The 144,179-nt window shown below is 40.4% G+C and overlaps 5 protein-coding genes, 1 long non-coding RNA gene and 1 other non-coding gene across 17 annotated transcripts; 3 read left to right on the top strand and 4 right to left on the bottom strand.

Annotated features, from left to right (window-relative positions):
- Positions 1–32,117: 32,117 nt before the first annotated feature.
- On the bottom strand, positions 32,118–75,063 carry ncf4 (neutrophil cytosolic factor 4). 3 transcript variants are annotated; one of them, XM_036000888.1, is made up of 11 exons: positions 75,046–75,063; positions 64,783–64,912; positions 63,963–64,047; positions 63,704–63,863; positions 54,729–54,799; positions 53,833–53,960; positions 50,011–50,059; positions 40,696–40,794; positions 37,550–37,701; positions 35,459–35,524; positions 32,118–32,509 (listed from the first exon to the last, which is right to left on the bottom strand). In XM_036000888.1, the coding sequence occupies exons 2-11, from the start codon at positions 64,812–64,814 to the stop codon at positions 32,302–32,304; spliced, it is 1,050 nt and encodes a 349-aa protein (XP_035856781.1). In that variant the 5' UTR covers positions 64,815–64,912; positions 75,046–75,063; the 3' UTR covers positions 32,118–32,301. The 3 variants fall into 3 exon arrangements, with proteins under 3 accessions (XP_035856781.1, XP_031144948.1, XP_031144947.1); XM_031289088.2 differs by lacking the exon at positions 75,046–75,063 and having other exon boundaries at positions 32,118–32,222; positions 32,264–32,509; positions 64,783–65,053; XM_031289087.2 differs by lacking the exon at positions 75,046–75,063 and having other exon boundaries at positions 64,783–65,053.
- On the top strand, positions 40,716–79,371 carry pvalb7 (parvalbumin 7). 4 transcript variants are annotated; one of them, XM_031289090.2, is made up of 5 exons: positions 40,716–40,971; positions 76,068–76,136; positions 76,395–76,524; positions 76,637–76,746; positions 78,715–78,867. In XM_031289090.2, the coding sequence occupies exons 2-5, from the start codon at positions 76,076–76,078 to the stop codon at positions 78,738–78,740; spliced, it is 327 nt and encodes a 108-aa protein (XP_031144950.1). In that variant the 5' UTR covers positions 40,716–40,971; positions 76,068–76,075; the 3' UTR covers positions 78,741–78,867. The 4 variants fall into 4 exon arrangements, with proteins under 4 accessions (XP_031144950.1, XP_035856783.1, XP_031144949.1 ...); XM_036000890.1 differs by lacking the exon at positions 40,716–40,971 and adding an exon at positions 42,507–42,552 and having other exon boundaries at positions 78,715–79,371; XM_031289089.2 differs by lacking the exon at positions 40,716–40,971 and adding an exon at positions 65,166–65,189.
- A 546-nt stretch (positions 79,372–79,917) lies between these two features.
- On the bottom strand, positions 79,918–92,587 carry baiap2l2b (BAR/IMD domain containing adaptor protein 2 like 2b). 2 transcript variants are annotated; one of them, XM_031289587.2, is made up of 14 exons: positions 91,174–92,587; positions 90,880–90,955; positions 90,261–90,347; positions 89,372–89,433; positions 87,936–88,007; positions 86,994–87,083; positions 86,659–86,790; positions 86,373–86,477; positions 85,344–85,446; positions 84,813–85,020; positions 82,870–82,935; positions 81,490–81,817; positions 81,298–81,341; positions 79,918–80,841 (listed from the first exon to the last, which is right to left on the bottom strand). In XM_031289587.2, exons 1-14 carry the CDS (start codon positions 91,225–91,227, stop codon positions 80,766–80,768), a joined length of 1,503 nt encoding a protein of 500 aa, XP_031145447.1. In that variant the 5' UTR covers positions 91,228–92,587; the 3' UTR covers positions 79,918–80,765. The 2 variants fall into 2 exon arrangements, with proteins under 2 accessions (XP_031145447.1, XP_031145446.1); XM_031289586.2 differs by lacking the exons at positions 89,372–89,433; positions 90,261–90,347; positions 90,880–90,955; positions 91,174–92,587 and adding an exon at positions 88,561–88,879 and having other exon boundaries at positions 87,936–88,231.
- trnai-uau lies at positions 82,265–82,358 on the top strand. Its single transcript has 2 exons — positions 82,265–82,302; positions 82,323–82,358. It is a non-coding gene; the product is annotated as a tRNA-Ile (tRNA).
- A 571-nt stretch (positions 92,588–93,158) lies between the features above and the next one.
- LOC116042696 (extracellular serine/threonine protein kinase FAM20C-like) lies at positions 93,159–129,838 on the bottom strand. 5 transcript variants are annotated; one of them, XM_031289002.2, is made up of 11 exons: positions 129,605–129,838; positions 128,601–129,137; positions 126,985–127,160; positions 123,544–123,622; positions 123,095–123,187; positions 122,773–122,888; positions 122,400–122,580; positions 121,639–121,748; positions 94,422–94,503; positions 94,246–94,305; positions 93,159–94,031 (listed from the first exon to the last, which is right to left on the bottom strand). In XM_031289002.2, exons 2-11 carry the CDS (start codon positions 129,113–129,115, stop codon positions 93,788–93,790), a joined length of 1,656 nt encoding a protein of 551 aa, XP_031144862.1. In that variant the 5' UTR covers positions 129,116–129,137; positions 129,605–129,838; the 3' UTR covers positions 93,159–93,787. The 5 variants fall into 5 exon arrangements, 4 of the variants coding, with proteins under 4 accessions (XP_031144862.1, XP_031144860.1, XP_031144861.1 ...); XM_031289000.2 differs by having other exon boundaries at positions 128,601–129,154; positions 129,609–129,809; XM_031289001.2 differs by having other exon boundaries at positions 129,609–129,809.
- Positions 95,011–119,895, bottom strand: LOC116042695 (dynein heavy chain domain-containing protein 1). The gene is made up of 43 exons (XM_031288999.2): positions 119,549–119,895; positions 118,870–119,058; positions 118,524–118,727; positions 118,334–118,444; positions 117,262–117,418; positions 116,295–116,549; positions 115,853–115,996; positions 114,685–114,796; positions 114,234–114,466; positions 113,888–114,131; positions 113,503–113,660; positions 112,956–113,081; positions 112,508–112,784; positions 112,169–112,296; positions 111,624–111,822; positions 111,450–111,541; positions 111,076–111,298; positions 110,841–110,966; positions 110,626–110,723; positions 107,379–110,535; positions 107,165–107,285; positions 106,842–107,001; positions 106,449–106,740; positions 104,805–106,356; positions 104,371–104,476; positions 103,844–103,958; positions 103,542–103,728; positions 103,079–103,181; positions 102,538–102,666; positions 102,115–102,306; positions 101,538–101,957; positions 101,018–101,429; positions 100,621–100,719; positions 100,324–100,500; positions 99,755–99,933; positions 98,324–99,358; positions 98,053–98,221; positions 97,835–97,909; positions 97,266–97,491; positions 96,960–97,051; positions 96,731–96,880; positions 95,809–96,437; positions 95,011–95,671 (listed from the first exon to the last, which is right to left on the bottom strand). The coding sequence occupies exons 1-43, from the start codon at positions 119,893–119,895 to the stop codon at positions 95,243–95,245; spliced, it is 13,629 nt and encodes a 4,542-aa protein (XP_031144859.1). The 3' UTR covers positions 95,011–95,242.
- On the top strand, positions 95,926–118,089 carry LOC118494971. Its single transcript, XR_004897193.1, has 3 exons — positions 95,926–95,937; positions 105,637–105,640; positions 117,994–118,089. It is a non-coding gene; the product is annotated as an uncharacterized LOC118494971 (long non-coding RNA).
- Positions 129,839–144,179: the final 14,341 nt, after the last annotated feature.

The raw sequence follows: 144,179 nt of genomic DNA, 5'->3' as shown, positions 1-144,179 counted from the left end.
ACTCTATCTTATCCCTGCACCACGCACTTTAAAAACTCTTTGAAAAAAGTTTTGCTACTTGGCCTGCTCTTTGTACCTGCATCCCTCTCCCCCCCTCCCCCATTCCCCCCCTCCCCCTCTCTCTGTCTCTCCCTGTTCTGACAGTGTGATCCATGGGGGCATTATCTTTCCATTATCTGTCCATCCCATAATCGTTTCCCTCACCTCACCCAGCGTCTCTGGAGAATATTAATCAGCTCACAGACATGTCTAATCACTGCTCTGGGGCTATAACGGGAGCTGCAGTCCATCAGCCTCTAACCACACATGCAAGGACCATTTCCAATTAGTCTGTTACTTTCTCTTGCTTTCTCTCCCTCTGTGTTCACCTAAATCATAAAATAAAATTTTTAGCACATACGAATAAGGCTCTTATCAAAACTGATACTCAAGCACATGCAATTTGTCAGGTTAACCCCCTACCTTCACACAATATGTACATTCCAACCAAGTTATATATTACATTGCCGTGGTGTGTGGTATAAGTAAGGCAGACAGGCGGTCAGTAGCATCAGTTAGTGTTCAGTTTAAAGTTAAAACGGGCAAAACATGAGATCTTTGAAAAATTGAAGATGAGATAATGGTTAGCCATGGGGCTATTATCTCCCACAGAGCTGTCATCTTGGGCTTCTGAGTATGTTTGTGGAAACAGTTATGCATGGAATGATTCGTCTAGTGTCTAGGTAAGTAGGTTTACATGCCCATAATAATCAGTTTTTTGCCCTTATTCCGAAAAAGAGGATATTCCGACTAAGCTGTTTATATGGCTAATGAAAGTGAGTATTCCACTAATATTCCTATTTAGATGTTACTATACAAAACAGGATTTTTCAAAGTTTACCACCAGCGGCGGACTTGTTGGACTGTGCGGACACAGCATCCCTCTTTCAGTCCTTCAACAAGCTTCTTGAAAAGGTCGGCGTATTGATGTTTGCGCATATCCAAAAAACATCTTTGATAATGTTTAAAAGTGCTCGATGGTGTTTTTTGCCCCCAACGGCTCCTTCCAGGCAGCGCTGCGACCGCTGCCTCTAAGGCACTTAACCCTAACCTTAACCCTAACCCTAACCATAACCATAACCATAACCATAACCATTGCCTAATTGACTTCAAGGCAGCACTGCGACCGTTGACTTCAAGGCACCTAACCCTAACCCTAATCCTAACCCTGATCCTAACCATAACCAGTGCCTAATCCTAGTGCATGTAAACATACTCTTGATCAGTTCCCAGCTTTAACAGGCTTTGCTCAAACCACAAACATTGTTTTGGAACAAAGAAATAATGTCTTGTTGGACTTCCTTATCTTTTTGCATTATGCAGATGGAAGGATCAGAATTTGACACAAGCAACATGAGTCTATGGAGAGGTCGTGTTTGGTTTCAGCAGTACAGGCAGTCTGATGGTTTGGGGAAGGTTTTCCTGGCACACATTATGGCCCATATGAACATCTTTATGGTCATCCATTCATGGCAACAGTTTGTCCACACTAAGATGGACACATCCAACATTTAAAGTGTTCTTCTTTTTCTAAAGTGTTTCTGTATCTGAATCAAGGACGTGTCACACGTACAGATTGTAAAGCTCTCTGAGACAGATGGGGGATTTTAGGTCATATAAATAAAATATAAACGTGACTTGACTTGACAACACAGCAAGTCAAGGGATGTTTAGTCTCTAAATGGTTCTAAGAACATAACAGCATTTTTTTACTGGCATTTTATTGCTTTTATTTCAGTGAGTTTTACCGAGCCAGGATCCCAACCCCATTGAGCATCGATGGGATAATGTGGACAGGGTGTAAAGCAAGATTGTGCAGTCATTATACTGAATTACAGTAAATGTGCATAATGTTGGTAACGTTAAATTTACAGATTGACGGTAATTTTCATAATGAAAGTTTTCCCTAATACACCTTACCATTTACAAAACAGTGGCAGCAGCGGCCAGAGTAAAATCAGTTTTAGATTCTTAACTTACCAATGATAATTGCATTACTTGAAAACGAAGTGTGTAACGTTAATTGCTGAAGTCGAAATGCCTCTTAAAAACTTAAGACTTTCAAATGAAGCTCAGATGTAGGTCTTTCTTTGCCAACTTCACCTTTTCATGAATAATTAACGTTAATCTTAAAAACGGCGTGGATCATGAATTCGCAACGATGTCCTCCTCATAGCTTTGGTCTTACTCAGCAGTGATAACGTTACTCCCGGCTTCCATCATGAACCAGCAGGCTGGCTAACATTAGTTAGCCTAGTTTATCGGCTGTGCTAGCTTGTGTACATAAGTCTGGCTTGTGCCCACAGGGGGCGGAACTAGTCATAAAGTTAGCGATAAGAAAGCCCGCCCATTGAAAACTATTGCTTGGCCCTACATTTATAGCAGGACCACCAATCACAGAGCTGAAAGGAACAGCAGAGGCAGCAAAATTCTGATAGGTCTGATAAGTGCATCATGATCTGCACTGTTTTTGTAATGCATCCTTCCTCAAATGTACTGTCTTTGACTTTTATCAAAAGGCAAATAGCATTGTAAATGATCAGGGGCACCCCCTTGCCTCTTCCTTTGAACTGTTGCCTTCTGGATGATGATACCGTGCTCCTCTGTTTGCAAAAAACAGATCCAAGTTCTCTTTTGTTCCACAGGCCATCACATTTCCTAATGACATTCCTTGATAAATGATGGTCCTCCAAGGATTTCTTAATTTGTTTCTGTTCCTTTCCCAGCCATTCTGGAACCCCCCCCCCCTTCCTCTACCCATGTATGAGTGCCCTGGTCTAAGCTATATGTAATGATGTCTATATGTCAAAAATTGTGTTCATTGTTGTGCTGTTTTCTTGTCTTTTGTTGTCAAAAATGCCTAATCCCCACTGCGACAATAAACAAACTAACTTACTAATTCAAATCATTTTTTTTATTTTCAATTAAAAAATGTTGTTATTGGCATCTCGCTGTACAAACACTGTCAGTATCACACTGAATCCATGTAGACATTAAGCGGTTTCATACCATAAATCTAACTGGAGCACATTCTAATCCAAATGGCAGAAGGAGAAAAGGGCAAAAGATGAAAGAATATATTTTTTTTTTCCCCAACAGACCCCTTTTCTTCCAGAATGATCTTGATTATGAATGGCTGCCCTGAGGACAATACGAGGAGGAGGAGAAGCGCAAAGAAGAGGAGGAAAGAAAGGGAGGGATGAAAGGAGGAAAAGAGTGGAAGATCAGAGGCTGAGGAATGTTTGCCATGGGAGTGCATGAGCACCAAACACACATGAAACTATGAATGTCCACATGCATGTGCTTGCACACGTGCCCGTAAACAGGCAGGAAGGGAGTGATGCAGTTACATACCTGACACACAGATACATAACTTGGACGTGCTCACACACACTTTCCACATCACTACACACACACCATGTTAAGATTTGGTGTGCAGAGGCAAGTTTAAGTCTCCAAATTCTCTCTTTTATACAGGGAGGGGTGTATGGTGAGAGATGAAAGATGAGGGGTTATGTGAGGAAGTATTGAATGTGTGTGTGTGTGTGTGTGTGTGTGTGTGTGTGTGTGTGTGTGTGTGTGTGTGTGTGTGTGTGTGTGCGTGTGTGTGTGTGCGTGTGTGTGTGTGTGTGTGTGTGTGTGTGTGTGTGTGTGTGCGAATAAAGGCTATAAATCCCAAGGGGGACTGCAGCAGACACAGCTGTTTCACACTTGTCCAGATGTCAGTGGCGAAAGAGAGATGGAGGAACATAGAGCGGGAGATAGACATGCACAGACCTATACTGTACACATCAAAGACAGTAGAGTAAAACACATGCATACACAAACACACGCAAGGACACACTACAGATGGTGTTAGGACTCATTGAGAGCATCAGAAAAAGCTTTGAACTCAGTGAACAAGCTCTTCTCCCTCACTGCAGTAATAGGTGTGGGATACACAAACATCTGCTATAACATTGTATGTCAGGGTGATGTAGGTCTGAATGGTCGGCCATGTTACAGTAGAAGCTGGTAACGTTTAAGCTTTAGTGCATAACTTTTTGATATTAATGAACGTCCATTTCATTCAAGCCGTTGCCAAATGAGTTGCTACAAAGCTAATTAAGACTATCAGCTCCACACAACTCTCTCTGTATTTCTCAGAATGGCTAGAAGATTATGGCGTTCGGTGACTTTCCAACTGCATGGAGGAGGGGGGTGCGCGGTCACGGAAGGTTTGTATCATATGGACACACCAACAGTTTTGTTGTCATTACTTAGAATTCCTCATGGGGGCGACAGAAACTACGCACTATAAGCTTTAAGTGTCATAACACAAAACCCCAAACTTTCATTCAGTTCCACATGTTAACTTGCTAACAATCAAAATTGGTGCATTAAAGGTAGCTGGTGGAGTGATCATGTTTTGATTAACAGGGTCGTGTTTAATTTGTATCCCGTGCTCTATTAGCCTGAGGAATCACATGTAAGGACATGAGCATGTGGCTGTGAGATACATATTGTTTTATTTGAATGCTTTTTCATGTTATGCCTTTATTAGATAACTGACAGTACAGAAATCACAGGAAGTGAGGGGAGAGAAAAATTGAAAATGTTCCGGCTGGACGCAAACACATTGCTTTTCGCAACAATGCACCAGCAAAATGTTGGAAGAAGACCACTAGAAAGAAAACATGGATGTTTGCAAATATTTCATGGGGAAGGAAATGTACTCAACATATTTGTCAGGCCTCAAGGATACACACAAAGCATTTTCAGGGAGGGAATTTTTCATAGTGACGATATAACTTTTAAAAACTAGGACTATCAAGCTGGCAGCCAGCGAAATAAATACACAATAGTAATCATTAAGATTCAAAACCACGAGGCTTTCTTTTGTAAATTATAATTTCTTGGGAAAGTATTTTAAGTCATTCAATTGCCTCACTTTGTTACCCTAAAAAGTGCCTTAGGGTTTGAATCTATGCAAATATTAGACAGCATATCATGGATAAGAATATGGAAAAAAAAGGAGGTGCACATTTTAAGAGAAATACAGGGAAAACTTTTTGCAACAATGGCCTGTTTTTAGAATTCAGTTTCTTACTTATCCATGAATAAGCTGGTACTGTGTAAACCTCTTTGTGCTTTCTTTTGAAGTTGTTATGATGAGGTTCACAATATAAAATAAAGATTATACAATCACTATCAATCCATTTCTGAAGACCCTGTTCTGGTGAAAGATAAAACCAGTTTTGTCAGCTCTGTTTATGCAGGGCCTACGTGTCAGTGTGTCCTATTTAAAGTGTTAAAAGCTGTGGTGGTGGTAGTGGAAGTGGTTTGTGAGCGAAAGAGGATCCTTCTCCCCTCAAGTCAAGTTGATGATAGGGGATGAATGCACTTTGGCGAACTTCTATCCTCTCCACACACTGAGGGTATCACTAAAGTGTGTATCTATTTCCCTCTTCAGGATGTTTTGAAAGTGAAAGTGGAGCCATTTCTGTCTTTGTTCTTGTGTGTATAAGGGTGCACATACACTCAAACACAGACAAACACACCAGCATCTTAACCTGCATCTGTCGCCTCTTTAAGAGGAAATGTTAATACGGTGCAAGCACAAGCACAGCTGCATGTTGAGAGTTGTGAGAGAAGACACAACACAAAACACGCATAAAGGTGACAGCGGAGAGTCTCCTTCTCGAGCCATGACTGACTTTTTTTAAAGAGCTTCTAATACTTTTTATATTTTAGATAAAAGACAGAAGTAGTCATTTTTGTATTGCCTTGTTCTGCCAGCCACTGGGCAACAGCAGCAGGGGAATAGGACGCTATACGTCAGACATTTCTCATCGGCTCACTAAGACTAAATTAACATGTATTAATGTTGACGAAAAAAGACGAGACTAAAATGTTTGGCATAAAATAAAAACTAAGATAAATCTCTCTTCATTTTCGTCTACAATCGTCTCTACTTTTCCATCATGAGATAGAAAATTCAGATGTTATTAGGGTTGGGTACCAAGACCCGGTGGTAATACGGCACCGACCGGTGCCTTAACGACCGTTATCTACCGGACCGAATAGCAACGCGGATTTCGGTGCCACTTAAATGCCTGCGCTTCTCTCTGATGCTCCTAAACGGACGTTAGAGGCAACCGAAACATCGCTGCACGGGACGCTAGTTAACACTATACTTGGCAGCAGGTAACGTTAGCCTACTGTTAGCTAGTTAACACTATACTAGACAGCAGGTAACGTTAGCCTACCGTTAGCTCGTTAACACTACACCTGACTGCAGCTAACGTTAGCCTACCGTTAGCTAGTTAACACTACACCTGACAGCAGGTAACGTTAGCCTACCGTTAGCTAGCAGCTGGATTAAACACGGTTAAAATGCTGACAGCTAAACAGTGTAAAGTTTGTCTGTATTTCACTGGAGAGGATTCCAACAGGGGGACGTCTGCAGCTGCCGTCGTCTTAAGGCCCTGACACACCAACCAGACAGGCCGACCGTTGGCAGAAAAGGCAGTCGGACTGATCAGTCGGGTCCCGAGGTCCAAAAAAATGCCTCAGAACACACTGAGGCAACGCCGACTTGAGCGTACGCTCTGCGCGTGCGCGAAACGTAATACATCTCCATAGCAGCAGGCGGCGCTGCTCTGTATTGTTTCCATTAACAGTCTGATTATTTCCCAGAAAATGAAAACCGGCAGCTGATTGGACGAACGCGTCACGTGGTTCTTTTTTCTCCGGAAATTCACAGCCAGACTGTCATGGCGACTTGTTCAGAATACGATCTCATATTGTACTAAAATAGTTCACCGAAACGTGTTTCTGAAAACATTTTAAGCAAGAAATAGGCCATGCAGTTTCTGAATCTGTCTTCATTTCAGATTGACAAAGGTCCGTTTAAAAGATTTTCGTCAGATTTTGAGCGCTCCCCATTTCCGGGCGAGTCCCGACTGCCCTGTCTCCAGACTGAACATGTCGGGTCGGCCGAAATGAAGGCCGACAGCTCCTCGGACGGCCGACGGCATGGGACACACCGAAGAGACTCGAGTCACCGACCTTGCCAGACGGTCTGACGGCCGATTATCGGGCTGGTGTGTCTCCTCTATTAAAAACAACACATATGTTGCATTCACTTCAAACTCGCCTCGCCAGCCTCGTGCTGCGTTCAATGTTATTGTAAAATACCATTTTCCTATTCAGTGGTTGTTTTTGTCGTTTAACAGGAATTTACTGGTGAAATAAGGAAGAGGTTCGATATTTATACAACTTTATATAATTTATTTTTATATAACTATTTGACTGAAATGGTTATCAGAAATAATCTCAGAAATAATTTGTTATTTAAGAAAAGACTAAAATGTTTTGACTAAAACTTGACTAAGATATATTGAGTTCTCTTTTGACTAAAACTAGACTAAAATGACGAGACTTTAAAAAAACTTAAAAAAACTAATAAGGACATTTGGCACAAGACTAAGACTAAATTAAAAATAGGTGACAAAATTAACACTACGGCATTACATCACTCCTATCCTAGCTTCACTTCACTGGCTTCACTAGAATTGATTTTAAGATTTTACAGATTACTTTTAAAGCTTGTTAGGGTCTAGGCCCCGATTATATCACAGAAATGACCCCATACGAGCCTGTTGGCAGCCTTAGATCCTCGGGCGGGGCCCTGCTAACCGTTTCAAGGTCGAGGTGAAAAAGAGGTGATTGTGCCTTTTGGACCAGAGCACATTGGCTTTGGAACGACCTACCCGAGGAGATAAGGCTTGCTGAATCAGTGACTTCTTTTAAATCACTTCTTAAAACACACTTTTATAGATTTGCTTTTATGTGATGCCGACTTTTTATCACTTTATCGTCTTTCTCATTGTGATTCTGTCCTTTAGAGCTGCCCGATATTTCCTTTTTCACTATTACAATGTTGTTGTAATGTGTTGATTTGTTGTATATATATATATATATATATATGTGTATTAATTTGTATGTCCTTTATTTCCACTGTCAAAGCACTTTTGTTTTTAAAGGTGCTATACAAATACAGTTATTATTATAAGTTTCTAAAGTAAAACTTTTCAAAGCATGCTGCTGCAGTATTTTTAACTTTTGATTGTGTTTTACTATCTTCCAGACGGCCATTAGTTTATGTTCACCTTTTATACAACATTTAAAAAAAAAAAGCTTGTTACTTTGCAAAGAAAAACTATTTCCCCACTTTCCTAGTGGTATGTAGTCATGCCTATTTATTTGCACTTCTCTGAGACTTCTGCTGCCACTCATTAATGTATCTTGTGTCGGAATCCAACTAACAGCTTGTTGCTTGCTACATTGTATTTGTGCTGGCAGAGTTTGCACTGCAAGTGCTGCCTCACTGCCTCCTAACTGCAAAACCAGAAGACTGCAAAAAATCTTCACATCTGCTGTAAGATTCAGCCTCTGGACCATAATACAGTAATAAAGGACTGAATCTAAACAGCCAGAAACATACAGTTGCACCATACAGCTCAAGTCAATGTCACTGGCCAGGGAGCCAAGTTTAAAGCAGCCATATTATGCTCATTTTCAGGTTCATAATTGTATTTTAAGGTTGTACCAGAATAGGTTTACATGGTTTAATTTTCAAAAAACACCATATTTGTGTTGTACTGCAGTGCTCTCTCTCACTGCTGCAGCTCCTCTTTTCAGCTGGTCTCTGTTTTAGCTACAGAGTGAGACCTCTTTTCTTCTTCTTCTTCTGTACTATCTTTGATTGCACTGCACATGCCCAGTAGCTCAGATGTAGATCATGTCAGCTAGCTAGCTCCATAGACAGTAAAAGAAAGGCTGTTTCTACAACTTCGGTCAGTTACAAGGCAGGATTAGCTGGGAGACTTCTAAATGAGGGCGCACATGTAAGTAGTTCTTTTGTAGATTATGGTGAACTTGTGTGTGTTGTAGCAGTGCTTTGCTATTGAGAACGAGGTAGCATGCTAGCGTTAGCATGCTAGCGTTAGCATGCTAGCATTAGCCATAGCGTTAGCATGCTAACGCTACGAGCTAATGGTTGCGGTTAGCCTGCTCGTTTCGGCTTGTGACGTCACAAGCCGTGCCGATTTTGAACAGCTCACCCAGAGACTGAAGGCAGGACACATTCAGAAACTGTATCTCACTCTAAACAGCATGGATGGATTTTTTTCAAAGTTTGTATGTGTGTGGAAGCACCAGAGACACAAAATAACACCCCAAATCCCAGAAAAAGTGTTTTTTTCATAATATGGGCACTTTGAATGTCATAAAACATAACATGAGCTGGTTCATACAAAATGAGTGAGAGAGAGCATTAGTCTGGGTGATCCTGTTGTAAAGTGAACCTCTGGCCCTGCCCCCTGAGCTGAAAGGACGATGTGATTTAAATTCAATTCAATTCAATTCAATTCAATTCAATTCAATTCAATTTTATTTATAGTATCAAATCATAACAAGAGTTATCTCGAGACACTTTACAGATAGAGTAGGTCTAGACCAAACTCTGTACTTTACGAAGCCCCAACTATTACAGTGGTTGCCTCAAGAGCAAGCATTAGCAGTAGCTATTGCGACAGTGGCAAGGAAAAACTCCCTTTTTTGTTAGGAAGAAACCTCGGACAGACCCAGACTCTTGGTAGGCGGTGTCTGACGGCACCAGTTGGGGGAGTGGTGAATGGTGGCAATAATAGTCATAATAAAGATAGTGAAACAGTGATCACAATGGTAGTCATAGTAGTTCATGTCATAGTAGGGCACAGCAGGGCGTTACGGGGTGTAGTGTGGCACAGCAGCCTGGGAGGACGCGGTTGGACGCGGCAGGACGCAGTCGGACACTGCGGGGAAACGCAGAGCGTAGCAGGGTGTAGTAAGTCCATAGCGTCAGCTGCACCCAGGACCCCGGTGTAGGTGCCACCCAATTCCAAGGCGATGTTCTGGGTGAAGAAGAAGCAAAGGGACTCCGGGGAGAAAACTCCCCAGAGCTAGGTTAGTAACAGGCATTTCTGGGACTAAGATGCACACAAAAGGAGACAAGTGAAAAGAGAGAAGAGGGAGCGGCTCATTGTGTCCTTGGAAGGAGCTTCCCACAGCAGTCTAGAGTTATAATAGCATAACTAAGAGAGGCAGGCTAAAGAGAGGGGCCCTGGACCGGGCTCGTACTCTCCCCTGCCGGAACGGGCTTGTACTTCCTGCCTCCCTCTACTCTACTCTACTATGCTGCAACTCCTCACTCCCTAACTATAAGCTTTATCAAAGATGATGGTTTTCAGTTTATTCTTAAATGTGGCGACGGTGTCAGCCCCCCGAACCCAAGTTGGGAGCTGGTTCCACAGGAGAGGAGCCTGGTAGCTGAAGGCTCTGGCTCCGATTCTACTTTTAGAGACTCTAGGAACCACAAGTAGCTCTGAGTTCTGGGAGCGCAGTGCTCTAGTGGGACAATAAGGTACTAAAAGCTCTTCTATGTATGATGGTGCTTGACCATTTAGTGCTTTGTAGGTCAGGAGAAGGATTTTAAATTCAATCCTGGATTTTACAGGAAGCCAATGCAGAGAAGCTAATACAGGAGAAATGTGATCTCTTTTGTTAGTTCTTGTCAGAACACGTGCTGCAGCATTCTGGATCAGCTGGAGGGTCTTGAGGGACTTATTTGAGCAGCCTGATAGTAAAGAATTACAGTAGTCCAGCTGGGAAGTTACGAATGCATGGACTAGTTTTTCAGCATCGTTTTGAGACAGGATGTTCCTGATTTTGGCAATGTTACGAAGATGGAAAAAGGCTGTTCTTGAGGTTTGTTTTAAGTGGGCGTTAAAGGATAGATCCTGGTCAAAAATGATTCCTAGATTTCTGACAGTAGTGCTGGAGGCCAGGGCAATACCATCTAGGGTAGCTATATCTTTAGATAATGAAGTTCGGTGGTGCTTGGGTCCCAGCACAATAACTTCCGTTTTGTTTGAGTTTAACATCAGAAAATTGTGGGTCATCCAGGATTTTATATCTTTAATGCACGCTTGAAGTTTAGCTAACTGACCGCTTTCGTCGGGCTTAATTGACAGATATAATTGGGTGTCGTCTGCGTAACAGTGAAAGTTAATTGAGTGTTTCCTAATAATATTGCCTAGAGGAAGCATATATAAAGAGAATAGAATTGGTCCAAGCACTGAGCCTTGAGGAACGCCATGGCTAACTTTAGCGTATTTGGATGGTTTATCGTTAATATTAACAAATTGGGATCGCTCAGAAAAATAGGACTTAAACCAGCTTAGTGCGATTCCTTTAATGCCAACTAAATCTTCCAGTCTCTGTAAGAGGATGGTATGGTCAATAGTGTCGAATGCAGCACTAAGATCTAATAAGACAAGTACGGAGACAAGTCCTTTGTCAGCAGCAGTTAGAAGGTCGTTAGTGATTTTCACCAGTGCCGTCTCTGTGCTATGATGCATTCTAAATCCTGACTGAAAGTCTTCAAATAGACTATTTCTATGCAGAAAGTCACACAATTGATTAGCGACTACCTTCTCAAGGATTTTGGAGAGAAACGGGAGGTTAGATATAGGTCTATAGTTGGCTAAGACCTCAGGGTCGAGGGTGGGTTTTTTCAGAATAGGTTTTATCACAGCTACTTTAAAAGACTGCGGTACGTGACCCGTTAATAAGGACATATTGATCGTATCTAGTAATGTGGTGTTGACCACGGGTAGTGCTTCTTTAAGTAGCTTCGTCGGAATGGGGTCTAAGAGACAGGTAGTTGGCTTAGCTGAAGAGACCCTTAACATTAATTGTTGGAGGTCTAAAGGATAAAAGCCGTCTAAATAAGTATCAGGTCTTATCGTTCTCTCTAGCCCTCCTGCGCCCAATGGTGAGTCGTTGGAAGCTGTGGGCAGAAGGTGATGAATTTTTTCTCTAATTGTTATAATTTTATCATTAAAAAAGGTCATGAAGTCATCACTGCTCAGAGCTATAGGAATAGATGGCTCAACAGAGCTATGACTCTCTGTCAGCCTGGCTACAGTGCTGAAAAGAAACCTTGGGTTGTTCTTATTTTCTTCTATTAGTAATAGTCTGATCTGGCATTTCTGAGGGCCCTCCTATAATTTTTTAGACTATCTTGCCAATCCACACGAGATTCTTCCAGTTTGGTGGAACGCCATTTACTTTCAAGTTTTCGTGAGATTTGTTTTAATTTACGAGTTTGGGAGTTATACCAAGGTGCTAGTTTCCTTTCCTTCATCATCTTCTTTTTGATAGGAGCAACCGAGTCTAAAGTAGTCCTTAGGCAGGCCGTAGCATCGTCTACAAAGTTATCAAGTTGGGAGGGACTAAAGTTAACATAACAGTCCTCTGTTATATTAAGGCATGACATTGAGTTAAGTGCTGTTGGAATATCTTCCTTAAATTTAGCTATAGCACTGTCAGATAAGCATCTAGTGTAGAAACTTTTATTTAATTTCGTATAGTCTGGTAGTAGGAATTCGAAAGTTATTAAAAAATGGTCTGATAATAAAGGATTCTGCGGAAATACTATTAAATCGTCAATTTTGATGCCATATTCTAGCACAAGGTCGAGGGTGTGGTTAAAACAGTGCGTGGCCTTATGCACCCTCTGACTGAAACCAATAGAATCTAGCAGTGAATTGAAAGCAGTACTAAGGCTATTGCTGTCAATGTCCACATGGATATTAAAATCACCTACAATAAGTACTTTGTCTGATTGAAGGACTACGCATGATAAAAACTCTGAGAATTCAGATAAAAACTCAGAATATGGACCTGGTGCTCGGTAAACAACAACAAATATAATTGGCTGTACTGTTTTCCATGTTGGGTGTTGAAGATTAAGAACAAGGCTTTCAAACGAGTTATAATTTAGTTTAGGTTTAGGATTAATTAACAGGCTCGAGTTAAATATGGCTGCAACTCCCCCTCCTCGGCCTGAGCCTCGTGGAATTTGGGTATTATTATGACTGGGAGGAGTGGCTTCATTTAAACTAACATATTCGTCATGGCCCAGCCAGGTTTCGGTGAGGCAGAATAAATCAATGTGGTTATCTGATATCAATTCGTTTACCAATAATGCTTTCGATGACAGAGATCTAATATTTAATAGTCCACATTTGATTTTCCTATTCTGTTCTATCGTTGCAGTGGTTGTTTTAATTCCAATTAGGTTGTTTAGTATAGCACCTCTTTTGTTAGTGTTATGTTTAAACGGTCTCAGTCGGGGGACAGACACGGTGGTTATGGGATTATGAATGGGTGATTGCTCTGAAGGGAGCACAGAGGGGCGTGTAGCGCTGTATCTCTGATTATTGACTTTGGGAGAGTGTGTCTGGTCAGTGTGCTTGTGGGAATGTTTACGGGATGTAAACAGTTAATCAGAGGTCTGGGTATGCAGGGCGTGGTGCAAATTTCCACGTAGCATCTGGCTTCCGCGTGTATTGGGATGAATCCCATCCCTGCTGAACAGGGAGCCACGTTCCCAAAACAGATTGAAGTTGTCAATAAAACCCAGTGGTGTAGTCCAGGGTATACGCTGGTATACGGCGTATACCTACTTATTTTTCAGTCAGCATTGCGTATACCCACTTCTAAATCCCCCCTGATGCGCACCATTCAGTAATATCTGTGAGCCAGATTGCCCATTTTTTCCTCAAGGATAGTGAAGCCATGACCCACCCTCCTCTGCCTCTAATTGGCTGGTACTCGCTGCTTTCACTGATTAGATTGGTTAACTTTAGGCATGAGGACTGATGAGCCAATCAGAGGCAGAGAAGGGCGGGTCATGCCGAGGAAAATATCGCTAATACCTCAGGTGCCAGTGAAAAAAAACCTCAGGTGCCGGTGCCACTTGACTACGATAACGGCAGCAGACCAAACAACAGCTGAAGAAATAACACAAGCGGCGGTGTGCCACCCCAGTTGATGGAAGACATAATTCTGAGGTAAGTTTTAAGGTGGTTTCCAAATGAATAATTATTTTAAACTACTGGCAAATTGCCAGTGGCAATATGACTGCACATTTAGAGGAGAAGAGATAACACCATGTTTGCCTCATGATAAATACATTTTACATTCATCCAGGCTGCTTGTGTGACCAGTAGTAACTACAAACTGCTCCTAATCAAGTCATGATCATTTTATAATAGTGAGCAAGTAGAAATGACAGATTTTTGGGTAAACTAAATCATAGTCTTACATGTCACTGTTTCTAAAACAGGGCTTTTTTCTGGACTACTTTAAAAAAAAAAAAAAAAAAAGGTGAAAACTGAGAGTATACCCACTTCTCCAGGGACCACTACACCACTGATAAAACCTATCCTGTGAATGCTGCATGTGAGCTGGAGCCAGGTGTTAAGGGAGAGTAGTCTACTAAAGAGGCCTGATCCGCGACCTAGAGATGGAAGTGGGCCCGAAATAAAAACCGACTTCCCAGTGCTTTTTAAAGCCTCAATGAGAGTGGTAAAGTCTCGCCTTGTGCGCTCACACTCCTGAATCCGAGTGGACATGTCGTTATGTCCACAATGGACCACGATGCGTTTGATAGAGGTCGGAAATGAGGGTATCAGGTCCATAACTTTAGCCAGGATGTCTGCAACTTTGGCTCCGGGAAAACAGTGTGTGACAGCATTATGAAACCGTAGGTCTCTAGTGATGGAGTCCCCAATAATTACTGTGGTTAGGGGGAAGAGCGGACGAGGAGTGGGGGGGTGTGGGTAGCCGGTGACGGGAGCAAAACAGTCAGTGTCGGTTTCAGATGGGCAGGGAAAAGAAGAGGAAGAATGCTTACCGTTCGGTTGTGGAGATTGTTTTTGAGGAACGTTGTCATTTGGCTGATCCAGGCAGTGTAGGCCACCGGACCGTCTGACTACCGCATCCCTCAGAAGCTTTCGCCGCGCGGTAGCAATCGTCTTCCGTGACGACGGCTGGTCAGTCTGCTTTGAAGCGGGCGAGCCCGGTGAGCCGCACTGGCCACCACCGGCTCCGACTCCGACAAGGCATTGAAATGGTTGGAGAGGCTGAGGGCAGGAGGCGATGGAGCCCTACCCGAGGATCTCTTTCGGCCGCAAACCACCTCAGTCCAGGGTGGCTTGATAACCGGTGTCGAGCAGGACGATGGGCGTGGGCAGGCAGCTGGGTCCCATGGCGCGGTATCCTGGAAGGCCGCCGAGAGAGATGAGATCCGGAGCGACTGATTATGAGCCACGTCCAAGCAGGCGGTTAACAAAGCATCTTTGGTTTTTAAGTCCTCGGAAAGCCGACGAACATCTTCCCTGAGGTCTGCAATTTCTTTGTTTGTATTATTGAACAACGAGGAAATCCTGAGGGGGAGTGGGGACTCGCCAGGTGTAGAGGTTGCCATGAAGCTAGCGTTAGTTTAGCCGGTAGGCCTAGTCTTGATAAATTAGCGTGAGGCTAATACTTACTTCACGTAAAAATGTATCTTTGGTTTTAAAAACACTTTATTAGTATAATAAAAACTAGGCGATAGAGCCGACTGTTAGGTAGGAGGTTGAAGGCAGCTGCCGGCTGCCTCGTCCCCGCCGACTGCTGTCGCTTGTGGATAAATTAAAGGTAAATGTGCAGTTTATTCCTCCCTAAAGATCTGATTGTTTGCTTACGATAAAATTATTTTTATGAACAAAGCGCACCTCAGTCTGGCTAAGGGGAAACATGGTCAAATGCATCAATAAATGTTATCAAATGGCAATACAAGGATTATAGAAATCATTGTTGAGTGCAACACAGTGTGTAGACGCTTTCTTGGCATTTACTACAAGTGTTTTTTTTCTGTCTAAAATGTGCAGACATGTATAAAGTACTAGGGACCAATACTTGAGTAAAGGTACAAGTGCTCTATCAAAAAAAGTGACTTGAGTAGAAGTTGAAGTGCTCTTTAAGCACCACACTTGTACTACAAGTACTAAAGTATTAAAAAAATGTTGTACTTAAGTATTGCAAGTAGTTTATTTTAAAATGTACTACTCAAGTACTGAAAGTAAAAGTACAAGTATTGTGTTATGTAGTTATTAAAGAAAGCAGTCAAAAGTTTGAATATCAAATTGTTTATATTATTTCAAATGTTTAGCCTAAAGGACACTCACAATTCCTTTGGCTGTTGCCAAAGGAATTAAAAAATATTAAATATATTATGGACATCCTTTTCAGCACAGTAACGATTAAAGCCCCAAAAAACGTATCACACCTACTACCTAATAACATGTGTGAAGAACAGTGGAACGTTAGCAAGCTGGCAAAATACAGATAAACTAGCAGCTTCACATCACAGGGTAAAACGGTTAACATTCAGTACTCATTGCAGACTAACTCAGGAATAGCTTAACAATAGCTAAATAGAAAGAGTACAAACTTACATCGTCTCTGACTTCTGAATAGGCGACCGTAATGAAAAGAAACACGAAGCGATCTTGGGGGATTTCTTACGTTATTAAGTAACTACACACACTGTAACCTACACAGTCTCTGTAGCGTGAAAAATTCACAACAGTAACGAGTAACGATGCAGCACATAAAAGAATGTATCGGAGTAAAAGTATTAAACTCATCAAAAATATGTACTCAAGTAAAAGTTGAAGTAGGAGAAAAAAAATAATACTCCAGTAGAGTACAGATATAGCCTTTTAGTACTTAAGTACAGTAGTGAAGTAGTTCTACTTCTTTACTATACATCTCTGAAAATGTGAGATTGTAGTTGTTGCAAATTTATTTCTTCTATTTTTCTCTTCTCATTTTGTCATTTTGTTTTATTATCTGAAAATCATGTTGTAGAAAGTAGCTGGATCAGTCAAGTTTACCATATTACATGACTAGTATGATAGTGGCAGTTACATGGCAGTTTACACAACAAAGACCTCCATCATTGCCTGATATAAGAAGTTGTGGATTCAGCTGTGTCACTGTGAGGTAAACCACAGAAACCAACTCAAACACATCTTGGTCAGGGGGGTGCAGATACTCAACCGCCCCCAAACAACACTGGAGGTGTGAGTCTCTCAGTAGTTTATCCACACAAGGCCCATCAAGGGCAGCAGCTCTTTGTATGGGCAAACCCTAATTACCGTTTGGACCGTCGTGAAAAAGCTTCCGCTCTGACATCAAATACAAAGTCATTGAAGTACAAAGGCTTCAATTTTTCCCTTTGTTTCAGATGCCAGCACAGCAGAAGGAGCGGAGGACCGAAGGGGAAGCGGCGGAAAGATAACGGGATTTAGAAAGAGCCGGCAGAGAAAGAGAATTGGACGGAGACAATAGTGGAGTCGAAAATGGCAGAGTGAGACAAGGAGACAGACAAGAATGAACAAAAAATGGAAACATGATAAGAATGATGGAAGTAGAATGAAAGAACTTCACACACACACACACACACACACCAGGAAATGCCATTAAGTTTGGATGTGGACAAAGTGCAAGGGGTTGAAGCAGATCAGAACAATGAAAAACACATAGATAATTCCCAAACTTCATGAGCAAATTCTCCCACTTTCCACTTAAGACTACATGTCATACAGTGTGTGTGTGTGTGTGTGTGTGTGTGTGTGTGTGTGTGTGTGTGTGTGTGTGTGTGTGTGTGTGTGTGTGTGTGTGTGTGAGGGACTTTTCCTAATTGTTTTTCTTTCTTTGTCAGTTACTGTAAGATGATAACAATGGTCTATTCTTTTTTACAGTGGACAGGAGACTGACACACCCACACCCATGTCTGAGCACTATCGTGTGTGTGTGTGTGTGTGTGTGTGTGTGTGTGTGTGTGTGCGTGTGTGTGTTTGATGGATATTTTTGGGCAGGTTATTCTGATGACAGTGATGGTATGTGATGATGATAACAGTTCATTTCCATGCATGTGTGTGACAAAGACATTTGGCAATGTGTGTGTTCCTGTTTGTCAGTAGATTGGACAGACAGTTTACACTGTAGATCTTGTGGAGGTGAAGGTGTGTGTGTGTGTGTGTGTGTGTGTGTGTGTGTGTGTGTGTTTGTGTTTGAGTTTGTATGTGTGATTGTGTTTAGAGAAAAGGCTGTGTGTTTATGGGTGTTTCTGTACATGTGCTTTTCCTCTACATAATATCTGCCTCTACACTTGTGATTTGCCTCCAAAATTGTTTCTTTTTCGTATCCAAAAATGTACATTTAATGGTTGAGAGAAGGATGACGAATGTCTGTCTCATTGTTGTGCTTTGACTGACATTGTCCTTCTTATCTTGTCCATTTACCTAAAGCAAATGTAAAGGCAAAATGAGCTCATGAATACATTTTAACATGAATAAATGAATTACAAAATAAGACAATGTCAAGATTGGTACTCTCTTCCTAAGTTCTCATTTAATATACTAGGTATTAACAATATATCTAAACATATAGAAGGAGTCCACATATATATTTTGTAATGCAAGCCAATATATCTTAATTAGGGCTGTCAAAATAACGCGTTAATTTTGATTAATTAATCTGAGAAAAAATAACGCGTTAAAAAAAATAACGCAGATTAATCCATTCCATATTGACGTTTGACCTGGAGCCGTTCTAGCCACCATTTGACTGTAAAATGAAGGAGGGAGACGAGAATGTGCTGCCTGGATCATTAATTGGAACACGTAAAAATCTTCTTCCTGCCAACCCTGGCTACCGAAATCTGGTGCCACTGATATGTCTACACTTCTCTCTGGTGCTCTGAAGACGATACAGGCAACACAAACACCGCTGCACGTGACGTTAGTTAACACTACACTCGACAGCAGCTAACGTTAGCCTACCGCTAGCTAGTAGCTGGATTAAACACGGTTAAAATGCTGACAGCTAACGCTAAGCGGTGTAAAGTTTGACTGTGTTTTACTGTAGAGGATTCCAACACATGTAACAATCATAGACAGTATATAAGAGTGGACCAACAGATCCCGTTGCTCTGGACGGAGACCAGTGAAGGCCGTTAGAAGCACTTTTCCGGTGAGCGCTGAGCATTACTGCGCAGCCTCCAACTGAGAGAGACGACGTAAATGTGACGTGAGCAACGTGTCTGAAAGTTGTAAGTCTTCTGGTAGCTGTGACAAGAGAAATCTCAATCATTCCCAATCTTGCAGAGACGGAGAGCGTAGGTATATGTAAGGAGATAACATAGACACAGGCTAATTATTGCTAACTAAAATGCTAGTTAACATTAGTAATTGCACTTAAACATCTTATGTGAGACGAAACTGCCTGCGCGCTTCTCCTGTACTATACGGTAATTCCTCTACTATGCGACAGTAAGTCGCGTGGTTATGACACAATCGTTAGCCTATTTTTATAAAAACGTCTGCTACGGAGCCATAACGTGAAGTACAAGGTAATGGAGCCTTTTATACATTGTCGTGTTTCTTTAGAAATAAACAACGGACAAATAGAGTCTTTAAACGCTTCAGACGTAAAGTTATTCGCTGTCAAAGTGGCGCCAAAATGAATGGCAGTCAACGGAATGCTAACGGGGGCTGATCGCTTTGTAGCATTAAAATGGCGCCATAGCCGGTTCGCTAATTCGTTAATTTTGACCATATGGCCTTAGCAATAAACAAGCCGTTCTTTAATGTCACCAACTGTTGTTTAGTACCCTTTTTTTTTCTTTTCTTTTTTTACTTTCTTAAAAAGTATCGGTTCAGGCACCGTTAATTATGTATGCGATTAATTTCGATTAATTAATCACAGAGTATATAATTAATTAGATTAATTGTTTTTAATCGATTGACAGCCCTAATCTTAATTTAGTTTTCAATAATGTCTTCATAGTATCATCATTTACAATGAATAAAACATATATCAAAGGTGTCAATAGTTGAGTTTCATCCAGCACAGATTTTACACTAACTATTTGCAAAAGAAAATGCAAAGTGATAAATGTTTAGAGGAGTGAAAATAGAGAAAAATTACTTTCACTAAGTCTAAGATGTGGAAATAAAGCTATCAACTATACTTTTAATGAGAGGAACACATTTTCTTTTATAATTAATCCAAATCAAAACATCTTAAACAATCAGAACAACATTCTAGTGATTAGATTATGATATTAGGTTGATACTTCTGGTATGTTTATCTTCTCCAGAAAGGCAAATAGTTAAGAGGCCAGCCGGAGTGCCTCTACAGGAAGTACCTGTGATCCTCATGGATTTTTCATACAAAGTATTTTTTCTGGATTTTACACTTAAATTATTTTGCCACTTTTTGTTTTATTTCTCGTCAGAGGTTTTTTTATGAACATCCCCAGCAACTCTATCTTGCACTCATGCACAGCCCAGTTTACTGTAATCCAGGAAAACAGATCCGTTACTGTAAATCTCCGGGTGTAGCCTTCTTTTTATGGTTGTCTTGTACATTAAAAGTCCTTCTGTTGCTTTTTTAACGCTCCCTCCTGTCTCCAACCTCTCACTCTAATTTCTCTGTCTTTCTATTTCTTTTCATTTCTGTCCCTCCACCCACTTGTCTCAATCCCTTACCAACTTGTCTTTCCCCCTTTCATAACTAAGAGAGATTTCATGCAGAGACAAAAAAAACCCTGGCACTGACACACACACACACACACACACACACACACACACACACACACACACACACACACAGTATCCTCACAGCAGCATCTCAGGCCAAGTTCTTGACAACAGACTCCCAGCAGTCTCTGCCTCCTCCACAGCTTCATAATTGACCTTCTGTGTGTGTCTGGCCATCTGTGTGACTCCAGTCGGCCCTGTTTGAACATTTTCACTGTGAGTGCTGCTCACCGATCCATCTCCATTTCTTTTCTTTGCCCTCTCTTTCTCCTCTCCTGTCTGCCTATCACTTTAAAACCTTCAGGCCTAAATGGAGATGACAGTATCGACCGATTTCTCCTCTCTCTTGTGATGGAAAATTCACAGCAGTATTATGCAGTGTTTTATCCAGTCATGCTTCTGTTTTGACTGCAATACATCTTGAGTTGGTCATCCATATATATGTTTCATTTTGGCATACAAAAAGGGCTTGTATCCGAACATTGAAAGAAGATAAAGAGTATAAAAAGAAGTAGCTTTGGTTACTTTATTACCAGCAGTCTTGAAGCATGCAGGAGTCAGTGCTGTTTGCTGTAATGTCCTGACTGTATTTCTGTTAGCTAACTACCGGAAACACAAATAAACCATTATGCAGAGCGCTAAAGGGTAATTTTGTTTTCTTTCCTTAGAATCTCATCTGGAGGAAGCTGGTCATGTTGATGATGATAATGGTCCTGATGCTGACGACCTTGAGGATGATGATTATGTTGATGAAGATGTTCTGTGCCTCTGCAGCACACAGTCATCTGACAGCTGCAGAGAGTAGATCAACAGTGCCCCTCTGTGGCGAGGATTGGAAAAAAATGCTGCAAAGAGTCTTCTCTGCAGGATCCACATATAGAGTCACACATTTTCTTCCTACATTTGTCTGTTCATTCAATTATTAGCAACTGTCTACTACACTAAATGTGTTTTGGGATGTATTGAACATTGTATTAGAACATTGGAACGTATTGAACATTGGAAAGTTTAATTTTTATTTTCCTATTTAGAGGGAGTTTCAAAGCTGCGACTGGTTTAGCTCCAATAACTTCCTCCCACTAAAGTTTCAATTAATCTATCCAATCAGGTCCCTTTTAATTAACTCTGGGTTACTTTTTTTTATTAACTGGTGTTGCTGGAAAAATACAGTCTAGTGGTATGCATGCATTTTTCAAATGCCTGCCTTTAAAGACATTCATCGTAGGGTTGCTTTTGATAGAAAAATTACTTGGGATATCTCAATATATTTAATGATATATGCATCAAATATGATGTTGGTGATAGTGATGATAATCCCTGATAACCCCTACATCACATATTTGTCACACACTGCCCAAAGCAGTGTAATAATGCTCCCCTGGGTCATGAAAAGAAAACAAGCCAAGCTCACAGAACCAAGTCGTGTTCATGAAAAATTAAATTAATTATAAAAATAGAATAAATAGATTAAAAATAAAGTGTCAATACGCTTTTTTATATGACAGGATTGTTATGCTGTATGTATTATCATGATTTCTTATTACTGCATGTTCCTGATTCCCCTCTCTGCACACCAAATTTAAAATGCACTCGTTTGTCTGTCTGAAGTATGTGGTTGTGTGTGTGTGTGTGTGTGTGTGTGTGTGTGTGTGTGTGTGTGTGTGTGTGTGTGTGTGTGTGTGTGTGTGTGTGTGTGTGTGTGTGTGTGTGTGTGCTCTCTCAGTATGACAGATCTCTACATGATCATAAATGTGGATGAGGAGGGTGAATGTCTGTTGGCTGGAATAGAAAGAAATAAAGATGAATTGAACTCATTGCCGAAAACCAGGAGCAGACGGACAGATCCATCTCTCACCAGTCTGTGTGTGTGTGTGTGTGTGTGTGTGTGTGTGTGTGTGTGTGTGTGTGTGTGTGTGGGGTCACACGTTCCCAAATTTAGAGACCAAAAGAAAACATATATTACCAAAAGCTACTTATTTATCTTTGTTTGGCTCTGTGTCACCTTTGACAATCATTCTGTCTTCTATCAGCAGAAATACAGCACAGCATTGTGCTGTAACCTGTAACCTGTGGAAACTCACTAACATGAATTCCTGTAAACTATGAATCAGAAAAGGTTACAGCAGCAATTAACAGCAACAATTACACTCTGCGCTGTGAGCTGACTCTGCACTACCTTATAAAGTCCAATGAGTGGCAGCACTTCACAGCACTACAGCTGATCTTTGCGACGATCAATGCAGAGGAGAGAGGGTTTATTTTTTACTGAGACTCCTACTATCAGATAAAAGTTAAAGTTCGAAATTCAACACAGGCAGTTGTGCTCTCAGTGGTCTTTGATATAATTCCAACATGAACAATACACATCTGTAACACAAATCAGTAATTCAGGGAGTTAATAGAAATTCATTTTAAGACTGGAATGAGGCTGCAAAGAAAAGAATCCGTTTGGCACAGGTTTAAACACTTTAGATGTGTTTGGACAAAATATTGTACGACCCAGTTCTCTTGCAGCGTACTCAGACTTTAAAGGGGAACTAGAACAAGTTAGTATTGCACTTTAATAAAGTTGAAAGGTCTATGAGAGGCAGATTGACATAAGAATGGTCAAAAGTCAGTGTGGCAGAGGCTGAGATGTGCTAACCTTTAGTCTTTAGTCTTTGTTAGACCCTCACTGACTGGTAAATGCCAACATCTTTCAAACTCCACATTATCAGTTTGTAATGCAGGCTTACTGTTGAAATTCTGAAGTCTCCAACCCCAAGGTAAGATAACAATAATTATTTTCTCAGTCTTTAAAAAGCTCCTCTCCACAGATCCACAGAATACGTTATACACCCATATATTTACAGATTCAGCTGCACTCCTCATGACGAGTAAAGTGGACACAATGTGTAAAATTGGTGTAGTGCCCCTTTAAGTGTTATAATGTGTTATAATGTTTGCAGGCTGTAAGCATATTGGCAAATAAAGTGTGCTAACAGGAAATGATGCGTAACCCTGCAGAGATCTGAGGAGCAGAATCAGAATCAGAAAGGGCTTTATTGCCAAGTACGTTGCACATACGAGGAATTTGTCATGGTGTTGTTGGAGCATGTCACACATACAAATATAAGAAGGATAAGAAGAATATAAACAATATAAGTATAAACATATACACACAGTATGTATTAATAACGATAAAATAAAATTAAATAAATAGTAAAATAAGTTAAACAGTAGTAAAAAGGAACGCTACAGCAGAGTAGGTACAGTGTAGGTACAGAGTAGGTACAGTAGGTACAGAGTATTTACAGTGGGGTGTGGAGAGAGTCAGGGTGGTTTCCGGGCCTTGTTAATAAGGCTAGTGGCGGAGGGGAAAAAACTGTTTATGTGGCGTGAGGTTTTGGTCCTGATGGACCTCAGCCTCCTGCCAGAGGGGAGTGGCTCAAAGAGCTTGTGTCCGGGGTGGGAGGGGTCAGCCACAATCTTTCCAGCACGCTTCAGAGTCCTGGTGGCGTATAGGTCCTGGAGCGGCGGCAGATTGCAGCCAATCACCTTCTCAGCTGACCGAATGACATGCTGCAGTTAACCATAGTCCTCATAAATCAACCAGAGTTTAAAATTACAACACAAAGAAAGCGGAGGAAGGTAACAGGGCATTCGAAAACGGATATCCGAAAAGAGTGACATCCGGCGGCATTTCAGGCAGAACAAGAGCAATCCCAGAGGTGGAACGTCGTGGATGTAGACTAATCGAACTGTGACTGTCTCCGAAATCACTCCCTTTATAGGGAGATATGTAAGTGCCCTCAAAGGTGTCCCACAATGGCACAAAAAGAAGTGATTCTTTCTGCTACAATCCCACAGTGCAATGATCCAGATATTATAGTTATGTAATTACCATTGTGCAACTCAACAGCTGTCAGTGATTACATAAAATGAAGATGATTCATTAGTGTCTGAAATCTCATGCTTAGTATAGAATAAAGCATTGAGTTTATATTAGTAGTCAATGTGTAAATGAGGGAGTGATTTTGGACACAGCTTGAGATTGTAGTGCCAACTGCCAATTTAAAACTTTTCAAATAGAAGACAAAAATAAACCCTCTGGATTCATTACCTTTTGTAATTCATTTTCAGAGCTGTTGCTTGAGCCATCTTTCCGCCATCCTAGATGAGGCATTCAAATGAAAATGATTCTCCAAGCATCTTGGCATTTACATTTTGCGCTTCAATACTTGAAAAATGCTCAATGGCACAAAGCTAGCTTATCAACGCATGCTATTGTAAAGGTACATGTTCAACAAATCTTTAGCCAACCTTCTACGAAAGGGTCCAAAAGATCTCAAAAAGATACATAACTCAAACTAATGGCAGGGTTTACATTATCAGGGAACTTTAAATGGATATCCTCCCCACTGCAAAGCTCTTCCAAAAGCAATTTGGATCACAGAATAATGTGATTTTGAAAGAAAGCAATCTCCCAAAACAATTGCAGTAAAAAACGTTAGAGCAGGAGCAGTAGCTTATCAGGATGGGATTTAACTACCCCTTGTGCTATACTGAGTGGCTAAGTGGAAAACTGTTATTCAACTAGAGAAGATTTATTTCTGGAGTTGCCAAATGTGAGAAATAAGTGAGAGAGAAGAAGAGTAGGTGAAGGGAAGGTCAGGGAGGTAAAGGAGACAGAAACAAAACGGAGAAAGCCAGAAGGCAAACAGGAACCGGTGTGGGGAAATTAAAACCATCCACCAACCACATGTTGGTAAATTTAGGCCTAGTCTGTTACATTTGTCTACTTCATCAGTCACTCAGGAAGGTGAACAACCACCACAAAGGTCAATAAGATGAATTCTCCCCTTCAGGCTCATTGGGTTTTATGCAAAATAGTGCCAATTACTATCACCAAGGGGAAGCATACAGTAGACCTAAATTCGCTAACTTCTTTACTAGACTAATCTATATTGGCTTTATCCCTAAATAGTGAAGCATATTCTTAATTTCTGTTGTCTGGCTGAAACATGCATTCATTTGGACGATCCTTTTGTTCAAAGCGACATACAAATGAGTTACAATTCAAGCCACTAGATCAAGGAGAAGCTATCGAGGGTTAGGGTTAGGGTTAGGGTTAGGCGTTGCTCCAGTGTCGCCGGATATTCCGCCAGACGTCACTCTTTTCGGCCTGATATCCATTACCTTCCACTGTCTTTGTGTTGTAATTTTAAACTTTAGTTGATTTATGAGGACTATGGTTAACTGCTCCTCAGAACTTTGCAGGGTACATCCAGACCCAGAATGCTGTATTAAAAATTGTGATTTCCAGTTGATCAGTGGTCGTCATATGACCAATTAATGTTTCATTGATGATTATCCAAAATTGTTATACCATGGAACCAGCACTGGAATAGTTTCTTAAAGGGGTGATTGAATGCAAAACCGATTTTACCTTGTCATAATTGAATAATGACAGTTTAGTGGGTAACTAGGACATACATAGAACCTCAAAATCCCATTGACACCTCTTTCCTCTGCAAATCTCACAATTTGAAACTGCCTCTGAAAATGTGCAAATCTCAACGAGCCGCCTAGTTGACGTCAACTCGGCGGCTCCTCCTCATTTGGCTCTAGTCTCTATCTTTGTCACGCCCAAACATTTACATAAGCTACACCACTGACCTGAGATCAGGTAGTCTTCTGAATAGGTCGCGCAGATCTCAGAAATTGTATACATTGTTCATCTGCTATTTTACCACTAAATTCACTTCTGATACTTTTTTATGCGAGAAATCAACTATGTAGAGGTCAAATATGGGCCGTTTTACGAAAATTGATGGCTAATTGTAAATTTTGTCCGACTGTGTGTCGGAGTTCAGCGGCCGGTGCTGCCTGTGTTGCTGCCTCGCCGCCCAGCCTGCCTTCCTTCACAGACCCCGGCCTTCTGTGAGGTAGATGGAGCTCCGTCACGGCTGGCAGCCCACGGCACTCCACACCGCAAAGTCACCGTTTTTTAGGTTAATGGACTACCAAACGCCGCTGCCCTGACAGAGCTCCAGGGCCTGCAGCTCCCCTCTTCCTGCTAAATGGCCGGTATGTGCGAGTGAGAGCGTGGTCAGCGAGCTTGTTACGCCAGCAATCTCTTACCACAGGTTCCAGTTAATCTAATAATGTGTGTAATTATAATGTGTTGAGTTATTTAAACAAACGATCGGGGAAATAAATGCCTCTTGTCCGCGAGTCTCATTGATAGAGCCTGCGGCTGGATGGAGCTCTATCAATGAGAGCTAGCTAGCCTCCTCTTAGAATTCCTCTGTAATTCACAAAAATGCATTAAATTGAAATCGGACACCATTGTTAACTTTATAAGACCTTGGGGTAGATGTTATATAAGTGGCGTGACGAAATTCAAACTGTAAATATACTCTAATTACGCCGAAAATGAAGCTAACTAGCCGCGATCTGTACACATAGGATTGAAGGGACAGTCGCAGCTAACGAAATCCCTAATGTTCACAAAAATGCATTAAATTGAAATCGGACACCATTGTTAGCTTTATAAGACCTTGGGGTAGATGTTATATAAGTGGCATGACGAAATTCAAACTGTAAATATAGCTACTCTAGTTATGCCGGCAGCTGACAGCCAGCCAGCTCCGCGGAGCTCTGCGGAGCTCCACGGAGCTCCGAGTATTCCAGTAGTCCAGTACCCAGGGAAACGGTGACTTTCACTGGGTATGGAGGTTGCCGCTTTCTCGTCAGACTGTGTGGAGCTCCTAACTAAAGTCCGAAACGTCTTACCAAATTTGCAATTAGCCATACATTTTCGTAAAACGGCCCATATTTGAGCTTTATATAGTTGATTTCTCGCTTAAAAAAGTCTCAGAAGTGAATTTAATAACGAAATAGCCCGACAAACAATGTATAACTTTGCAGTGTCTGAAATATGAGACCTGCTGTCTCGTCCCCAATGTGTTTCTATGTGGTTCGCTCAAACCAATCAGCGCGCAGCTCATCTAAATATTCATGAGCATACCATATTTGGAAGAAAGGCTCTTGTTCCAAATACAGCCATATTCACAGGGTAGTTAAGGGCCTAATAAAATAGCATTCGGGCAATTTTCAGCCCAACCAATTGTACATAACCTATTAGGAGACCTTAAGGAACAGTGTAAAATACCCTATAATCATTCAATCACCCCTTTAAAAAAGTGGCAGACTGAGCCTATTGAAAATGTGTATTGTATTCAGATATACAATTTGTTTAAAATGAAAACAAGTGAAATTAATAATGAATGTGATGTTTTATTTTGCAGAATTACATTGTGGTGTTCTATCCTATCCAACATTTCCTATATTTCTAAGCAAATTTTCTATGCTGTATTCAGATAAAATGTCCCTTTTGAACCATTCCAGGTTTAAAGTATATTAGCTTACAGCTGGCTAGGTTCCAAACCTGATGAATGAATTTATTTATTTTTAAAAGTACTGATATAGTATAATATGATAGCTAAATCACAGTTCTTCTTTTTACTTTACCTCTGTAACTGTAACTTTTCAAGAAATAGTTTTGGAATACACTTATTTGCTTTCCTGCCAAGATGATTGAGAGTATTCTTGTTTCTGTACGGTAAATAGATAGATAGATAGATAGATAGATAGATAATGTTTCATGTATGTTTTTTGGTGCTATTCATCTTGTATGTATGTCAGTATGTATGTCTATGTCCACTTTTTTATATGAACTACCCAGGGATGCAAAAGAATTTCAGCCCTGGCTGACAATAAAGTAGTATCGTATCGTAGATAGATAGATAGATACTTTATTGATCCCTAAGGGGAAATTCAAGATGAAGCTACCACCAGCAGCTTAGCTTACCTTAGCATGAAGACTATAAGCACGGGGATACAGCTAGCCTGGCTTTGTCCAAAGGTAAAATCCACGCAATATCTCAATAATCAACAGGTTTTGTGTAAAATGTGCTAAAACAGATGAATAACAATGATAAATTGTTGTTTTACAGGGGGTATTATGTGCTGGACTACTTATTGGTAGGGCACAGTGACCTCCTGGAGTCTCCGACAGTGTTTGGAAAGAGCCAGGGTACCTGTTTCCAGTCTTTATGCTAAGCTAAGCTAAGCTAACTGGCTGTTGGCAGTAGCGTCGGATTAACCGAACGACATTGGAGTGGTAACTTTTGGCAAGAAGGTAAATAGGTATATTTCCGAAATTGTTGAACTATTCTTGTACCAGGAAGTTACACCAACAAGATATCAAAATTGTGAGGTTTGACCTTTTCTTTATGTTCTGAAAGTGCCATCAACTGACAGGTAACACAACAACTTTGAAAATGTTGTCTGTTATGATGTGACAGTATTAGCATTGCCAAACTCAACAAACATTTCTCAGCATTTCCAATCACTGCTGCATAATAATAATGGTTTTAATCATGTTTTGATAAAAGCATTAGGAAATTCAGTCTTAAAAGCTTAACCTAAACAAGGAGATTATTTCTGACCCCAGAGAAACCCCATAACAGGACTCAAATCTGCCACATTGTCTATCGGTAAGCAGTGTCCTTGAACAGGACTTGAAGCCTTGCATGTTCACTCAGTTTAAGGGTTGCTCTGGATGAAAGCATCAGCTAAATGTAAGTGGAAAATACAACAGCACGTTACCTCCATGGTGGCAGCGATGGGCTCTTCCTTTTATCACCACAAAAACAAAGTGATCACAAAGCGTCAAGCAGCAAAATAAGTGATTGTGGGCCAGAGGTAAGGATGCCTTATGAGTGGCATCACACATGACCACAGTTTTGATTTTACTCCAGCTCTGCCAAGGTCACTGTGCTTGTCGGTCACTAAAATAGTTTGAATATCTTGCTCTTTAGAAATGAAAAAGGCAATAGATGTAATGGGAAACATAAAGTTATCACATATAGACAAACTGGTTTATCAAGGACATGTCCACTATATCCATTTAATTCCCCCTGTACTTTAATTTACACTAAATCAAAGTGTGTGTGTGTGTGTGTGTGTGTGTGTGTTCACTTGTGTCTTTACATGAGTGTTTTTAAGTGTTCAGTGTATGTTGCTTACCTCACGGTTTTGCTTCTCCTGTTTCTAATGCTTTCAGCCCACAAACATCAATACAATCTTACACTTTTTGCATAAAACATACCAACACAACAGCCTGAGAGGTAATTATAGTAATGTGCATCCATGTCAGCACGCAATCAACAAAACCCATTAACACCTGAAAAGAAAACATTTACACCAACATGTTTCGAGGGATCCCAGCTGTATTTTATGATAGATAATTCACTGTTTTCAGCTTCTCCTGTTTCTGACACTAAAATAAGTTGGATTTCAACCAAAACCGACAGTGAAATGTCTCAACCAAAAACGTATAAAAATATGTAAATTAGCTATCAACTCCAATCCATCACAGTATCAACATGCATATTTACCTTCTGGATTTGTCAATTTTTCAATAATGCTAACTCCTAGAAGAAAAATACACACCTGAATACTCAATACAATAACGGTGTTTACACATAGTATCAGTTGCCTCTGGTGCGATAAGCAACTTTTAAAGATGCATAATTTCCACAGTGCCTGGGAGAGGTTAAAAAGAATATGAGGGGAATAACTTTGCGTTAAAGATGAGGAAAAACTGTCCTGACAGCAAAGGGAATATTATATCTGAATTTCCTAAGGCAAGTATGAATGAAATGCAGACATATGGATAAAATATGAATGCAGGTTGTGCTTTTTGATACATTCAAGTTTATTCACGTTAGGTTTAGTAATGTTTATTCATGTTATTCTAATAAAATAGCTGCATTTTCCCCAACATAATTACGTTTTTCTTGATTCGATCTGTATTGGTAGCTGACCAGTTAGCTAGTGAGCCAGCAAGCTAACATTAGCCAGCAACTTACCAGGAAAGGAGCCAATTTTAAGTTAAGACTTTCCCCTGCAGCACCAAATTAACAGTAATAAATAAATGTAGCAGGGGCGATTCTAGGATCAGACTGGACAACAATGAATATATGTATTTATTATTATATCAGAGGATAAATGTGAAATATTAAACATGAAAAAAGTCCCTCTATGGACTACCAGAATCAAATGAAATGATGAAGTGTAAACAAATAAATAAAAAATAAAACTTTTATTGACTGGGTTACAGGTGCGTAGCATTGGCGACAGCGACACAGGATATTAAACATTGTGTGCCTTCTGTCACTAACAGACAAGTTTGCAAACTAACTTGAAGCACTAAAATTGATTAAAAAAAAAAAAAATTATTTGTTTTTATTATTATAATTTTTAGGGGGGCTGAGATGAAATTTAGAGGGGCTTGAGTTTCCATTGAGAAAGAAGTGTAAAGGTATTTAAAGGACAATTCCGGCACAAAACGAACCTAGGGGTTAATAACAGATGTGTACCCACTCTGTCGTTCTCTGGGACATGTTTTCATGCTAATTGAATGTGTTTGTAGCTTGAAAGAAGCTAGCGCGGACCGCTGATTAGCTTACAACGCTAGTATTCGGGGCACAGGGAAAGTAAAAACCGCTACTACCACTAAAAAGGCTCAAAATATCACCAAACTTCAACAGTAGCATAATGAGGGTCCCTACATGTTAACCGAAGCATTGAGAACTTTGTGTTCAGACAGTTTATTGAACGAAGAGCTGCAGGAGCTCCGTGAAAGGGCTACGAGAGAGAGAGAGAGAGAGCTACCGGTAGTCAATGCCGCAACATAGCCTCGTACTTCGGGAAACTGTGGTGTACCTGCGGACATTGTGAAGCTATGGCCACCGAACAGGAGTGTCTGTGTTGCACGGAGTGGGACCTGTTGCGTCGCAACACCCAAGAGACGCAGTGTTTTGTACAGTCTGAAGATTTAGCTCCCGCAGCGCTTCGTTCAATAAACTGCCTGTACACTTACAAAGTTCTCAGTGCTTCGGTTAACATGTAGGGACCCTCATTATGCTACCATTGAAGTTTGGTGATATTTTGAGCCTTTTTAGTGGTACAAAATAGCGATTTATTTTTACTTTCCCTGTGCCCCAAATACTTGCGTTGTAAGCTAATCTGCGGTCCGTGCTAGCTTCTTTCAAGCTACAAACACATTCGATTAGCATGAAAACATGTCCCAGAGAGCGACTGAGTGGGTACACATCTGTTATTAACCCCTAGGTTTGTTTTGTGCCGGAATTGAAACGGAACGAAAGAGTGAGGTGATGTGTAGCTTAAAGGCATACTATATAACTTTTCCTTCTTCGGTCCCTCTACAGGTTGTCTCATTGGAACTACAGCTTGCGCGGCTGTAGTTCCAATGAAACAACCTGTAGGGGGACCGAAGCAGCGGGACGCGCGAGCTGTAGTTCCAATGAGACAACCTGTAAGGGGACCGAAGAGGGAAAAGTTACATATAGTATGCCTTTAAGGTTTTATTTGCTCTGAGCTGCGGCTTCCAGGCTTAGACTGTGCATACTCATCTGTGTACTGTTCTCCCTATCCAGTGTACAGCAACAACACAACAAGAACAAAACTAAAGTATTAAACATGTTATTAAATTAGTTTATTCCTAAGTAAAATGTACCAAACTGAAACAGCTGTGACATTTGTAACATGTGTATCTGTGAATGAATAGAAAAGAAAACACTATCAGCAACTAACATGGTCAAGTTCATTGATCTGATATAAGAATGCTAAAAGACTTCTCTACGTCCCTTTGTTTCGACTCTCAGGCCTCAACATTGTAAACAGAAAGGTCAGAGGCCAATGTCACATGCAGTTCCCACTGAAACTGATTGACCGGTCTCTTGACTTTTCCCTGCTGATCTCGGCTCTGCCTGATCATCAGCTGGACGTCGTCGTCGTCGAGGATACGGATGAGGTCGCCCTCGTGGTCGCGGTAGTTGATGGCGATGTTGTCCATCTGGAAGACGTTCCTGAAAAGAGAGACAGGGACAGGGAGATAATGACTTCAGATGTACATCAGTTTGAACCAAAACAACACCAAAACTGAAGAATTCCCATAATATCTCCAAAAAGGAAATAAAAGGAGGTCAAAGTTGTTTTGTGTGATGTTCATGTAACTTCAATAAACAACAATGACATTTTGTAATCAACAATCATTATGTGGTGTAAATATATTATAACTAATTTTACTTTAGCTTTTTGTTGTGCAAGATAAAGCACGAGAGAGCAATTGAAATCTAGCTTTCAACATGTAAAAAAAAAATGTAAAGAAATAAAGATGGAAAGACAAGCAGCAACAACCTCACTGTATTTTTTTTAAATGCACATTTGCAACATTTTTTTTATATTCTTATTTTGTCTTACTTTTATTTATTTTATTAGGATTTTATTATTAAAAGCAATAAAGATATTTAATGAAGACATAACAAGAAAACCCTGCACAATTCTTTCAGTGAAGGAAATGACTGCCCCCACATGGCTTTTGTTGATATATTACAGTTTAATTAAAATTTTGCTGTAGGAATTATCATTAAGAAAACATGTGCTGGACCAAAGGAATTGGGTAATAAGTGCAGATATGAAGTTACCACCTTCTCTATATTCACTTTTCTTTGCATGGGCAGAGAGTAATGTTTGTGTCCAGGAATGAATAAGAGAGAGAGAGAGAGAGAGAGAGAGAGAGAGAGAGAGAGAGAGAGAGAGAAAAGACAGAAATAGAGAGACACAATCACAGTTTTTGAGGTTTTGAGTTAATGAAATTCCTAGAGGCACAACATGATGGAGTGTTACATCTGATGAAGGACATGCAAAGACATATTCAAAGTCGCTTCCTGCCAACAGCGCTGAAAGGAAAAGTGTTTTTTTCCTCATTAGAGGACATTACATTTCCAATCTAAATCTTGTAGAGATATGCAACATATAAAGATATCTTACTTTAGCGGTAGTATGGTCACAGTGTATACGATTACACCATATACACACTCAAATACTAGTTTAGTGTCGGTGGTGAGGGCAGTATAGTAGCAGCATTGCTGAAGTCTCTCTCTGCTTGTATCAGCTGATACAACACTGATAGTGTGAGTGTAATTAAATGTGTTAAAAGTGTGGATGATAACCTTGCACACTTTAAATCACACAAGAAACAAATGTATCTTTTTACCGTCTTTTCTCATTGTCTGCCTGTTAACTCCATTTTGTTTATTGAATCGTGATTTGTTTTTCTGTCCTAGTGCTGCCCCATCTCTCTTTTTTTACTATCACCATGTTGTGCATTTATGGGTATGTCTATTGAATTGATGTGTATATTTATGTATTGATTTGTATGTGCTTTTGTTTCCACTGTCAAAGCACTTTGTAATCCGTTTGTTGATTGTTTTTAAAAAGGCGCTATACAAATAAAGTTATTATTATTATTAGTAATGTGATGTGACATCTTATTTAATTCACTGGTTTGATTCCACTTTAGACTCATTTATACTTGAGGCAAGGCATTATAGTTCAAGTTATTTCATTATCCAATAGTTAAGCAACATTTCAGTTGCTACACTCTTTCACTGTTTCTTTGGTTCTTCCTCTTTGTTGTTTAACAAAATCCTCCCTCTTCTCTTTTCCTACTCACTATCTCCTCATACCTCCACCACCAACAACCTCTCCTCCCCCACTCTCTTCACTCCCCCCCCCCCTCCCTTTATCAGTGCTAAGGCATATTAAAACTCAAGACCAGGGTCTCATCCATCCTTCTCCAGGGCACAATAGGCCTGAACACAGAAAAACATTAATGAGCAGATAAGCGGAAGAAATGAACTGATTATGAATGGGGAGGGCTAATAATTGTAGCGCTCACCTTTCCAAATTACTAGATAATGAGAGATAGAGGGAGAGGGAGAATGAAAGAGAACAAGACAGAGAAGAACAGATATGATCGTGTAATAAGCATATGCATCCTGTGATGGAAGTGCTGTGGAAGGGAAGGGGCGGGGGGGTGGGGGGGTGGTGCAGGAACTAATTTGACGAGTGGTGCTGATGGGCAACTGGCAATTTGCAGGTTTGCATTGCAGAACAGTTAAATATGCTGCCCCTCAGGACAGGCCGGGGAATTAATGGACTTTTACTCATCCTTGTTTGTTCTGGGATTAACAGACAGAAAATACTGAGGAAGTTAAAATGCCGAAAGTGTGGTCACACATGTCAGCAATCTCGTTGGTTTATCTATCTTTATATGGAAATCTGCTCTGCAGTGCAAAGATGAAAGAACAAAACAGGATAATTTGGGATTTAAATCACCATCATGTCAAGTCTAATTTATTAAAATGGCCTCAATAAAACATGTTGAGCACTTCACACATGCACAAATTACAAGTCAACAACAAGTACTTTTTCATTGATGTAATGCTAGTAGGAAAGTAGTGGCAGAACTGGGAAAAGGCTTGCATAATGTGATTATGATGTGAAATCTTTTAGAGCTTTCATGCAAAAAATAGCATAATTGTCACATGCTTCACTGCCCTTTACTTTAAGCTTCCATCAAATAGTTTTATGTTCCATTATCACATTGAAGGTGCTGTAATTCACTCACAGGTGCGAGGTTGCATACAATCATTTACCCCGCCACAGCTAAACAGTTGGATCTTAACACCCACAAAATTGATCCTCCTATTTCTCTCAAAACCACACAGGTGTAAATGAAATTAAAAACATGACATAAAACACAGACTTCACACAAATCTTTTGTTTCTCTCTATGAAAAATGATAGATAGATAGATAGATAGATAGATAGATTTTTTATTGATCCCAAAAAATGGGAAATAACGTTGTTGCAGCAGCAAAATTTCAGACACAAAGCACACATACAGAGTAAAAGTAAAAATGGCCCCAGTGATAGCGAGTTACAGAAATCTAGAATGTGGTATTCACCCACCTCATACGAGACAGTAGGTCCTTGTACGTCGGCTGGATAGTGAGGTCCTCCTGTACACACACATCTCTGTAAGAAGGAATACAACATTTAGAGATTATTTTTTGGGCTTTTCCGCCTTTAATCGATATGACAGCTAGGTGAGAAAGGGGAGAGAGAGAGGGGGAAGACATGCAGGAAATCGTCACAGGTCAGACTCGAACCCTGAACCTCTGCGTCAAGGCATAAGCCTCAAAGTATATGTGCGCCTGCTCTACCCACTGAGCCAACCCGGCCACAGGAATACAACATTTAGACCGGCCTGAAACATTCACTCCTAAAGGTGGAACCAGGAATCGTAGCCGATCCCTCTCACCCCAGACACAAACTGAACGCCTTACGCCACAAAACAGTTTTTTCCCGTCAGCAGTAAGCCTCACCAACAAGGCCCCGGACCCCCACTGACACTTCACCCCCCCATCCATAGTCTCTACACTTTCACTTTACTTGCACTAACTTCCATCCTGGACTTTACATCTGCCAACTGCATATACTATATATTCTTTGCAAATTTTGCATTCAACCGATCCAGCCTTTTTTCTTATGCAACAGTTACTTTGTGTGTGTGTGTGTGTGTGTGTGTGTGTGTGTGTGTGTATATATATATATATATATATATATATATATATATAATTTTTTTCTTCTTCTGTATTTCTTGTTTATTTCGTATTAATGTATGTTTGTTTATGTATACACCTTTCACCAAGGCAAATTCCACATAAGTGTACTTATTGTGGCAATAAAACCTTTCCTGATTCTGAAATGTAACAATAAATGCAACTAGCTCACTCAATGAATGGTTTACAGTTTAATTTCATCACTTTAAAAATTATCTGAATGAAGGCAATTAAGATTTAGAGTAAAAGTCCCTCCACAAAGTAGAATTGCTTTGTGCACAGCACAAAATGCCTCTCGGCGCAACCAATCAGACCAATCAGAGCGACAAAAACGTGATGCTGCGCTGAGCAACGGACAACAAATGTAAACAGACTAGAGATGGCCCGATACCATTTTTTGCTTCCCGATACCAATTCTGATACCTGAACTTGCGTATCGGCCAATACCAAGTACCGATCCGATACCAGTGTGTCCTATATTTGATTATGTTTTAACAACTGTATACTGCTATCCCTGTATGGATGTGATATGATTTCTATCTTTGTTGTCGGTCTGGCTCAGGTTAAACTCTTTGTGAAACATGAAGAAACACAAACAATGAATGCCACAGAACTTTCTTTTATTATGAACTTTCTTTGTTTATGCACGGAAAAAGAACATAAACAAACTACTTTGACGTAGATTTTCTTTAGGGCTGTATTACATGGTATCGGATCGGTGCATAAACTCCAGTACTTCGCGATACTGATACCAGCGTTTTAGGCAGTATCGGAACATCTCTAAAACAGACTACAGCAGATGGAGATGAGCTATAATGGTGTGGCATCAATGTGTCTGGGAATGAGTGTTGCTGAACGTTTCTGTCGCCTTTTTCTGTCCTTTTTTTTTTTTTTTTTGGCATTTTCTGAAGATTTTTTTCCGAAATTTCTTGTCACTTTTTTAACGTTTTTATCTTTTTCTTCAAATGTTATAAAATTGAATAAAACACCCAAATTCAATGAGAGTAGTGAACTGATCATTTATTTTACTTATGCATGGTTGTCAGAAACCATCCACATTATTATTCTTTGGCAATTTGGTTGGAAGAAAACCCAAATGTTCTGATATAGAAACTTTTTGAAAATGGGTCAAATTTGACCCGAAGACAACAGGAGGGTGAAACATGAGCTTTCAGCTCTGTCTGGTTCCCAGGCTAAAAAAAACCCACTCCGTTAAAAAAACTGTTACAGATTTCTGCGAGCTACAATCTCAACTTTTAGAGGGCTTTTAGTGCACAGTAGATTACATCCAACCTGAAGTCTGGGGTGCTGCGTGTGCTCTAGCTACCCTTCACTTCCCCAACAATCTGTGCTGTTAGTACTTGTGACATCCACACAGTGGAAAGTTTTGACGACTTTGAAAGTCGTGAAGTTTGAACTACAGTAGGCATAAACAAACCTGGTGTTGACTCCAGAGGGGGTGAGCAGGAAGCAGCGCAGACAGCTGTAGGTGGGGCCTCCACCCTCACCTTCGGAGTCACTCTCTGGGAGGGGCTTAATGATCTTCACAAAGGATAGTGGGAAAATACCTGTTTGATTGTTCACTGTGCCCTGAGTAGAAGACAGAAGGACAGAAGACAGCAGGGAAAGGATGAGAAGAGAAGGATAAAGAGGTGATGAGAAATGCAAATGAGTAGAGACCCACAGGATGGAGTGATAAGGGACCGATGGTGAGATGGGTTGAAGATTTAAAAGGAGAGAAACACAATAAAGCAGCAGGGACATGCATCTAGAGAGAAGTTTCCCAGAATAATTAGCTTGTTCATAATATGCTGCTGATGTTCGAACACTCACAACCATGCAGCCTTTTTACAACACCCCTGGCGTCTGAGTGTGTCTGAATAAAAACACACACACACACACACACACACACACAGCAGCATTAGGCAACATTTTCATGTAAAAAAAAACAAAAAAAAAACGATATTAAATAAGAAGTATTAAGAATCTTTACTGAAATGTAGATAGATGTAGACATGGCATAGTTTCTCATTTTTACAGTTATCAGTTAGGTTGTAGGTTGGTTCATCTTTTTAATAAGGTCTTAGTTTAAAATGATACCGTCATGTCTTGGTTTTTTTGCCCCCTCTTGCCCTGCCCCTGAGCTTCACAGAAGCTGCTCATGAATTAGAAAGTATTTTTTTTATTTCCTATGGGAACCCTGAAAAGGTTGAGGTTTCTCTCCACTGGTGTGTTTGAAACATTCACCTCGATGCACCAGTTGGATTCTTCACTTACTACTAGCAGCATGGATGCCAAGTTGCCAACAAAAGAAGAACATGATAGTGTTTTCGCAGTGTTATATAAGGATTAATACATTATCAGTGTTTTCAGTTAAAATTTTTGGATCTCTTTAGAAAACCAGAGGCAAGATAAGTGCATCGTCGTCCTCCTTCCATGTTGATTTTGTCTCTATATATATATATATATATATATATATATATATATATATATCAGCTTCCACCTCCTCCATCTCTCTCCCTCTCCCACTCACCCACTCCCTGGCTTCTCTCTCACACTCTATCTCAACAGCTTACACATCTCTACCAAACACGTTTCCTGACCTTTCTTTAACTATTTGCCGGCACCACTGTTCCAGTGTTGCATTTTCATGTTGAGCAGCTAATTAAAATGCCCCACATCCCATTTTTGGATGGCAATGGCTTACATGTGACACTTGCAGTGTGTAATCAGGACATTTTGTTCACTGAGTAATTGTTCCTCTGAAGGAAACTAGAGCATGGCGCCTCCAGTCACATCTGTGGAGATACTTTGTGGTCACTGTATTCAGCTGCTGCTGCCATGTGGGGATGACATGAGTTCTAATGTTTCTTTTTTTTAAGTTACATTATATTCTGTAATTAACTTGTTCACTGCAACTCTTTTGTTTAATTCCTTCCAACATTTTCCAAGGTGTCACAGTTGTGATCATAAAATAAAGCAAAATGGAAATATACACTCCATGGCCAAAACGTTATGGACACCCAAACAAATTATGTGGATACATCACTGCCAGAGCCATATGAGATTTTTTTTTAAATATGTCATTTCAAAACCACTGGCATTCATCTGCTGCTCAGCCTCCACTATTCTGGAAAGGCTTTTTATAAGAATTGGGAACCTGGCTGCAGGGATTTGCTCACATTTAAGCCTGATTTATGGTTCTGTGGAGGCTCCACGCTTTTACCATAGCCTACGTGAGTGGCCTGAAGTTTATACATGTGCGTTGGTGTGTGCGTCGATCTCTTTAAGAGAATAGCAGGGCCGGTGTGTGTGTGTGTGTGCGTGCGTGGGGAGTGTGTGGTAGAGCGAGTGAGACAGTGACGGGGATCAGCTTCGGAGAGAGTACCGACTCTAGAGGCATAGTGGGAGAAACAAAGTGTCTCCCCTGTGCTTTCTGTCCACAGTGGGAAATATGTAACAGGAAAAGTTAACCCTCTCCTTGATTCCATGTTGTTTATGGAGAAGGAGAACCAGGAAATGAGTCCGGGAAAATGCAACGAGAGCACTAGTGAGGTCGGGCACTGATGTTGAATGATCAGGACTGGCTCAAAAGTGATGTTCCAGTTTTTCCCATAGGAGTTGGATTGGGGCTACATTTACAGTGCTACGTTTAGTTTTTTTTAAACAGGGTTTTGAGCCAAAAGCGATCTCCATGCACACAAGTGTTTTTAGCTCCAGTAGAAGAACTAATCTCTGTTTAAACTAACGCGCCCAAACGGCATATCTCATCAGCATTCTCTTATACTGGGCATGCGCGTGCCGAGGTAAACAGGAGGCAGGTCTCTGCGTAGACTAGTCACCTTCTTCCACGCCACACTGGGACGATCATTCCTTTATAATCCCATAATCTTTCTATTTGTACTACAGTGGGTGTTGGATGTGCTCACACATATGGCCACGTGTACACAAAAACTGTAAATTGGACTTTTGGCCATTTTCTTGAAAAGCTGGAGAGGAGGTGGTAGTGCATCCACTTATTCAGGTAGCAACATCTTCCACTATTCTCTTTTCATTTGACTTTTCATTTAGCCTCCGTTCATTTATCCCCTCACTTTTCATCTTTCTGTTTAGCTCCAGCTCTGTCTCTCTCATTTCATTCTGCATCTTTCCTGTTTATCTTTCCTGCTCTTTCCCATTATCTCCATCTCTCTGTTGTAGAATCTTTACCTCTCTCCCCCTTTATTTTTCTCGCTCTTTCCTTCCCCCCCTCTTTCCTTTCCTATCATTTCTTCATCTCTTGCCCTTGCCTGGTCTCTTCTTCCATCACTCTTCTCTTTCCTCTACTTCCCCATCACTATTAAGATGCTTCCTCTTCTCCTCCTCTTTTCATTTGTTCTCTCTTCTTGGCTTATGTCTCCCTCCCCCATCCACGTCTTCTATATCTTTCCCATCCCTCTCACCTGTCTTTTAATGCCTTCCATTCTCCCACTCTTTCCCTCTCTCTCTCCTTCTCTACTTTTCTCTCTCTGTCCTTCACTCTCTCCCTCTCTTTCTCTCCCCCTCCCTCTCCAACGCTCTCTCTCTTACTCTCTCTGTTCTTACCTCCAGCCAGTCTGCGTTGACTCGTTGCAGCAGGAAGATCACCTCTCCCTTCTTCAGCTTCAACTCCGCCTTGCCGTTGCCGCGAAAGTCAAATATCGCCTGGGACACACGTAGCAGATACACACACACACACCACACACACACACACACACACACACAAACACACATACAAAGAAGAAACCACACACACACACGTCAGTGAGAGGCGAGAGGAACAAGAAAGGAGAGAGACGGACACATTCAACACAAAGAGAGAAGAGACGTGAGAGCAGACAGGTAAAACACACTTTTTGCTGATGGATAATATTGTGTAAGTATTTGTGTATAAGTGAGAGAAAGAGAGAGAAGCAGACAGACAAGAGGGATAAGAGATGCATCTTTTTTTAGCTTTTCAGTTTGAAAAAGTTAAGATTTTTTTGATGAGAGAGAATTGATGCACAAAAGGAGTGAAGTTTGGAGTGAGTGTTCGCGTGTGTGTGTGTGTGTTATTGAGAGAGAAAGTGAAGGGATGCAAGAGAAAACACGGATGAATTTATCCTTTCGAAGAAGTAAACGTTTGTGAGGAAGAGATAATTGATAAGAAAAAGAAGCAAACCTGTGAGATGTGTATGTGTGTGAGTGAGAGAGTTAAAGAAAGGACGAAAATGAGAACGAAGGAATGCTACAGAATGATTCAGTGTGTTCAGTTATGCAGCTGTTCTGTGTGTTTGTGTGGAGCAGATTTGCATGTATTATATTTAATGGTATTGGTGAATCTATTTTAAGTGTTTGAAACCGTGTGTTAATGCTGCAACTAATGATTATTTCCATTATCAATAAATATGTATATTATTTTACGAAAGTTTGAAAAATAGTGAAAAATGCCGATCCCTGTTGCCCAGGGAGATGTCTTCAAGTGTCTTGTTTTGCTCTATCAACAGTCTAAAACCCAAATATGTCTAATTACAATGATATAAAACAGAGAGATGCAGCAAATCCTCACATGTGAGAAGCTGTAACTGGTTAGTATGTTTGATTGATTAATGACTTAAGTGATTAACCAATGACTAATCAATTAAGTGACTAACAATTTCAGCACCACATTCATGTATGCAGCTCTTTTGTGAGTATATACAGAATATACTGGACGTGCTAGTAATAACTAGTGTTTAGGGTGCCCCTGTTTAAGTGTGTGTGCGTGCGTGCGTGCGTGTGTGCGTGTGTGTGAGAGTGTATGTCTGTGGGAGGTGAAGTAAAAAGCATGTTTGCAAAGTGGTAGCCGAGGAGATGCCACGCTACAATGCAAGGGTTTTTGTGTGTGTGTGTGTGTGTGTGTGTGTGTGTGTGTGTGTGTGTGTGTGATGTCGACCGTGCTGGTTAGCATCAGTGGATCTGGAATAAAAGCCTGCCAGAGTTGAATTTGCATTTAAAGTAGAGCTCAGTAGAGTCATTACCGATGCTTTAAACCAGTTCCTGTCCTTTTGTAAAGAGACTCCTCGAACAGACAGATGATAAAGTACGACTATTACACACACACACACACACACACACACACACACACACACACGTGTTTGCAAACGCACCATACACACAAAAGCAACAACAATCTCTTCACTCTAATAGCACTTGTACTGTGCACACTTTTGCCGACACACACACACACACACACACACACACACACACACACACACACACACACACACACACACACACCGCAGTTACAACCACAGTAGGAGAGGGATCACTAGAGACAGTCAAACTAAAAAAAGAGAGTTGAAGAATCAGGAGAGGTACAGCGAGACCAAAAAAGAACAAGGAGCGGTTAAAGCAGTGGGAGGGAGGTGAAGATGAGGAGGAGGAAGAGGAGGATAAGAAAAGTTAAAGTTAAAGAGAGGTGCAGGGCTGCAGAGGACTGATAGATCACTGCAGTTTTCATGTGGTTGTTTCATAGCGAGTGACTGTGTGATAATCCTCACAGCAGCCTGGGTGAGTGGGTGAGTGAGGCAGTGTAATGTTAGTAGTGTTTTTCATTTAGCTCATTACATGCTTTTGAAGTTCATGTTCAACTCTTTGTATGTGTCTGTGTGAGAATGAATGACTGCACGTGCAAGTGTGTGTGTGAGTGTACCTGTATGTGTGTGTCCACAGAAAATGAGACGGGGGCTGGTGGTAGATTATAATGAAGCTGGGGAGTGAGGGAGCTGGCTGGATTAACAATCCATTGAGATTATCCTGACTCCGAGGAGACACACACACACACCAGCAAACACACACACTCTTGAATTTGGGGCTGCTATTTTTAATGCATTATTCCAGACGCTGTTTTATTATAGCGTTGACCTGCCGCTGGCAGTAATTTATAGATGATGTGAAAATGTGTTGGAGGCGATAAGCTACTATCTCCAACACAAACACCAAATATGATGTGACAAAGCAATTCCCCCTCTCGCTCTATGCCGCCTTTCATCCCTCGCTATCATTGTTCCACCTCTTCATCCTTTTACTTTGACCTGTTGTTTTCACTTTGTCTCTATTTCAGTCTGTTTCTTTGATATAATTTGTTTTTTCCCCCATCTCTGTCTTCCTCTGTGTCTCTACCAACAATTTAGCCAACTAATCCAAGTGGTCAACTTGATGAGTGAAGCATAACAACTCGGTGCTGAGCACCATACAGTAGTTGACTACAGTAGTTAAGGTGTACGCCATTTAAACAGATGCATAAAATGTGGCAATTGTGCCTCCATTTTTTTTAAATCAAATACTACTTTTTGGCATTTGGCTAGCAAAAAAAAATTTGAAATACATAAAATGTTAAAAAGGGTGTAAAGGAGGAACAAATCAAAACCAGGAATTTTGTAACTGTGACACAATTAACAATTATTCACACTGCAAAACAACTTACAATTTTCTTAGTGTTTAAACTTGTTAATGTTTTTCATGCCAGTCAAAGAAACATGCAGATTTAAGAGTTGTTATGTAAGTCGACTAACAACTATTTGTACAGCTGCATCGTATTGCTTCAACTAATAGATATCAAAGGTGTAGTTAGCCCCATTCTAACAGGTGCAACAAGGCTAACAGTAGAGTCAGGGAAATGTTGGTTTTGCATTGCCAGACCTATCTCCACAGCAGTTGTCAACGCTATATGGTCTCGCTCATTTATTCTGGGGGAACAAAAAAACGCTCTGGCTTGTTTGTATTTCTTTAAACCAATCACAACCATGCTGGGCAGCGCTAAGCCCTGGATGCAGTGACTGTGCCCTTGCAAAATAGATAGCAGAAAGGGAGGCTGTCAGGCATTATCCCAGCAATATACATCCGTTGACTCAGGTTGATCAAACAGTTAATCAGTAAAAATAGTGGGGGTCCCATAGGAGCCTTTAAAACATAAAGATGTGGGCACCAGATAGAGATATGGTATTAGGCTATTACAATCTGGCCAGATGTTGAGATCTGTTGCTCCAACCAAAGTGTTTGACAGACAAACAAGCAATGCATTTCTCAGGCAAAGGCACTACCTTCTGAATCAAAGAGGAAGAACTTGATTCTATGATTCACCATTTTACAAGGTTACTCAACAATCATGTAGGATGAAATATAGCATAGTAGAAGCAAAGACACTAGTTTTTCTACACACAGCAGTATAAATAGACCAGAAGGCAATGCAGCCACAGATTGTGTCCTTACAAATCTGTTTTCTGGTAATGTGTGAAATACAACGGCCTCCTCAATGACATTTTTGTAATTTGACCAGCAATGCAAAGTGCATATACATATGCATATATTATATATACACATATGCGCATATATACACTCACCTTGAAGATTATTAGGAACACCCTACTAATAGCGTGTTTGACCCCCTTTCGCCTTAATTCTTCGTGGCATTGATTCAACAAGGTGCTGGAAGCATTCTCTAGAAATGTTGGCCCATATTGATAGGATAGCATCTTGCAGTTGATGGAGACTTGTGGGATGCACATCCAGGGCACGAAGCTCCCGTTCCACCACATCCCAAAGATGTTCTATTGGGTTGAGATCTGGTGCCTGTGGGGGCCATTTTAGTACGGTGAACTCATTGTCATGTTCAAGAAACCAATTTGAAATGATTTGAGCTTTGTGACATGGTGCATTATCCTGCTGGAAGTAGCCATCAGAGGATGGGTACATGGTGGTCATAAAGGGATGGACATGGTCAGAAACAATGCTCAGGTAGGCCGTGGCATTTAAACGATGCCCAGTTGGTAGTAAGGGGCCTAAAGTGTGCCAAGAAAACATCCCCCACACCATTACACCACCACCACCAGCCTGCCCAGTGGTAACAAGGCATGACGGATCCATGTTCTCATTCTGTTTACACCAAATTCTGACTCTACCATCTGAATGTCTCAACAGAAATCGAGACTCATCAGACCAGGCAACATTCTTGAAAGGTCCAATTTTGGTGAGCTCGTGCAAATTGTAGCCTCATTTTCCTATTTTTAGTGGAGATGAGTGGTACCCGGTGGGGTCTTCTGCTGGTGTAGCCCATCCGCCTCAAGGTTGTGTGTGTTGTGGCTTCACAAATGCTTGGCTGCATACCTTGGTTGTAACAAGTGGTTATTTGAGTCAAAGTTGATCTTCTATCAGCTGGAATTAGTCGGCCCATTCTCCTCTGACCTCTAGCATCAACAAGGAGTTTTCGCCCACAGGACTGCTGCATACTGGATGTTTTTCCTTTTTCAGACCATTCTTTGTAAACCCTAGAAATGGTTGTGCATGAAAATCCCAGTAACTGAGCAGATTGGAAAATACTCAAACCAGTCCGTCTGGCACCAACAACCATGGCACGCTCAAAGTTTCTTAGATCACCTTTCTTTCCCATTCTGACATTCAGTTTGGAGTTCAGGAGATTGTCTAGACCTGGACAACACCCATAAATGCATTGAAGCAGCTTCCAAGTGATTGGTTGATTAGATAATTGCATTAACGGAAAATTTAACAGGTGTTCCTAATAATCTTCAAGGTGAGTGTATGTATGTATGTATGTATATATATATATATATATATATATATATATATATATATATATATATATTATACTCGACAACGTCCCTGTTGGCAACACTCGTGTTTAGCACACATATATACCAGGTACTTTGTGTTGGTATACCTCATGTACGTAGTAAAGGACTGGCCTCTAAATGTAGCTACACAACCCTTGGGTTCAGCCAGCCCCAGGAGCAATCATTCAGTTCAATTAGACTCGCACCGACCCCGACTTAATGAGCTTGTTAAACCCTCAGCTCGTTAGTCTGGCAATAGGGAGGCGAAGATGAGAATTGAGTTTTTTTTTCTCTCCCTGACATAATGAAAGTGTATTTTTTTAAGTAGATGGCCCACTTCCTATAAGGCCTGGGGTAAAAGATCATAGGAAGGAGGATATGCATGTATGCAGATAAGAATGAGCACAGGTTGTAGAGGTTGTGTGTGTGTGTGTGTGTGTGTGTGTGTGTGTGTGTGTGTGTGTGTGTGTGTGTGTGTGTGTGTGTGTGTGTGCGTGCGTGCGTGTGTGTGTGTGTGTAGATATGTGCAGGTAACTTCTGCTCAACTTTCACAGAGAAACTACAGTATGCATTTCGGCATTAGCAAATTCCATGTTCTCCCAAATATTGACTCAAAACCTAGAAGTAGAAGAAAGAAGCTGACGGACACAAAGCCCTAAAACGTTATCGGACACGGTATGAATTCTTAAGGTTGTCATGGCCAATGTGTTTGCAAGCAATTGCCGTTTTTAGACATTCAGCAAACATTGAGCAAGGTAAGCATTTATTTGAAATCATATTTCTGGCGGCCTGATGACTATAAGTCCAACATTTACTCTCCTTTTGGCTCTGAAAAAAATGTCTAAGTCCATAGCTGCTAAATGGTCCACCTTGTTCCCCAGCTAGTCGCTATCTTTGTCTGTCTGCTGTGTGGTGCCCAGCAGGCACGGTGCAGTGGGTTTATCAGAGCTATTCTGAAGACAGCTTCCTGCTGCTGCTTGATACAAGGATAATAGGAGAGGTGAGAGTGCACCAAACAGATAATGCGATGTGAGACTAAAACAGTGACCTACAACAAGCTAAAAAGCTCAGTTGAGCTGCAAAATATAGGTGTAATTCTCTGAGGTATCATCCCTGTGACTCACCAGAAGCCCACACACAAAGACCCAATTAACCTGCAGACATATTATCCATGTCTCATCTTAACCTATATATTCACTGTTATACCATATGCGGTTTAAACCATATTATAAAGGAAAACAGTAAATGCTATGACATTGCTGGTCTTGAATCTTTGTCTAAACCCATCCATGTGCACTACTGAACCTTCTACTGCACAATTTCAGTTCATAATACAGGTAAAAGTGAACATCTGACTTTTATGGTCAAATTTCTTCCTGGTGAGTACCAAGGGTACCTGCATATCAGCATTTTTTGTTCGGGTAGGTCTTTATCTAAACTAGGATCTAGTTTCTACTCTTATGGCAAAAGAACAAAGGCTCAGAGTCTCTGTCTATTAGGACCTGCTTGATTTTCAATTATCTACTTTTATGGGATTTGTCTTTCATTTTTGCACCCAATCTTTGCCACTCTAGCATAATCTCTGCCTCTTTTCTCTCCTTTATCTATCCCTGCTTCTTTGCCCGTCTCTCCCCAATTTTGTCACATTAGATAGACTAACCCTCCAGCTTATGCATCGTCAAAATCACGCTAACCGAAAGCAGCCTGTCTCATTGACCTTGTTTGAAGCTCATAGTGCCACAGCCAACAACAATTACTCATCACGCTGTTTGGGGCTAAGCCTGAGCTAATACTAAGTGGAGTGGAATGAAGTTTTGTAGCGCTTGCACCAGCTCTACTGTGACAAATGCCTGCGCTCTCCTCTTATCCATCAGACTCAGACCAGCCATTGATCATTGTTTGGACGGAGTTTAACAGCCACTTCCCTGCGCTGACAAAAAACAAACAGACGGCCGGACACACAAACACAGAGGAGCACTCATTTTGCTCAGAGAGAAAGGGTGAGAGCTAAAATAAATGTTGAGTAGGCTGGCTGCTTCGTGAGTAGAGTACACCAATTTTTTACTTCTGTGTGGGAGAGAGAAAGAGGGGAGGCAGAGGCAGAGAGAGAGAGAGAGAGAGAGAGAGAAAAATTGAGTTTTTGCTCTTAGTTTGGCAATAAAACACCCTGGCTGGAATGTGCAGCGAGTCACAGTGTGTGTGTGTGTGTGTGTGTGTGTGTGTGTGTGTGTGTGTGTGTGTGTGTGTGTGTGTGTGTGTGTGTGAAAGACCTGCACCTTTTTCTGTGTGGTGCAAGGTTAGGAAAAGTTAAAACGCTTTTGCAAGGGGATAAAGCTCATGTTGTTCAAGAGCTACAGAAACACACACACACTTCACCTGCAGACATGCACTTACATTGTAGGCTGTATACAGTGTAGACACAGCCACTTACACAGCTGAGCAAAGGTGCATCAAGCGCACAAACCCTCACACTGCAAGAAAATCTCCAGCTTATCAAGGCACTTCTGTGCATAGCTGATTCTTAAAAAAACTTATTTTCCTTAAACAAGTAAAAAAAATCTGCCACTACAGAATAAATTTGGGCTGCAACTATTGATTGTTTTCATTATAGATTTATCTGCTGATTATTTTCTCGATTAATCGTTTGGTTTACAAAACATCAGACAGCAGTGAAAAATGTCCATCTCAGTTTCCAAGGTCCAAAGTAATGGCTGCCATCCATCAGTCTGACTGTACTATTACTCCTACACAAACAGCATCACACACAGTTACTGTAGGGCTCTATTGGTTCATTTTAAAAATAGTCCGTGATGGTTTTAATTGAGCGTGTGCATATGTGTGCTCTTGTACTTCTATCTTTGTAAGAACTCATTTAAATTTTAGACCTCGAGTGTGAGGACATTTTGTGCCGCTGCTCCTCATTTCTTCAAAGGGCTGTTTGAAGGTTTAGACTTTGTTTGGGGTTTAAGTTGGGGTCACAGTCATGCTAAGGTCAGGATAAAGGTCCTTGTACACTAAGTCCACATTTTTGGACGTTAAAAAATAAAAACCTCACGTTGTGTCAATCGTGTTTATACACTGCCTCATACCATCATAAAAAAAGAATTCGGAACGGGTTGGATTTTCTGTGTTTTTTCAGCTCTGTAGCAAACATTTTTGATGTGTTTTGACAAAGAGAAAGTATGAGCCCATCCAGAAATGCAGCACAGAAAGACGCTTGCCGAGTGCAACGTATCATTTCATAACTCAGATAGTATGCTGTCAAGATGGTAGGCTAATAATGAGGAGTATGGAAGAGGGGAATATGAGAACGCAGACAGAAAAAGAAGAGCAACAGTGCAGGGATGGAGACAGAGAGCGAGGGCAGCGCAAGGTTTCTGCGTGTGACAAATTTTTAGGAAGACCGATACGAAAAAAACACATACGAAAATTTCGGACTCAAGTGTGCAAGGACCTTTAGGGTTGGGGTTAGGCATTTAGTTGTGATGAGTAAAGTTGGGGTTAGTGGTTGGGGAATGCATTGTGTCTGCCCTCAGTAAGGGTCCTCACAAGTATAGTAGTACAAACGTGTGTGTATAGGTGTTCAAAGGTCAGTCTGGGATCGTGCTGATCGTACAAAATAAATTGGAGGATTTAATTGGCAGGTCATTAATACCTTAACCTGCATTCACCCGAACCACATCAACTACACAACCTCACAAACACACACCTTCTAGATAAAACAGCTACGGAATATAAACACTGTTTCTATTTCCTCTTTAACGGCGTTGCAGTAGAGGGCGTGAACAGAATAAAAATGAGAGGATGAGAGCGAGAGACGGTTGAGAGACGGTCACAACCTTGGAAAGAGACAGAGGAAAAGGAAACAAGGACCAACATGAGGGTTGTTTGGGGGAAGAGGTCGGGAAGTGAGGGAATAGGGAGGAGGAGATAAAGTGAGGAGGGAGAGGAAGGCTAATAAGAAATGATAGATGGATACAGAAATTAAAAAAGGAAGTGAAGCGAGGCGGGAACTATCAATGAGGTCAACGGAGTCACAGGCAAGAGGGAAGAGAAAAAATTAAGTCATCCTTTTTGATGTGTGTGTGTGTGTGTGTGTGTGTGTGTGTGTGTGTGTGTGTGTGTGTGTGTGTCCGTTATGAGATGCAGTCACGCCCAGGATCACATGTTATTTCTCTGGGTGAAGCAGTGCATTCTGCGTGGTTGTTTGACTAAAAAGTTGTTACTCTGTGGGTGGCCATGGAGATTGTAACCACAGCAACAACAGCTACAAAAGTGTTACTACACATACCTCGGCCCTGGGGGCGGAGAAGAGTTCCATCTTTGGTTTGACTGTCTTCCTAAAAAGGCAAAGAGGGACAGAGATGAGACGACAGATAGAAGTGAACATGTCACCCAGAAATGCTGCAGGTGTGTGATCAATAACAGGATGCATTACCTCTTGATGGGAGATCAAAATCTGACCGTTCAAAGCCTTTTACCTCTAATTATAGTTCTTGTCAAACCTAATCCGTGTATTCTTAGCCACACTAGCTGCGAGGCTGTAGAGATAGTTAGAAATAGAGATAGAGACATTTCGTACAGAAATTCATGGTCCGCAGAGGATGACTCCTACCGACATTGATGATCCCCTGACTTTTCCTCTGGCACCACCATGTTGTTACCATTTTTGCTTCAGAGTGAACTAAAATGTCTCAACAACTGTTGGATGGACAAGCATGTAGTTTGGTGCAGACATTCATGTTCCCCCGCTGAATACATTTAAATCATTTTTGCTGATCCTCTGACTTTTCATCTAGGGCCATCATCACTTTAAAATTTCAATAGTTTGGTTTATGCGTTTAGTGCTAATTAGCAAATGCAAGCATGCAAAACTAAGATGGTGAACATGGTTAAGATTTAAACTGCTAAACATCAGCACGTTAGCACCGTGATTGTGAGCATGTTAGCATGCTGATGTTAACATTTAGCTCAAAGCACAACTGTTCCTAGGTCCAGCCTTACAGAGCTGCTAGCCTGGCTGTAGAGTGTCTTCTATAAATACCCAAGAAGCAAAAACACAATTCTCAAATATTTCATAAAAAGTGCGGTAGTGTCTGAGATACTACATTTAAGTGTAAGAATACTGATTTCTAATCAATGTTATTTTTCTTATGCAAGAACACAAAATATAAGAAGTTGGACCAATTTCATGTCAAATTTTAAAATCATTTTTTACAGCATATCGAAAATGAAAATGAACCTAAATATACTGTAGCCAGAAAATACACCCAGTAGTTGAACGGTGCATGGGAACTCTTGCCAAGGTTGTAAAGGTAAGTATAGAGTTCACTGTAAAGTTCTGGAGCTATGCAACAAAATGAATCTGGTTTCTCAAGACAAATAAATATGTGGCAACATTTGGAAGAGTTGTTCTAACACACATACATGTCCATATAGATAAAAGGCAGGTCAGATGCAAGAGCAGAGGAAGTTATGAGAGTTTATATTTGCATCATTTCCTGTTGAGATATTCCCCCTTTACCACATCACCTGCTGGTGTAATCTAACCAGGGATATGTGCCAATCAGAAGCCTGAATAGCCGTTATGAATGAGGAAGTACACCATAAAAAGGGTAATATGTCTCTGTGGCGTTTTCCCAAATTTATGCATTCTTTCTCTCTCGCTTTCTCAACACTTAACTGTATCCGTTTATGATGTGAGGGAGAGATGCAGGGATACGATGGGAGGAATTAAGGCTGCACTCATTTGCTAAATGGGACATCATAACTGAGAACAACTTTGTTTTTAATTTGACATAAAAAATTCATGACATGTTGCACAGACGTATCACCAGTTACTGGGCTAGAAGTTTAATGTTCTGTACTTTGATCCTGGTTTTACCATGACAATGGAACATACTGTGGTACTAGATGCTGTGTCACATAGATCCACTTATACACGACAAACTGCTACTTATTAAAATGTGCTATATTCAGAATAGCTAATAATATAGCAGCAAACAACTATTTGCTACATAAAGATATAGTGGAGTAATGGCATCCTGAGGATAGAATGAAGTCACCCTCCATATGTGTTGTAATCTGAGCTTTCCTGTCCTTTGCTTTGGTATCCAGGCCAGCAGCACATTCATTTTAGTGTATTTGAGTCCATGCCTTGCCCCCCCCTCTCTATGTGTTCATGGCTCACTGGCTAGCTAATCGCCACCACTCCACAGTGCGCATTACCTGGGCTGTGCATGCACAGGGACACGGTGCTGCTCATACGTCGGTCACCGCTGATAATGTGTTCAGGACAAAGTAAATGCTTTTGTAAGCACTAAGCGCACACGTAACCTTGTCTTCTTGCCGTAAATTCTAAACAATTAGTGGGTCCGAGCAAAGTTTTAAAGACACTTATGTCTTTTTTACAATACTTGGTCAATCCTGACACTAACATCAATCCCTGTTTATTTTAAACTGGGTTATTTTAATACTTCAGTTTCTTCTGTGTAACTGAATTTTCAGACTAAATGACCTCTGTTAATCTGTATACAGAACTAATGGCACTCATCTAGATGGAAAGCTATGTACTGAAAATGGCACGTTTTCTCTTTTGTCTCTTAGCGTTCATTAAAAAAAAAATATATCACAGAAGTCGAGTTCTAGAAGAGGAGGCCGACGTTGAATCCAATTATGTTAACAGATGGTTTATGTATTTGGTTATGTGGTGTTTTATTGGTTTACTTGTTGAGTTGAATACATTTGGCTGTGTTTCTGTCATTTTTGTGTGTTTGTGTCATTTTTGTTTTTCCTGTTTCTACACATCTTACCTGGGGGAAAAAGAACACTAAAATGTTAACACGCTCAAATTATCAGTTTAATTATTAATATCCAACAGTTTAAGCATTTCAAGGTTTATGCTTTTGGAGAAAAGTCTCCCATCCTTTTTGTAAGTTGTTGATCTCACTTATGCGCCACATTAAAATGAGACCTGAACCTGCTCCAACTACTTTCATTTTAAACGTCATTTACTTCATTCGTTTGGATTCATTATTTCAAGGGTGAAAAACAGCTCTTAAAAAGCCAAATGGTACTGGATTGATACTAATTATGGTAACTTTAACTTTAAGAAAAAGATAAAAGATAAAAGGAAACAATTTTCCATCTTGGTGATCAAAATGCCTCTGACATTTCAGAGACGGTCCCATTTTACGGGGCTTCAGTTGCTTTTACTGGGAGCCTACAGGATTTCTTATTCACAGAAAAAAATTATGCAAATCAATTTAGCACAAACCAGCACCTTAAGTACAAACAAATAACCCCCTTCATCATGAATTGCAGGTGCTTCAGTTTTAAACCTGATTCACCAAGGCTGGCACCTTTGCACCCTCAAACTATTTGTATAATTGGAGTGATCTGAAGCTCTGATAAAGAAAAACAATGTTAATAAGTGTCTCAAATGCACTATAGGAGTTTGGGACAGTTGGTGTTGAGAAGTGTTAGTAAGTTGAGTGGCATCTTATTTGTCATTGTGCACAGTTTAGAGTAGGGCTGGGCAATATATCGATATTACATCGATATATAAGGCTAGATATTGTCTTAAATATCGTAATATCATGATATGACAAGTGTTGTCTTTTGCTGTTTTTAAAGGCTGCATTACAGTAAAGTGATGTCATTTTCTGAACTTACCAGGCTGCTGTACCTGTTCTATTATTTATCTATATATGCCTAAATACACTTAGTCATTGTATCCACATTATTGGCGATTAATTATCAAAACTCTCATTGTGTAAATATATTGTGAAAGCACCAATAGTCAACCCTACAATATCGCCGCAATATCGACATCAATGTATTTGGTCAAAAATATCGGGATATTTGATTTTTTCCACATCGCCCAGTTCTAGTTTAGAGATTATTTGTCTGAATGCTTAATGGCATATGAATAAATATACACAGCGATACAATTCATGTATTTCCCTGCACATGGATCAGTAGTGAAGTGGAGATAATGTCTTCTTCATATTTAGTCACATCTGGTCGGTCCTCAAAGGGTTCATCTAGCTGTTTAGCATTACTACCAGTCACTCGATTTGTACTTGTTAGCATTGTGAGCAGTGGGGCTTACACTTTGCGGGTAGGTGGGCGGAGACGCCTGAGAGCTCGTGGTTGTTGCTGGCTGTCCAGGTCCGTCTGGTAGAAAAACATCCTGATAGCCTCGTCGAGCAGCAACCATGTTGGCAGACCCAGCAACCTCTGGGAGAGAGGAGAGAGAGGGAGAATGAGGCAAGGGGGCATGTAAAGGGTTTGGATAACAAGAAAGGAAAGGGAAGGATGTAGTAAAAAAGGACCTGAAACAAAAGATAATGAGGCAGTGTTTGAGGTGGAAGATGGGGAATACGGGTTGAGATGGATGAGAGATGGAAAAGAAGGGAAATTGGTGTGGATGGTTGGAGAGGTTGGGGGAGACAAGACGGGTCTCAGGGGAGTGGGAGTTAGATGGAAGAGGAGAAAGGAGAAGTAGGGTGGTGGGGAGATTTGAGCAAGGGTGGAAGGAGTGGATGAAGAGAGAGGAGATGAAGCAGAAAGATTACAAGTGCAAGGCGAGCGAAGGCGAGAGAGTGTGGCAAAATGAGAACCACGTAGGTTGCGGGAAAAAAAAAAAAAAAAAGAGAGTAAAGCAGAAAAGAGAAGTGAGTGAGTGGGAGAAAGAGAACCTGATCGTGTTTTTAGCGATGGAGCAACACTGAAACATGTCAAAAGTCCTGCAACTACAGTCAGTCAGACGTGATGTGGGCACAGGGCAGAGCAAAGAGAAGAGAGCAGCAACGCCTACATGTTGAGCTCGATCTGCAAACTAGTGCTGACATATCCAAGTCAGTGCTTATCCACCTACAGTATCGCTCAGCCCACTAAGTTGTAGGCTTCTGCACCGCACGCTGCAGAAGATACCAAGCATGCCAACAACTCTTTCCTTCGTACACAATTAAAGACTGCACCGTGCATGACATTTAATGTGATTACCTTCATGTACGTGTTGAGTTCAGGGATTCTGCTCTCTGCAATCTCCCTCTTGTTGCCCATGAAGACTTTTCCTAAAGAGAAATATGTTCACAATGAAAAAGCGTGCAGGAATAAAATTACCAGGGGTCAGCTGTATGATCAAGGCCTACATCATTTCCCACACATACTGTAAACTGGTATTCGTGGAAGAAGACGAACCTGCAGAATGTGCAACCCTCACACATTCTGTACTTCAGCGCAGGCAAACAGACGTTTTACTAAAGCCAGCTCAGTGTGCAAGGGGATATAAAAAAAATAAGGTGGTAGACTGAATCTAATGTGCAATATTATTCTTTTAGGCTCTAAGTCAATTTTACTGACAGCATATGATGTTTGGCATTCTACACACCAAGACATTTAAAGATACTGTACCCTGCAGAGTTTTTGTCAAGCACATGCACACACACAGGTATCATATTATACACCCCTACGCTATTCCACCGATTGATGTTTGGTGGCAGTAATGCACATGGAAGCTTAGCAATGCACCAATAAAAGGCAGTGAAGAAGAACTCTACTAACAAGCAAACACGGATGTAAACAACGCATGATTGTAAATATTCAAAATAATCTGCTTTGCAAATTCTTTGTGAGAAAGGAAGTGTATCTGGCACATTTGTTAGCCCTTAAGGAAACACACAATTTTTCTAAAGGTTTTATTTATTCTGCTTTTGGTGTTTGTTATTGTTACTGTGTGTGAAACAACTTTCATCACAAGCATCTAAATTATGCGTAATTTGATTAATAAATACGCTCTAAATATTTCTATTTATTGGCTGATGTTTTGTGGATTTTTATACCCGAGTCCTGAAGACTTTTGATAGTTGTGACAATACACTTATATTTATTAAGAAACTTAAGATTGATCATGATTGATTTCTTGCGTGAAATTTGACAATGATGACTGAGATACAGTTTTGCTTCCAATGAACGTTTACACGTAGGCCTACATACTGGATGATTTAATGAATATTGACACTATAAGTGGTATCATTGGTATAATAGCATGCAATGACCATGTTAGCGCATGTTAGGCCTTTTTAAGAGGACCTCACCAGTGTGATTCAATGAAATTGTACCTTTTGTCATTTCTTTAATTGAGATCCTGTTGGAGCAAACAGCTGATTAAGGGCACGTCTATGACCATCTATGGCTGACCGTGGGAGTGGATTAAGTCTTGTGTCCCTGCACGCAATTTGATCTTGAGTGAGATGTATAAAACAGAACCATGCATATGGCTTTATAAATCTGATGAAGTGAGTATGTATGCATATTTGTGCGGACAGAGTTGTACGGAGATCTGTGCATCTGGCCCTAAGAGTCAATTCTGTTAAAGTTAAATTTCTACAAAAACAAACTAGACAGATTCTGCTCTAGAAAACATATTGTATCCTTCTTGAGAGCGTGGACATATTACCCGTCATCCCTAATATCACACCAAGTCCAGCCAAAATGATGAGGCACAGCGCAGACTCCTAATGCTCTAAATCAGGCCGCTCAACAATTCATACAAAGCCATCTAGCACTGCTGTTAAATCAAATTTAGCACAGTCTTAATGACCCTCAGCCACACTATTCTGCCCTCTCTCCTCTCTCAATTTCCTTCTTCTCATTCACTCCTGAGCACGATAACTCACTCCATCACTGGCAGACACAAATTCACTCATTTACGCACTTACTTTTTATTCATTCACCCATCTGGTCACCTTTCACCATCTGCTGGATACCTCGCTGAAAACAATCCTCTTCTGACTTTAAATCTATTGACGAATCATATTATGTCTATCATAATATCTATGTTGCATTCAAACAAGATAATAGGAGAGCAGATTTCGTTTGACTTCAAGAAAGAAACTGATACATTATAATTAATATGATGGAAAGAGATGGAAATTGATTTCAATCATTTGCATTTTGTTTAATGGAAATTGTTAGCAATAAAATAAAATAAATAAAAATGGAAAGAGCAAGAATTCTATTAAAGAAAAGCAAAAAAGACAATTCTTTCTCATTAATCACAGTTTCAATTTGACCAAACACCTATGTGTTTTCTCCATTATTCTATTTGCTCCTACCCATCACCCATCCATCCCTCTGTCTCCCTCCTCTCTCCCCTCTGTCTTTCTTATTCCCTTTCCATCCTGATGAGATCTGGCACTGCAATTAAACCCATCAGATCTAATCATATCCAGCAGACTCCTCAGTGGCAGATGCTAAATCAGAGTTTGTAGAAAAGTAGAACTTTCCCTATATAGAATGTGACATTGAGAGACACGGCCTTAAAGTATATAAAGAATTTATATTACACATTTCTCAGTAAGGCTTTGGTGCTTGGGTATGTGTTAATTATTGTTGCCTGTCACAGAAGGATATGAAACAGTTCACTGTACTCAATATATGTATAGGGGATTACTTTGAATAAACTACGAAAAAAGGTATATAACAGACATGCACATGTTGCAGTGATGCTTAAAAGTATTTTCGCTACCAAGAGCCATGTGCTTTACTGCCTTATCATTGACTGATGATCAATTTTAGCATCTTTTTATTTGAACTGTAAATAAAAATACGTACTATTTTTTTACAACAACATGCAGAAGTGGTGAAGTACTTGTTCCAGCCCTAAGTAGTATGTGCATGTCTTCCCTTTAGTCTCCATTCAGCCACCAAACAACTCTTCGCAATGTGTTTTGGGGCAGGATGTCTATTGCAAAAATGTACGGCAAATAGATAGATATGTTATGATATAGACAAACAGCTCACAATCTCAAAAAGTCATTTCATTTATACCTTGACCACACACACACACACACACACACACACACACACACGCACACACACACACGCACACACACCTCTTCTGCTCTTCTAAGCATGTTATAACAAGTGCCAAGAATAAGAATCATCTGTAGCTTTACCCCCTGTTTGGCACACAACATATACAGTAAACATGAAGGGAAGGATGGGGCACTTAGGGGGCGACAGAGAGGCGCTGAGAAAACAGCAAATAGATCATAGAACAGCAGAAGCCTGCTTTGAATGCTTTGGATTGGATGCCGTTGTGGCAGAGCTCCAGCCATAAGACAACACCACAGGTGCACCATGAAGATGAAATAGATGGGGTTACTGTTACTCAAGAAAACAGTACTATGTCCACTGGTTCCTAATGTGATATTATCATGTAAATGAAGTATTTCAAAATGCAGCCAATATTTTCTTTGTATCTGCAATGTGACTGTTAAAGCCGTAGATGTTATGATGTAGTCAGCGTTCTTGTAATCAGATTACTGTGCTTCTACAATACTGCACCAATGCTGTATATAGCACATGCAGTTAACGTGACATTGACGCCAAATGTAATCTTGTTCACTGTGCACAAGTCGATAGCTAAACTAAAGCCATTTGAGTTGGAACAGAAATAAATCTGTATGCAACTTAATTGTGATTACTTTGTAAAGCAGCGTAACCTGATTCACCATCTATCAGTAATTTATACATCTATGCACACACAAACGCACATCTCACTCGGTTCTCATCTCTCTTAAATCGATGGTCCGAGCCACATATTCAAAGCCCTCAGGCCTTTATTGGTGCAGATGTTGGTTTCCAGCCCCTGATAATCACTGACGGCGGCTCCCAGACAGAAAGACTTATGGGACAATAATGAGCTGCAGAATAAAACTGGAGCGATGGAGCAGATGAGGACAAGAGGACAAACACAGGCACACTGCAGGCAATGAGTATAGGTTCTGAAGATACGATCTTGTATACACTGTCTTAATGACTTATATTTTATCTTAATTTAAAAGATGACATGGTCTGCAGACTTAAAAGGATACCATTAGCTTTGAAGCCATCTTGCTACCTCAGCACACAGCGCTTTATATCTATTAATTGCACGCAAAAAATGAAGTATTTTTTATTCTATTCAAAAATCCACTATATAGGGCGCCTGGGTAGTTCACCTGGTAGAGCGCACGCCCATATACAGAGGCTCAGTCCTCGATGCAGCGGCAGTGGGTCCGGTTCAAACATGCAGCCCTTTACTGCATGTCATTCCCCCTCTCTCTCCTCTTTCATGTCTAAAACTTTCAAGTCTAAAATCCGTGCCCTCGGTTCGCACGGATTCCTAATCCGTGCGAACCGAGGGCACGGATTCCTAATCCGTGCCCTCGGTTTTTATAAACGTGCGCAAAGTTAGAAAGATTAAATCACAAGCAACGCATCATTCCTAACGTACTAAGGTTAACAAACTCATTTTCATCAAAACGAGCCGCCTTCTAACCTAGAGAAATAACTTTGGTCTCTACCATTGACTGTAAATATTAATATTAACAGTCTATGGTCTCTACAAGCAGCCGGCGGTGAGACGGCAGTAAGACGAGCGCTTAGGGACCGTCTACAAACTACAACACCGAAAAAAGATGCAACAAAAAATATTTATTAATTAAATGATTAAATAAGTTAGTGTCTCCAAACTTACCTCAATTATAACTTGTCTCCTGCTAGTTGTACTACAGCACTTACTTTAAAAAAAGTAAGCATATTCATAACTTTGGTAAATATCTTTCGGTGTTGTAGTTTGTACCCGGGGCCCCCGTGTTACCATTCACATTTAAATGAAGCAAAATTCAGGTTCTGGTTATCTTCTGTGTTCAGGTAAATATGATGATGGTGGAGGAAAGGGACACCATGGCAGAAGTTTACAGAGATTTCAATGAAACACTATGATGTTTAATCCTCCTAAATCAAACACCACCATCATAGCCACCACCCATACTGTATATCTTGTGCGATATCTTGGGCTGATGTTTTCAACCTGAGTGGACCCCGAATTGCAAATATATTTCTCTTTCATCTCTCCCAAACCCTTAACCTTCAACATTTCTGTTTTTCCTTACAGTTTGTCTTTGAGTAATTATCTGTCCTATTATACTATTACAGTCTTCTGACATAATGTTTTAAACTGACCTTGTAGGATATACTCCTCAGTGGCAGTATGATGACAATGCATAGGTTTCTATTTGATTATTTAGCCTGAGAACGTGACACTTTTAGTGCATATCTAAATCTCAAAATGCTTTTAGGACCTTTTTGGGGAAGAAAGTACATTAGGTTCAGTTTAATAGTAGGATGTTTGTAAAGATGCCAACATTTTTGTCTTTCTGGGACTTTATTCTCATTATAAGAGACAGATCCTAAGGATCAGGGCCAATCAGGGCACATCTTTTTTTGGTTTCAGCTAAAAAAATTTCCTTTTGTAACTGTACTCCACTGTGTTTTTATCACATCAGCCTGTTAGTGTTGAAGCGCTGCTCTCCCAAAGTGTGAGCATTCCGCATTATCCAAGTGAAAATGAGAATGTGTGAATGTGAAAAAGTATTTGGGGGCATTTCAGGGCAACTGACTCCGAGTTCAGACAGAGAGTTTGGCAAAATACATAGCTGCTGATCTTTGATGCCTATAACTTCGTTATCTCTACTCCCTCTTTCTTATTAACAAAGCCAAGTCAACTCTGAAGTATATCTTAGCTGATTATGTCATTTATCAATAATTTAAGCTTATAAAGTTAGTTTTGAACCCAGACTTTCGGTATTTCGATAAAGAAGCTTATAGAAATAAACTGTGCCAAATTTAAGGGCTATTTCAGTGTGTCAGATATCAGCTTAAGGCCTCGGATAGGGCCCAAAAAAACATTATCAACATTCCTTCTCATTATGCTTTACAAAGTACCCCAAACTTTTTCTAATCCTAATGAAGTCCTCTCTCCACTCCCAATTTGAATACATATTTTGAGAGTAGGAGTTACCCTTCACACAGCAGATATCTCACTCACTGGAGAACGAGTGTTGTAACGCAGCGTTTTCAGTGCTCAACTTCCCATTATTATGCAGCAGCATGCGCCTAAAATATGCTGCCACTATACCCTTGTGACTTGAATAGAATTGGAAAAATAAGTTCACACAAAATTGATGCTAAAGTGTTATCAAATCTCTAAAGGGCCACAACAATAATTATTCTTTGCTATTCTTCCTTAATTTCATCTGCAAATAATATGTTTTTAAATTCATCAAGCAAATCCGAATACGCCTCAATCCACTCTAAACACTTAGGGACAAAACAGGAGGTTATATTTGATTTATGACATCTGACAAATCTATATCCAACACATGTAGCGGTTCACTTTTAAAAGCGTGTTCAGATGGTTTTCAGTTCCTCCAGCCACAGGGTGAAAATTCAGCCAGCTGTCACCATAAACCCAGTCTGTTTCTCTACGTATGCATGAAGCAGAGCAGAATGAGTGTACATTTGAAGGTGAAGGTTACACAGTGACAAGGCAGAAAGCATGCCATAAAAAAACAGTGTTCCCTCTGCAATCAGTCAGCGGCAAAGTCCCGACACAGCAAAATCACTGTCAACACTGTGAAACTGGAGATTACAGTAGCCCTGCCGACTATGCTCTATAGTCTCACTCAATAAGAAAGCAGTGATTGACAATGCAGTGATGTTAATAGAGTAAATAATCTAAGTCAACAAAAAAGTTTAGCTTTCAGAGTAGGGCTGGGCAATATATCAATATATCGATATCATGATACAAGATTAGATATTGTCTTAAATTTTGGATATCATTATATCGTAATATGGTATAAGTGTTATCTTTTCCTGGTTTTAAAGGCTGCATTACAGTAAAGTGATGTAATATTCTGAATTTACCAGACTGTTCTAGCTGTTCTATTATTTCCCTTTACCCACTTAGTCATTATATCCACATTACTGATGAGTAGTTGTCAAAAATCTCATTGTGAAAATATTTTGTGAAAGCACCAATAGTCAACCCTACAGTATCGATATCGAGGTGTTTTGTCCAAAATATCGTGATATTTGATTTTCTCCATATTGCCCAGCTTCAGAGTGTCATTTGTGTATTTATAAACTATCCAACCTACATCTTCTGTCACAATTATCACTAGAATTTAGATTAAAAGCATTTGTTTTAAAAAATAAAATTAGTGTTAAAATAGTATGAGTGTACTTAGTGACATGTTGCCTAACTGCCAGTCAATTACTTATTGAAAAGTTGTCAAACAAATAGACGTACAGTAGCTCGAAAAATGATGAGTTAATGTATTAACTTGATAAAGCTTTCTTTATGTGAATATTCTGCATGTGCTGATCCCATTATACACTAATAAATCACAAAAAACAATAGTTAGTTAAAGCTTTAGTGCGGAACTTTTTGTATTAATGAACATCAACATTTCAAGCCATTGTCAAATGAGTTGCTACAATGCTAATTAAGCCTGTCAGCTCCACACAACTCTCTCTGTATTTCTCAGTATGGCTATTTTCAGAAGATTGTGGCCGGTGACTTTCCCGTGCAGAAACTCAAGGGAAGATAATTACCTTATTCTGAAGAGTCCATCATGTTTTTTAATACTCCATGTCCTCCTTGGCTACTAGCAACTGCGTGGAGGAGGAGCAGTGCTGCTGTCTGTATGAAAAAGCCTCTATGATGGCTTATCTGTGAATATTTAGGTTGTTTTCTCAACACAAATAAGTTCAACTTGCAGTTAGGGCTGCAACTAAGGATTATTTTCATTGTCAATTAATCTGTTGATTATTTTCTTGATTAATCTTGATTTTGGTGAAAAATGTCGCTCAGTGTTTCCCAAAGCCCAACATGCCGTCCTCAAATGTCTAGTTCTGTCCATAACTGAAAGATATTCAGTTTAATGTCATAGAGGAGTGGAGAAACTAGAGAATATTCACATTAAAAAAGCTGGAATCAGAGAAGTTAGACTTTTTTTTCATAAGAAAATGACTCAAAGCGATTAATCGGTTATCAAAATAGTCAAGAGATTTATTTAATAGTTGACAATAGATTAATCAATTAATCTCTGCAGTCCTACTTGCAGTATAGCTTCAAATCAGAACCAGCTGATGTATTTTGGGACTTTGGCTCATGTTGTCTGTATTAGGGATCGACCGATACTGGTTTTTCAAGGCCATTAGCGATTATTAGTAGTTAATGAAACCGATACGCAATATTTGGAACCGATATGCATTTACAGTGAACATGAAAATCTTTAAGTCAAAAATAAGATTTTGGAATGTTACAAACTCCAAAAAAAAAAAAAAAAAACTTTGATAACTTTTTAATGATTTAAGCAATTATTTAATAAATTGGAAACTTTCAACATAATACACAGTTAAAGATAGTCAGATAGTGCTGTAGGCGGGACATTAAGTCAGACTCCGACACCGAAGCAGATGGACAGACACAGAGCTGAACCAAAGTAGTACAGATAATCTGCAAACTGCCAAAAAAGGCCCGATTATCGCCCTGGCCCTGGCCGATTATCGGTCTATCCCTAGTCTGGATTCAAATGTTTCTCAGACATATATTTACAATCGACTATAGACCTATGGAAAAGTGCAGCAGCACTAGTATCAGTCCTAATGACTTCAGCATCACAAGAATTAGAGGAGAGTGACTAGGCAAGGTGGGATTTCTTTTGTTTTTTTGTTTATTTGTTTGTTTTGTTTTCCTCGAGATCACAGAGGGTGGGGGGTGGGAGAGGGTTTTTGTTCTTGTTCAATTGTATTTGTCTGTTCTGTATGTTCAAAAATATAAAACAATAAAAAGTTGATATAAAAAAAAATAAAAAAATAAAAAAAAATATATATATATTTACAGTAGTGGCTTTATGTTGTTAAGTCAATCAATGCCTTTTATGTAGACGGTAGCCCATGGCACAATTCATCTTGCCAGGAAAGCAACTTAACCATATTAGAGGGCACAATAATTTGTCTGTTGAGGTGTGGGCCCCTGACAGATATGTACAGTATTTGAACAATATGAAATCTGACACTGCTGCAGTTATCCGTGCTGTGAACACACACACACACACACACACACACACACACACACACACCTGGGAGAGAAGGCAGGATGCAGGTGTTGGGGCCACGTTTGTCTGGGTTTTCAGGAGAGTATCTGAACTCGAGGACCTGGTGGAGGTTGAAAAATTCTCTGTACCTCCTATAGATGAGATACTTACTCCCTCCTTTAGTCTTCACCTCAATCACAAACATCTGGAACAGAGACATGAATGTGAGAGAGGAACTGATTTGTACTCGTCATTTGCTTCTTGTCGGCTCAGTTGGAAGTTTGTGGTCATTTTTTAAACTTACAAAGTAGTCAATGAAGCCTTTCTTCTCCTCAATATCAGCAATCGTTGCGCTGATAGGGATGTTATGAGGCAGCTGGTCAAAGTCGCTGAGTGAAAGAAATATTCTGGTTAGAATATTTCAGACATATAAACCCCAATTACCGAGGTTAGCCCTGCAATCCTGTCTTAAGGAGGAATTGCTGTTTGGTATATTAGGCCTATGTTAAATGTCTGCCTAAACTGATTTAAAGTCAGATAGCTCAAGAGATCTGCATACAGTCCATCTAAGGCTACATATTAGCTTATTACTATATATTACTATATTACATATACCTTTTTTCAAAGTTTGAACATTGTTATCTGACGAAGAGGATTATGGCCACATGTGAAAAATGTATTTGATTAAAGTCAGAATTCTGAAAAAGAAAAAGTTTAACGATTTTTTTTTTTTTCTGAAACTTCTGAATTCTGACTTTAAACTCAGAACTGAAATACATTTTTTCACGTGGCCATAATCCTCTTCCGTAGCTACTTATATGTTACATGTATTTTGCTGCATGAGATCCATCTTACTGTAATAGCAACAAAACGATGAAACATATGCTCGTGCAAGAAACAACACGTTTATTTAACATTTTCTTCATGAGCAAGAGCAACAACAAAAAATCTAACATGCCACAAAAACATCTGCAAACATAATGTCTGCCTCTAGTTTCATTACCGTCATACTGTAGAGGCAGGGATCAAAGAGTGAACTGACGTAACCTAACCTAACTTCATATCATATTTTGATATTATGCTTCATCTTATACGTGCTATAAAACTGCACTGTCGACACTCACCTTTCGTCTCGTAACTGCTGCAGCAGCGACATGATGTTGCGCACAGCTTTGACTGCAGACAAACGGAGAAACTTCAACTTCTGAGCGGACAGACGCGCTTCTCACTGATAGGTTTGTTAATGATTAGAGACTAGCAGCACACTCACACACTGCAGGCTGCACACTGACTGCCTGCGTGTCAAAACGTCTGCAGAGGCAACTGTGCGGAAACATGCAACGGGAAGCGAGAGTTCCCTAAAAAAGACCAGATGGTGGTGGTGCTTTCATTTGGACGTCCCGGTGTGCCGAAATTACGGCAAGGGCGGGGAAATTGTCTTAAATGGGTTGCAGGTGTCAGACGGCAGGTAGGCTATGATGGTCAAACAACAGAGAAAGAGTGGCACAACTTGTAACAACTCTGGCTGATGGTGAGTTGAAATATAATTTAATTATAATTTATTTTATAATGTATACTCTTTATTGATCCCCAATGGGGAAATTACAATTTTACACTGTTATTAGAACACAATATACAGGCCTGAAATACACACACATGCTCAGGTCCTATACATGCACAAATGGAGGAACGTAGATTGAGGGGGCTGTGACTGCTGGACAGGTGCAGTTGGGGGGGGGGGGGGGGGGTATGGGGCCTTACTCAAGAGCACCTTGGCAATTAAGTAGTATTATGTTAAAGGGCCAGTTCATCCAAATCACACTCTCACACACACACACACACACACTCTCTCACACACACACTCTCTCTCACACTCACACACACACACACACACACGTTCTCACTTAATTAAGAATTAAATTAGAATTAAGTTTTTATCCTTTAAATGTCTATCATGGTGAACACAACTTATGAAGCTATCATTCAGCACTAATTTACATGTTCAACTATCATTCAGACCAGTACCATATTTGGACAGTTTGTAAGTACTGTATACCCTTTCAATTTGGATTCAGCATGCCAAGCCTTAAAACAAAGTGTTTACCGCTCTATTGTTCACATTGCTGTTGGTACACGTGACCTTTTGTTAAGGCCATAATTTGGCCTAAGCAGCATGTGCCATGTTGTTTGCCACATTTACATAAAGTACAAACTGCCAGTTTTGGAACGCACCCAGTTTCACTGGGGATTGGGAGTGTCCGCATACAAGGTATTTAAAAAGTTTCTGGAGCATGTGTTTTACTTTTGGTCAAAATGCTGACATGCATCACATCTCTATTGTGTGCAAACATGCAGTGGACACTATAATGGCTGTTATTGTAGGTGAAAAAATAATGGATGTAATAATGTAAAAATAGAAACCTTTGGATTACATCATGCCCTGGGACTCTCCAAACACTTTACAGGAAGTGGCCTTTCGCTGATTATTGTCACAGAGCTTCTGTTTTATTCAAGAGTTCAGAGTCACACTTCCAGAGCCGCCTCGTCCAGAGTCGGTGCCCACCAGCGGTGCCACATCACCATCTTAAACATCAATGAATAACTCCAATATTTAATTTGACTGATTAGTGTAAATGCTGTGAACGAGCAATATGGTTGTTGACTATTGGCAGCCTCTCCCAGCTTCCCACACGGTATCACACATTGAAGGACTGCTCATTTATGTCACACTAACAAAAAAAACACAGCCTTACTCCAGTGTCATTAAGGTCCTCTGTAATCATGATATATTGCCAAGCAGAATAAACATTTACTAACCAACACACTGAGCTTCTTTTCGACACTTAGTGAGATACAGTAAGGGATAAAGGATGTACTACTACTCTAGTAAACAGACAAATCAAACTAAGAGATAAAGAGACAGAGTGAGACTTCTTTTTCAGAGCCTTAGCTAAATGAAATAAATGGAGACAAACTCTGAAATTAACTTTTGTATTTTTTTGTCTGCCACTCAAAAATTGTGTCTGTCACTTTTGAAGTTGATAGGATAATATTTTGATTATTTAGGTATCATTAGGTTTCCATTTAAGGCTAAAATACCCTTGTTTATTAGTTTGTTTGTCACAAGTTGCAGGGAATGGAGGACCCAAATGCAGAGAGCAGGCGGAAGTTTGTTGCTTGAGGATTTATTTCACAAACAAAAAGGAAGTACATACCAAAAAGAGTCCAGAATGCAACAGGCAAAAACTAATACCAGAACAACAGAACAGGATCTCAAAAACTGGAACGAAAAGGTAGACTCCATGCACGAAGACACTCACAGAACACAGAGCAACAAAATACAATGACCTGACAACAGACAAGGGGAACACAAAGACTAAATACACTAGGTAATGAGGAAACAAGGGACAGTTGACACAACAGGTGAAACACATAAGACAATCACAAGGGCAGGAAAACTAAAGACAGGAAATAAAACCAGACAAGACCAGACAGAAAACCAGAGACTTCAAAATAAAACAGGAAACAGAACATATACAGAAACATACAACCATGACATTGTTCATTTTAGGATGTTCTCCAGCAGGCTGTTGCACCGCTATGTGTAAGTTCAAACATACCATTAATAAGAATGTAGTGTAGTAGTGTAGTTGCTGCAACGTAGAGTAGACAACCCTATGATTTATGCTAGTTTATGATTATTATATTCTTTTAGCATTTCCACCAATTGTTGGAATTGTTGTTAGGGGAATTATCTGGCTCTTCAGCATGGCTACTTTATGCCTCCTCTTTGTTGCCTTCAGATACTTTAAGGTGTCAAACTACAAAGATTTCTTTCATGTAGACTGCATTCATTCATAATAAATGGATAATAGAATGATACGTATAAATGTGTAAAAAAAGAAATTGCCAGCACTTTTAATAAAGCCTGTTATCATGTTTCTGACTGAATATATTGGTGGCATCAACATTGTCATGCGCATGATCCTTGAAGGAGAAAGTCCACATTTCCCAAATCGCTGACATTCCACAGACCCACGCACACACCTTACACAAACCAACCTGCACAAGCATGTCATGACACAGTGTTGATCTCTCACCCTTCTTTTGTAGTTGACAATTATAAGTAAATACAGACGAGGGCTGGGGAATTATTCAGAAGGGAAATAGTTGTAATAAAATCTGAGGTGATGAAAGTTCATAACACTAGATGTCAGCAAAGTTGTGTGGTTTGTGTGTGTGAGAGAGTGGGAGAGAGAGCAACCATGATTTATTGTCTCATCTTAAACTATCTTAATCCATCTGATCTCTATTTGTGACGTCGGACAGAAATTCCACGGCCACTGTAAGATTCAATACTGCACCACGGCCTGGTTTTTGCGGTGTGACAACAGCACCTGAATCACTGCATCAGGGGTTACACACACAGATTAACCACGCATTTACATGCTTCAGTAAATCACACAAGATGTGCTTAGGGCATTTTTCCTGTTTGTTGTTTTCACTGAGATACATAAATGTTTCAGAGTCGTGACTTTTGCTGAGTTATGCTGAACAGTAAAAACTTAGCTACTAGAAAAGAGACATGGAAAGAGAGAATGTAGGAGTGTGTGTGAGGAAAAACTGTGTAGGTGTGAATATTTGCTTGTGTTTGTTATACAAAGTCTGAGAAACAGACTGTAAGTGAATGTGTGTGTATGAAAAACGACAGAAACAGAGTGCAATGGTGCATAGAGAGAGAGAGTGTGTGTGTGTGTGTGTGTGTGTGTGTGCAGCACATATTGTACTCCATATCTATTTTCATGCAGCCTGAGATGGATCCTTTGAAACTCTGCTCGTATAACAGACCACTGCCAGCCATGAATTGCAGAAACATTTTTTAAGGGTGTATTTATCTTCAAGGCCAGGCTAGCTGATGGAGTCTGTTGATCTTGTTTCTGTGTGTAAGTGTGAATGTGTATAAGTGGGATCGAATGTCCGTGTGTGTTTATGTGCTTAACAGAGTTGTACTGTAACTGTGTTTGTATATAGTTTATTTCTAGCCTTGGACTATAACTTTGAAACAGAAGTACACTGTGAAAAGTCTGCTGATGACATACTGTATAATAAGCTATTAAGTTGACAGCGAAACACACAAATACACACAGAGAAAGAGAAGAAGGGAGACTGACAGAAAGTCTCAACAAACTCAAGGCTTGTGTTTCCAATGTTGACAGCTGGTAACCGTAGAGACATCATAAGGGAAGTAGAAAAGAGGAAGAGGTGAGCCTGAGCACAGGACTATTCTAAATGCTGAGACTATAAGATATAATTTAGAGTATAATGTCACTCTGTTACTATAATATATGTAGTACTCAGCCCGTCCTCACCCAGAAAACAAAAGTCGATTGTGCAAGCAACTCATAACAACTAGGGGTGGAACAGTACATGTATTCGTATTGAACCGAAACCGTACGGGCGTCATGGTTCGGTACATGAATTTACACAGAGAATACACGGTATAAAAATAAATAAAACTTGCGTGCAAATTAATTAATGTAATGTGGAACTACTGTTACATACGCGTTTCTTAGGGACACCTAATCTGTAGCCCCGCCTTAGCTCTGAAGCTCCCGAGCTCCGCCTACACGTCGAGTCGGTCCAGTGAGTCCACACGAAGCAAACTAGTCCCTTCCATATACAACCAAACACGGATGTACTGTAGCTGTATCCCTTCTTGCCTCAACCACAAATGGCTTCCAGGCCCATTTGCTTCACTGTTTGCTCTGCTTTTAGCTCCGCCGTTAGCTGTTAGCTCCAAATTCCCTGTAAGGAGGAAGGTCGGGGCGGTGGATGGGTCAAATAAACACAGGACTTTCACTCAGGAGATTGGGGTTCTTGTCCCGTGTAAAACCATAAGTCAATTGTCACTTTTTTTAAATGAATCGTTTTACGGACCTTAGTGTGTGACACAATGACGTCCATGACATCATACAACACATTCTTACTCTCCCATCGTGTAAAATACGGACGCTTGGTCATGTTGGTCATTTGTTATTCACGCTAAAAGTCTCCTTTAGCGTCAGGAATCTTGGCGTCATTTGGGGTTTGTTATTCACGCTAAAAATATGCCCTTTGGCATTTGTTATTCACGTTAAAAGTCTCCTTTAGCGTTGGCGCTCTGGGTCGGTACGTACTGACTGACATGCAGCACAAGAACGGGACAGTTAGGTTTAGGAAAAGATCGTGGGTGGGGTTATAAAATGTATGTTTCTGTAATACGCCGGACAAGAACGGGACACAAACCCTGTTCTCCTGGGTGAGTCCTGTGTTGTTTGACCCATCCACCAGCCCAACCAACCTCCCTATGCTGCATTTCGGTCTTTCATACTACTCGCTAGCGTTGTTGCGCTTAATACTACGTCATCTTACAGTGCCACGGTCGCGCTGCTGCTCTGCCCGGTGCATTCCATACAGACGCTGAAGGATGCTTTTTGCGTCGTATCTGACACTGACAGCCACTGCCCAAGCATCCATATTTTACGAGCTGGGAGTGAGAACGGGTTGCGTCATATTACGTCTTCATTTTAGTAGTTTTTCATGACTCATTTTAAGCCACTCCCTGATGTTTTGCTAACCCTATGTATTTTTGTTGCCTACACTTAACTTGTTCCGTTTCACGTTCTGTGTGTTTAAAATTGTGACCGTTAGGTTAAATAGAACAGTCACATGGCATGTCCATAGTAATGCTTTGTGTTTTACAATGTAAATATTGTAGCCAAAATATGATTTAGACTTACTTAACATTTAGGATAGATGCTGTAACTGTTATCAGGGTTACATTTAAATACCATCCATCCATCCATCCATCCATCTTCGTCCGCTTATCCGAGGTCGGGTCGCGGGGGTAGCAGCTCCAGCAGGGGACCCCAAACTTCCCTTTCCCGAGCCACAGTAACCAGCTCCGACTGGGGGATCCCGAGGCGTTCCCAGGCCAGGTTGGAGATATAATCCCTCCACCTAGTCCTGGGTCTTCCCCGAGGCCTCCTCCCAGCTGGACATGCCTGGAACACCTCCCTAGGGAGGCGCCCAGGGGGCATCCTTACCAGATGCCTGAACCACCTCAACTGGCTCCTTTCGACGCAAAGGAGCAGCGGCTCTACTCCGAGCTCCTCACGGATGACTGAGCTTCTCACCCTATCTCTAAGGGAGACGCCAGCCACCCTCCTGAGGAAACCCATTTTGGCCGCTTGTACCCTGGATCTCGTTCTTTTGGTCATGACCCAGCCTTCATGATCACGTTTAAATACATTAAGTTCAAATTTTCTCACTGTAGAGATAATGCTAGTCACCCACTGCCCTTAAACATAGTGCCCACTAAACAATCAGCATGACTAACTGGAATATACCAGGGAAATGTGGAAGATCTGGTGTCTCATTACTTAATAGTTTGGCCAAACTCCCAAAAACATGGTGCATTCCTTTTAAATCTCACCACATCCCACACACGCCCGCACACACCAGCCGTAATATCAGCACTAAATATACCACTATAACCAGTGCCTGCAGTGCAGTCATGCACATTTGGCTAAGAGTGTGGCTTCCTTCTCCCACTCTTCTGTGCATGTTGGTGTGAACTGAACTTGGGGTTGTGAGGGTTGCTGCACTCAAGTTACCAACCCAAATGAGCACAAACTGAGTACTGCAAACTACATAACATCCAAAACTACTCAATAATTACTAATTACATATTATGGATGGACAAAGTAGTCACATTACTTAAATAATTACTCAATAGCAAAAGTAAATACATAAAAAAATGTTTTGCATGCCACATCAAATGCAATTTTTATTACTCCACAGAGCTTACTATCAGTACAGTCCCCCCATGTTTATTTTTAGGGCCAATATCTGATATTTGATCCATGGAGCATGTGTATGTATCTATCTATTTATGCATCTATTCTAAGTGTGCATCAGTCCATCTTTGCATTGTCTCTTTTTCCATTTAAGAGTTAAAAATTATTCAACACTTTTTTCATGGCTTCTTATAACCATGAGCACAAAAACAATAAAAGGCTTTCAGATTCTCCCTGCCCCCTCGACCCTACACATTCTGTTCTCCAGGGTTAACAACATCTTCAATTTTCCAATTATTTCTCTTCGTCTCCAGTCTTGTCCTTGACAAACTCCTGGCCTGCCTCTCCTCATTTATTCCCTCATTTACAGTAACCCATCTATAGGTATCTCTGCGTCCCTCTATCTCTTCTGACCCTTTCTCCCAACTACAAATTACTCCCTCCAGTGTGTTGTCCTCACCAGCTCGCCCCACCCTCCCCTGTCTTTCTACAATGTAGGAAAGTGCTGATAAAGGGTAATTCAATAGTGAGGAGAAAGCTAGGAGAGTCTCAGGACAGGACACTGAGAGTACAGAGGGTCAGCATCTCACAGGAAGAGGCAGACGGACAGAAATACATAAAGACGGGCAGACAAGTTTTCACACTACTGACATGTTATATCAATTTTTAAACTGATTTTAGTCAATCATTCAGCCAAAAAACAGGCTGAACACATGTTGAGATAAGATATACTTTATTAATCCCACACTGGGGAAATTCCTGTGCTACAGCAGCTCAAAAGAAAAAAAATGTACACACATCAGAATAACACAAAATATATAGAAAGTATAATAAGAAATAGAAAACATAGAATTAGTTATAATAATAATAGTTATGATACAAAACTATTTACACAATAAACACCCTTATATAAACAGACAGTATATATACACAGATATACAGATGAGTATATAAGTTAATATCTGTAAAAGGGATAGCTCGGATTTTTTGGAGTTGGGTTGTAGGAGGTACTTATCCATAGTCAGTGTATTACTGTACCAACGGTAGATAGCGGTGGGCACGCCCCCAGTTTGGAAAAGCAGACAGGAGTGGGATTTTTGTGTGTTACAGGATGGGCTTTTTAAAGTTCCATCAGTTTGTTGACCACAACAGGCTTTCATAGTATGTACTTGTGAAGTGTGTTAGCAAACTGTTGCCCGTTTACGCATCCAGCAACACAGAGCAACATTAAATTCCATTTGGAGTCATATTAGTATTTTAATACTAATATGAATCCAATAAGTCCAAATGAGTCCAATACCCCCCTTTAGCTCTGTTTTGGTCTCCACCAACTCCTGAGGGAAATATCTGGCTGGTGATAAATGTGTGTAAAAACAAAAGATGAATAGGGTCATGCAGGGAAAAGAGAAGACCTGGGAGGAGGTACGGTCCAAGGGGCAGTCAGATAGTATTATTAATGGCCTGTGTGTGGTTTGTTAGTGCTGCAGAGAAAGTGATCGCACTCCAGGGCCGACGATGTGCGTCATGTCTTAAAAACCACCCTACCATTCTCAAAATAGAGAGAATACATAGACGTCGGGATGGGGTGGGCGAGGGGGGGGGTATATGGGGTGAATGTGTATGTGTTTGGAGGCAGCTATAAAAGTCTGATTGTGTCCCCCCCCCCTGCCTACTTGCTCATCATACCTCCATCTCCAACCCTTTTCTCTTGTCTCTACTCCTCTCTATCACCTCTCCTCTTGCCCTCTTTCCCTTCTCTGAGGTGCACTCATCCACCCCTTCATTCAGGTAAGAAAGAATAGAGATATTACATGTTGTAGTAGAGAATAGTTATTTGAAAAAAGAAAACACACAATACAAAATCAGAGGCGCTTTGGTCAGTGACCAGATGAGCTGGAGGCTATTGTGATCAGAATAATGAAATATAATGATTGCTGGCGTTATCTGTGACAAGCAGATATGCTGCAATTGAATGAAATACCTTTGCTAGTTGTAGGAATAATTAGGTATTTGAAACATGATAATAAAATATATTGTAGCTGTAAAGTAGGGGTGCATTTGGATAAACCTGAGTCAGTGCTCTGCTAGAAGCTAACCTCAGAAAATCCATCAGATGCATCATGGATGTAAATTCAGCCAGGATTATAAAAAAATGAGTTGACTTGAATAAAATGGAATATGGTGTAATAAAGAAAAATCTACAACAACATATATATTACTAAAAACAAATCTGTAATAAAAAAAACATGATATATATACATCTGGAATCTAACGGACACGAGAGCATTAGAGTTTGGCTGTCCCATTCTCCCTCATGGGAAATGAGGCTGTGAAGACAAATTAAATGTCTGTGTTATTTATTAGTTAGGATACTTTAGGGAATAATTCACACTCTACAGTAGATCTTGATCCGTGAAGTCAGAAAGATCAGTGACATGGTTTGGTTTGGTTATCTCAGCATTCTATCCTATAATGACCTTTGGACTTTTTTCTCAAAAGACCCAAAACTTTGAGGCTTTAAAAATAATTTTAACTTTGTGTAATTTCCTCTCAGTCTCACTGACTGCATCGACAAATCAATGGAGCAAAAGTTCTATTACTGGGGGAAAAAAAAAAAATCGGCATGTATTCATGTTCCAAGAAGCTACATTATGTAACTTAAAAAAATAGAAACATCAAATATCTTCCTCGCTTTATATGGCAGATGGAAAAATTATTCATCCTCAACATTAATTGTGTTCTGGTTTCAGAATGATAAAGACAACATAATATCTCTTCAAATACGTACGTGATCTAAGTCGAGTGCAAGTGATGTAAGTAAGTTAACTTCCATTTGTTTCCAGCAGGACACAAACAGTGGTCTCCTGGGTAAAAGTCCAAGTTTGTTTGACCCATCCATCCACCCTGACCTCCTCCCTATTTGAACACAATGTAATCCAAGAAAAAATACAATGCCATCAAAACGTCAATGAGAATGCTGTCTAACATATGAATGCCGGGGAGTGACTGAGATGCATTTGTCATGATGTCTGTGAGTTTTTACTACTATATTGACAACACTGACGTCAAGATCCGGAACAACTTGTAACAGCAACTTTTGTGGTATACAGATAAAAGATGAAATAATGTATCTAAACGACCTTTCTGTCTTAAACAAACCAAAACAACCTGAGGCATCTTTAGCTGGCGACTTCATGGCTTTCTATTTGTAAAACACTCTCTCATGGATGGACAAACAGTTTTGCTAAAGACATCTCAAAACCACAAATGGATTATCACTAATTGGCTTTTGCTGCCAAGGATTTTGACACATAACAGGCTGAGAGAAAGTTGAGAAGAAGTAGATCGGACAGAAAGGAAGAGGATGACTATGTATCTTGTTACTCGTTAATATGATTTTATTAGTCACGTTGTCCTTTGGTCAGGGAGGGTTAACTATTTTGTCTGGGTCAAGACAGAGCAATCTGCAGAGGGACCAACAAAACTACTCAGCATGAAGCCAAGTCTCATGTCCTCACCAAGGCACCATGTGGCATAACAAACACACACGCACACACACACACACACACACACACACACACACACACACACAAGGGAGCTCAGATGCACTAACACATTCATCAAACATTTCTCTTGACAACTCAACACTTGATGTCAGTGCTCTCAACAGATGAACAAGAAACCCAAGAGCCTTCATCTCAGGTCTGACACCTATTGGCATCAACAGGGTACTGCAGGTTTTTGTTTTTTTAACCCTCTGGGAAACTAAGCAGATCCTTTACACTCTTCTTAAAGGTGCACTATGCGTTCCTGCATGGTTTCAGCACAATTTTCATCATTTTTATCCCAAATCGTAGGCATCTGTCCTTGATCCGCTAGCTGCCTGCCCCCTGAATACACTGTGAAAAAGCCCGGTCGGTCTCGGGAGACAACACAGGGGGCGTAAACGTCAAACAAACACTAGAGAGACAGAATAGGCACCAAAACACGTTCCAGCCAATCACCGTCAAGTAAGTTGGGGGAGAGGGTGGGAGTTAGTGACAGTTAGTCATGACAGTTACGGAAACATGGGGGGAGGGGCGAGCTTGCTCTGTTTTGTTTGAAATTTGTCAAATTTCAATAGTGCACCTTTAAGCAACATCCAGGTTTACCTGCATACTACATACATAGCCCAGTCTTCCACTGTGAACACTGAACATTTTCACTGAAAAAGTTTAGGGGTTAAATGTCTTGCCATCTTGTGCCATCCATCTATAATACACTGCATAATTGACATGGAATATACTTACTACGTTACATGGTTATCTTGATCAATTGGGAAATAAAAAGTATAGAATAAACTCAGGCAAACATCCACCTTATGACAATTTAAGCTAGGTGTTATATATCCATTTGTACCCGTGTACTCAGGAGTCACAACTTTGCATTATTCAGTGACCACGTTTGAATTTGAAACTGGGTCTCATGAGACATTTGACATACTTAGTAAGCACGCCACAGTTTGGCACTCTTTGAAATGTAGGTTTTTTTTTATTTCACACCTTTTATGTGCTCTCTGTCCCTCTCTCCAGCTGACAAAATGGCGATGACAGATCTGCTGAAAGCCGAGGAGATCAAGAAAGCTCTTGAAGCCTTTGCAGGTCTGTAACAGTTGTGGATTCCATATGGTATTCTCAGCAGGAATAGGCTTTGCCGATGCCGAAGCTTGCTTTGGATACTGACGCAGCAAATCCACACACATTTTCATCTTTTTTTAAACCAGTGTGTAGAAAACTAAATTATGCTTTTTCTGCTCTGTAAGTGTGCAGAACATTTCAAACTGGCTTATGTTAGGGGGAAGAAGCAGTTGAAGAGCTGTTTAATGGTTCAGTCTGTACCTTCTGTCTTGCATTTTTAAGGAGAAACATTCGACCCTAAAAAGTTCTTTGAAATGGTGGGAATGAAGGCCATGTCAGCTGAAAACGTCAAGAAGGTCTTCCAGGTTCTGGATGTGGACGGTAGTGGCTTCATAGAGGAGGAGGAGCTCAAGTACGGAAGTCAAACAGACACAACAAACACAAAAAGGAGCATAGGCCTGCCCAATATAATGTCTATGTCCTGCACACTGCCATGCGTTCCTAACACCCTGTACTTTTCTCAGGTTTGTACTGAAGGGCTTTTCCAAGGAAGGCAGAGATCTAACTGACTCTGAGACAACAGCATTCCTCAAAGCCGCAGACAAAGATGGAGACGGCAAGATTGGCATTGACGGTGAGAGAACAGAGGAACATTGCAAAGAGGATGTTGCTACTTGTTTACCTCCATGGCAAAACAGCATCCGGTAGCTGCCAATATGCAATCTAAAGAGTTAAGTTAGTTACTTTATTTTTAGGCAAAAATTCCATAATATTCTTTCAGCAAGTTGTAATTGAAGTGGTCTGAAAGAAAACATGTTAGCTATGTTAGCTCATCTGGTGTAGTTTAGGTGTTTACAGGAGGTTAAGTGTTTTAAGATATACCCTACATACATCATGAACTAATTCTAGTTTTCCATGATAAGACTGACATTATTCTGTAGTTGTCATATTGTTAGCAAATTCCCTGAAAAGACCATACTAAAAATGCATTAGTCCGTCTCTTAATACTTTCCAGCCCCAAGCCCATTTGTTCGTACATAACATATACATCTTTTTTTTTTTTTTTTTTTTATTTATCAATCAATCAATCAATCAATCAACATTTATTTAAATAGCACTTTACAGCAACCAGCAGGTATCCAAAGTGCTTCACATCAGAAACCAAGAATAAAACAACATATCATACAACAAAAAGAATGAAACATAGAAAACAGTAAGAACAGAAAAGGTTACAGAGAAACAGGAGGAGGAGAGGGAAATTGTCACACCACTACTAAAAGCCATTCTAGTCAAACCTGCGGCCGCTGTGTTGAGGAGTAAACCTCTATATATGGGCACCCGCTCTACCAGATGAGCTGTCCAGGCGCCCGGCTCTGTAGCTTTTAACAAACACTACCTAAATGGGTGTAAACAGTGTACTTTTTAATTTTTTTTTTTTTTATAAATGTGGATTAATAAACATATGGTGCTTTCACAAGTATTTATGGCAGCAGGAATGTGGGATTGGGATAAACTACAGTCTGTGTGTTCATGGTAATGAAGGAACATGTCACCCAAGCGTTATTATGGAACACACGCAACTTCTAGGCAAAACCCTCAACAGCATTCACACACTACTATTGGCCAGGCGTCCATGCTTAGGCTAGGTAACATAACCCGATTCGTTCAGGTCCTATCCCCTGACCAATCGGCTATCCTAACCTTAACCACTCGAGGTCAATGCCTAACCCCAACCAATCGGCCTGCTTCGTAGGGCGGGACTTGCCTTAGTTACATGGACTTGCCTAGAAGTTACATGGGATCCATGATAACGCAACACCCGGTGTGACTCATTGATGTGTTTTTAATAGTTTTTGGACAATAATGAAGCATTATGGCACAGAGGAAAATTATAAATCAGGCTTTGGTTACACAGAAAATACTTGTTAGTAGGATCCATTCATTGTTGGTATTTTCATTGGATTTGTTGACAACATGGATATATGGAGTATTGCCAGCCTTATCCTTAAAGGTCCCATGACATGGTGCTCTTTGGATGCTTTTATATAGACCTTAGTGGTCCCCTAATTCTGTATCTGAAGTCTCTTTCCCGAAATTCAGCCTTGGTGCAGAATTACAGCCACTAGAGCCAGTCCCACAATGAGCTTTTATTAGAACGTGCCATTTCTGTGTCTGTAGCTATTGAGGAGGAGAGGGAGGGGGGCAAGGCGGAGGGTGGGGGTGTGGCCTTGACCAACTGCCACTTTGCTTGTTTGAAAGCCATGATGTCTCTCTCTCATGGGTGGACCAAATTCTCTGGGCGGGCAAAGCAGAGAAAGGGGAGGTAACCTTGCTCCTTATGAGCTCATAAGGAGCAAGATTCCAGATCGGTCTTCTGAGCTTTCATTTTCTCAAAGGCAGAGCAGGATACCCAGGGCTCGGTTTACACCGATCGCCATTTCTAGCCACTATGGGGACCATAGGCAGGCTGGGGGAACTCATATTAATGTTAAAAAACCTCATAAAGTGAAATTTTCATGCCATGGGACCTTTAACGTTGTAGGTCAGTAGAGTTTGCCTCATCACTGCCTCACACAAATATTTTCTTTTTTTCTTTTTTCAGAGTTTGAAATCATGGTGCATGAGTAGGGGATAGCTGAACACCCCCCTTTCTTCTTCTTCCTCCTCCTCCTCCTCCTCTTCGTCCCTGCATTCATATTTTGTAACTACCACTACTCCTCTCACCTTCCTCGGGACCCCACACATGGAGTCAGACCAGGCCTGCTCTCTCTACAAAACACTACAGGAGCAGGCCAACAGGGAGTTACCATGAGGAGGAACATACAGGCATAGCAGGCACCAGTGTCATTTTTGATTTTTCATTTTTATATAAATATTTAATCGCACAAGCTGTATGGGTTTCTGAATCATTCTTAATGATTTCATGAAGGTAGTTTGTGGTCTCAAAACAGATGGTACTAGTGCTGTAGATGGTGTAGATGTTAGAGACTTCTTAAATCTTAATTTCCTTCCTCTGTGTATTTCAGATCGTGCATTTTGTATGATGGGTTTTACTTCTAGATGTTCACATATCAGTGCACTCCTACTCCTCTTCCTAATCCACCTTCCTTCACTTCCTCTCCTCCTCCACCTCCTCCTCCACACTCCCTGCCTCCGATCAGATGACGTAGTAAATAAAATGATATATACAGTAAGAGAGTTGTGAAGAGAGAAAATAATATCTAAGTAAGAAATGATAATAAAAAAACTTGAGTAATAACTGTCTCTTTACTTATTGTTACTCACAGAGGACACAAACATTTAAACTCACAAAACATAAAGTACTGAACATTGCAAAATATCAATCACAGGACAATGACGAAAACATCCAAGAAAAACTATTACCACCATGTGAGAGATCGGATATGTATCAGACTGCATTTAGGTTCAAATACAGAAGTGGTCCGAGTCAGAATTGAAGGAATTACAACTTTATGTTCAGATCTGTCAAATCGGATCTGTATCACATGACCGAAGCATACAGATTTGGGACACATTTGCTTAAAGCTTTAGTGCGTAACTTTTTGATGTTAATGAACGTCCGTTACATTCAAGCCATTGCCAAATGAGTTGCTACAAAGCTAATTAAGACTATCAGCTCCACACAACTCTCTCTGGATTTCTCAGTGTGACTATGCTCAGAAGATCGTATTATCCGGTGACTTTCCCGCGCAGAAGCTCGAGTGAAGATAATTACCTCTTCTGAAGAGTCCATCATGTTTTTTTAATCCTCCGTGTCCTCCTTGCATACTAGCAACTGTGTGGAAGAGGGGTGGGGGGCGCGTGCGCGATCACGGAAGGCTTGTATCATGTGGACGTGCCGACAGTGTTGTTGTCATTACTTAGAATTTCTCATGGGGGAGACAGAAACTACGCACTATAGCTTTAAAAAATGAGCATAGCATAAGAGCAAGACACATGACAGCTTAAGTGAAAAAATACAAATCCTTTAGCTGTTATCAGCTTAAAGGAATACTCTGAGATTTTGGAAAATACCGTTATTCGCTTTGTTTGATAGATTCAGATGAGAAGATCATCACTCTCATGTCGGTACGCTAATTATGTTGCTGGAGCCAGCAGCCAGGTGGCGTAGCTTAGCATAAAGCCCTGGAAACAGGGAAAAACAGCTCTGTTAGTCAGCAAGCTGTTAGGCAGCAAGTTGTTTCCCTGACTTTATGTTAAGCTAACCAGCTGCTGGCTGTAGCTTCATATTTAGCGAACAGATATAAGAATGGTAATGGTAGGTAGAAAGTGAGTCAGCATATTTCAAAAAATGTCTAATTACTTATATTTTTACTATAACAGGCAAACAGACCATCTATATAAAAATCTGTACAAAGAGTTGATAAAACAACTAACTTAATTAATATTAACTAACTTTAAAAGTGTATGTTTGTGATATTAAACTACTTAGATGTACTACAGTATCACCTTTTCTTTTGGTAAAAGAAAAACATCAACACTGTACCAAACCTCCCTCTGCTCCTGTAGCTCAAAGCCTTCACATTTCAGAGATGTCATTACATCGTCCTGAAACAAAAAATATATATTCTGCCTCCACAACCTGATCTGGCAGCCTCGGTTACAAACCCTGCCAGCATGAGCGATGACGGATCAGTGGATCTGAGGAGAAGATCTGTCATTGGTCTTCGTGGGGCGAAGCTTTACAGTGGCGAATGGGTTTGTGCCTCTGAAACAAGAGGATGACGTACAATGTTACACAATACCTTACACGCTCCAACTGCCAACACAAATAAACCACATACACACACATGCACACACTCCAGGTTGGGAAACTAACACCAAACCCCAGCCAGAAGATGGAACGTTATAACTGTGGATAGTGAGCAAGCATTTGATAATTTTCATACCAAATACACTTTTAAAATGACACATAAAGGGATACTTTAAGTGTCCATTGAAACCCTGCAGCTAGCACAAATCCACTACTCTTCAACTTTCATGATTATGCACTTGTATGGAATGAATTTGCATCATTTCAGACAAATGCCAAGATACAATACTGACTAGCAAATAGATCACCCTTAATGAAATAAGTCAACAACAAAAAAGATACTGGAATTCAGACAGTGAACCACAGAAAACAAACTTTCTTTTCTATCAGCACATACACACTGACATTTACCTGGGAAACAGTGGGTTTTCAGGTGGCCTGTGGGGTGATAATGTCTAAGAAAAGAGAGGATTGCCAGTGTGAATAACCAAAACAAGTGAAGTAGCATAAGTGTACCAGGATTACTCTATATGGAACAGAAGATAAAACGTTTTGCCATCCTTTGAGAGTTAATCTATTTCAGAATTTAACTCTCTCTGGTACCTGGACATCAGATGCTGAATCACACTTCCTGTCAGGGAGGGTAGAGATTGGTCGAAAATCTGCAGAGCCCCTTCTAAGATTCTGACTCAGCGGAGGTGGTGGCGGTGGGGGAGGAGGTGGAGGTGGCTGTTCGTTGTAGTTCTTTGTTTGGCTTGACTCCAGTTTCTTCTCAGGGAGAGGAGAGATTGGCCGGCCGTCTACAGAGGCTCTGCGGTTGGGTGTGGCTGGTGGCGGGACATCTCCGTAGCTCTTGCTCTCTGGTTGGTCAGTGTAGGTGTCAGTGGGGTCAAGCAGATTGTTCATACTGTGGCTTCTTAGAGAACCACCACTGAGGGGTCAAAGGCGCACATATAGGAGCATTTAGTGATTCATAACAGGAGAGTGACCTGGAATATGTTGGTGAAAGATAATAAATATAAAGCCTCCTTTCCCATTTCTGAGCTGGGGTATGTTCCACAAGTATATATAGTATATTATTTGTTACAGAACAGCCCACTAAATATGCATTTTACAGTAAGTATTAGTACGGCCATTCTGTAGTGTGAACTGACACAAAACAACAAAAATATGTTCTATTGGTGTTCAGAGTCGGGCAAGTTTCAGATCCGCAACAGAACAGTGCTACTAAAAATGTTAGGCATTCGTTCTCTTGCTTGAGGACACTATAGCAGGTTGTATGCTGGCCAACATCTGGGAGTAGGAGCATTTTTCCAGGTGGTGAAGAAATGTCCCACCCTACTCGGCCTTTGATTGGCTAGTACTCATTTCCTTTGTAGCTCCAGTGGCGCAATCGGTTAGCGCGCGGTACTTATATGACAGTATACAGCAAGGCAATGCCGAGGTTGTGAGTTCGAGCCTCACCTGGAGCAGAGTTTTTGGGGGTGGCAGTAGCTCAGTCTGTGGGGACTTGGCTTGGAAACCAGTGGGTCACCAGTTCATGTCCCCATACAGACCAAGTACGGAGTGTGTACTGGTAGCTGGAAAGGTGCCAGTCTACCTCCCAAATTGCTTGGTACGCCTGTTCATTGGCAGCCACCTCGGGCTGTATGTAATGTGTAAAAAAAAATAATCAATAAAGTATGTCTTCTTCTTCGTTGGTTGGATTGGGTTAGGTTTAGGCATTAGGATTAAGTTGGTTAGGGTTAGGGTAAGAATACCAGGGTAAGCCAATCAGAGGCAGAGTAAGTCTGAGTAGGGCGGAGCATTCCTTCGCCATCCTAGGAATTGCAAATTCGCTTCCAATCTGAGGTTAATCTGTCACACTGAAATCTTTTGTCATTTTACATTGTAAGAGGCAGAAATGTTGGCCACTATACCACAGATGTGAATTGTTTTCAACCTCTAAAATTCTTTGGTGTGCAGACTGACAGTAATTCCTACCTTGTTGCTAAAGTGTTGGAGAAATCCTCGACAGGGGCCACATAAGCAGCAGGGAACCAGCCCTGACTGGAGGAGATAAGACAGATACAAATGAGGAAACAACAAATCCCATACATCCTCGTGTCCTTGTACCAGGAGTATATACTGTAAAACATTCTACATCAGACAAAACATACTGTTTATTTAGACTTGAAATGAATGTACAAGTGTAGAGTGTCTATAAACGACGATGTTTTGCAGTACTTGTTTGTGCTCTTACCAAATGGAAACCTACACAAAACAACATTTATACTTCATCTCATAGTTTAAGTTGTCAAAATAAATAGCTTTACTGTCTTATTGCACGTAATGACACTTGCTGATCTCACGTCAAGGTAACTTTATTAATACCCAAAGGTAGATTTGGTTTACAGTAGGTGTTGAGTTGGTCAGCCTCCTTTTACACGCACACACACACACACACACACACACACACACACACACACACACACACACACACACACACACACACACACACACACACACACACACACACACACACACACACACACACACACACACACACACACACAATCAGCAGCAGACTGTAGGATGTAACGTGACAATGAGACAACATTGCTCATTACTAATAAAATACAATAAATAAATAATTCCGCAGAACAAATACAGAAATAAAAATAAATAAGGCAGCGGACCTGTATTGCTACTACTTATTGAATATATGTATAGCCACTGGGACAAAGCTGTTGCTGTATCGCTTAGTTTTACAGGGTGGTACTTTATACGTGCGTCCCGACGGTAGGAGCTGAAATTCACTATGTAAAGGGTGGGAGTAGTCTTTCAAAATAGTTGCAGCTATCCTTTGTAACGGTTTAGAATACAGGGATTCTGGGTTGAGGTGTGGCTTTCCCATCAGCTTACTGGACCTCTTCACAATTTGATTCAGACGGTTCCTATTTTTAAGAGACAAGTTCCTAAATCATAACACCAGGCAAAAAGACAAAACTGATTCAATAAAAGTATGATAAAATAGGATTAATCAAGGTTCTGTTAATGTGGAGGGAGGAACGTTTTCTCTGGCAAAACAATGACTGGTTTCCCTTTTTACACACAGTGTCACAGTTTGCCTCAAAAGTCACTTGCTGATTTGTATTGCTTTGTTGATATAAATTATTTCTCAACTCTTGCACATAAAGGTGCTGAGATTTCTTCTTTCAAAACACTCGGCCTATAAGGCCATCCACATACTGCCCATACACGTGACTAATCAGCAATGCAAGACATTTTGTTCTCATGATAAATGAAAAAATGACAATAATGTTACCATTTCCATTCAATTTTCCTTTGAATATTTAAAGCTATAGTGCGTAGTTTCTGTCTCCGTCATAAGGAATTCTAAGTAATGACAACAACACTGTCGGCACATCCACGCGATACAAGCCTTCTGAGATCGCGCACGCGCCCCCACCAATCCTCGATGCAGTTGCTAGCAGCTAAGGAGGACACGGAGGATTAAAAAAAACATGGACTCTTCAGAAGAGGTAATTATCTTCACTTGAGTTTCTGAGAAATACAGAGAGAGTTGTGTGGTGCTGATAGTTTTAATTAGCTTTGTAGCAACTCATTTGGCAACGGCTTGAATGTAACAGACGTTTATTAATATCAAAAAGTTACGCACTAAAGCTTTAATTAGCTTTCTCATTTCTGTTGTGACAATGTGATTTCACTGTCAATGGTGGAGGAGGAGAGGGCTATGTAGCAACGGTTGTGCCAGAGCTTTATCAGTTGCAATACCTTCTGGTTGCAATACCTTCTGGTTGCTGAAAGTCATACATAGTCACAGATTTTTAGAATTTAATTCCAATGTAAAACATCTTAAATACACTAATCCATAGCTCCTGCACCTGCATGAATACACATCGTCTTCTATCTCAGCTACCCACCGCAGGCTGCTGTCAGTGCGTCCATACAGCCAGCCGTTACGTGGCTCCTGAACCAGTACGGTGACAGTCTCTCCCCTGTTGAATGGTAGAAGCTTTGGGTTGGATGAGGAGGGGTGAGAAACCAGGGCTCTCATGGATCTGCCTCCACCAAGACCCAGAGATTCACCCACTGAGCTGGAGCGAGAGCGGCTGGGGAGAGGAGACGGCGCTAGAGGGTGGAGAACAAGTGGAACGGAGAGCGAAAAAAAGGAATAGGATGAAGAGGGAGAGTTAGACATAAAACAGGGAAAAGATTTTCTGCCTCATGCTTACCATGCCATTAAAAACAAACTCAAAGACAGGTGTGGGAAAAGAGGGATAAGGGACTATTTTGGGTGTATGAATATGAATGTGTATCCATAGCCGAAAATAAAGGGATAACTTATTTACTCAGACATACCACTGATCTTGTTTGGCTTCAAAGGTTGTCAGAATGTAATCATATTAATTTACAACAATCATAGTTTCCACAAAGTACAGTCTTCCTCCCACCTCTAGAGGGCACTCTGCCCAGTGCCTGCTGCTCCCTCCTGGCCCAGGACATATCTTCATCTCTGGCTACTGTCTGCAGCAGGGAGCTCACTGAACCTCGCAGCTGGTCAGAAACAACATACACAAGTAAATAAACTCAAAATTTAATAGAAATCTAGCACAGTAATTGTTTTTGCTTTAAGCACAACGCTTAAAGGTGCTGTAGGTAGGATTGTGAAGATCCAGGACTTAGCCAAAGAATTTGAACATCGACAACTTCTCAGTCCCTCCCCCCTTTCTGCTAAAGCCCAAAACGGTCTCCTAAGCCCCTCCCCCCACAAGGGAGAATGAATGCGTGTGCATGAGCAGTGATTGACACGCAGTTAGACCCCCCCCCCCCCCCCCCCAGGCCCTGATTGGAGCATCTGAACAGGGAGCTGTGGATTTTTGCAAATCGCACTACAGGCTGTAGGTGGTGCCAGAGGAGCCGGATTTTTTTTTTATTACCTGCTTTATGTAGTTCTACTGGAACATAGGGTCAGTTTCAGCAAATATGACAGAAAGTTAGTTTTATAAGGCTTACCTACTGCACCTTTAAATTGCTTGCTGTCTAAATGTATACAAAACATTTTTAACAGAAATATCTGTCTCAGTCACTAATTAAATAATTGTGATCCATTCTATCAAAGTCAGCACTTTCTGCAGATTATTTACACTCAGTGGCCACTTCATTAGGTACACCTGTAAAATGTAAAGTCGTATGCAGTAAAGCAGCAATGTAAAGGGTTGTGCCTAATGATATCCTGTATCAATCAAAGGCATGTTCTCTCTTCAGTTGATAATAACAAATGACATTTATGGTTTCAATACAGCACATGGTGTGAAGTTTTCCATAATCGTGTCACTGAGGCTATATACAGACACTGGTGCGGCATCCTAAGCCAGTACAGCTTCTTTACAAGGCTGTCTGGTGCTTAGAATACTAATTGACTGAGTATAATGTTCACATTGGATCAAAACAATTTACTAAACCACGTAACGCCTTGGTACCTGTGCATCTTGATCCAAATGAGTGGGAGTTCGAGGTCTGGACCCTCTGGTGTCGTTCACTTTCTCCTTCCATCCATCTGCCTTCTGCTGGAGAGACGCACCCGTCTGAAAACAGATAAGAGAGGTAAACACCTCATTAAATCTCAGGCAGCAACAAAATGAACTTTGGTAAATGAGCCAGTGGATGCTGAGGCGTGAATTTCATATAATCAAGCAATTAACATGCTATCACATGGGTGGAATAAAAATGTCTTGTGTGTGTGTGTGTGTGTGTGTGTGTATGTACCTTGTTTATAAGAAAGAGCAGTGACTGAGTGAGGCCACAGTGTTTCTCTGCCAAGAAGCGATACCTCCTCTCCTCCTCCTTCTGGATCTCCTGCTGGCTCTGCCTCAGGTATAGCATGTACTCACTGTTCTCCTAAAAACACACACACACACACACACACACACACACACACACACACACACAGGGAAGCATGCACACATCAAAGTATGAGAAATGACACATATACAATGGTACACAAGTATTGCTACTGGACTGAGTTTGTGTGTGAATGTACATTGTGTACTGTATATGAGCGTGTGAACCTGCATAGTGTTTGTACATGTCTGTGTAACTACCAGAGAGTCTCTGTAGGCTCCTCGTCTGAGCTGTTTCTCCAAAGCCTCTGCCTGGTTCCTCACCTCCAGCTCATAGACTCTGCGACTACCCTGAAGCACAGGAAACAGATTGATTTATGAAGCTCTGATGTGATAATGAAAGGTTCTCTTGAGACTAATTACCTCTCAACTGATTGTGGTCTTGACTAACTTTACGAAAGAATTCAAACTCAGATTGGTATTGGACATTCTCAGAAAGTTTTTTTCAAATCTGCAGGGAAGCTGCTTTGAGGTTTATGTAAATGGAAATGCAATAAATATAGCTAAAATGACCAGATACATGGGAGTCAAGTTGCAAAGTTGTCCACAGCAACAAGTCAAAGATTAACTGCGATTGACAAACCATAAAGAAAAAGTCATTGGTAAATTACAGTGGCGTTCTCTTTTCTTATTGAAGGATGTGTAAATATTACTTTTCTTGTACTACCATTAATGTAGGTAAGTTTCAAATCATTAAAAGAATTGCAACAAATGTGAACTCCACAGTGTACTGTACACATCAGTAGTTTCCATATGTTGAGCCACAAAGTAGGAATGAGCCATAACCCTAAAATTAATTTAGTCCACATTTATTTGCAAAAATATACTGATTAATATCTTACTGACTCTCTTTCACAATTGTATCTTTCTATTCAACCAATAACTGAAAAAAAAAAAAAAAAATATATATATATATATATATATATATATACACAGTATATATATGAATTAAGAATACACAAAGTATTGCAATGCTACAGTATATATATGCAGGCAGACATTTGACTTAGTACATATAATAGAATAGCTGCCTAAGTGTTACCATAAACCATACTCCTAGCCCAGTAAGTTCCTCCAAATTCTCCTCAACTTAACCCAGTCCTCAGAAGAATAAATATAAAAACATTTGCTTTTTCCACTCACATCAATGTACTCCTCATCCAACTTGACATTCTTCTCCATGGCTTGCAACACCTCTACCTGGAACCATCGAAACTGAAGCAGGAAGAACAACAAAGTCATTGTGATGCAGCTAAGTTATTATGGAAACTGCCCCCTTGTTAAAACAGTAGATTATTTTGTGTGACTGAATCTATATGCAAATGTGCTCCATCATTAGGCCAACTTTTTAATCAAAGGGACATGTTTTGCCTTTTTCACATCACTGAAAGCCACTGCAATCAAGCGCAAGGGTTCAAGTGGCACTATGAATTTTAACCCTTGTGTTGTCTTCCCGTCGACCATGCGACTTTTTGTTTTTCTGGGTGAAAATGTAAACTTTTTTTCAACGTTTTGGACGTCTTTTTCAACACTTTTGTCACCTTTTGACGTTTTTGTGTTTTTTCCCCCACATTTTTGAAGCTATTCCTGACTTTTTTCAACGTTCTTTTATGATTTTTTTTTTTTCAAATGCTATGAAATTGAATAAAACTTGTGAAGAGCATTGTAGGGAGCCATCCACGTTATATCTTTTGAAAATTTGGTTGAAAGAAGCCCAAATTTCTGATATAGAAACTTTTTGAAAATGGGTCAGATTTGACCCGAGGACAACAGGAGGGCAGTGACATGCAAGCAGAAACTCATCTCCTAAAACTTTCTGTAAAGTCAAAAGTGATTCTTTGAGCATCCTACGTATATTTCTTAATTAACGCATTAAGACCAGATGCAACATATGTGTGTATAACAAGATTTCAAAACATTTTAGGAAATTTTGCGGTCTTTCCCAAAGTTAGATGAAAGGATTAATATTATATCTGGGTAAAATCCACACAATTGTATTTCCCAATATGTAACATTAATCATTTAAATGACATGCTTTTTCCAGGGCTGCAGGACAACAATGTCTGCTATATGTCATTGCTACACATTTATGTATGTATTATTGTTGCGACTCCCAACAAAGATGGAACAGAAGTGAGATGCCTCACTCTGTAGCTAAAACAGAGAGCTCAACACACAGGGTGAAAAGAGGAGCTGCAGCAATGTGCAGTACAACAAATATATGGTGTTTTCTGAAAATTAAACCACATAAACCTATTCTGGTACAACCTCTAAATACAATTATGAACCTGAAAATGAGCATAATATGAGCACTTTAAAGATTATTTTTTGTCTTTATTGGATAGGACTGCTTAAGACAGGAAAGTGGAAGATAGAGGGGGATGACATGCACCAAAGGGTGGCAGGTCGGAATTGAACCCAGGCCGCCGCTGTAAGAACTGAGCCCACGTTCAACCAGGTGAGCTACTAGGGCACCCCGAAGCACTTAAATTCTAAGATTTAGCCGGCTTTTCTGAGACAACGGGGATCCTGTGTTTTGGTTTGAATAATATGAGTATTGACTGAAGACATGTACTGACCACTCCCTCCATCTCTGCGGTGAGTCTCCTCTGTGTTTCCGATAACTGGATCAGGACATCCCCTGTATAAAACGAAAAAGACTAGACATTTTGAATTACCATTGATCTAATGCTTTTTCTTATTTTGTGTGAATTTACAAAAGAAAGGCACAATACTTGAGCAGTAATTTGATATATGACTTTAACACAATTTAACACTGATCAAGTCATCATGTTAAGATGGTGGAAAGTTAGTCAAGCCCTTTATATTATGGGTGCCTCTGGTGTTGATTATTGTCATAGATTGTGGTTGAGCTAATGAATTGAGTGCAGCTGAAAGACTGTCCCCATCTATAATTTAGAGGCTGTTACTTAATAGGGCCCCAGGTCACGCTGTGGCTCCCTGACCTTCTCAGTTAGTCAACCTAGCAGAACTACGTAAGTCACGCTGTGCTAGCACTGATGAATGAGCCCTCACACTCTCAATGGGGACGCCTTAGCATAATGCTAACAATGATATCATACAGCCCCGTAGTCAGAGTGAAAGTGAAGCTGGTGGAAAATATGCACTCATGTATGCACTTAGACCTGCACACACACACACACACACACACACACACACACACACACACACACACACACAGACATACAAGAGAGGATGAGATGATGTGGTATTTTACAATCTGGGATGTGTCTGTATGATAAGGCTTGACATTAATTTGATAGAGCACTTAGCCATCTCTAGAGAACAATTATGTGTCTGTAATGCAATAAATTACGGGTGAAACCTGTTATTGAAAGATTGAGTAATCAATCATACGTAAAAACACACACACACACACACACACACACACACACACACACACACACACACACACACACACACACACACACACATTCACACACTTACCAAGAGAGCGAGAGGAAAGCGTGTGAAGGGCCTGGTCACCCATCTTAGCCACAGCACTAAAGTAGGCCTCACTGCAAACAGCTAAGGCTGTAGGGCACACACACACACACACACAATGCACAATAAACTACAACCTTTTCAAATATTTAACTGTATAAACTTATTGGCCTTGGAGTAACACCCCAGCCAGTTATACTACTCTTAACTGGGTCAATCCATTCTGCTTTTATTCATTTTAAACACAAGCCTTGCAGTGCTGCTGATATATGATATGTGGTTTTGGTCTAGGAATAGCCCCATGCCAGTTGGTATAGTTTTACAACGCTGCCTTGTTGTCCTGTGACTGACTACCTGTTCCTTTTTTTATCAGGACGAGAGGTACATTAATGATATATGCTGCTCACCATAGAATTGTAGACAGGAAGGATTAGTGAGGCCAAAAAGGCAAATACAATGGGGTGCAGGTTTCAATTCTGCTGCATGTTCTCATAAAAGCTTAATTTTACACATTTATTTTTACATAATATAAATGTATGTGCACACACGCACACACACGCACGCACGCACGCACATCAATCACCCACACATCTACCCACCAGTCACTCACAAGCTCACTCACCTTGGAAAGCATTGACATAGCTGTTTCCTAAAGCAACAAGCTTCTGGAGGCCAGGATTGAAGTGCTCCATCAGGTTCTACAGTAACACACACAAAGAGAAATACACACCAAAAGAAACAACAGTTACTTTTGCAATCATTGAACACACAGGAATTTTAAATCTGATAGATACTCACCCAAGTCACCCCGGCCAGGCCACGTTTAACTATATCTCATAGTTCTTCCTCCCATTTTAAATACTACATTACAGCCCATGAACAGAAACCACAGGTAGAGGACAAGGCAAGAACTCACCGAATAGACAGTTAAAGTTGATCTGTGCAGCTGGTCACTGGTGGCTCCGGACATAGTGTCCAATTTCAAAGACAATATGAACTTCAAACAAAGAAAAGGTCTCAAAAAAAATGAACGTCATAGACAGAACAACCTTCTGTAGAGAGTCTGTATTCCCATTCAAACTTCTGACAAAGTTTTCGCAGCAATTCTTGTCCTTTGTGTATCAGCGTTTTAAGGCAGTTAAAGTCACTTTCACTGCATTCCCACTGTTCCTGCTGCTGTTCCGAAGACTGCTAACACCTGTCTGATAGAATGATGCCCTCTCTACCTTTCTCTCACAACCGTTAATAAGCTCTTTTACCCCCTTGTCAGCAGTAGATTTCATGGAAAGAATGGGCAAGCGAGCGAGGGGAAGCGAAAAGGGAGAAGGTGCCATCAATCTAGCAAGGCCAGGTAAATTATTGATAGAGTCCCTGAAAGGAAAGGAGGACTGCCAGCTACCCAGTTAGCTGTGACGTGAACTCACACCTAAGGGAGGACCTCAACTCTGGTGAAACAAACTAAAGTTACTGCCTTAAAAAAAGGTACATATTAAGTATTCATATTACAGTTAGATACAAAGACACTACAAGTAAAACGCTATGAGGAAATATCTCTAAAGTCATCTCCTTCATAAAACTCACATATCAAATATCTATGAGCTATATACTGTACTCCTATCACACAACAATTACATAAAAATAATATAAGGATCACCCTTTTCTGTCCATCAACAGACCAACATATTGAATCAAGATGAAAGCTACGATTTCTAACTCTAGATGTCAGTCATGAAGAGCAAAGGCAAGTTGAAGACTAGAAACAATTCACATGTGCATTAAAGAATCAGAAGAATTCAAACTTTAAAGGGGGCTTCTGATATTTTGTACTACTATACTGCAGTCGAACCACACTATGTCCACTCCACTAGAAGCTCTTTTCATTATTCTTTATGTAGCGGGTATCCTAAAAGATAATCACAATTACCGGGTTCCCACACATTTTAATGGACAACATTTCAAAACCTTTCTATGACTTTTTGAGGACACATAATAAAATGTCCATGACCACTTAACTCACAACGTATAACACAAACAGAACTGTATGGTATACTTTACTCCAAATAACTAAATAATTTCAATAATAACAATTATGCTGGTGCTGCTAGAATCCAAGGGCTTTTACATTCATAAATCCTTAAAAATGTTCTGTCTTTTCTTATTTTAGTGTAAACAAACCACATTGATTCATTGCATTACCCATTTTCAATGTGCATTTATCAGTCAGTTTGTGTTTTAGTTCACCTTTTTATTATTTAGTACATTTGTTGCAACTTTACACTTCATATTGTCAGTGTGCGTAATTATTTAAATATTCAAAGGACCGAGGAAATATGTAACTAAACTGCAAAATCAATTCGTATTTGAATCGCGATTCAAGCTCTACCGATTCAAAATCGATTCATAGAATTCCAAAAATCGATTAATATTTATTTATTAAAAAAATATATATATTTTAATTGTATGTCTACTGCAGTCACATGATAGATAGATACTTTATTGATCCCTAAGGGGAAATTCAAGGTCCCAGTAGCTTACGGACATCACATACAACATACATCATAACAGGATGATCAAATAACAAACAAATCCACATGAATAATATGGACAATAAAAGATACTAAATAAACTAAATAAAAAATCCACATGAATGTATAAGATATATATATATATATATATATATATATATATATATATATACACACATATATATATATATATATATATATATATATATATACACACACACACATGGGAAAAGTAACTACATTTACGTACTGTGAATTGTTTTTTTAATTGAGAATCGTTTTAGAATCGAAAATCGATTTTGAATCGAATCGTGAGCCTAAAAATCTATATCGAATCGAATTGTGACATTTTCTGAATCGTGCACCCCTACAAAGTACTAATATTATTTTGACAGAATGCAAAAAGAGACTAAGAGAATGTAAAGTCAAATTGTTCGTCACCAGTCAAATTAACCTGAATTTCAAACATGCAGTCGCCTCCTTTACTACGCACACATTTTAACCTGTAACAGACCAATTTTGTTGTCATCACATTTGAATACACCAATTTTTCAAGTAAATGACAAAAGAATTGACAAAATGTAACTGATGAATTTCCAATACTTGATAATACTTCCTAGGATACGGTACAAGTGTTCAATAGTTTTAAAATTGCATTAAATATTTGACCAACTATCCATTCCGTTATTGCATACCATCATATGTCTAAACGTTATAAACTCTTTCAACTCTTACAACTTTCAAAACATCATGAATTTTTGATGCTGAAATTAAAAAAAAAAAATCCTAGGGCACCATTACATTAGCGGCTCGAAAGAATTGTCACGTAAACAACCTGTTCTACTTTAACTTGGAATATGTCCTTGTGACTTTAACTACATCAATGTAACAGCTAACACCATTTTGCATGTGCTAGTGTGAAATGTAATCATGTACATATATATCATAACATATGGGAGGTACAGACAGACTGTCCTACCCAGCAGGTGTGACCATGTCTTTCAATTAGGCAATGTCATCATAGAGGACCCCATCATCACCACCATCTTCACTCTGTCTCTTTTGGCAACGACTTACGGTCTCCAGCACAGTTTTCAAGCGCCGATCGAGAGCAGCGAGGTGAGGCTCCGACAGCAGTGGAGCCACACTGTGAAGAGGATCATGGGAGAGCGAGGCCCTCATGACATCACTGAGACGATACTGTGGCAGGGACAGTAGACGCAGGCGTAGCCAGGTGGTGCGGCGGATTCTATAGAAAGAGCAAAATGATGGAGAGGTGTTAGAGAGCAAGGACAGGATGGGGTGATAAGGGAAGGAAGAAATATGTGAGAAGATAAGAAAATAGGAGGAAAACGGTGGACACGGTGAAAATTGTATTAACCTTAACTGTGCTAAATTAAGTACTATTCCAACTAACTGCGGACAAAACGGTAAATATCTGCAGAGTACATTCTTGTTTGTACCTGCAACACTGTTCTAGAGGAGCTAGGATAGAGGGCTCATCCTTGGAGTGACGCCCAAATCTGCAATAAGAACAGACCCAGAGTCGGTTAGGCCACATCACAATTACAACCCCAGCAACCACTATGAAAAAGTATATTAACATAGACACACAAACTAACACACCGAAGATACTCACGCCCTCCCGTTGTCAAGGTGTACTAGGAAAGTATTGTTGCCAAACTTCTCAAAAGTTTCATAATGGTGCCTGTCCATGTTACCTAGACAAGGGGGAAAAGAAATTTGGTTACTACTGTCGGACACAAGAAAGTTCCCATTTCCTCTGTTGAGCTTATAATATCCTATTATACATGGCATACTGTCTATAACAAACATTGAGCTGAAAACAGTTTTGTCATGGCCAACACAAGTCAAACGATGACATTTCATATTTAAGCAATACAATGTGCTATTTTTTTATTATTGTATTGCTTAAAAATATGTGATGCATAATTCCTAAAATAACTATACCATGATAATGAATTCATTTAGTGATGTTTTCTAAAAATTTGAAATGTAGCATTTAAATGTTTTGTATTTACAAGGTTGTTGGTTAGTAAATGTATCACTGCCAGCGCTGTATTGTACCTCTTTATATAGACTTTCTTTTTCTACCAAAAATGTTTCGCGCTGGTCAGGGGGTACTTTACATACATTACTGAAAAAACTTTGAGAACCACTGAGCTAGATCGTACAAAATGCTATTAATCGACATTATGACATTATTATTGTGTTCAAATGTTTAATGAAAAACCTTACAAAACCAATCAAAACATTACAAAGTGTAATGTATGACGAGGAATTATACAGCAACAGAAAGTCACGTGAATTATTGTGAACAGCAGTTAATGACAAATACATTTACAAGATTTCTCATGTAGTATGACTCTTAAGTCAATCCAGAGTTGCATCTGAGCGTCAGTCTGGTGCATCACAGCAGGACAAACCAGGATGGTTTAGTCAGAGCATACTCACTAGCCTCACCCTTCTCAAACTACACAACACAGGATTTAGCTTGGCATGTAGGGGAAACGTAGTGATAATGTTAACATCTGCCAGTCCCTGGTTTCCACTCTCCCGCTCTCCATCGAGATAGAGCGGGCAGTGATAGACTGGTAACTGTGGGACAGTCGATGAAGAAGCATGTGCCACCTGGACATTGCTGCCGTCGTTTAAATGTGAACTTTTACAAGGGAAGGTATCCTGGGCAGTATCTGTGCTCCTGACTTGAGCCTTGACACAAACAAGGGGCAGTGAGCATGACTGCAGAGAGACTGTGTCCTGTAGGGCTCCTAGCTGTGTATCCCATGATGCCCCTCTCAGCTCCAGGCCACATAAATACACAGCATCCAGGGGAAGTGAGGCTGGGTATGTATTATCACTCAGAACCTAGAGGGAAGAGAACAGTATAAGTAATTAACCTGCAGCACCTGCAAATAAATAATGCAATAGTATGAAATGAACTATTTTTATCTACTGGGTTATAACAATTTAACAGCAGTTTAGAATGCAATTGTATATTTTACCTGAAAATGCAGGGCTATATCACTCATATATTTGCGATTTACTTGAGCAGCCTCTCTCATCACTGCCACCAGAAAGCCTCTGGCATTTTTAAAAGCAGATAGTCGGTATGCACCGGGAGGATCTGAAGTGTTGTGGTGCCAGAGATAAGCACTGAGCAACTCTGCCCTCCTCTCCAAGTGAGACAAGTCAGTGGGCTTGAGGAGGGAAGCAAAGGTCGACGCGCTGTATTGAACGGGCTGTTGGAGCTGTGAGAGGAGCGAGGACACCGAATCAATGAGATCATCCCACTCAGCCTGGAGGAAGTCACATAGGTGACTGTGAAAGACAGCTCCTGCATTTGTAACTGTGCTGTCATTCTGGGTGTGTGTGAGATAACTCTTCAGAGCCTGCAGTCTGTCTCTAGCATGGCTGTATGCTGAAAGTGTGGTGGGCTGGCTTAGCGGTGTGTAGAAATTCCTCACTCTTCCTAGAGGAGTTTGGGAGGCCTGCAGTAGTATGTTCAAATTGTGGCTATTGATCTTGGTTATGTCAGCTGCCACATCTGCACTGAAGCCCAACACAAGAGGGTCATTGATGTATTCAGAATCCTGAAGACCCTGCTCCAAAATCTGCAGTAGTTCTGACAAATCTGAGGAAATTAAACATAGCCATAATCACTACATTGTATCTACACAGAAACACAAACATCCACTGTTGGCTCTAATGCTTGTACCCCTTGCTAAGTGTTTGTCTTGTTGATTTGAAAATGTATCCTCATTTCAATGCTGCAACCATGTAACTTGCTCTGCATAAAGGTTTCATCTAAATGTTTAAAATGTAGAAGTAAAGAAAAAGAATAGTGCATAATCCATTTCCTCCAGTTCACTGTCTCATTAATTTGCTTGTAAGGTGTATAACACCATCAGGAAGTTGTTCATTTACCAAAGTGGCCAGGGTTGCTGGTAATATCTGAGAGGATGTGTGGTCCACTGCCCCACAGAGGTGACACTCTGCTGAGGCAGGTCTTGGCAACATTGTCCACCACCTCCAAATCTGCAGAGTCTAGTACATGGCCACCATGCACTAGATTGACTAAATGAAAAGTATAACAAGGTTAAAGCATACCGTAACTGAACCAGAGGGACAGCTTTATCTGTTAATGCTGCCTCACCTGCTATATACTGCAAAGCCTTAGCCTTGTCGTGGCAGAGACTAGCAATGCAAATGTGTGCATCCACCAAAGCCAGTAGGTCTTCCTGACTCCTTCAAAAACAGAAACAATCCAAATACACAAGCTTGAACTCTTAATCTTTTGTGATATATCCACCATTTGAAGAATTAGAAGACTTAAATTCAGATCATGTATGGTTTCACTCTAAATGGATATGACAGGGAAATATACAAATATTTTTCGCCTCTATATTAACTATAAGTAAGTATATCTATAAGTATAGAGCATGTGGGCCCATTTCCTCACCAACTGTAGATTCTCCCTTGGCCTAAGTATTTATAGGCCTGTCTCTGCAGTAACACAGAGTGGAAGATGGCACAGCGCCGGAGGAGATCCATGTTGTGTGCTTTGACACCCGACAGTGATTGACGCTGTACGATGGACACCACCTGTCGCAAGGAACAGCTCAGCTCCTCCTTCAGATCCCAGGGACAGTCACAGACCAGAGACAGGGAACACATTCGCACTGCCGCTGTTCCAATAATAAAAATAATAATCATCATTGAAATCATAATCATTATTACAACCTGAGCAAAACCAAGACAAAAGGTTACTGTATTATTTGCAATAAATTAGATCACTTAGGAACAATTATAAATTTAATTATTGAAAGAGAAAACTAAAGATTGTGAGATTACCTTAATGGATAAGAATAGATATACGTTATTCTGTTGTATTCTGTTTGTCAAAGTTTATGATTAGACTGGCACTCTATATTGAACAATAATAAGAGCTTAGTACCAGATGGTGGCATTAGTGAAAAAAGAAAGACTGCTTCATCCCTTGGATAGAGCAGTAATGGCAAGTACATCTACCTGGTATGGAGCGTGATGCATATTCTTGAGTTATAAACCACAATCGGAAGCACGGGTGAATCAGGCATCGCTCCTCTGTGAAATATGTAGGTAGGCAGGCAAGTAGGCAGATGGATACATAAATAGAAAGACTTGATTGTAACTTGGGTTGTGAGCATTCGTTAATGATAACAAATAATACAAGTGCAATTTAAATTGATTCTTGATGGACCACTTACCTCTAAAAGTAGAGATCAACTGACTGAGGTGAGTCACTACTTTACCATCCCATTGTTCCAACAGGTGACAGTTGTTAAAAACCAACCAGTGGCCATCGTTAAAAGCTTTGTCCAGCATTGAGAGAATGACCTCTCTGTCACACAGAGCCCCAAAAGAAATGACTTTCACCTGAAAATAAAAACATATTCATGAAGAACAACATCAAGCACTGCATTGGTGTACATTGGCTACAGTTATTAACTTGAAACAAAATGAAACAGTGTGCGTTACCTTCTTTGTTTCTGCTACACAGTGGGCCAATTTGTGTATTAAGTGAAGAGGCTGAATGCTTGTCCACTTATCTCCTCTTTGACTGGGCAATGTAAGGATGATGGGTCCCTCATGTTTGAGAAGATACCGTGAGAGGGCCTCTGGATTCCCAGTGTGAGGGGCCTCAGTCCCTGCTGTCTGTCCAGGCAGGCAGAGGTGGTAGGTGGCCATAGCCTCAGCTAGTCCCTCCAGGCAGTCTGGGAGCATGGTCTTCCAGAGGAGAGCCCGCTGTAGCAGGGAAAGATGGGAGTGAGAGCGACAGGGAACAGCCCCTGCTACAGTGGAGGAAGGGAAGTGCAGGTACTCCTGCCACTGTATGGGGCCAGTGGAGAGAGAGGCAATCAACCCTCTGAAGACCGGGATCTTCTCCAAGCAGAGGAGCTCTGGGTGGATATGAGGGGGTATCCAGCTGGGCAGAGCACTAGTGGACTGTGAGACAATGGGAGGAAGGGAACAGGGTTTCACTTTAATGACAGGATGTTTTATGTCTTGAAGGCCCCTGAGGAAAGCCATTCTCTCAGCCTCGGAGCAGAACTGGTTGTGTTGGAGCACAGCCACAGACAGCAGCAGCTCCAGAACAGCAACATGGCTCTTTAACAGACAAGGCCTGTATTGAACCAGCAGCTGGGTTGCCATCCGGTTTGTGACCTCCGGTATTATGCCCGCTGGCACTTTCCCAATGGTACATGACACTAATGGCCTGCCCTTTACAATGAAGACCTCTTGCATAACTGTGATGAAGCCACGTAGGGAAAAGTAGTAGGCAGGGGAAAGACGAGACACCTCCTGCAGAGCCTGGTAGAGGGCAGCAGCCAGCCTTATTAATTGTCGGGGTACAGCCAGCAGGGACTCGTGGTACTTCATCTCCTCACTCAGCTGCTGGATTTCAGCCTGCAGTTTCTTCATTGCTTCTTGACAAACAGCCACACGGGGGAGAAAATCAGAGTCCTCTAGCAGTGAGGTGTTAGACTGCAGGATGTAGTCCATCAGAGCATCCTATAACAAGATTGTGTACAGTCAACTGATGTGCAGCAGCTATAAACAACAGCAGACAATTACATTATCAACTAAAAGAACTGCACTTAAATGTAGAAATTGTTACTGCTTGATTATGTAATGCAAAAAACACTCTGAAAAGACCAGTCCATTATAGTCCATGACGTAAATTCCAAAAAATGTTTACTGACTATGGCTGTACCACAATGAGTAAATCAATAACAACAATTACGAGACAAGCAAACTCTGACATGTCAGGCAGAAATTAGGCTGTATGCTAGTTGCAGATTAGGCCTTAAACACGTTTTGAACTACTACTACTACTACTTGACTTCACTGAATCATATGAGACTAAATAACCAAGAGAAACAGTTTTGTAAATGGTGGCCTTGTCACCTCTTTTGAGATCAGTTCCTCCAGCAGCAACTGCTTGTCATTCTGGAACTGCAAGTGTTGAATCAGCAGTTTTTTACACTCAGACTGCAGCAGCTGTGTCAGCATTAGCTCCTGGATCTCTTTTGAGCTTACAGAGAGGTCAACAACGCGCACCTGAGCCAAGATGGATGGATGGATGTCTAAGAAACAAAAAAAGAATGCCCAGTGAGCCCTACTTTCAGATGAGTTAGAATAACTCATTTTCAAAATGGCCAGAGTGTCCATTTCATCCCTTTTTGTTTTAAGACCCCGTGTTATAATCTAACCCCTTGCGTGCGCTGAGTAATAATAACAAATAATATATAGCAGTATGTCATCTTAATACTGTGTGTCATATGATCTGTAAAAAGAATTCTCAGTATATCTCTGTAGCAGTTACAACTTTAGCAAATCACCAAGACAAACTACGATCCCTTATTTTACTGGGATGATTAATGAATTTGAAAGTCCTGCACTTATTTTGCAAGAAAAATGCCAAGCGACTTTAACAGAGACTCTCCATGTACAGTTGAATTGAAAATCCTTCTTACCACTGCTAAGCAGTTGGACAGGCAGATGGGTGCTAAGGAAGAGGCAGAATTCAGGGTGGGTCGGCTGAACATGCTGTTTTAACCCTGGAAGGCAACATCCAGCAGGGCGTGCCAATCTGGCCAGAAACCGATGACTGGGAATCACACGTTCCACATGAGTTACCAGAACTCTCAAACCTGCAAAATGAAAGACTAAAATAAGTTACAGCTGAAAAAGGATGGTGTAACTTAGAAATTTCACAAAAACAACTATAACTATAATAACTATAATAAAAAAATTGTCATCCCCTAATTGACCTTTCTCCGCAGCCTGGTCCAGCTTGTCCAGCAGCTCTGGATCATCAGCACAAACCACCACATTACACTCTGTCTCTTTCTCAAGCTTGGCATTCTCTCCTGCAAAGAAGACACGTATTGTACTGGTTTAAGTTTCCCAATACAATTCACATAGGCTTTGTATTGATTTTCTATAGAATTAATGAGGTTTAAAAACTGTGTGATATATATTTGGCATTATTTCTGCTCTGCGAAGTTGCAATAGGCATTAGTTAATATTTCATATATTTTATATATAAAATATAAATATAGAGTTTAACAAGGTTAACTGATCGAAAACAATCTTAGGATGTTGGTAGATGACAGGGTGCAACAAATGGGCAAATCCCAGCAATGCTGTTGTAATCTAAGGGCCTACCTGTGATGAGCATCCTTTGAGAGCTTACATCTAGATGTTGCTGGGTGTCTGCCAGTAGAGGCCAGCACTGAACCCAAGCACTCCTGCAGCCCCACAGCAGCAGCTTTACAACCATTCTATCAGAAGGAGCATCCTGGAGCATTCCTATTGCCCGACCCAGAGGCAGCTTCAGCCTCTCAGACACAGGGATGGGGAAACCAAGAAGGGGGTAAGGAGGTGAAGTGTCAGAGTGTGTAAACAGGGAGGTTCTGGGGTCCTTGGGGTTTATGTTGATTCTTCCTGTCTGACAGAGTGTCCTCCACTTGTTCAGCAGTTCTGTGCGTATATCAGGGCCAAAGGGGCCTAAATAAGAGATGATTGCAGCCAGGATAAGGGCATCTCCTGGTAGAGTTTGGTTACTTAACTTTGCCTCCTGAGGATAAAATAGAGAAAATCCAAATCATTTAAATAAAAAATATTTTAAAAAATAACACCAAAGTATTAAGTGAAATGTAAAGTAAATTTGCAAATGACGTGTTACCTGAGCAGCAGCCCTCCAGTCTCTGACATGTGCCTCTAACTGTCCTGCAGCCATAGTAGCTTCTCTTGCTGAGCTCTCAGCTGTGGGCAGTCGCAGTAGTTCCTTCTCCAGTTCTTCTTGTACCAACTGCAGTTGATCCTTGACATTCTCTTGACAATGGTAAGCATGATCCTTTTTCTGCTTGGCCAGGTGCAGTTGACCCCGTGCCTTTTTGGCCAGAACCTCCAATTGCTGCTTTACCAACAGTTGGTTTTGCATACGGCAGCACTCATACACAGCCTGGACCCATCGACACAGGGACTCACAGGCTTTGCTCACCTCTAGCACAGACTCTGGCACAAACTGGGGACTGTGAACTATCTGGCCAAGCTGCTGAAGCTGTTCATTTGTCAGACTAAAGCGGTCAAAAAATTCCAACTCCTATGAGAGATACAGTATATTAGCATTAAAAGCAATAACCAAAACAGCCTCTTATGCCACTTTGTGCAACTGCACCATTACTAAACCACTGGCGACCTTTATAAACTTATTTATGATGGAAAGATATTTTCCAATATAAATAAATGTTTCCACAAACCTGGAAAAAGTTGGATTGTCCAAGAAGCTGTTTAGCACTCTCCCAGCCTAGAGGACGATTAAACAGCAAACAAATGGCGTCCATGATTTTCACCACTCCATCAGGTGGATCTCTGTAGTGCCGCACTTCCTCCAGGTCAGATGGATTCAGACAATTTAGAATATGAATACTGGACAGGAACACAGGTTTTATCTGGAGGGAAAAAAAGATTTCAAACATGAAATTCATCTACAGTGACACTTTTGGTAAATGCTCTACATTGTTCTAAGGTATATGACTGGCCAACATCAAAATAACCTAAAATGGTATGATGATGATGGTTTTTATAATGTGATCTGTTGTGAATTTATAAATGTAAGTATATGTTATATTATTAAAATAAGATATGAATGCAGATATTAATAAAATAGGAAATCTGTTTACCTTTTTCTGAGCATGATTAATCTGCTCTTCCAGGTGAAGCAGCTTGCTTTCCTCTACCACACATTTCTGCCGGGCTTCCTCAAGCAGGCTCTTGTGATAATCTACCGCTCTGAGGAGCTCTTTCTCACGCTGCAGGATGAAGAGGGAGGGCATATATTGTTTATACAGATATCTAAATTTGTAATTTTCACAAAAGATGCTGTATTATAAGTATATATATATTATATATATATATTATTATTATTATACAGTGTATATATATATTGCTTAATATTCAAATTGCAATATAAACTGAGATACATAGGGTTACTTTTACACAGTCTCTTGCAAAGAAATAAATGTTTTTATTAATGAAATTAATCAACAATATTCCCTGGTGCAAGTATCTGAAGTGCACTGAATGTATTGCTTACAAGGTTGTTTAAAAGAAAATTATGACCGTGGTGAATTAGAAATTGTGGCAGTCAATACTGCTGAAACCCTATATAGAATATTGATCACATTGGAACTTCATACTGTATGCTGAATTGCTCTATATTACCTGCTGCGTCTCAGCAATTTTCTCCTGCAGTCTTATTAAGTGCTCTCTGAACTGCAGAGCTGTGTTGTTCAAGACATCCAAATGAGACAGAACAGTTGCAACTCTGGAAAAATACAATAGTTATTGTTTTAACAACATAATAGGATGTCAAGAAAATATAATTTAGACCTGTACAGTCTACTACAATACAATCAAATAGCTCTGCAACAAATGCTCCCTCTGTAAAGGTTACCATTTTGATTTTGTTGCATCTGTGTCAGATATTGTTCAGGATGTAGTTTGTGGTGCAGCTGTGTTGTATTGCATGATCATCATCACTTTATCAGATTAAGCTAGGTCATGGTAGTATAATCATAAATACTGTATATTGAGATGCACAGCAGCACATTAAATACTAGAATCATAGGGAGGAAAAAGAGGAAAAAGAGGAAAAAAGCCAACTACCCATTTGAGAACAACTAACCTGTTGGCTTGACTCTGCTGTTGCTTGTGCAGATGGTTGCAGAGGTAACCAAAGTGGGCAATGAACTCCATATAAGTCTGAGGGCTGAATGGTTGAGCTCTTAGAAGGACAGAAGCATATTGACATGCAGATTGATGGATTCCTGCCATAGCCAAAGACAGATTGGCCTCTGAGCCTTCTCTCTCCACTAAATTATAAGAAAATGAAAAAGGATATGTCTTAGAACAGACCAGAAATAACACTGCCAGTAAAGAGTGATAAAAATGAAGTCAGTACAGACTAACTTTTGTGGTGTGACTCACGTTTGTGGAGACTGGTTTTGAGACATTGAGCAGCAACTTCCACTAAAGACTGGTTGGACCAAGGCTGGTACACCTCTACACAGCAACTGAAGCTCAGGGCTTTGGTCAGTTGTGCCTTGATCACAAATGATAAAAAGTCATCCATTTAGGGACACAATCTGAAATTACATTATAAATGTAACATATATAATGGCACAACCTGCACTTAGTATAGAGAGCCCAAATATCACATCAGAGTAGAGTCCACATGGTCCGCATTTAAGTTAGGACTGTGTATACTCAACAACATGGGATATAATTGGAATGTGGACCTCAATGACTCAACTGTGATGTGACAGTTGGGGTATAAAGGGTCCTGCACCCTAATCAAGGGTTGGTCCTGTAAGTATCAAATGTGAGAGGACACATTTTAAATGGTTGTGCCTGCTCTGATTACTCCACCTTACTGGGTTGAAAAGTACAGTTTGTGTTTTGTTAATGAATACAGGTACAAAGGTTCAAGCAATTGAAAGAAAATGCGTATTTACATTCCATCCATGGGTTCTATTGTTGGCAGGTAGCTCACTGCTGTCCGTAATGGCGAAGGGAAGCAACAGGAACACATGCACATTTCTGTGGATATGGCTCAAGTACCTTTGTTAAAAGAAGCGGAACAAATGTGGTTTACAAGTATTCACATTTTCTTTTTCAAATAATTATTGTAAGTAGTCAGTCAACTTTCTCATACGCCCATTTTTGACTACAGTCTACTGTAAAAGAATGTAATGGCAAATGCCTACATCACAAGCACATCAGCATTAGGTACTCTTTTGGATGTCATTAAATACACTAAATGTATTTTTTAGGCCTAAAGCTTAAATACACAGTTGGAAGTGGTAATGACTGACAGTTGTCTCTAAGTTAGGCCTAAACAGTGGGCAAACTAGCATGAAGACTAATAATTTAGGTACTTTCTTCTTACTTCTCAAACATACAACCATCCATACGGTATCGTCTTGAGTTTTTCACAGCAGTCATTCTGGAAACAAGATTTCTCAGCTCCTCATCTGTGTAGAGCCCTGTATAGGTTCTGTGAGACATCACCACCAACAGCTCTTCTCTGACAGACTGGCTTATTTCTTCATGGACCAGTATGATGACATTAACTCCATCCACTCGAGTTTGATTCCCAGCTTCTTTTAGGATTTCATGTAACTGATTCTCATTGCCAGGATGCACCTCCATCAACTGGTAGCCTGTTACATAGGCAGCTAAACGCACAGTGGTTTTACGGCCTGTGCCTCTCTCTGAGCCAATCAGCACTCCGTGACCTCCATGTATGAGCAACACCCTGAGGATATGTAAAAGCTGACTCACCCTGTGTCTGTGTACAATGTATCTGGTTGTAATGTTGGAGTCATTTTCAATTGTCTGTCCTTTGTCTTGCCCTTTTCTGTCGATGACTACACACAGCTCCTGCAGTAGTACGTCAAGTTCTCTGTCCTGATAAGAAGAGCTACATTTAAAACTGTATTGCTGACTTATTGGGGCCTCAGAGAGCTCAGGACCATATACAAGTTTAGCCACTATGCCCTCCATATGCTGAAGAATCTGGGGTTGCAGAGGGAGCCTTTTTAGGCTTGTCTCTTCTAAGCAAATGTTTTCAGACAGAAGGGAAGGTTCAGTCAATGTATAGCCTTTCTTTGGTTCAGACAGGCCAGCTGGATTTGGCTCTTGAGGCAAATTTAGTGTATCTGGACTCTGACCTTGTGGCTTACAGGTGCCTGCTGTGTCCATGGGTAGTGTGTGAATAGTTAGGTTTGAGACAGTGGGTGGGTCATATAAACTGGCAGGCAGGATTTCATCAACCAATCTAATTCCATAGTGTGCTGTTGCTGTCTTGGCTATGAGTGACACAAGAGTTTTGCTTTCATCCTCTGAGCATAACCTATCACTGAAAGTGCGCATGCACTCATGCATCCAGAGATGTGCAATGTTAAGGACTGATGCTGCAGGCCCTGGCAGGACTGGAGAAAAGCCTAGTAGTGAATATTTCTTTTTCAGCATTGTCCCTGTGATTGGGATGTTAGGCTGCCACAGGCACATCCCGTTAAACACCTTCTGAAGGTCATGATGGGAAAATATGAAATGGGGCCTCTGCACAGTTGGCTGGAATTGGTCACATACTGCATGATAGAGATTTTTAGTTGCAGTGATGATACAACATGCCATATCCTCACCACTGTGCTTAAGTTCCAAATCTTTGAGCCAGATTTTTAGCCGAGGAGAATGTATAGACAATATAATGTCCATAGATAGGCTGGGAAGCACAAAGATAGAGAACAGGCGCGACAGCCTGGAGGATATCACATTACTGTGGTGACTGCCAAATCCAAAGACACAACAGGTAGCCATGTAGCTGATGGTTCCAGAACTTAATAAATTGAAGTTGTAGGCATCAAATGTTAGAATATGCCCCATTGACATACTCTGTCGTAGTGTTTCTAGAGCTGTTGACGTCCTCCCAAAGACATCTATCAACAGGAAGGATAGAAATATTAACGGCATAAAGCTTCAAACCCTGCAAAATCATATTAGTTCTCCTAAGGTAAATTTTCTTACTCACCACAGGGGGCTTCATGCAAATCATCGACAAAAAGAAGCAGTCCCGGCTGTTTTGTCACGGAACCCATAGTATCTTTACAGTTCTTCTTGCGGCTGATGTTATTCATTAAAGTGCGCAGGTCTCTGGAGCTCAGTAGTGGACTGGCTGGTAGGCTAATGTGTGGCTTGTCAAGCTTGTCAAAACTCAGCAAAGTTTTGCACAGAGTAGTTTTTCCAGAACAGGGCTCTCCTGCGAGCAACACTGGCTGATTTCCCTCCAACATGAGGTTCAAGAGATAGGTATATTTCCGATACTACATAAATAGATTTAAGACACTTGTTAGTTAAAATGTAAATGCAGTGATGACTTAATTTATGTATTTTTACTACACTAGACAGAACGTTCAGGACAAACCTTGGGAGGGAGGGAATTTGTCAGCAGTGTGTTCTTGGGGCACATCTTGCTGTCTTTGTTAAAAAAGTGTTCAAACACACTCTCTTCATCAGGAACCACAATTTTGTACCGGCAAGTAAACAGCACTTGACGGGCTAGTAATTCAAACTTTGTCCAGTGGCTAAAAATATAAAGTATATGAAGACAATTGGTGACTGGTATTTCTTTGGGAAGCTTTTTATAAAAAGAAAAAAGTTTTTAGAAATGTTTATAGCAATAACATACATACTAAATTATTTGCATAAATGAATGTGACAAAAGAAGTTGCATAAAGATTATCTTACCGAGGATGTAGATGTCCACAAAATCCCCAAATATAAGCCACCAGAAAAAGGTTCTTGGCCAGCAGATTTTGTTTAGTTGGGGGATCTGTGCCTGCTGTTCCAGTTCTGTGTAGAGGTATATCTGGTGGGAGAATATGTCATACAGTATTAATAAAAGTAAAGTCACCTTAACTAGTCTGTATGTTTTACAAGCTTATATGTTCATGACTAATACCTCGTTTGTCTATCTGTGGTATTGTGTCAGCTTTTTCCACATCTTTCCAAAAATGCTGTAGGAGGGCACGTAGGATCCGGACAAATGACATGATTTCTTGCAGTCCATACATGACACTTTTAGGAGATTCTCCTTCATTATGGATTGCAGAAGTTAAAGCATTTTGCTTAAGCAAACCAAGCGTACTGGCAAAAAGATCTTTAGCCAGACAATTCCACATTTTTAAGGTTCCATGATCCAGTTTGTGTTCAAAAAAGAGAGCATTTGTTTCACTCTTCCACACAGCCTTCCAAAGATCAGTACCTGTGACATAGACAAGGCTGCAACGGGTCACTGCAGAGGGACTTGCATCACTTAGGTCAGTGATCTCCATAAGTAGCTTAAGGTGTGATTGGGATGGCAGTGCTTCACCTGATGACAGGCGCAGAAATGGGTCCTCAGGACTGCACATTGTAGTTAAGTAATCTAACCAGCCAGGCTGCCCCACAGGATTCCCATCCATTATCAGCCATTTTTGAGTCTGATCACTTTTCTTCCTATTGCTGCAGATTGTAGAACTTTTTGGTTCACGTCGTTCTAAATCTCTCAGAACCTTTCCAACAGCTCCATCTTGCCATCCTCTGTTTTCACAGAAGCAGCCAAATACCTCCTTATGGGACATGGCGTTAGGAAACAAGACCACAGTGTCAACAGAGTTCCAGGTTGAAGCAGAGATCTGTGGTTCTGCCTGTGGAGTATCTCCTTCAATCATATAGTCACTTTCAAACACATAGTCCAATCCCTTAGCAGCCAGATGATTGAGTGCTCCAGCTAGAGCACAGTAACAGGTTGTCTTTCCACTACCCAAGGGGCCTATAAGCATAACTGCCTGAGAGATTTTCATGGTCTGGTAGAGTGTAAGAGCACTGCTAATTATTTCAGTGTCAGAGTGAAACTGTTTCTTTTGTAATTCTTCTGTAACTGCATCTTTAAGTTGCTTCTTTTCTTCTTCCTCAATGTACGGTTGGAAAAGAGGTAACTGGCATGCTATAGGGAATGTGTTCTTGAAGGTGATGTAGAACTGTGAGGCTTTCTTGGGCTCATAAAGAATAGGTGAGAAGACAGTAAGAATAGCTTTGACAATGGCTGTCTCCTCCATTAAACCCTGTATAATTGACAAATGTGAACTGCTGAACTTGGAAGGCTTTTCAGTATCTTTTGTATCCTTTTCAACAACTCTGGTAGTCACATTTTGTAAAGGTGCAAGAGCAGTTTGTTCTGCAGTCGCTCCTTTAGCCTCATCAGAAATTTCTTGTTGCCTTACACTTTGTTGTAAGTGCATTTCAGAGGTGGAGATGACCTTTTGCAAGACAACAAGATAGCAGCTCTGGTTATCAGTGATGAAATCAGGCAGACAGAGAGAATCCTTGGCCAGGCTAACAAGGGCCACCAGACGTCGACTTAAAGACATAGCTTCTGAGAAACCAATGGAAGTTAGCATTACTTCTGCGATGGTCCTGTAATCTGGATGGGCTAACGCAATGGGTCTAGTTGCACATCGCAGACTCTCTGGAAGCTCAGATGTATGCCCCTTCGATGAAATAAGAACACATCCATAGCTTAGGCTGGCATAAATGCTTTTCCCTGCAAGTACTATATGGCATTCAGAATCAACAATGTTTATGCAACCAGTGACCCCTTCAGCAGTCCTGTCCTTTGGCTCCTCATTCATTCTCTGATTCTTATGTATTGTTAACTCAGAGAAGGATTGATGGATGTCTACTAGATTCTGCCCCAGTGATGATAGGACCCCTTGTGTTAGTAAGTCCACAGAGTCCAGCAGAAGCCATGCTCCAGTCTGGAGGGCGCCCAACAGCATCCGCTGAACAACACCAGGTCTTATGCTTGGACAACATTGCATATCGACAACCTGCCTCCCCAGTGCTTTTCCTAACTGGACGACAGTTGTTTTCTTTCCAGACATGCAAGGTCCACTCACAAACCCACATCTGTAGCTTGTCAGAGCAAGCAGAATCCCCAGTGTAGCCCGATCTGTGGATGGAGTATGCATCATTACCCAATCTTCTGGACCAAAATACTCATAATCATATTGAAGACGATGGCCCAAAACATCCACGCAACACGTTGGTTCATTGGCTTTCAGGCTCAAATCTTCAGAGTTTATATGATACTTCATTAAACTTAGCCACTCAAAAGACGACTCCAGCCCACATTGTACCTCCATGAGTCGAGATAGCTGCTGCGCATGCTTCATTGTAAGCTGCACTAAAGCACGCAGACACATCATCATGTACTTAGAAACCAGAGATTCCCTTTTAGCCCCTGTGACTCCATCCCTAATTGAACGACCAAGGTTTTTCAGTTTTGCAGAGTTGTATGCCTTTATGTTGCTTAATGTCGCTGGGCCTGATTCTTGGAAAGCTTGTAGAACTGTGTTGCACCAAACTGCCTCCTCAGCCACCAGCAGACACTGAAGAGGATATTCAGACAGCAGATCCAGCGCAGGTACTACAATTTTTCTCCTTTCAGCAATGTGGAACAGGATGTTTCCAACTTCCTTATCACTTGCCATATATTGACTGGGTGGTTCAAGCTGGTTTCTCACAATAGCACATTGTTTCATGCGCTGTAGCATTGTCAACTTTAATTGTTTCTCAAAGACACAAAGCCATACCAAGGCATTGGGATTTGGTTCCAAAGGAGACAGAAAGGTTATGTGCTCCTGGAGGCTACCAAAAAACCCTAGCACCTTCATCTCTCTGTGGCTTTGAGATGTAGCCCCCCAGTTCTTCACACCTCTTGTATTAGATGGTATTTCACAATCCACTTCAAGCCAGCGTATCCCTTTAAAGCATTTGCGCACAAAGGGTTGCAGTGTAAAAGGCGTTGGATGAAAGGAGAGTAGCTGTATCACTTCCCTATCACTCAAGAACCAGAGTCTTGGAAACTGTTCACAAAAGGTCTCCAGAAAATCCACCATTTGGTTGGAAATGGCCTCCATTATAGACAGACCATCAATGAGAATCTGGCAAAGGCTTTTACCATGGAATCTGACATTTGTCTTCTTGGAATGAACAAAGTTCAACACACGAGGGTCACTTAAGATAGAGTGAATAAGTTCCTTAAATGTCTCATCAACTGGTTGGAATCGCTCCAGCTATAAATTTAAAATAGAAAAACAATCAACATTTTTGGTTTCATAGCATTGCATTAGATATGTTTGACTTGTGATGACATAAGGACATACCAGATCCAATCTCTGAACACTAAAGGATGTTTCATGGAACATCTTGGTCAGGGAAGCCCATATTTGCTGGTATCTTTCAATTAAACAAAGTAGCTTTCCTGTTAATATTGAAAGGGAGAACAAAAGACAATGCAATGTTCATACTGTTTCTGCACTTAGTGGCAAATTGTCAAAATCTCGTTTTGTTCATTTCTTTTTCTGAATATCCACCTTACCAAGATCTTGTAGTGACTGCACCCAATCCTCAATTTGCAGTCTGAACTCAACACTGTGTGGGGACTTCAACATGGTGGACAGAGCCATCAAATCACTCTCTATCTCAGCAAAGTGTATTTCCAGACCTGAGTTAGAAAACACATAGCAAATCCCAGCAACTTGTAAGTTGAATATTGCTTTTCACACATAGTGAGAGAAATATTATTCATTTGCCAGCTTGTTATTGAGTCTCACCAATGATAGTGAATCTAGCATCTTTACAGGAGTGGTGAATGGCAGTTTGAAGATTTGAAATTGTGCCCCCTGTGGGCTTTTCTGATAATCCATGTTGTGACTCACGATGCTGCCAAACAGGAACAGTGAATTTATCCACCTGGAAAAGTCTGGCTTTCCATCCCTGTTGAAGCTTTTGGAAGATCTGCTCCATGTTACACTCTGCTTGTGCATCCCTGCATATCTGACAGAGTAAAATGTACCATAAGCAAATCAAGTAACATGTGTGGCATATAAGGGGATTTTGTTGTTTATTGACCCTGTATTGAGAGGCATTTATTTCCTAATTTTAGTAGCACTGCCATTACAGCCCAATGTGTCTTTCCTGCTCTCACCTTGGTAATGAAATTCTGGTCAACTTCAAGTAGTTGAGACATCAGTTCAGCAACAGTCACCTTCTTCTCTGAGACATACAGTAGGCCCATGCCTGTCAGACAGAATGTATTTTGATTACTTTAGATATGCTTTGGTTTCATGCATGCGTTACCAACATGGCCAACGTGTCTGACCTTGGAAAATGGCTTTCCAGTGTTTATGTTTGAGTGTGGGGCTCTGCAGCTTGGCCATGGGTGCAACCTGATGGCTTAAGCTTTCCAGGATTCCTAAAGTCTCCTGCAACACTGCATCATGAGTAGGTATGATACTTGTTAGAGATAAAGCTTGTTCCTTCCACTTGGCAATTTTCTCCTGAGCTTGTGACACCACAACCTGAGGGAAAAATATTTCAGAAGATTTGTTGGTTTAATTCACATGGACAACTATGATAACTTAGGAGATTGTTATAATCACAAAACAAACTATTTGTAATTGTATAATTCAGAATGGTTTATAAGCATTGCTTAGCATCTTCGTATATATGTATTATGAGATACGCTGTGCTTGCCAATACTCCAGTTTTTTAAGCATACTTGTTTTCTCCAAATAAAAAAAAGTCAATCAATTAAAGAGAAAGCAAATTCTAGTTTAAGTACCTTTTAAACCATAAATAATTACCTCCTTGCTAAAAATATTTTACCATGTTGTCAATAAGAGAGACCTTCATTTGACATGTTACCTCACTGAAAAGCAACTGTTTCCAGTCTTCCATCCATGATGTAAACTCAGCTATTAGCTCCCACAACTCTTTACGGGCTTTGAGCTTATGAACATCTGTTGTCAAAATGGTCAAATCCATTGGATGTTCTAATGGGAGACAATAAACCATAACAGTCTGATAAGATTAGAACTTTTGTAAATACATAACATGACAACAGTTTTTCCCATTGTTGTTATAAGATCAAAACCACCAAGTTTTTTTAGCTTAATTTTCATTTTCTTCTTTTCTTCTATCAAGTTCAAAAATAAGTTTTTTAAGCCCCAAAATCATATATGTACATAATTTACACCATCTCACCGTGTAGTTTTTGGCTGTTCCGACTAAGTTGTTCCAGCTTTGCACTGAGATTGTGCACATGTATATACATGTGGTTCAGTTTGGAGGCCATCTCTTTTGCATCCTGGGTTGGGTCAAGGAAGGGTCCAGATGTAGCTTTAGAGACGATATTTTTAAGGTCACAGACCAAAAATGAGAACATTGTGTCCAATGCGTTAGCCATTGAAGGAAGACGGTGGCACACGATGCTATCTGCTTGCTTCAAGAGGGGAATAAAGCAATCCAACATGGCCAGCATCTAAATATAGAACACAAACACCAGTACACACACTGCCGTGAAGAAAAAACAATAACTGAGATGTGGTCAGACAGCCGCAATGTTCCGAAATGATGCACGAAAGTGAGTTACATTATACTACAGTATAATGTAGTTAATAATAGCATCATTTTCACTTTTATGCCTGCAGACCTTTTGTTCCAAAGTCAGCTCCTGTTCAGTCATCTTCCTATAGTTCATGCAAATAATGTCCTGGAGGGAGTGAATGTATTCCAAACGTTTCTGCGTGTCAGCCAACAATTTCACAGACTCCCTCATCTGAAATAATAAGACAGATTTAGCATTCTGTATCAATTTTATGTTTATCATGGCTAAAAACTATGTTTGAGTGATGTAAAATGTATCTCCTTGCCCTAAGGTCATGGAGAACCCAAAAACTGTAACAAATGTATTTCATTTTTAACTTGAATTTGAATATGAAAAAGCTATGTAGTTACATTGCTTAGTGAGTTTCAGGTCCCTTAGACCCTTAAATAATGTTTTTGCTTAAAAAGAGCTTTTTACAAAAACAGTGATATGTAGTATGCTTGGTTTCTGAATCAGAAATCATAAAAATATACGATATCATGTTAGAAAAAAAATATCATGCTACAGAGTATCTAAAATGAATGAAATGTTGACAAATATTTGAGGGCTACAAGGAACACTCTGGTATATAAAGTCTAAAGAGTTTCTTTACCATAAGAGCGTATTTCGAGAGGTCATGTAAGTCTCTGGGTTGTGTCTTGAGATCAGCAGTAGGCCTCTCCAAGTCTGATATGACGCTTTCTGAATGCAGCTTTATCTGCTCAACTAGCTGCTCTAGCACTTCCTCCTCAATGAATCTCAGTTGTTGCCCTTGAAAAAAACAAAGGCAAAGAGTATAAGAGCATTCAGCATTAAACAAGAAAGTAATTTCTCAACCCGTTAATTGACCATACAGTTTACCGTTTTACAAAGCCAGGGAACAACAACTCATCGTTTTTTTTTTAGGTCAATGTTGGGTCAATGTTGATCTTGAATAGGAATCTGTATTTGTATTTAAGAGTCTTTTAAGAGATTTAATTACTTTGGAGCAGACGTACCTAGATTTTCCTTTATGCTGGTGCACTGGATGATGAACAGTTGGTTGGAGGTAGAGATTGATGAGGGAACTGTGTCGATTCTTTCAGTCCAGTGGTGTATCTTCTTTATGTGCTCCTCATATAGTAAAGCAGACTGACCCTTCATGGATTCCAAAGAGGCTCGACTCCATTGGCTAATGAACAAATGGATGTCCACCAACCATGAGTAACTCTCACACAGCTGCTGGATTTCTACTTCAGCTTCCTGTCCAAAGAACATTGAGAATTACTTGTAACACATGAGCAGGTGTGCAGATTCTATTGATTATGTACTAACATCACCTAGTATTTGATTTGAAAGTCTTGCCTGCATGATTTTGGCCTGCTCTTTCTCAACTTGTTTTGTAACATCGTTGATGCTGATCTGCCACTCCAGCTGTCCCTTAGGGAGGGGATAGTAGCAGCCATGCACCCTGTTGCCCTGCACCATTAGCAAGGTTTGTTTAGGCAGCACCAGCCAGTGAGATGGCAGGTCTCTGAGCAATTGCCAGCAGCAAAACTTTCTACAGCCAGTCATTGCATCATTGTTCTTATTTTCCCCTGATGACAGTTTATAAAACAAATGGCAAAAGATATAACCTCATTTTAAAACAATTTCTGTGTTTAGTTTACATCGATCCATACAGAAACATGAATGACAACTTTGGGATCAAGCACATTTTTACATGAAAACTGCAGGTTTGGGTCAGCAGAACCTCAACTCAAGTAAAATCAGAACAGTGAAATTTGAAGACCAGCTTCAATGCAAATTGTTTTACCTGTAATAGTAGAATGTTCAATACAACTGAAGGCAGAGGTTAAATCCTGAGCCGAATCAGAAGTGACGACACTGTTGCTGATCTCCAGGAAGAATCCACAAGTGTCACACATCTACCAGAGAAGAAAGGTGTAACGAGTAACTGGTGCTACATTTAGATAGATAGATAGATAGATAGATAGATAGATAGATAGATAGATAGATAGATAGATAGATAGATAGATAGATAGATAGATAGTCTTTATTGTCCCATAGGGATAATCATTTCCACACATCTTCTTTTCATGTTCCATAGCACAACAACACATATAAAAACACATAAAACATGTAACACATATACAAAAAAAAAAACACATCACATTAAGACACCCACATAGACACATCAAATGTGAAAACTACAAAGCAACTGAGGTGGTGGTGGCGGTATTACAGTTTGTTCAGCACTGTGATGGCGCTGGGAACAAAACTTTTTTTGAAATAGGCTTTAGTCAGTGCTCTGTATCTGCGGCCGGATGGAAGTAGTGTGAAAAATTCATTCAGGGGATGGTCTGTATCAGCTGCTATTGTACGTGCTAGGTGTGTGATGGCTGTGTCATTCATGTCTGATAGGCTGGGTGTGGGGAGACGGATTATCTTGGAGGCAATATGTGTGATTTATAATTTTACAGTACAGCAGGGTGGGTTGGATGATGCTTTTGGAAAGTAGGAGCAGGAGGTGGGGGGCAACAGAAAGGGCTTTCCGTTTGCGTATGACATGTAGTCTTTGTTGTGCGCGTTTCTGGATGACAGTGACATGTTCCTTGAAGTTGTGTTTATTGTCTAATTTATGATCAATATGCTGTTCAGAAACAACACAGCTGGAATGAACAGCTGTGATAAACATAACATGTAAATATAATGCAAGCATAAATCCTACATCATTGTTGGATTTGTCTTATTGACAATGGTTTTCAATTACATCAAAGTAACCTTATGGAGGTAGTCATACTTCATTTTTGTCCATGACATTTCAATACTAATAATCTACTAGTTCAAATATTTTTAGAAAAATGAAACATTTTCTTCTACCTTTAAACCAATTGTCTCACATTTATCCAGTTCCTACAACTAAATAATATACTGTATTAGAGGTATGGCTGCATTTGCAACTGTGAAGTTTTGTAAATTACCTGAATTATAGAGTCCCCAACAGTCAGGAGTGCTTCACTCACAGCTTCTTGGAACAGATGTATCGGTGGGTCCACAGTCAGCTGACTATTGGAACTGAAACACACCTCAGTGTGGAAGAGACAGCACTGCTGGGATGTTTTCCTCTAACAACAAAAAAACATCAATAGCATTCTTTTAATTAAATGTTAATTCAATGCATTGTCAATTTCTTTTATCTGATGCTTCCTCTATTATTTCGAAGTAATAAAATGTTTTGTATCTATATTTCTTCTGGTTATAGCTTGAGAGACGGTTGCAACAGTGCTCTACAGTATCTGAAAATGTGTTAAAAACAAAAGTGACAAGGATATTATGTTCTTAATAAAGTTTTTTTTTCTAGCAAAAAGGTTTGTGTCCTTGTAGCTGCTACATAATTGGAGTTAAGGAATGCTTTCTTGTCACCTTCAAAACATCGTCGAGAAAAGAAACGACATCTTGTCGGATGATCGTGACGAGACTTTGCACGATCATTTGATTGACGAGAGCAGCAAAGTTGCCCAATTTCTGCAAGATGCTTTCAGACCGGGCCAAGTCTTTCTTCAGGTCCTGCTGGTGAGCCAGTTGGAGGTGAATAGGTTCGTAGCATTTATTTGGCTTTTTAGCATATTCCATGTGCAGGTGTAGGTCCTGTTTTGCCTTGTAGCTGCCCTCTTTCACCTGGGGATAAAAGAGGTTTTACAGTGACAATATTTAATAACATATGTTCCCAAAGTGCTGCTTTTCTAAGAAAACTGACCACAAGCCCATCTATTCCAGAAATGGACATGCTTCTTTCTCATATGAACATCGTCTGAACATGTCTAATGCTCTAGATCAGAGGGGGTCCTCAGAGTTACTGCAAGGGGGGCCACCAAATTATTGGTCATTTTTTGGAAGTTTTTTTCAAAAACTAAAATTTCTTAACATGAATCCAACATATTATTTGCAAATATAAATCAGCCTATTTGTGAAAAAAACACATATTGAAGGTAAGGTAGTCACTGAGGTAGCCATCCACAGATACAGTTCATCCTAAGGATTCACTGTGCCATATGTATGTTTAACATTAAATCACGATTTATAAAATCATGCCAACAAGTATTCATTATTTTAATAGCTTAGTATTTAATGCACTAAAAGGGTATGTATAAAGGCTTTAGGCTGCCCTACACGTTATTGTGTTGTAAGTTTAATATGCAACTTAATTGTATATAATATACGTAGTAGGGGGGTCCCTGATCCGTCTCTCTCAGTTAAGGGGTCCTTGGCTTAAAAAAACGTTGAAGACCCCTGCTCTAGATTGCTCTATCATTAATGCTATTCTTCACACATTAACACAGGTTTGAGTTTGTTTTTGTTTTGTTTTACATCAGAAATAAAATTGTGGTACCGCATTTAGGATGCCAGCACGATACTGTGATAACTTCTCCAATATGTGCAGACAATCTTGATTCTTGGTTATCAGTACATTCTTGAATTCCAGCAATGTGTAGGTTTGAGACTCGTCCTGGGGCAGTTGGTGTGTTCCTTTCAGTTCTTCAATTATTCTGTAAAAGATACAGTATCATTATCAGGTAATCTGAACAAACAACGTTAAAGCTTAACATCTGTCCCATCTAACATTTAAAGGTCATGTCCAAATTTGGCTAATTAAGTCTAGGCCAGGGGTCTCAAACTCAATTTACCTGGGGGCCGCTCGAGGTAGAGTGTGGGTCAGGCTGGGCCGCATCAAGTATTCAACAAAAGTATTCTTTGTTTGCTTTCTTAAATAAATCTTGTTGCCTCAATAGACATTTTTTAAGATTGGCGACCCGGTTCTTTCTCTCATCTCCCTGGTATTTTTTATATTCCTCAGCATGTCTAGTTGAGTAATGACGTCTGATTTCATATTCCTTGTACACCGCAACTTTCTCTGTGCATATGAGACATGTAGGGGTGCCCCTGTGCTCGATAGAAAAAATATTCCGTCTCCCACTTTCACTGAAATTGCCTGTGCTCGTCGCCAACCTTTCTCTTCACGGCACGTTTTGAGAGAGACATGACTGGAACTGGGTGATGGCATATATTTTCCGTCACTCCGGAACACGTTTCAACCAAGTGACTAACGTTGATACTTCCCCAGGTACTTCACGGTTGGCTAGCTTGACAACCGTTGACAACAAATGCCGCAGGAAGCTGTCACGAGACTAGCTATGGTAGCCCGTAAGTGATAAAAAAAGCGTGGCAAGCGCGGCACACGCAACGACTCAGCAAAAAGGTGCGTTTCAGAACAACGCGCGGGCTGCACTGAAACTAAACTTTGATGTCAAGTAGGGAGGCCACAAAATATCATCCCGCAGGCCTCAATTGGCCCCTGGGCCGCGAGTTTGAGACCCATGGTCTAGGCTATTACGCCAAAATCAACTAATAACTACTATAACATAAAACTTATATTGAATGATTTGCACATGAAACAGACTCACCTGTTGAACAGAAAAAGAGCATTTCTGAACTGAGGTACAGCCATAACCAGCATATCTTGCAGATCCTCACACTTGCGATGAAAAAAGATCTTGCGCACATTTCTATGCCACCTGGCACAAAAAAAAATACCAATCACATAGAGCATGAAGATGAACAAAAAAGAGAAAGGCTTACAGTATATGTACTTACAAGGTGAAAGCTTTCCGCAGTCTAAACTCCCTGAAAAACGGAATTTCCTGCAAAGCTTTCCACGACACAGACTCTCTGTGCCAGTCTGCCAGACTGACAATTCCACCATAACCCCTCTCTGTCACATGTAGTACAGAATTAGGAGAAAAGATGTAGTGCTCAGAACCAGCTTCACTGGAATGGACCACTCGCAGGTCATAGGGTCTAAAACAAAGAGGACATATCACGGTGCATTACTAGTTTAATTGTGTGCATCCCAGCATAATGACACTACTACATAATAGCATCTATGGGAGTCTGAAATTAAAGGGTGGTAGATTGTGTTATTACAGTATTATTATATTACCTGTAAAAGTCTCCATCCACTTCCTTCAGGTAATAAAACTCCAATTCTCCCAAGTCTCTTTTGTTGACAAAAATATGAACTACCTCTGTGCCAGTGAGAGGAACTGTATTTGGTTTGGTCACTTTACCATTTTTCACAGTTGTGTCCTTACACATTGTGGCTCTTTTTGATTCATCTTTCTCTGTAAAACTGAAACAATAATACAGAAACGGAGTGTCAACAACAGAGCAATTAATCCAGGAATCAACTCGTTGGGGGAGTAAATGTTGACAGCTAAATTGGTCAGCTCTGTATGCCACTTTGGTAAATGAAAAGAAAAGTGTGAGAATTTCTATAATATACTGGGATAAAACTATGCCTGGGAAATATTTATTTCAAGCTGTGTGTTCCACTGTTTCAAAGGCCTACCAAGACACACCTAATCCTATCACATACCACCATCATCATCATCATCATCATCATCATCATCATCATCATCATCTTCATTACATATTGCATCATGCAACATGTTTCCTATTGTGACGTGGTGTAATAACAGGATTGTATTTATGTCCTAAATTAGCAAAACATTTCACATAAACTAAATGAGGAATGACGCTCATACCCAAAACTTTCAAGATCACATCAAAACAAATGGGTGCATTAAAATCAAAAGAATCTCTATAATTATTCCACATACCTCTGTGCTGTCCAATCATTGGCAGTTCTGATAGGGATATCGGTCCCTAATGCTGAGGCCATAAGTCGAGGTCCTTTTGTCCATTTTGTGTCCCCCATGGCTCTCCGAGGTCCTACTTGGGCTATAAGATGAGGGAGTTCCACCACCGACAAAGGTCTGTCAGGTCTGAACAGAGGCCTGGCTGTAAAGGCTGCTGTGAAAGTAGGTGGCTCCGAACATAAAGGCGGTAACTTCCCCTCAGAAGAGTGGGTTTTTTTCTTAACCTTGGATGCAGACCTAGTAATGTTTTTACCACCGGTCTGTGCAGCTCCATCATGGGATCTTTTCTCTGAAGATGCAGCGGACATGCTGCTGATCTCTCTATGAATACCATCAGCAGGTTTAGGTACCAAAAACGTTGTTTTGTCAATCTACATTAGGACTTTACTCTGGAATTTCTGTAAGAAAAAAAATAAAAAAGGTAATGTAAACTTGAATCATCACCATATCATGCTGTACCTATCCTACATTGTCAACTAGCCACACACCAACAAGATCCTTTTTTAAAAAGAGATAGAGATGTACATTAATTTAGCAAGATCTCTATAAGGATGATGCTCCCTACTGTAAGAAACAAACATCATTTTAGACAGGGATAGGCAGAATGTGGGTCACTAGGAATACTTTGCTCAATACAGAATCATCAGTTTAATTGGCATAAAAACAGCCTATGAAAAAAGTTGCATAAAAATAAAGAGCTGTTTTCGCTATTAGCCTATTTGTTGTTTAGATAAACATTAAGCTAGCTATATATATCATTATAGGCTACTTCGGATATGCCTATGATACAAATCCAGACACTTTAACATCCTGATAGGCCTATAACTTTATTTAACGATACAAGTTGCATTTTCGAGATTCTTGATAATAGCACTGTGTGAAGATAAACTTAAGCTTACATTAAATCTTCCCAACAATCATAAAGCACTGATATAGCTAACTTGTTTTGACTGAAACACCCTTTTATTAGCAAACGTAAAACAAAACAAAATATTTAAATCACTTTATATGGGTTACATGATTACAGTAATGTATGAAGTCCAGCTACAACAAAGCATTTGTGCTAGTTAACGTTAGTTAGCTAGCTAGTTACGCTAACCTTGTTAAAACAGCTAAAGTTAATTGTGTAACTAGCGTTAGCTAGTAAACCAAAGACGTTAACGTTACACATGCCGCAGTTTAACACCTGTTCTTGATACTGCTGAAGTTTAAACACCAGAATATTTAGAAAGCCGACTATGACGTTTTGAAAGTTAAATAACTACTTTAAATAAATGAGCTAGCTATAACAACATAAGAAACAAAACTATCTTGTGTGACTTTCTTACCTGGCTGTGACGAAGTTGTCTGCGCAACCACGACGACGGCTCGTTGCCACGGTAACGCACTGTAACTTCAGTGGAGCTGGTGAAGGTCAAGTAAAAATAAACAGCCCTAAACTGTTCAAGTATTACTAAAAGTATAGTAAAGTTATAGTTTTTGACTTCAGAAAACACTGGCTTACAAGAAATCACAGCAATGTATTCAAGTAATTTCGATAAATCCCTCAAAAGCTTTTTCTCTGCTGCCTGTGTACAACCTTGTAGCTAGGTGAAAGTGTAGTTTTAGTTTATGAGCTGCCTAAGCAACAGAAATTGTTCATGTTTTTTTTTTAACTTAACATGTATTTAGATAAACACCTAATAATTGAATCTAATAATAAAACAGCTGAAATTATTAACTGTTCAGCCTATATACCTTTTTTCACAGCAGACTTTTTTTTATACTGAAGAATAGGCCTACCTGCTAATTCCTAAACCTAAATTGAATGCAGCCATAATTAATTCCACCTGGTGGTTTTCCTGCTATGGCATGCCAACAATATCTGCTGTGATAAATCTATTACCACTAAAACATCAAAAAGGTTTTAATAAAAAGCCAAACTGTGCCAGACTCTTCTGCTGTGTGTCCAGCTGACCAACAACAACCCCATTAACTCTTCCATGACATAGAGTTGTGAAATTTGATTCTGACCTCTTAAAATACAATGTACAGTGCACAGTATTACATACTCATCAAGAAGTCCAGTATGACCAAATCTATAAAGTCCACCAGTCTTGTGCCTTTGTTGAATGGCGGGGTCTTTGTCACCGTCGAACAGTAGTCTGGTTCTGACTCCCACCTGAAAGACAGACAGACATGATTCACTCTTTGGCATCATTACCTTAAACAAAATCACATGTGATTGTTAGGACTGGTAGCCTCTGTATTTCATTTTTTCTAAAATTAGGACTAGGCCTACATTTGTTTACCTTATTGTTTCATTTTGCTGAAAACAATAGATATATGTAGGCCTACTTTCCACTCATTCTGCTGAGCTTAAGTTTTGTTAATGCTGGACATAAATCAATCCTCCTATATATTGTGCCATAAAGCAATTCAACATTTTTGGGACAAAATCTGACCCACACATCCTCAGTGTAGATGCTAGAAACTGCCAATTTTCTAAGTCTTTTCTAAGTTTCTGTACAGCAACTCTGCTAGTGGGCTATCTCAAAATGCCTGTGGTATGACATTAATAATGATGATTACATTTTTTTTTTTAAATGCAACACAAGTGCAGCTGTAGCCTAAAGGGAAAAATGAATAAACAATAGCCTCCTGTGAAAAGCTAAATTAGGTTGATAAAAAAACAAACATTTAGGAGCCCTCTTCATTATATGGTCTCACAGGGCTTTAAGTTTTGGGGGGCGTGCTGAGGTGATATGTTGAATCACTATCACTATCTAGCACACTGACTCCTCTATGACTATAAGAACCTACACCTACTAACTTTGCTAGCTTGCTGCGGCTGTAGGAGCGTCTCCAGGGGGATCTCCAGCTCCTGCGGACCGCCAGGGAGAGATCAGGCAGCATGACAGCCAAGGAGGCCTCGAGATCTCTGGGGCGGCCACACACAGCGTGCTCTGTTGAACAGTAGTAGGAGCACTGGCCGTAGAAACACACATTTCCCACTAGGGGGAGCCACAGGTGCACAGAGAGACGGAGGAGGGGATCGGTGGAAAAATTGGGATTAAAGAAGATGTGGGTGACCAGAGAGAATTAGAAGAAAGAAAGAACATTCAAAGAGAATCATAATCAGTTGAAATACAAGGGCTTTTTAAGCAGTGGAAATGAATAATGGAGGATTATGTGAGCGGTAGTACCGGGGGACGTAAAAAAGGTTCGGGCCAGCTTGCGGTCCGTGGTGACATCTTTGATCTCCTTGACCACATCCACCAGCCTCCCTACCACTGGTGGGATTCTCCTGTAACCCAAAACCCTGCAGAGAGAGTAAATAAAGTAGGGAGATGGAGACAAAGACAAGTGGGATAGATAGAGAGACAGACACACAGAAAGAGAAAACCAAAGAGGGAAGGGAGAAGAAAATAAAACTCTCTGTTACAAATCATGCATGCATTATCAGTCATTGTGCAAACTCTAGCAGTGTTGTGCTTTAGTTTCCTAGGGGGAAAAGAGACTTAGTACCTGTCAAGGTGAAAAGCTGCGATTTCTGCATTGTGTCTCTCAAAGTCTGAGAAGTAATAGAGGTCGGAATTGGTTTCTTCATCTCTCTCCTGCCTGCCAAGGAGGGGCAAAGTCAAACCGCAGCACATAATACATTCATTAACTACATATTTACATCAAGTAAAGCCTCTTTTATTTGCTCATTTGCAATCAATAAGCCCACTTGGGCTGTAGAGGTTTCTGTTCGCCATTAAATCTACCAACAACCCTTGAGAATATTAAATATTAGACATCGTCCTATATGTACTTAATCAATACATGTATCTGTTGTCTCTCTTTGCTTCATCTACAATTTACCCTGGTGATTTATTGGATTCATTTCAAGACAACTAAAAATATGTAATCTTTCTTAGATGTTATACATTCTCTGTAACAAGAGCAATGTGTTGGATTTGCCACTTGGGACTCACTTCATGGGTTTGAACATGGCTTGTCCATAGTTAGGAAATGACATCACCAGCTTCAGTTGCGTCCCCCCAGACTTCTGCACTGAAAAACAGTATTGAGAATGTTTCCATAGCAACAGAGCACACAGTGAACACACACGTACAACACAACCATGCTGTGACCTAACACATTGGCCATTAATAGGGCACACGCACACACACAAATGTAACAGAGAAAATATGTGCGTCATCACCAAGCTATAACACGGTTCAATCACTTTGTGGATCCACTCCACACCACCGTGTCATCTCTCTGACACACACATCCTTTTCTATATTCACTGGGGCATTGTATTAATCAAAGAAATGAACAGTGTTATATCTATGGTATTAATTGCATTCATTTCCATTTGTGCCACCAAGCCTTCAGTAGGTGTGATACACTATATTATTAGAATGTCTTTATTGTCATTGTGCTGGTGCATACAAATGTACAAGATAAATGAATAATAAAAAATAATAATAAAAAACAGTAAAGGAGTAAAAATCTGTTCATACACTCACATGCACACACTGTGACACACATACACGCATCCATTCACAGTATTTCTACTTATGCACCCATATGAGTAAGATATTACACAGAATAGTATTATATAATATATATATATATATATATATATATATATATATATATATATATATATATATATATATATATATATACACACACACACACACACAAAGGGATGGTATTGTAAGTATAAATATTGTGTATGGGGTGCAGTGCATTCAGTGCAAAGTTCAGTGTTGTGATGGCCTAAGGGGAGAAACTGTTGTTTGTCTTGTGGTGTGCACTTTGATGGACCTGTAGCACTTTCCTGAGGGCATAAGGGCAGATGTGTGTTGGTGATCGTCTGGGCTGTGTTGATGATTCTCTCTGGACAGCTTTCATGTCAGCCACAGAACTGTTGCCATATCACACCAGGATCCCATGGGTCAGGACACTCAATTGAGCAGATGTAGAAGGGCAATAGCAGCTTTAGTGGCAGGTTGACTTTCTGGATTGGCCTTAGGAAGTAAAGCCACTGTTGTGCCTTTTTTTCCATAGAGTTTATGTTGGTTTACCACGTCAGTGGGTGCCCAGAAGCATTACGAACAATAAGAGAAGGATGTACTTAGGATTGGGCATCGAGAACCGATTCCTACTTGGAATCGGTTCAAAAATTATGATTCCAGTAGAATCGTTTCTTTATTGGAATCGTTTGGAGGATTTGGTTTCAAATCTGATCATGGGTTCCAAATTTAACATGCGCAAGTTTTGGTTTCCGTAGCGGCCAGGCGCTTGTTGTGTTGCAGCCTTGGAGCACAGTAAGCGGCGCTCTAGTGTGGCTTTATTTTAAGTTGAAAAAGCCCTTCAAAACTGCAACCCACCATTGAATCAAAATTAAACTTTCCTCTTATTTGTGAAATAAGCATGTGACCCGTTTCAACTCCACCCCTCAAAGAATCGGAATCTATAAGAACTGGAATTGAAAGGAACAATCGCAATTGGAAAGATCCAAACGATGCCCAACCCTAGATGTACTGTATCTATGCTCCTGTATATCAGATCAATTTATATCTTCTTTTCCAATAAATCGCAAGTGTTGTTTTTCCTTTTTTGGACTTCTTTCAATGTCTTTATATCTGAGGAGTCAAGAAGACCAAGCCACAAAATCTTATCAAGCACTACTTTTTATGCACATGGTTACTGTACTTTGATTTTAGTCACTGTTACACTGGGCTTATAGTCACAAACCTAGTCTTCTCTGAAAGGTTACTCTGGAGTTTACGTCTGAGAAACTTCAGAAAGTCAGAATTAATATAAGTAATGGTGACCCAGATTTACATAATAGTATATGATTTAAAAAATGTTATGAGGACTTAACAATTCTATTGTTTTGTATGTGAAATAGCAATCCTAAAATTATTCACACAGATGGAATATAAGGCATTGTGCTTTCAAATAGTACTTAGTTTGACAAGGTTGAGTGAAGGTTCAGAATCAGAAACTGTTTATTGCCAAGTATGTTTTCACATACAAGGAATTTGACTTGCTAATGATTTGGTGTATACAAATAAACACAACCAACCACATGCCATCCCAAATAAGGTAACAAAAATCTGCCCTCCATGATGCACATATTTATGCTTGTTAAAGCAAGGCTATGTCTCTTTTGAAAGACGAAATAACACATTATTTCTCCCCTACAAATTAAAAGTTGAATTCGCATACACAAATTTTTAGGGGTCCAAGAAGTGCAGCTCGCTGCTGGAGACTCTTATTTATTTATATTTATTTAGACTATTTATTCTTCTTCTTGAACAGAAATCACCAAAATTAGCAGGTGGGATGCTAATTCCACACACTACTCATGCACATAAAACGACACTCATTGACCTAAAGATGGCGCTGTACCAATCAGGTTTATGTTTTCGCAATTATTGTAATTATTCTATTATAATAAATAGATAGATAGAATAGCTGTTAAACATTACTGAGTCAGTTTGCTGACCTTATGATTATTATCTACAGTACTGTGTGGTACTGTTACACTATGTTTTGACATTAATCCTTATCCAGTAACTTGCACTTGTGGCCACAGTTGCTGTTATTCAGATACACAGTTTCACTAAAAGTAAATGTATTAACTTTCTAACCCAAGCCTAATATCTAATCACTACACCTTAATTGCCCATTTTCCACTATGAGACCCAGGCAGCGTCCTCCCAAGTTTAACTAAACCATACCACACACACAAACATACTGAGAGGCAGCACACTCGGAGTGAAAAGAAGTTAGCGTGGAGAAAACAGCTTGATCGATTGATACTGATGTGTTTACTTCATGGTCATTGGCTCATATTTTTTTCCAATCCATCCATCCTCTGCTGAGCCTCCAAGGCCCTTCAAAGCTTCACTGTAGCTTTCATTTCAGGGGAACTTCAAAGTGAATCTACCTTTGAAAGTCTAACCCTAAACCTCAGGTGTTACACAATCACAACAACCCTCCTTTTTGTTTTCCCTCTCCTTTCCTGAAGCCCACCCACCTTTACCACCACAGGTTTTGGGTAGAATTAGTTTAGGCAATAATGATAGATCTACTCCGCAGATAGATCTACTTCTTAAGATAGCATGTTGTTCATGTGCCGGCTGCAGTCCTACACAAGTCGTTTACACACTGATCTATTCAAGATAATTGAGTGACCTTCTTAACTGCCTCAGTCAGATCCTTCTCTCCTCCACACGAAAAACAATCCGCTTTTTCACGTCTGACACCTACTCTGTCATACATGATCAATGTGTTGTTGGTGTCAGGATCTGTGCTGACACCAACAACACACTGATCACTAAAACTTTTGAACAAATACAAAAAGAAATATCACTAAACTGAAAACACAGCTCAGACGTTTTGTGTCACACCTGCGCTGACAATGCGGTGCGTGGCGAGCTGCTGGGTCAGCGCATCCATGTTGGGGTCACGATGGGGGTACAGCTGCCAGCGGGAGATGCCCAGGTGGAAACGCAGCCAAGGAGGATGGCTGTTACTGCTGCTGTTCCACTGGCCGTCCACGTAGTCTGCCTGGCTCGCACTCACCCTGGAAAGAGAAGGAGGGGAGAGAGAGTGATGGGGTGGGAGGTTGAGGAGGAAAAAGGGATATAGGAGAGTGTGTCAGCTTGGTGCTATCCTCTCTAAAAACAAGCACTTAGTTAAAGTGCTCATATTATGCTTTTTGGCTTTTTCCCTTTCCTTTATTGTGGAATATATCTTTTTTGTGCATGTTATAGGTTTACAAAGTGAAAAAGCCCAAAGTCCACCCCAAAGGGACTTACCATCTCCAACAGAAAACACTGTTCACAAACTGCTCCAAACAGCTCTATTGTAGTCCAGCCTTTACTTCCGTGATGAATGTGCGTCACTTTGTAACACACGTTATAATGCTCGCCTAGCTGCTAGCGTGGAACGCCCTCATACTCTGCTTCTGACTGACTAGTAGTCCTTACCTAGGTACTGAGCATGTGCGACTCCCAACAAAGATGGAACAGAAGTGAGATGCCTCACTCTGTAGCTAAAACAGAGAGCTCAACACACAGGGTGAAAAGAGGAGCTGCAGCAATGTGCAGTACAACAAAAATATGGTGTTTTTTGAAAATTAAGCCATGTAAACCTATTCTGATATAAACTCAAAATACAATTATGAACCTGAAAATGAACATTATATGAGCACTTTAATGATTAAGTCATGTATCAATGGGAAATCGCCTTCTAAAGCTTCTAAATGTGAAGCTTTTTTATGTCATTTAAAACTGAATCTCTTTAGGTTTTGGACTGTTGGTCATTTGAAGTTGCCATTTTAGATTCTTCCCTATTGTGATTGGAATTTTGGAATCTTACTATTTACACTATTTTTTACCCTTACAGATGGGAAATATAATTACTGAATGGAAAAAAACAATTGTTAGTTGCAGATATAATAAAAACTGAAAATGGCTGTAAAGACTACAGTATGGATCCAGTTGAGGAGGAGAATGCCACAGGAAAGACGCCACAAAAAAAATAAAAAGCATTCCAAGGAGGCCACTCATATTCCTCGTTGTGTCTGCAAAGGCTGTGCCGCCCATTTGCTCAGACTTTTGAAGACATTAACCGACAATATACAGTAGCTCTGTACGTATATCTGCAGAGACACCACAGAAACCTATAGCAGCAGCATTGTGAAAACAGCCTTGACAAGAGGAGATCATGTCTGCTCCCTGCAGTCTGACCCATCTGGTAAAAATCTTTTATGTAAAATACATGCATTTGTATTTCAGAGGAATATGCAACGAAACCAAGTATAATGTTATCAGATATTATCACAGAGCATACATACATTTAGCTTGTAGATTTAACTTGCTTTGGATTTGTGTTGTTTTTCCACCTAATATATTGTATGTCAAAATAAGTGTGTGTGTGTGTGTGTGTGTGTGTGTGTGTGTGTGTGTGTGTGTGTGTGTGTGTGTGATGTGAAGAGATGATGTCACGTAAAATCACTGACCACATCTGGGAGCTCTTCTCACTGGCCTTGGCCTTTGGTTGCACTTTCAACAGCCAGTCCTCCTCAGGGATAGGAGGGGCTGGCATATTGTAAAGAGGATGGTCAAACAGCGCCTCCAGCTTTGTCAGCCCCGACTCCACAGATTCAGCTCGGTTGGTGCCATAGCGACCCACATTGACTGGCATGTCCACTGAGGCATATTTGCTTTCTTTCACTGATATGCCCACGCCAGAAAGTGTTTGCACGTGACCTTTAGCATCCTTATTGGCATCTTTATTGGAAGAATCTCTTTGTGTGGTATCAGTTGGTGGCTCAGCTAAACCGCTGATCCCCACAGAGGTGTAGTTGGTGTGTGCCAGGTCTCTCAGGATGTGTGTCCTGGGTGGCAGTGGGGGGTCACAGGACTGGTGGTAAATAGGAAGAGAGACAAGCGCCAGGAGGAGGTGGAGGGAAATGGTGATGAAGGCCAAGGACAGACAGATTGTCCTGGAGCGACAGCGCATATGCAACATCATCCTCCTGAGAACAGGGTGAACACTGGAGGGAAAGAGAGCCAAAGTAAATGTGGTGTAAAAGATTTTTAAAAACGTGTTATATGAGAAAAGCCATATGCTGTAGACACCATATGGCTTTTCTCATATACTCACACGTACTCATATACTCATACTTTCTCATATACTCATATATACTCATGTACTCATATATACTTTCTCATATACTCATATACAGTACACTTTCTCATATACATATATACTTTCTCATATACACTCATATTTTCTAATCTACACTGTAGAACATTAAAAACAAATTAAAGTAACAGCATCAACAAAGCTGTAGCCGACAATGAAGAACATGGCCTTGATAAAGGCATCAAGTAAGCTTTCAACACTGTAATTAAAAAAGTAAAAGTCGGTCTGCTCCTACTTGTTCCCATTCTCAAATGACCTCACTGAAATCACTGCACAAATCCTCTTACATATGAAGAGAGGCAAAAGGCAACTTACTTACAGCTTATTTTCTTTTAAGATGCTTTCTGTTACCCCGTTGCTGCTGCAGCTGCTGTTGTTGTTTCCCAGTGGAATAAGACAGGACTCTATCCAGTATCCAGTCAGCCTTTACCCAGTTGTTTGTATGTTTCTCTACTTCTGCTACCAGGCTCAGTCAGGAAGGGAGGGATGCCAGGTTAAAGTGATCTGGACACGGATCAATGTGTTTACTCTCCATGTGAAAGTTTTTTTTCTGCCAGTTTATTTGTCTTGTGTGTCCTTTTTGTCATTGCATTAGATCTTTTAAAATTCTACCCAACTCCACAACTTAATTTGTACAAAGGTCATTTGAGAAAACTTAGAATCTTAGAAAACACTATCTTAGAAAAAAAATACTACTGTACATCTTACATGTAAATGTGTATTTGATGCTAAACAGGCGCGATTGGCATGGCAATTTGCCTGATTTAAAATGACAGCCAGAACTGTGTTAAACCATTCAGTTAGGAGCTACTTTATCCACAAACTTAAACGTGCAATGGATACAGATGGCAAAATGATCTATACTCTGCATTACTGCAGATGGTTTGACAAAATGATGTTTCTGTGACATGGACACTTGGCTACTATATGAGTACGAGTTTAATAAGTTCTGCTTCTGCCTCTATGGGCAGAAAATCACTGGAGCTGAAATCTTCACTTTCTGTTGCATTTCCTCAGACAGGTTACTTCAAAGTTTTGGTTTGGTCTGGTAAATTCTGTACAACATTTCGGCTTTGACACACAGTTTCCTGTGAGCAACCAAATAAAGACAAACAGAAAGGCAGAGAGGGAACCTTAAATCAGTCTGTTATTGGGAAATGTATGGCATTTGCATAAATAGTAAATGATCTGCAGTCTGTGAGAGTGACTTCATAACCAGGCAGTGGGCGAGACTGATGTTTCATATTCTGTGTGTGCGGTGTTTGACTTTGATTCAGGCACCTCAGACCTCATGGAGAGCCCAGCAGGATACACAGTTTCTGTGAAGTATTGCTCTTTAAAGTCTGCGTGTGTGTACCTACAGTACTGTAGGCTTTATGAGTGTGTTCACGCAGAGCAATTCACGAGAAAGATCTGAGAGAGTGTAATCAAAATGCATGTGTCATAAGCAAAGAAAAGCATCACCTTCCTTAAAAATGATAGTCTGACTTATTTAAAGGTCCTATGACATGCTGCTTTTTGGATGCTTTTATATAGACCTTAGTGGTCCCCTAATACTGTATCTGAAGTCTCTTTCCCGAAATTCAGCCTTGGTGCAGAATTACAGCCACTAGAGCCAGTCCCACAATAAGCTTTCCTTAGGATGTGCCATTTCTGTGTCTGTAGCTTTAAATGCTATTGAGGAGGAGAGAGGGGGGGCAAGGTGGAGGGTGGGGGTGTGGCCTTGACCAACTGCCATGCTTCGCTTGTTTTCAAGCCATGATGTCTCTCTCTTTCTCATGGGCGGGCTAAATTCTCTGGGCGGGCAAAGCAGAGAAAGGGGAGGTAACCTTTCCCCTTATGACGTCATAAAGGGAAGATTCCAGATCGGCCCATCTGAGCTTTCATTTTCTCAAAGCCAGAGCAGGATACCCAGGGCTCGGTTTACACCTATCGCCATTTCTAGCCACTGGGGGACCATAGGCAGGCTGGGGGAATGCATATTAATGTTACAAAACCTCATAAAGTGAAATTTTCATGCCATGGGACCTTTAATTATGGCAGCATCCTTGTTCAGCATAGTGGCTTGTGGAACTCGTTTATTTTTTAACCAAGGTTGTCAGCACCATTTAGAATATGTGCACCTTAATTCTAAAGGTGCACATATTCTGTGACCCTCTGAGCCATTACTTAGGTATAATTAATGTTTCTTTCTCCTTTCTCACTTTAGTTAGTAAATTCTAAGGGTGAAGAAAAATCTTTTCAATGATGTCTTCAGCCCTTGGCGACGTGATAAGAGAAATCAAACAGCATCACCACTGACATCTCTACCATCCCTCCAATGTTTTGACGTGTTTGTCTTCAGCTACCAGCCCTCTGGGCCTTTTGGTTTTGCTAAGTGTCTTATTTTTGTCTAATGCACTCTCTCTGTCTGTGTCCCTCACTGATTTATTATAAACAATCCATTTTAAGCTTGACTCACACATCACACAACACTCATCTTTCATCTCCTTCTGCCTCTTTATTCTCACTTCATTTCACCACCCTCCTCCATTTTCTCAGAACTTATGGCCCCCCTTTTTATCTCAGTCTGGAAGTGAGATAATGAAACACAGCTACTGATGGTGGAAATGAGAGTTGCCTCACACACACACACTTGCAGAAAGACACACAAACACATTCATATTAATATTAGATTGTTTCTCATGTCTCGATAAAAAAAGAAAGCCCAGGAGCGATGGTCAGATGAAAAATTAATCCCGTTCTCTTTTACTGTCCTTTTGCCCGACACTCTCGTCTCTTGCTCTACTCCTCTCTAACTCTCTGTATCCTTGAGTGACTGTTCTGTGAAATTCCAATCTCTAAACTCCAAAAAAAAACCTTTCTCTCTATCCCTAAGTGTCTTTTTTAAGAACCAGCTATTGAATTCTGTTAGTTGTCAGTCATTACATTTTCAACCCCAGATGCCTTCTCTCTTTTACCTACTGTGATACACACACACATACACACGGAGGCTCCGACCCTCCACCAATCATTGCAGGAGGGTAAGGAGGTTGCTAAGATACAGCACTGAGCTTTTCCAACACAGAGATGCTTTGATTGAGAACACAGTGTGACAGCCGAAAACTGTGTTTGAAGTTCAACTTCAACAATTAAAGTTCTAATCGATTAGTATTTCCACATTAATAAAATACCAGTTTTCTACTACCTGTTGTTGCTGTCCTAGCAGCCACCACTAGTTCATTTTTGGACCTAAAAAAGTTTATATATTTTCTTACAAAGTAATAATTACACTGTTCTATTATACGTTGTTTTGTATTTTCGTTGCAACAACTGAAAACCGGTAACATGCCGATCGCCCATGTGGGATTTGTTGAGGGGAGAGAGAGTGATGGGGTGGGAGGTTGAGGAGGAAAAAGGGGTATAGGAGAGTGTGTCAGCTTGGTGCTATCCTCTCTAAAAACAAGCACTTAGTTAAAGTGCTCATATTATGCTTTTTGGCTTTTGCCCTTTCCTTTATTGTGTTATATATCTTTTTTGTGCATGTTATAGGTTTACAAAGTGAAAAAGCCCAAAGTCCACCCCAAAGGGACTTACCATCTCCAACAGAAAACACTGTTCACAAACTGCTCCAAACAGCTCTATTGTAGTCCAGCCTTTACTTCAGAGACAAACGTGGTCACTTTGTAACACACATTATAATGCTCGCCTAGCTGCTAGCGTGGCACGCCCTCATACTCTGCTTCTGACTGGCTTGTAGTGCTGACCTATAGCCTAGAAATCTAGACACACCCTAGCAGCAGCAAATGTAATTTGCAGCCAGGGTCACTCTAGCAACTCTCCATTGGCTTGCGAGCTCGAAAAACCAAACTCTGGTCAGGCCAATCACATTGGCCCTTATTTATGAAACATGCATACAACCTAAAATAGACGTAGGACGGGCATATGCCGATTCCTGCGCAAAGCAAGGCATTTATCAATTTGAACGTGAGCGTAGGTTGCGATAAAATCTCACGTCTGGTCTGAACTCGTGTACGCAAGTTTTCGAGTCAGTGTGGATTTGCGGTGCAGCATATAATCAGTTTAACAGGAGAAGGAGAAGTCATCAGTTGATCACTTATCAGCAATGGCAGATCTGGCTCTTTTAGAAGACCTCTATTCGCCGGTACAACAGTGCACACGTACGCACACGGGCCACGGTGGAGCGCTCCATCGGATTGATTAAGGGCAGATGGTTCTGTCTTGCATCAGCGGGGGGACCCTTACACGGCAGAAAAAGTCTGCAACATTGTTTTAGGCTGTGGGGTTCTGCACAACATCGTGCAGGAAAACAGGGTGCCATAAATGTAGTGCTGGAGCCAGATGACCAGATGTCCAGAGAGCAGTGTCCAGCACAGCCCCAACTGGGGGCTATACGAAGGAGACAGGATATTATTCCTCGCTTTTAAAAGGTATAGTGTTATGTTTGGCAATGATATTCAATACAGGAAACATGAAAATGCACAACATTTTTATTTTCGTTTCTCTTTTAAAGTGTCGTTAATGGCCACAAGTGAACGATTTATTTCTGCCATTGACCGACATATTTCGGCTTGTTTTTCCAGCCCCTCTGCTGTCAGGAGACAGGGTCGGGGTGGTGGTCCAGCATGGGGGGGTGGAGGACACGCGCTCTGCCTCACAGCTCACGGTTGCCTGGCTCTGACTCATGAAAAAAACACGAGTAAAATAAAAGACACTGCATAAACTCCGCTAATGTGTGTTTATTTAAATATAGGTAGGTGTAGGCCTAAGAGATTGCAACATATGCCTGTATATTACTATTAGGACTATAGCATACATATGTCAAGGATGTATAAATTAAATAAACTTCAGCTGGAGTCCGATTTACCACAGCAACACTGTTCACTGCATCAGTGATCTCTTTCCATTCCGCATTCTTTCTACAGCCTTTAATAACAGTTTTCAGGCTGAAAAAACTACACACGTTAGTGCAAATGAACCTGAGACATTAGGGTTTCAATCTCCACCTCTGAAAAGTGCCGCTTCTCAGCCGGATTACGTCTCGCCATGTCGTAAACTGTAGGGGCGAGGCCTCAAAACTGAGAATATATTATATATATATGATATTTAAATTACGATCGTTTCTAGCCGCTACATTTATCAGTGCACCGCCATTGTTACGCTCTGATTGGTGTGATTCGAACGTTTCATGAATCATACGTGAAGCCTGTCGTAAGATGATTTCTGCACTCATATCTGCACTGGTTTCTACATTAGGTTGATAAATGAGGGCCATTGTGTATAGAGTCGGTGGGCGGGCTTAACATAATGATGGCAGAGTTGCGACGGTTCCGCGTGAATTCCCTGCTACTTGAAGATGGCTGCTGTTGCTGCTGCTGGCGAATAGCGGCCTTTCGAATTGGCTTTGGTCGTGACTCTGGAAGACTTGGAGTTAAGCTTTTCTTTGAGAAAAGAACAAAAAACGGCACTGAAGTCATACGGCAAACGTTTAATCTATCAACTAGCATTGCTCTGGTTGGTTGTAGCGCTATCCTATTGCGTGCATAGGGAATTTGAAAGACAACCATTTTATCCCGCCCCTCGGATTGAGCCCTGCCAATGGTGAGTTTCCAGAGCCAACATCTTAATGTGGGTCTGGCTTGTCAGGCTAGCTGACGTAGCTACTGCGCATGTGCGACTCCCAACAAAGATGGAACAGAAGTGAGATGCCTCACTCTGTATCTAAAACAGAAAGCTCAACACACAGGGTGAAAAGAAATATGGTGTTTTTTGAAAATTAAACCATGTAAACCTATTGTGATATAACCTCTAAATACAATTATGAACATGAAAATGAGCATAATATGAGCACTTTAACCCTCTGAGGACGAAAGACGCACCGGCGCGTCCAAACGATGTTTGACAAAACTCCTACTCAAAAAGCGATATTACAAAATACAATTATGAACCTGAAAATGAGCATAATATGAGCATTTTAATATGTTCCTCTTGTGGTAATGTGTCCCTAACTTCACTGAAAGTTTGTGCGAGCCTAATGTAGGATAGTGTGCCTTCCTTTGTGCCCTGGGCAGAGCATTTCAGTGTTGAGAAGTGCGAACCAGCAGAGACTTTAGTGTGACTCTGTGGCTCTTTGTATTAATATTTAACAACGTCAAGGAGACACAGGGAGAGGGAGGAGATATATAAAGAGCGTCTGAGATGAATAATGAATGAGATGCATCACAGGGTGGAGTCATGTTTACTGACACAAGACCCACCGGATTAATCACTGCAGGGTGATTAGAATAACTGCAAAATGTGCAGGCTCCTCCACATAAAAGTAAGCCAACCAGGTGAATCTGGGTGAAAGTTATCAGTGTATTATACTGGAAGAAATCCACAAAAATCCAGATGTATCCCGGTCAAATCAATTTCAGTCACTAAGGGTAGATGTTTATGGGGTGGAGAAATGCCAAAGACTTGTAAGCCAATTGTTCTCAAACCTGGACTGTTTCTCAATAGCAAAATACCATTAATGGATTTTGTTGTTCTCCTTTTAAGAACTCTCTGGCAACATCACAAGGACAGACAGAGCACAGTGTTTACAGAAAGCTTTCAAATGAATCATTACTTACTTATAGTAAAGTATAGTATTTTTTCAAACAAAGACCACTGAGACAGTATGTACTAAAATAAAGATACTAAAAGCTAAAAAAAAAAATAGTATGGCGTGCAGAATAGATAACAACAACTCATGAACAGCTCGGGCAGGGGCGATTCTAGGATCAGATCTTTAGGGAGGCTCAGCCCCTAATGAGAATGGGACCTACTAAATCAGTAATTTCATTATCTGATCAACTCTGAGCTAGCTACTGAACAACAACGTCAGCTAACGTTTTTTTATGCTATTAACACTACGATGGAGTCACAGTAATAACTACCAATTTGACACAGTGTTCTAACATTCAGCAATTTGAGTTGCTTACGTTTCAAGTTGGGTTCTAATCTGCACCACGAAATGACCAACTTCTTCTCTGGGGACTACCAACGTTAAACTTCACAACTGCACTCCTGCTCTCCCTCTGACAGATTAAAGAGAGACTCAGCCAAAGGCGGGAGTCTGGCACAACCTCCTCCGATTTGCCAAAACCACGTTTCTGTTAAAGGTAATTGTTTGTCCTCCGTCACTAACAGACAAGTTCACAAACTCTCGCTTAAGCTCTTAAATTGATTTTTTTTTTTTAAAAAGTGTTTTATTATTAAAAGGGTCTAAAATCGCCCATGAGCTCGGGTCCTTTGGGCTCAGAGTAGGTACAGTCGTGAAAAAATTAGGACACCCATGCTAAAATTGACTAAAAAGAAGAATAAAAAAATCATCTTTTGCAAATTGATCTTAATGCCTTAATTAAAATAATTAAATTAAATTAATTAAAATAGCCCCACATCATCACATACCCTTCGCCATACCTAGAGATTGGCATGGGGTACTTTCCATAAAATCACCTATCAATGCAAATCAAACCAGCTATTAGGCTAACTGAAATAAAACCATGCCAATCTCTAGGTATGGCGAAGGGTATGTGATGATGTGGGGCTATTTTAATAACAAAGGCCAAGGGAACTTTATCAGGATGCATAGTATCCTGGATCCATGAAATAACTGGCCTTTAAAAATAAAAATCTGTCTGCCTCTATGGGAATTTAACATAGGGGTGTACTTACTTATGCACCCTGTATTTTTTTTTTAATTAAGGCATTAAGATCAATTTCCAAAAGATGATTTTTTTTATTCCTCTTTTTAGTCAACTTTAGCATGGGTGTCCTAATTTTTTCACATGACTGTAGTTTACTGCATTCATGCAGTGTCCCTGATTGAAGACCATAAGCAGAGGATTATGATTCATTGTTTAAGTTTTGACAAATATGGAGTTCAAAACATATCTCCACAAAAAATAAAATCGGCATCTTCAACTCAAATGTCAAATCAGTTTTATTTTACGGGGTAGACACACGGAGAAGCACAGAAGCAACAAGAAATAAACTTCAAACCTTAAAGCAGATGCTTCCAAAACATCCTGGGAATCTACTGGCCAAAGGCAATAACTAAAGAAGAGCCCTTGCAAATCACTAAACAAGAACCATTTGAAACACAAATCAAACACAGGAAATAGGGCTGGATTGGGCACACCCGGAGGAAACCACCCTCCAGCACAACCAGACAGACCTTAAGGCTCCTGCACACTGCCTGCATGGCGTTTCTGTTGCATGTCTGTTGCGTGGCGGCACCGTGGAGTTTTCTGTCTTTGCACACCAGAAACGTGTCTGACGCGGCGCTGCTGCTAGCCTTGTCTGTACACATGTATGTTTCCCATTGATAACATGAAATACCATGTTAAACATAAATATTAGTGCTGTCAGTTAAACAATTTTTTTAACGGCGTTAACGCAAACCCATTTTAACGGCGTAATTATTTTTATCGCGAGATTAACGTTCTTTTTGGCATAGCAAACGTTGTAGTTTTTTTCACATGCTGTTGCAACAACTAGTAACGTTAGAAAAACTACAACACCACACCGGATCTAGCTAGACCGGAAACAAAACAACAGGCACGCCAAACACACTTGTTTGGGCTTGCGAGCCGGTCAAAGAGTAGTAGGCTAACGTTACGTTTTGAGTGGATGGCGAGCGTGAGATGCCGAAATGGATGCCAATAAGATTCTGAATGGAAAGTTTACTTTTAAAAAGTTGCCAAATGGTTCCATTGACAAGACCAAAGTGATCTGTGTGTTTTGTCGTTGTGAACTGAGCTATCATCGCAGCACGTCCAGTCTGAAATACCACTTGATACCAAGCACACAGCTGATGAGAATTCTCCGCCCCCTCTTCAAAGCCAGGCGACGAAAGCACAAAGCAAGCCGATCCACTTTTCCATGTTGATAAGAGCATTAAAATGAGAAAAAATAATTGGACAAAAAGAAATCTAGGGACATTTAGAATAGATACAAATGTGCGATTAATTGCGATTAAATGTGAGTTAACTTTGTCATTAATGCGATTAATCGCGATTAAATATTTTAATCGTTTGACAGCACTAATAAATATATACTGATTTGATTACAGCAAAGACAACGTCGGCAGTATAGCAAAATAGGCTACATAATATTTCGTTCTGTATTGATAGGTGCAATATTTGAAAATCGATAATTATTTATTTTTTATTACATTTATATCTGCATTTATGTCAAAACCTAGAGACTTTCAAACATCAAAATGTCATTTATTAAATGTATTTGTGTCAAAATGTGAAATGTGAAATGTCAAAATTTCATATAAACATCTTTTCGTATTCTATTTTGCCTGGAAATGCTTCCAACACGCTCGCGTGTCGCGTGAAAAATAGGCATCTGTCCTTTTTCTAGCATGCACGCGTTTCACGCAGGCAGTGTGAAAGCTCTTACCTGTTAACATGGGAGCCGAAATAAAAACGGACACGCCACGCAGCTGACACGCTCACGCCACGCAGCCAGTGTGCAGGAGTCCTTAACCGTAAGTATTAAGTAAATACTTATTGTTCTTTTACCGGTCAGAAGAATGGGCTTATTGATAACCAGATAAGAGCACATTAGATTGCTGACTGCCTGCCTGCAGATTTGTTTTGTCATGTTGCTTGTTGTATGATGATGTGTTGTGTTTGTTACTTGTTGTGCATTGTCTGTTTGTTTTTTAATGTTGGTCTATGTTGCTTTTCTACGTTGACTGTATTGGCATTTTATAGTATTTAAATTTTTTTTTAGGTTGCCATTTTCAAACTGGCCAGGGACAACAGATAAAAATTTGCCTGCTGAGCTAAATCGGACTCATTTACAGTTGCTTCCCGGTGTATTAATGAGCATTGCCCCTGTTAAATAAATAAATAAATGAAAACAGTTAGAGAAGGTCTGTGGAGGCTGAGTCAAAGAAAACAACATCATCCTGGAAGGAAGCAGAGAAGTAGGGATGCACTGAATCCAGATTTTTGGGGTTCGGCCGAATACCGAATCCACTGGTTAAGATACTGCTGAATCCTAAACTGAATACCGAATCTTCCTCCCAGTTTTTAGCTGTGACGGTCCTTCCTTTGCCGTACCTGAAGTTGCTGCATTTTGGCTGCTGTCTGTAGATTCCTTCATGCACAACTCGTATTCTTTCAGATGTTTCTTACGCAAAGCTTTAACAGCGGTGATGTTGTGTATTGTTGAGGGTCCTTGCCAACACGATACAAATCAGCATTGCAAATTCAACATGTAGCTCGACTTGAATGGCCTTCTTTTGACTGAAAGTACTGCCAAACTACACTTTTTCTGCTCACAAAACAAAATTTTCACTTTCTCACAGCCTACTGCATTGAACGCTCCACCTACATAAACACCTTCCCGTAATCAACGGCGGCGTCATTACGTCGACCAGCGTAGCACAAGCGTAGGATTTGGTTCGGTGGAAAATTCTAAGGTTCAGCATAAACCGAACCACGTCAAAAATCCCAATATTCGGCGGAATCCGAAGCCGAATCCTGGATTCGGTGCATCCCTACAGAAAAGACCGCCCAACACCAAACCAGCTGGAGACGGTTCAGGAATGTCCTATGCTAAGAGCAAAATGGGTTAAATAATGAAATGTTTAAGCTTTGAGACAAAAGAGTGGTCAAACTTAATTTGCAGGACTCAGGACCAGACAAACACTCTACAGAGACTTTACAGGGAGCAAAAGGAGATGCTGCCTGTTATATACATGTAGGGTTGGGTAGCGTTTGGATTTTTTCCGATACTGGTGCTAAAACGATGTTTTTAAAACAGTGCCGGTGCCTAAACGGTGCCTGAACCAATACTTAAAATACTAAAAAATAAAATTTATAAAAAATAAAAAGGAGCACAAAACGACAGTCGGCAACACTGAAGAACGGCTTGTTTATTTAGGCCGTATGGTCAAATAGAAATGATTTATTAAAAATGTAATAACAATAAATTATAACAATAACTTATTTCACCAGTAAATTGCTGGTAAACGTCAATGCAGCGATGCTTCTTTTGCCTTGTCCGTTTCTGGAGCATCACAGAGCAGCGCAGGCACTTAAGTGGCACAGAAATGAGGCCCCGAAATCTGCGTTGCTATTCGGTCTGATAGATACCGGTTGTTAAGGCAGTAAAGTGCAGTAGTAGCACCGGGTGTCGGTACCCAACTCTAATTATATATCAAACATCTGGTACATGTGAAATTCACCGATACAGTATAACAAATAAGCAGAATATAGGCACGTAAAATGACTTTTGTTTCTGATTTGGATAGCTCAATGTGTGGCTTAACCCTCAGGTGACACAGCTAATTCTTACTATTTCTGCACAAGAAGAGAGAGTTTTGTGACAAGTTAGAGGTGTTGGAGACAAAAGTGTGAACAGAAGGGACATGGTGAGAAAGCAAGTTGACGAGAGGTGTCTTATTATTTGTGAGGCCAGAGGGCAGTGTGACCTGATCCAGGGTCATGGTGGGTCATGGTGTTTTGGGTACACAAATGCTGAGATGGAAGTTGCCAGATTCTGCAACTTTGTCAATAATGACGGCCTCCCTCCCTCCCTCCACTACTGGGTCAAAATGCCCTCTGCGCTGTTATGGTGCAACAGGGGCAGCTTATTACATCACGTAATAGCTCGCTTAGGCAGAGCAAGTGTCACATAATTCTTTCACATCCTAAAATCTGCATTACCAATATTAAGAGCTGTGCACTATTCCATGAAGAATGTCCCTCAATGTACCGCTTCTACACATGTTCTCGAAAAGTAAGCATGTTTTATTGATCTGTTGCATATCAGCTGTTTTTACCAGTTCATGTGTATCAGTGCACATGACTTGCTCCTTGGAAAGCACACACTGATATATATTAGACTAAAGGCAGTTTTACAGTCGCCACATCCGAGCTTCAGCGCGACAATGTGACTTCAAAATGACGTAGATCTCGCTGGCGCGGCAGGATTTTGAGTGCGTGTCCAGAGGGTGCACACCACTCTATTTTTTGCAGCAGCTCGTGACAAAACGGAAACAGGAAGCTTGAACGAGCTCGAGGGTAACCGGATGCCAGGACTCTCAGAGTGACTGCAAGTCTCTCCTGTAAACTTACTGGGTTAAGATGAGTTCTTTTATGGTGAATGAAAGGCTTGATCCGACCAAGTAGCTCATCGAATCAAATCGAAGCATTGATGTCAATGCTGCTGCCAGTTCTGCCGTTGTTTACCTTTTTCTTCTTCTTCTAGTCCGTAGAAATAGCAAAGTCGGTAGCCTTTCCTTATTAGCGCCACCTCTGTTCAGGAGAAGACTGCAACTAGTGTCGCGACCACCATGCGGGAGTATAAACAGTTACGGCGCTCCCATGACGTCACACTGGCGCTCGACAGGTCAGCTTTATTATGCTTTTTGGCTTTTTCCCTTTTCTTTATGGTGTTATATATCTTTTTTGTGCATGTTAAGCCTGGTTCACACAGCAGGATAATTAGGCCGATTTTAGCCTCGATTCACCCCTTCCGACAATCTTAAGGATGCTCCGATTATGGTAAAATAATCTGATCAGATATTCCTGCCGTGTGTGGTGTGTTAAGACTGATCTCGTCTGCTCGGAAGGACGTCGGGACCGCTCCAATCTCAAATCGGGGATATCCAACATGTTGGATTTTTTTGGCCCGATTTCTCCTCGTGTGTGGTGTCCCCCGGGAACAAACGAGCACGCAGCCTGTGGACTGTGGCGTGTAGCCAATCAGAAAGCGAGGTGACGAGGCGGCTAGTAAAGCACCGGGAAACAAAATCAAAACAGCCGGCGGCATGGCGCACCAGAAAGTCCGGTGGACATCGGAGATGGAGGACCAACTCGTCAACCTGTGATAACATTTTCTTCCGGTTAAAAACAAACTACAAACTATCGCCACTGCATCCTCTTCGTCCGCCATGATTGTTTACTCTGAAGTCACGTTTGATCTCGAGGGATTTTGCGAGATTTCCCGTCTGACCTGGGAATGCTCGGGAGTCAAATGGGTTCGTGTGTGATGTGTTGATTTTGCCGTGTGCTGCGCACCACACACTGTACGACCAAAACTGTTAGACCCGTGAGTTTTTATCGCCGTGTGTGGAGTCTCTCAGGATTGGAAAATCGGCCGACAATTTTTAAATCGTCCCGTGTGAACCAGGCTTTATAGGTTTACAAAGTGAAAAAGCCCAAAGTCCACCCCAAAGGGACTTACCATCTCCAACAGAAAACACTGTTCACAAACTGCTCCAAACAGCTCTGTTGTAGTCCAGCCTTTACTTCCGTGATGAACGTGCGTCACTTTGTAACACACATGTAATGCTCGCCTAGCTGCTAGCATGGCACGCCCTCATACTCTGCTTCTGATTGGCTAGCAGTCCTCACCTAGCTACTGCGCATGTGCGACTCCCAACAAAGATGGAACAGAAGTGAGATGCCTCACTCTGTAGCTAAAACAGAGAGCTCAACACACAGGGTGGAAAGAGGAGCTGCAGCAATGTGCAGTACAACAAATATATGGTGTTTTTTGAAAATTAAACCATGTAAACCTATTCTGATATAACCTCTAAATACAATTATGAACCTGAAATTGAGCATAATATGAGCACTTTAATGATTAAGTAAGATATATTAATTATTGTAATATCTCTACATGATCCTAATCTTTGATTTGCTAATTTTAACTGTCATGTAATGCCTGAAATAAATTTTAATTCAAGCATCGACAGCTTGTTTCACTAACACTGATTTCAACATTTAAAATGGATTGTGAGAATTGAATAATAACATTATGTGTGTGTGTGTATATATATATACACACACACACATATATACACACACATATATACACATATATATATACATATACACATATACATATATATATATATATATATATATATATATATATATGCCACCTCATCTTGTTTATTTATCTTGATTGTTATTTATATTTTCTATTTTACTATTTAAATGAAGCACAGCGTAAATTCCTTCAGGAAGACTTCTAAACTTTATCACTTTTCTCTCTCTTCTAAAACTGAACAGCTGTTAGAGGCGTTCACTTTTCTTTTAACCAATCAGAATCAGCCGTGAAATCACGAGCCAATCACAGCATGACATCCCTGTTTTAAACCTGTCTTCTCTCTGCTGCCCAGTTGTCATTTCAGGCAAATAGCACAACCTTCCTCCTCCCCTTCCACCTCCAGTCTTCATCACACACGGCTCCCTGGGTCTTCCTCCGGGAGACCGCTCCCGTCGGCTCCTCGGTCCGGTCTTCAGGCTCCCTCACACCACCACCAGTGTCTAGACTCCATTGGGGGAATATCTTTTGGTTTTCTACCCCTTTAAAAAATAATTTCATAACGATGGAGTCTAATCTCCAAAGACTGTACTTTCATATTATGCATATGTACAAATAAATCTTTGCATATCTGCAACTAAGTCTCTCCTAATTGAAATGTTATATTTCTGTTTGTCATATTGACAGCTGCTAAACTGTGTTTTGTTGTTGAAAAACAATGACAATAAAGATCTATTCTATTCTATTGGAGCATCCCTCCTTAAAAACTACACAGCAGAACTAGCTGAGTGCAGTTGTGCCTGTTGGTTTTATTAAGGAACTCTACAAAGACGTTTAAGAAAAACTGGGAGTTTGAGAAACTTTTTCCAGAAATATGTCAAAAAGAAATTAAATTGTAAAGCAGCACCTTCTTAACACAACTTACTCCAGTTTCTCAGGGAAACCGAACATCCAGTCTTCATCATCCACTCTGACAAGACCCTGACAATCCATTATTTAGCTTTATTCTTTTTTCCTTAATACTAATAAAGAATAAACCCTATTTTTTGGAAGGATCTTTATC

Source organism: Sander lucioperca, chromosome 4 (genome assembly GCF_008315115.2).
Source record: "Sander lucioperca isolate FBNREF2018 chromosome 4, SLUC_FBN_1.2, whole genome shotgun sequence".
In the NCBI taxonomy this organism is placed as follows: domain Eukaryota; kingdom Metazoa; phylum Chordata; class Actinopteri; order Perciformes; family Percidae; genus Sander; species Sander lucioperca.
The sequence above is the reverse complement of the archived record's forward strand: the minus strand, read 5'-3'. Positions and strand labels throughout refer to the sequence as shown.

Excerpts from the sequence above, each read along its gene's own strand:
- pvalb7 (XM_036000890.1), top strand. The coding sequence starts at position 42,522 with ATGAGGAGGAGGAAGAGGAGGATAAGAAAAG. Across the intron at positions 42,553-76,067 it reads GAAGAGGAGGATAAGAAAAG|CTGACAAAATGGCGATGACA; the intron begins TTAAAGTTAAAG and ends CCCTCTCTCCAG. Across the intron at positions 76,747-78,714 it reads CGGCAAGATTGGCATTGACG|AGTTTGAAATCATGGTGCAT; the intron begins GTGAGAGAACAG and ends TTCTTTTTTCAG.
- ncf4 (XM_036000888.1), bottom strand. The coding sequence starts at position 64,814 with ATGTCGCTGCTGCAGCAGTTACGAGACGAAAG. Across the intron at positions 64,048-64,782 it reads CAGCAGTTACGAGACGAAAG|CGACTTTGACCAGCTGCCTC; the intron begins GTGAGTGTCGAC and ends TCTTTCACTCAG. Across the intron at positions 32,510-35,458 it reads GACCTACTGTCTCGTATGAG|GAACGTCTTCCAGATGGACA; the intron begins GTGGGTGAATAC and ends CTCTCTTTTCAG.
- baiap2l2b (XM_031289587.2), bottom strand. The coding sequence starts at position 91,227 with ATGTCCGGAGCCACCAGTGACCAGCTGCACAGATCAACTTTAACTGTC. Across the intron at positions 86,791-86,993 it reads GAGCCTACAGAGACTCTCTG|GAGAACAGTGAGTACATGCT; the intron begins GTAGTTACACAG and ends GTGTGTTTTTAG. Across the intron at positions 85,447-86,372 it reads ATTTGGATCAAGATGCACAG|CTGCGAGGTTCAGTGAGCTC; the intron begins GTACCAAGGCGT and ends GTTTCTGACCAG.
- LOC116042695 (XM_031288999.2), bottom strand. The coding sequence starts at position 119,895 with ATGTCCGCTGCATCTTCAGAGAAAAGATCCCATGATGGAGCTGCACAG. Across the intron at positions 107,002-107,164 it reads TGTGGACATCTACATCCTCG|CCACTGGACAAAGTTTGAAT; the intron begins GTAAGATAATCT and ends TTATATTTTTAG. Across the intron at positions 97,492-97,834 it reads TGCATCACGCTCCATACCAG|CGGCAGTGCGAATGTGTTCC; the intron begins GTAGATGTACTT and ends TTATTGGAACAG.
- LOC116042696 (XM_031289002.2), bottom strand. The coding sequence starts at position 129,115 with ATGATGTTGCATATGCGCTGTCGCTCCAGGACAATCTGTCTGTCCTTG. Across the intron at positions 122,889-123,094 it reads GCAGCTTTTCACCTTGACAG|GGTTTTGGGTTACAGGAGAA; the intron begins GTACTAAGTCTC and ends CTCTCTCTGCAG. Across the intron at positions 94,306-94,421 it reads CACCTTGACAACGGGAGGGC|ATTTGGGCGTCACTCCAAGG; the intron begins GTGAGTATCTTC and ends TTCTTATTGCAG.